This window comes from Oncorhynchus kisutch, linkage group LG14, assembly GCF_002021735.2.
Source record: "Oncorhynchus kisutch isolate 150728-3 linkage group LG14, Okis_V2, whole genome shotgun sequence".
In the NCBI taxonomy this organism is placed as follows: Eukaryota; Metazoa; Chordata; class Actinopteri; order Salmoniformes; family Salmonidae; genus Oncorhynchus; species Oncorhynchus kisutch.
Window position 1 is genome coordinate 51397872 of NC_034187.2, and position 109713 is coordinate 51507584.

Sequence of the window (109713 nt, forward strand, 5' to 3'; positions counted from 1 at the left end):
AGAATAATAAAACATGTAAATGTGCTTATATATAATTCAGTAATCGATGCAGGACATTAATCAACGCAATATTCATAGCAAGTATAATTATTTCATTATGAAATTTGATTGAGGATATTCTTCTTGTAATGTGTATTTCACCCAATAGAGGGCACAGTTGTCCTATTAGACATTTCCAAATATCTAAAGCATCAGCAGAAGATGTTGTTTAAACACAGTAGTACATGCCTCATTAATTGGCAGGAAAATAAAATTACTGTATCCTGTTTGTATATACGGCATTGTGTGCATTTCCATGACTTGCATATGTCTCATGAATTAGTATTAACGTAGGGGCTGAGGTAGAGAGAAATGAAAGACGTTTTCAATTCTAAATGTCTTACTCAGCCACTGACTGACCAACCAAACAAACACTGGAGTCATTCTGTGTCCTGGTGAGTCATAATTGGAATGGCACCCTTTGGCACATACTGATGTAAACACACACATACACACACACGCACACACATACACACACACGCACACACACACACACACACACACACACACACACACACACACACACACACACACACACACACACACACACACACACACACACACACACACACACACACACACACGCACACGCACACGCACACGCACACACACACACGCACATATATCACACACACACACAGAGAGGGACACTGTTTTTTTCAGTATTACATCACCATGCAATTCCACTTACCCTTTAACATTGCTGCCGGGCACAGTATAATATTTCACATAAATGAATGATAACTCTTTGCATAAGAGTTGCTGAAATGCGAAACCCATCACTCTATACTCCCAGCCCTCCAATCACAGTGTTCACTAACCCGATTAACCCTTTGAGTGGGTGGCAAGAGAGGGCATGGAAACAAACACTCGGCCAAAACACAATTTCTTCACATTTCTGCTGATGTAATGCCAAGCACAGCAGGAAACAAGCTAAGGCCAAATCTGCAATCATCCAGACATGGGGTTACCATGGCAACTCGTTGTACATCATCTGTCATAGCAAGCTGATGTACTGTATGTGTTGGTGAGAGTAACAAACAACCGCAGTGAAGCTCGATCAAGAGTGGGGAGGACAGCGTACACAAATAATTATAGCACAGTACAACTGAATATCAACTCAGCTTTCAGCTGCTCAGTCAATAAAACGAGTGAGACTGATATTTTATATACAGTGGGGAGAACAAGTATTTGATACACTGCCGATTTTGCAGGTTTTCCTACTTACAAAGCATGTAGAGGTATGTAATTTGGTGAGAAGGCAACAACTGTTGGCGCAATTATTAGAAAATGGAAGAAGTTCAAGATGACGGTCAATCGCCCTCGGTCTGGGGCTCCATGCAAGATCTCACCTCGTGGGGAATCAATGATCATGAGGAAGGTGAGGGATCAGCCCAGAACTACACGGCAGGACCTGGTCAATGACCTGAAGAGAGCTGGGACCACAGTCTCAAAGAAAACCATTAGTAACACACTACGCCATCATGGATTAAAATCCTGCAGCGCACGCAAGGTCCCCCTGCTCAAGCCAGCACATGTCCAAGCCCGTCTGAAGTTTGCCAATGACAATCTGCATGATCCAGAGGAGGAATGGGAGAAGGTCATGTGGTCTGATGAGACAAAAATAGAGCTTTTTGGTCTAAACTCCACCTGCCGTGTTTGGAGGAAGAAGACGGATGAGTACAACCCCAAGAACACCATCCCAACCGTGAAGCATGGAGGTGGAAACATCATTCTTTGGGGATGCTTTTCTGCAAAGGGGACAGGACGACTGCACCGTATTGAGGGGAGGATGGATGGGGCCATGTATCGAGAGATCTTGGCCAACAACCTCCTTCCCTCAGTAAGAGCATTGAAGATGGGTTGTGGCTGGGTCTTCCAGCATGACAATGACCCAAAACACACAGCCAGGGCAACTAAAGAGTAGCTCCGTAAGAAGCATCTCAAGGTCCTGGAGTGGCCTAGCCAGTCTCCAAACCTGAACCCAATAGAAAATCTTTGGAGGGAGCTGAAAGTCCTTATTGCCCAGCGACAGCCCTGAAACCTGAAGGACCTGGAGAAGGTCTATATGGAGGAGTGGGCCAAAATCCCTGCTGCAGTGTGTGCTAACCTGGTCAAGAACTACAGGAAATGTATAATCTCTGTAATTGCAAACAAAGGTTTCTGTACCAAATATTAAGTTCTGCTTTTCTGATGTATCAAATATCATGCAATAAAATGCAAATTAATTACTTAAAAATCCATCCCTGAGACCGGGTGTGGTAACACGTATGTTTAGTAAAGATGTTAGGTCCAGTGGGACTTTTTTGGTTAAAAGGGCTTTATAAATGAAAACAAAGCAATGTATCAACCTAAATTACATCAAAGAGGGCCAACCAACTTTCTGGTAGAGAATGCAGTGATGAGTACTAAAATTGTCGCCCGTAATCAAGCACAGTTGCGCTATGATAAACTGCATTTAACGGCTTTAATGAAGTGGCAGCTCCGTTCATATAGATGATGTCGCCGTAGGCTAGGACGGATAGGAACGTCGACTGAATAATCTACTTTTTTTGCGAGTGGCAGGACCTATTTCTAAAGAAGAAGCCCATTTTTAGTCTCAGCTTCTTAACGAACCCATCATCTAAGATTTATAAAAGACAGCTTTTCATCTATCCAGATGTCCAGATATTTGGACACCATCCAAAGTATACAGTGATTTTGGAAAGTATTCAGACCTCTTGACTTTTTCCACATTTTCTTACGTTACAGCCATGTAATGGATTAAATCGGGGGGGTTTTCACTCATCAATCCACACACAATATCCCATAATGACATAGCAAAAACAGGTTTTTAGAAATGTTTGCAAATTTATGAAAAACAAAAAACTTAAATATCACATAAATACATTGAAATTCAGACCCTTTACTCGGTACTTTGTTGAAACACCTTTGGCAGCGATGACAGCCTCAAGTCTTCTTGGGTATGATGCTTCAAGCTTGGCACACCTGTATTTGGGGAGTTTCTCCCATTCTTCTCTGCAAATCCTCTGAAGCTCTGTCAGGTTGGATGGGAAGTGTCGCTGCACAGCTATTTTCAGGTCTCTCCAGAAATGTTAGATCGAGTTCAAGCCCAGGATTTTTCTGGGCCACCCAAGGACATTCAGAGACTTGTGCCGAAGCCACTCCTACGTTGTCTTGGCTGTGTGCTTAGGGTCGTTGTCCTGTTGGAAGGTGAACCGTCACCCCAGTCTGAGGTCCTGAGTGCTCTGGAGCAGGTTTTCATCAAAGATCTCTCTGCACTTTCCTCCGTTCATCTTTCCCTTGATCCTGACCAGTCTCCCAGTCCCTGCCACTGAATAACATACCCACAGCATGATGCAGCCACTACCATGATTCACCGTAGGGATGGTGCTAGGTTTCCTCCAAACGTGACGCTTGGCATTCAGGCCAAAGAGTTCAACCTTGGTTTCATCAGACCAGAGAATCTTGTTTCTCATTGTCTGAGAGTCCTTTAGGTGCCTTTTGGGAAACTCCAAGCGGGCCGTCATGTGCCCTTCACTGAGAAGTGGCTTCCTTCTGGCCCCTCTACCATAAAGGCCTGATTGGTGGAGTGCTGCAGAGATGGTTGTCCTTCTGGAAGGTTCTCCCATCTCCACAGAAGAACTCTGGAGCTCTGTCAGAGTGACCATCAGGTTCTTGGTCACCTCCCTGACTAAAGCACTTCTCCCCCGATTGCTCAGTTTGGCTGGGTGGCCAGCTCTAGGAAGAGTCTTGGTGGTTCCAAACTGGAGGCCACTGTGTTCTTGGTGGACTGTCAATGCTGCAGAATGTTTTTGGTACCATTCCTTTTGTAAATAAGGTATTTAGTTTTTTTTATTTGTAATACATTTGCAAACATTTCTAAAAACGTGTTTTCGCCATGTCCTTATGGAGTATTGCATGTAGATTGATGAGGAACATGTTTTATTTGATCAATTGTAGAATATGGCTGTAACGTAAGAAAATGTGGAAAAAAGGAAGGGTACTGAATACTTTCCGAATGCACTGTGTATACTTAAATCATCAGAGTTATTTTTATGTGCTCTAGAGAACAACATATACTTAGTCTTACTTGCATTCAATACTAATTTCAGGTCAATAAAGTTTTTCTGTAATACAATTAAGGCAGAATGTAGTTCAGATAGAGCCTGGTCAACCCTGGAGGCATTAGCACACAACAGTATTATCGGCATACAACTGCAAGATACAATTTGCCACAGACAAGTCGATATTGTTGATGTAAAAAAGTAAAGGACGAATCGACCCCTGTGGGACACATTTGGTAATATCCAGGAAACCTGATTTAACACCACCAGTAGATACACATTGAGTTTTATCTGTCAAGTAATTTTTAAAGTAGTTACATGCAGCCTGGTCCAGGCCAATTGAGTTAGCAGTGAGTGATCAACACTATCAAAATACTTTGACAGGTCAATGAAGAAGGCAGCGCAATGTTGCCTTTTATCCATACAGTTAACCACATAATTTACAACTAGCAGCAGAGATAGTGCTATGACCTGGTAGAAAACCCGACTGATGTACAGTACCAATCAAAAGTTTGGACACCAACTCAAGGGTTTTTCTTTATTTTTACCAGTTTCTACATTGTAGAATAATAGTGAATACATCAAAACTATAAAATAAAACATATGGAATCATGTTTGCCAGCAGCATACCACCCTGCATACCACTGCTGGCTTGCTTTGAAGCTATGCAGGGTTGGTCCTGGTCAGTTCCTGGATGGGAGACCAGATGCTGCTGGAAGTGGTGTTGGAGGGCCAATGGCAGGCACTCTTTCCTCTGGTCTAAACAAATATCCCAATTCCCCAGAGCAGTGATTGGGGACACTGCCCTGTGTAGGGGTGCCGTCTTTCGATTGGGACGTTAATCGGGTGTCCTGACTCTCTGAGCTCATTAAAGATCCCATGGCACTTATCGTAAGAGTAGGGGTGTTAACCCCGGTGTCCTGGCTAAATTCCCAATCTGGCCCTCAAACCATCACAGTCACCTAATAATCCCCAGTTTACAATTGGCTCATTCATCCCCCTCCTCTGAGAACGTATTCTCAGTCAATTTACCTGGTAAAATAACAGATAAATAAATCAAATGTAGTAACCAAAATAGTGTTAACCAAATCTAAATATATTTTATATTTGAGATTCTTCAAAGTAGCCACCCTTTACCTTGATGACAGCTTTCCACACTCTTGGCATTCTCTCAACTAGCTTCACCTGGAATGCTTTTTCAACAGTCTTGAAGAAGTTCCCACATATCCTGAGCACTTGTTGGCTGCTTTTCCTTCACTCTGCAGTCCAACTCATCCCAAATCATCTCAATTTAAAATCTCAAATATATTTGGATTTGTTTAAACACTTTTACTACATGATTCCATATGTATTATTTCATAGTTTTGATGTCTTCACCATTATTATACAATGTAGACTGATACTGTACATTTAGAAAACATTTAAAAGATAATAAGGATCTTAGCTGAGAATGAATCCCTCTAATATTTTAACTAGGCAAGAAAGTTTAGAAATAAGAAGATAATTAATAATATTAATAATATGATCTCCCCATAGCGATAGGATCATATGATGTTTAGTTGATGCTCTTCTAGGCATTGCCTCAGGCTTGTGCTGCTGTATAGCAGTGCAAAGACAGTTAGGTAGAAAAGCTACAAATCGTAAGTTAGTTGATTTGCCATTAGGATAAGACTCCCAGTCAGCCCGAACCCAGGAGAAACAGAGATGCGAAACAGATGATTCTACAGAATTAAGAGCCATAAGCCCAGTTCTTCGTTTCAGACATGTCTCTTTGTTTGAATGGGGTCAGAGGATGGAGGGATGAAGGAGAAGATGAGCGAGAGTGCTGCCACTTCCTCTGTCTGTGTGGACTATCAAGTTAATGTGGCTTGTACAGTCACTTGAATAGAGAAAGGACTTACCAAGAACACAGTCGTTGCATCATTAATTAAATGCCCCCACAGTCTACAAGCAGGTGACACAGCAGCACTGCTGTGAGGGAATGGTATCATGTTATCACTTTCGGCCACTGCGTTCTCGTGTCACAGACGCATAGTCACTGGTGAATTCACTGCCTAGCAGCCAGTCTTGTTGGCAGACAGCCTAACCCCCCCCCCCCTCCCTCCCCCCGCCCTTCTTCTTTCCATCGCTCCCTCCCTCATTTTCTCCATGAGGCCGGCTCAGTTTAACTTCATTTCAGAGATGTGAATGGTGCACTGTGAGACGGCGGAGCTAGGGCAACCGGGGAAGAAATGATTAGACACAGCAAGGCCATCGTGGCACGGTCTGGGCCGAGGGCTGCTCGGTATTGAGTCTCAGTTGTTGCATGGCTTTTTGATAACACTGTTTTTTTTACAGACCCAGGCCTGCAGGTTATTCTGACTACACATCGTGAGAATACTTTTTTATTAGAAACCTGGAAGAGGAGTGGTCGGTTTCAAGAATGTATTGTGAATTTGAACCTTGAATTAACCTCTACAATCCTACATTTTGTATCATTGTGGGAAGGCACATGACACATTCTTTCACTGTCAGCTAAGGAAAGACAGAGGAAAGGTAGAGGAAAAGTAGGCTGAAGGGTTCATTCATGTATTGTGTCTTTGCTATGTATTATTCTCTTTGACCTCTAGAATGGCCTAAAGGGGCCCCCTTGTGGCCACTTAAATATTATGCGTTCCTAATACAGGTAACTACCCCAATACAATACACTTGCACACAAATTGCTTATTGCCTTCTGGCTGAAACCTTCTCTGTTTCATTACGGTCAATACACCTTCACTAACAACCTTGCTTCCACCTCTTGCTAACAGTCTGGTTTGTGATATCCTACTGATTAAATGTCTGAGGTCAATTACATGTTAGCTGACAATGCTATCATTCATTCACATTCTTTTTCTATATCATTGACATTGACTTTAGGGTGAAATTTGACCTTAAGGCCCCCATGCAGTCTTTGTAATTTCATTTTTTTATCATCACTATATGTCTAATAAATCACTGTATGTGTTAATTTAATGAGAATAACTATACAATCATTTATATCCCTAAACCTCCTTTGGCCCTTGAAATGCTCATTCTGATCTTGTGGGCATTAGGAAACAAATGTGAATATATTTGCAATACCAGTCAAAAGTTTGGACACACCTACTCATTCAAGGGTTTTTTATTTTAAATATTTTCTACACTGTAGAACAATAGTGAAGAAATTAAAACTGTGAAATAACACATTTGGAATCATGTAGTAACCAAAAAAGTGTTAAACAAATCGAAATATATTTTATATTTAAGATTCTTCAATGACAGCTTTGCACAATCTTGGCATTCTCTCAACCAACTTTATGAGGAACGCTTTTCCAACAGTCTTGAGGGAGTTCCCACATATGCTGAGCACTTGTTGGCTGCTTTTCCTTCCAACTCATCCTTAACCATCTCAATTGGGTTGAGATCGGGTGACTGTGGAGGCCAGATCATCTGATGCAGCACCATCACTCTCCTTATTGGTCAAATAGCCCTTACACAGCCTGGAGGTGTGTTTTGGGTCATTGTCCTGCTGAAAAACAAATTATATTCCCACTAAGTGCAAACCAGATGGGATGGCATATCGCTGCAGAATGCTGGAAGCCATGCTGGTTCAGTGTGCCTTGAATTCTAAATAAATGTCAGTGTCACCCGCAAAGCACCCCCACACATCACACCTCCTCCTCCATGCTTCACGGTGGGAACCACACATGCAGAGATAATCCGTTCACCTACTGTGCATCTCACAAAGAGACAGCGGTTGGAACCAAAAATCTAAAATTCGGACTCATCAGACCAAAGGACAGATTTCCACCAGTCTAATGTCCATTGCTCATGTTTCTTGGCCCAAGCAAGTCTCTTCTTCCTATTGGTGTCCTTTAGTAGTGGTTTCTTTGCAGCAATTCGACCATGAAGGCCTGATTCACGCAGTCTCCTTTTGAACAGTTGATGTTGACGTGTCTGTTACTTGAACTCTGTGAAGCATTTATTTGGGCCGCAATCTGAGGTGCAGTTAACTCTAATGAAATGATCCTCTACAGCAGAGGTAACTCTGGGTCTTGCTTTCCTGTGGCGGTCTTCATGAGAGCCAGTTTCATCATAGCGCTTGATGGTTTTTGCAACTACACTTGAAGAAACTTTCAAAGTTCTTGAAATGTTCTGTATTGACTGACCTTCATGTCTTAAAGTAATGATGGACTGTTGTTTCTCTTTGCTTATTTGAGCTGTTCTTAACATAATATGGACTTGGTCTTTTACCAAATAGGGCTATCTTCTGTATACCACCCATTCCTTGTCACAACACAACTTATTGCCTCGAACACATTAAATTTACTTTTGACAAGGCACACCTGTTAATTTAAATCATGTAAAGGTGACTACCTCATTAAGCTGGATGAGAGAATGCCAAGAGTGTGCAATGTTGTCATCAAGGCAAAAAGTGGCTACCTTGAAGAATCTGAAATATTAATTATATTTTGATTTGTTTATCACTTTTTTGGTTATTACATGATTCCATATGTGTTATTTTATAGTTTTGATGTCTTCAATATTATTCTACAATGTAGAAAATAGTAAAAAAATAAAGATAAACCCTTGAATGAATAGGTGTGTCCAAACTTTTGACTGGTACTGTACATACACAGCCCTGATTGGCTGATAGGATGGTCTAGAGACCACCCCCTTACCCAAATGAACAGTTATCGGTCTATTATAATCAGATCACATTGTGACATCATGATGTGGGCCAAATGTTCCATCCCTATCAGACCTCAGGATAAGACCCAGATACAGACCGTTCGAAAGTCATAAAAGTTTATTACAAAAACAGGGGGCAGACAAATGACAGGTCAAGGGCAGGCAGAGGTCAGTAATCCAGAGCAGTGTCCAAAAGGTACAGAGCGGCAGGCAGGCTCAAGGTCAGGGCAGACAGAGGTCAGTAATCCAGGGCAGTGTCACAAGGTACAGAACGGCAGGCAGAATGGTCAAACCGGGAAAACTAGAAAACAGGGACTAGAGAGGAAAAACAGGAGTACGGGAATAACGCTAGTAGGCTTGACGAGACACACAGAAAACACAGGTATAAACGCACAGGGGACAATGGGGAAAATGGGCGACACCTGGAGGGGGGTGGACACAAGCACCTGTCACACCCTGACCTGAGATATCTCTGTTTTCTTTATATTTTGGTTAGGTCAGGGTGTGATTAGGGTGGGTACGCTAGTTTTTGTATTGTATCGTTTTTTTTTGTATGTCTTGGGTTTTTGTAGGTCTAGGTGATTTGTATGTCTATGGTGGCCTGATATGGTTCCCAATCAGAGGCAGCTGTTTATCGTTGTCTCTGATTGGGGATCATATTTAGGTAGCCATTTCCTTTTCGTGTTGGTGGGATCTTGTCTACGTGTAGTTGACTGTCAGCACCTATTTGTATTGTTCGTTTTGTTAGTTTGTTCAGTATTTCATTCTTTAAATAAATATGAATGTACGCATACCACGCTGCGCCTTCGATCCTTTTAATGAACGTGACAGAAGATCCCACCAAAAATGGACCAAGCAGCGTGTTCAGGAGGAATGGACCTGGGAGGAGATTTTGAATGGAGCAGGACCCTGGACGCAGGCTGGGGAGTATCGCAGTCCTAAGGAGGAGATAGAGGCAGCGAAAGCAGAACGGCGATATTACGAGGAGTTGTACCAACGAGACAAGCATGAGAGGCAGCCCCATAAAACATTTGGAGGGGGCACCGTGGGGAGCGTATGACTGGTCAGACACTGTGTTACGCAGTGATGCGCATGGTGTCTCCAGTTCGCATTCATAGCCCGTTGCGCTCTATTCCAGCTCCTCGCATTTGCCAGACTAGAATGGGCATCCAGCCAGGATGGATGGTGCTGGCTCAGCGCTCCTGGTCTCCAGTACACCTCCTTGGACCAGGATATCCTGCGCCAGCTCTGCGTACTGTGTCTCCGGTGCGTCTGCACAGCCCAGTGCGTCCTGTGCTAGCGCCCCACAATTGCCGGGCTCAGGTGAACATCCAGCCTAGGACGCATTGTGCCAGCTCTGCGCTCCAGATCTCCAGTGCACCTCCACAGTCCAGTACGTCCTGTGCCTGCTCCCCGCACTCGCCCTGAGGTGCGTGTCTTCAGCCCGGTGCCACCTGTACCGGCACCATGCATCAGGTCTCCAGTGCACCTCCACAGTCCAGTACGTCCTGTGCCTGCTCCCCGCACTCGCCCTGAGAGGCGTGTCTTCAGCCCGGTACCACCAGTGCCAGCACCACGCATCAGGTCTCCAGTGCGCCTCCACAGTCCAGAGCTTCCGGCGACAGTTCCCAGTCCAGAGCTTCCGGCGACAGTTCCCAGTCCAGAGCTTCTGGCGACGTTTCACAATCCGGAACCTCCAACGACGGGCCACAGTCCGGAACCTCCAACAATGGGCCACAGTCCGGAACTTCCACCTACGTTCCACAGTCCGGAACCTCCGGCGACGGTTCCCAGTCCGGGGTCTCCAGCGACGGTTCCCAGTCCAGGGCCTCGGGCGATGATCCCGAATAAAAATCTAAAGTTCAATGTGTTTCCATCGCATTTTCAACTCTAGTTTTGTCACAAAAACGTATGCGTTAAATAGCAAATGTGCCTACTCTGGTCAGCTCTCAGATCCAGTGCAGGTAGGCTGTGCAGGTTGGATAGTCTACATGATGAGATTACTATGAATAAGAGCGAGAATATTTGTATTTGTCAAACGGCAGTCAAGCATCAACCACCAATCATCAGAAGACCCTCGTTATTTGTTGGAAAGGAGCATCAAGATCACTGTGCACTTTCACCACCCTGTGAAGTTCATCATAACTTATTTCAGCTGTAGCCTACTACACTGCATGGTTTTCCAAGTCGTAGTGGGAGGACCCCACACTGTGTCATCGCGTGACTCCAAGTTTATTTCGATATGATGGTGGTTATATCAATATTTGCTCATAAAGGCGTTTCCACTGCCATTTCTCACGTAATTAATTTGACAGACACAAAAGGTTCCCACTATGTCGAACGAACAAATGATCATTTTTAAAATTGTACCAAAACTTCCTGTTTCCGTCACAGCTGTCGTGATTTTATTTTTCTGGTATGACTTTACTCGCATAAAACCTGTGGATGGAAACTTGGTTAGAGTGTGGAAATATAATGAAAAAACAGAAAAATCATGTTTTAATTGCACTGCCCCTTTAAAACCGACATGGAACCTGTTTGGATCATTTGTCATCATGATTGATGTAATTCAGTGGAGCAGTCTTCTGCTCTTCTTGTATAGAATATTGCTGCCAGAATATTGATGTCTAGTTTTGGGGGTGTCACCCAAGTAACATCCCATAAATCTGTTGTTTTTCAAATTAAATGGCAAGCGTTTGGAAGCTCAAGAATGTCAGAGCGAGGCTATTTGTCAGCCGAGGCAGCTTGGAAATTGGGAGGCACACTTGTTTTCAACATCTGAATCCTAGTTTTGTCCGTGGAATGATGTCAGGCGAAGTTCAACTATTTTTCACATGTAAAGTTTCTCATTCCTGAATTGCCGGCCATCAACCTCAGGAGGCATCATGGGAAGCAGCTAGGTCCTAAAGACCTTTTAGTATAGGAAGGCTTTTTGTTAATAGCTGTGTTCTGTAGTGTCCTCGGTCTTTGAAGCATCAGCTGTGTTTTTGTTTCAGTTGCCCTGACTAGCTGTGTTATTATTAATATAGTTTGAAATGCAGTTGCATGCTTGATCTTGACCAGAACAAATTGTTTAAAGGACATTACAATTTAAAAGTAAAGCTTCTCAGATCTTTTCAGTCCTCAATCGTGGTCTTTTGGAACCCTTTTTTCTAAGAGCGTATAGTACTCCTAACTAACACAGCCCATTTTGGGGATGGCTGATATGATATTGCAAGTATGTCTTGGCATGTCGGGCAAGGCAGAGTCCGTGGTCTCACATTGTCGGCCTACTACTATGCAAAGTGCTGTAAATCTGTCCAAGTGAGACTATAGTCAACGTGACTCACTCTCAGACATACACACTTTCAGAGCAAATTTGCCCGCTTATGGTTGAGTGCAAGAATGAAAGCTGCCAAACAGGGTTAAGACAGTTGATACCCACATATTAACACCAGAGCTCCTTTGGCTTCCTGCCCCCTTTAACACCACTTTGCATAACCAAAGGTTGTTTGTGTTAAAAGGAAATGAACAATGCTTTGGCGAAATTGAATTAGTATTACGTTGCCATAGAAACAAGATTTTCATTTGGGCAGGATTAATAGAGCATTAATACACTTGTATTTATTATTGAACCGGTTCCTACCTTTGTAATACATGAGCAGAACCCAACTGTAGGTTGACTATGTGAACGTGTTGAAGAGGACACAACAATGGCTTGCATTTTTCTGTTGTGTCTGTCTCTATTTGATGCATTTTTACCTTGTAGAGTACTATAGGCTTTCCAGGTCTGTTTTCAGTTTTTTTACATTTTTTATTTGTTTTCTTGATCAAATACGGTGTCTTCGGTCAGCAAAAATAGAGATTCTTTTACAATTGCACCTTGTAGGCCTATTTTCCACTGGTGACTGTGATGCACAGCTGCATATGCTGTGCCGTTCCAGAGGTTGTACCCCTGTTAGAATAGGTAGAGCTCAACAGAGTCAACGCGTGCAGGCTCTGGAGCAACGCATGCTGCTTAGCCCATTATACTGTTAAAAGTCCCCTGCTTTCATACATAAACATTGAAATAGTTTCCAACTCGATTTGTTAAATTGTCGAGCATGTATAATAAGAGAATGAATCTGCTAAAAAGATTCTAAAGAATAGACTAAACATCTGGCTTTGTTATATACCAATGGGGACAAAAACATCCTGTCTCTGTGTTTTTAACATGCAAGTGATGTTAGTAAAATTATTATCCTTTTTAAATGATCATTTGGTAAGTCGCTTGCCCTGGCTTTTATGCAGTAGCTTCTTTAGGTTATTGTGCAAGGCAAGGCAAGGCAAGGCAAGGCAAGGCAAGGCAAGGCAAGGCAAGGCAAGGCAAGGCAAGGCAAGGCAAGGCAAGGCAAGGCAAGGCAAGTGGTTAATGCTGGAACTTCATGTGTTTGCTTTTCTGAAGAACTGTGGCAAAGAGGGAGGTCATCCGCGACTTGCCCCAGTTTACATAACGAGAAGAAGCACAATTTTGAGTGATTTGAGATGATCGGAGGCCTACTATGTGAAACCCTGACAAATTGCTTGAGCCGATCGATAGATGTAAAGAATGGGACTTCTACTCCAAAGCTCTCAGACAGACTATGTCTGTTTCAAATACCCATTCATTTGGATGGTATTGTGGTACCACCAGCAGGCCTCTTTATCTTCTCAACCTCAGAGCAGACCCTGCTTATCCCTTATGAGCCAACAGACAAATAGAGGATCATGACTATTTTCAACCTAATGTTGCTCACCACCGATGACTGTAAATCTTTGTGCTTTGCTCGAGAGCCAAGAGCAAAGGGGGCCTTTTTGCCCCCCTGTTTATGCCTATTTGTGTACACATGTGAGCCATGACAAGTTATGAACCTCAGATTGCTCACTCAATTTTAAGCCCCCAACCTTGAACGAGAATGGCTTACCAAGAAAAGCTTCCAAAAGGAAGCTGAAGAGCGAAGGCCCAGCTGAACTCCCGCCATCTTGAATCTTCATATGCAAAGCCAGTAAACAAGAAACAATGAAAGACAGAGAGGAACAAACATACACTCAAGCCTCTCTCTCAGGAGACAGAAGCAAGCGAATCTTCCCTGTCCAGCATCTGGACCCAAAGCAGCTTGTTTTCATCTGTGCTGTGACAATGCCATTGAAACTATCTTCACGGCATTGTATTTTTCCTAGATTTTATGGAGGCTAATGTTACTGTTGTGGAATATGCAGGCATTTGTGATGAATGAGAGACACTTTCTCTAGCTGAATTCGACCCTTTGGCTCTGAGCTGCAATAATAGCACACTTATGCAGTGGTTTGTCTGTATTACGGACCTAATCCGATTCTAGTCTACCTGCAAGGCATCACACTATCACTCTTTCTTCAATACTGTTCTCTCTTAGTCTATTATTCTTTATCCTGTCTCAGCCCATACAATCTTGCTGCTTTGTTCATTCCTTGAATTCCCCTCTTAAATCTGTGCCTGTCTTTCCCTCCATCCTTCATCTGCTTCTCTTTATCCCCCTCTTATCTCTCTCTATCCAGGCTCACTGTTAAGCTGGCCCAAGATTCAATTACCCACCAATGTTCTACAATGAATATCCTTCCCATTTTCTATGTGACCCAATGGTCACTTGTTCTGTACATTGACTGTGAAAGTTGATAGCCTCTTATGTGTTCATTGTGCTGTTGTTGTTCTAAGGTATAACAAAACAGCACAATGAACACATAAGAGGCTATCAACGTTTACAGTCAGTAACGTATACCACACTGAGGCAACACAGATGTTGCATTGGAGGGAAGTGAGTTGAATAAAATGATTGTTAGATAGGCTATCTATTGAATTATGTTCATATCGGATTCTTCTTTATATCTATTTAACATTCAATGTTTCTCAAGATCACTGTTTAAAAAATGATATTCAATGGCCTTGTATTTCATAGAAAAGCCTACTTCATTATTGTTCAGGGTAAAATGCTGTGAAGAGATATTTTCAAGGGCAAGGACTGTGTATTTTGACTTGAATTATGAACCTAATATAAACATAACAGCCAAGTATGCAACATATACTCTATTCCAGCAACGTGTCAAGTTATACCTTTTTTTGATTTATTCATATCAATTGAATATAAAGTGGTATGCATTATAGTAATAAGTACTGTTATAATACCCACATTAGTTTTCCCTCCAGGGATGTAAACTACCCATGAGACTTTCTTGTCTCATGGAAAATATTGTGATGAATGTGTTTGATTTTTCACAATGTTATATCCAATACATCCTTTAAATCATTAAATCTATTGATCTTCAATCAATCGTATCACACTCAATTAAATGTCTAAAAACCAGTTTTTTTCTTTGTCATTATGGGGTATTACGTGTAGATTGATGAGGAAAACTATTCAATCAATTTTAGAATAAGGCTGGAACGTAACAAAGCTTGGAAAAAGCCAAGGGGTCTGAATACTTTCCGAATGCACTGTATACCTAAGTTACACAATGATGTCTTTGCTGGGGGACAGATAGTGATGAGAACACATGGCCAGTGGACTTGAAATCACTGGCCACTTTAATAATGGAACACAAGTCACTTTAATAATGTTTACATATTTTGCATTACTCATCTCATATGTATATACTGTATTCTATTCTACTGTATTTTAGTCTATGCCGCTCCGACATGGCTTGTCCAAATATTTATATATTTTTTATTCCATTTATTTACTTAAGATTTGTGTGTATTGTGTGTATTGTTGTGAAATTGTTAGATATCACTGCACTGTTGGAGCTAGAAACACAAGCATTTCACTACACCAGCAATAGCATCTGCTAAACATGTGTATGTGGCCAATACAATTTGATTTGATTTGATCTTCATTAATACCCATGCCCCAGCAGAGAACATCCAAGGGCAATAGAAATATCACTTCACATTAAAAATGATTCATCTTCACAATCTTACGGTCTCTCTCTTGTCTACAAGACAAGACAACCCATTCCATACCCTTTAACCTATCAAAGTCAACTGAGTTAAAAGGTACCTCAAACATCCTCATAGTTTCTGGAATATTATACCTCATTTTGTTTTTCCAAAACTTTTTGACTACAATGTCCATATATTGTGGGTACACTTCCTGTGAAATAGGCGGGTTTTCACAAGCAGGCTTTAATGTGCTGGGCTTTGCTGTATAAACCCAACTTTTCACCTCATAAATGTTTTTATATGGAACAATGGGTCGATATTACATAGAAACAAGATGTTATTTTACCGTAACTGGTTGTCAGCCAATTAGTTAGTATTATGTGGGAATCTATATACGCAGAGAGAATTTATGGAAAGACTTTCAAGCAAGGAATATGACACTGTTATTAAAGCTATATCTAGTGAAATAAAAACTTTACTTCAGAATAATGCATATTTTGGAATATCTCCTATTGTAAGCGATATCCAGGTGAATGGCATAGGTCTACTAGATACGAAATTCAACAATCGTTTATTAAGGCATATTTTCTACAGGAAGTCTATTCCCTCTTTGATATTTTGTTGGGCTTCATCGTTTGATGTAAACTGGCGCCATGCTTGGCTCACTCCACACACATTTATGGTGATCAATGAAGTAAAGGAGATCTCCTTTAAGATTATCCATAGATTCTATTCGTGTAATGGCTTGTTTTCTAAATATATACCTGACGTTACCAGTGAATGCAGTTTTTGTGAACTAGAAACTGAATCTATTGAACATTTATTATGTCATTATTTACATAGTGAAGTGTTCTGGACTGCTGTAAAACTATAATATCTTGGCCACAAAATGCATACAACCTTTGACAATTCAAAGTTTGACATATACCACACTGATTCCGCAATTGAACGTGAGTATGTCATAAATCTCTTAATTTTATTAGGAAAAATGTTCATACACAAATCAAAATTTATGAAGAAAAAGCCCCTTTTCTTATTTTTAAAAATCTGATTTGGACAACTATTTAGAGTCATTAAAAAGTATACAAAACAAAATGCAAAAAAAATGTATTCGCTACATGTCTGTATTTGAATTGATATAATGTGGATTTCTTGTTCTCTTATTTTTTTTGTGCAATCCCTCTGTCTGTTCTGTTTATGTTTCGCTGTTTAATAAATTTAAAAAAACAATACTTTTCCATGGTTCCATGTTTGTGATTTTTTTAAATTCTTGTTGCCAAATACTTTATACATAAACAAAAATTCCAAAATTCTATCCCAAAATTACATTTTTTTTTGATTGAATTTAATTATCTTGTTAAGACATTATCCCTAGTAAATAACAACTATAATAACATCTTCCTGAATCATTTTAATTCGTTAATTCGGAGTGAATACAATTGACCTAAAATTGTTTATTTTTTAAATGATTTTATTGATATTTTTTGTATGTTTGAGTATTTTCTTTTTTGTTAGACGTGTTTGATGTAGCAATGTAAGTTGATTTTGTATTATGAATAATAAAATAAAATAAAATACATTTCCAGGGTTTTCAACGATCTTAGGTAGGTTCTGATATTCCATTGGTAATCAAATCGGTCTGTTATCATAGTACTTGCGCGGGATTGGGTTTTGAATATCCAACCGCTCAGCAGTCTTTGGCTCCGCCTTGTTGTACCTGTCGTTCTGTGAGAGGCTGTCAGGGTTTTCTATTGTCCCGCCCATTCCCTCCCATCTGATTACATTTTACAAGAGCGTGTGCGATGTAATGGTGGTTGTCACTGACGAATGTGAATAAAAAAGCCGGTGGACACAGTGAAGATAAGGAGACTAAACCAGGTCAAAAAACCTTGGGCGCTGTACGGGAATAGCGGGAGATAGTGGAGCGTGGCAGGAGGGTGCTCACTACTCTTTCAAACGCGACCGATGCCGCAAACCACGCAGAATATGGCGGAGCAGCACACAGCCACGGACGGCAAGCACAAAGCGTCTCCGAATGCCGGAGGATCGCTGCATGGTAACAGCCGACCCAACGCCGTGGGTGGAGGGGGGAAAGGAGGCCTCTCTGGCGGACTGGCACAGCCAGCGGGGTGGCAGTCCTTACTCTCGTTTACTATTCTTTTTCTGGCCTGGTTGGCAGGCTTCAGTTCTAGACTTTTTGCAGTGATCCGGTTCGAGAGCATCATCCACGAGTTCGATCCATGGTAAGTAACGTTAGCGAACTGCAGTATTAGCTAGCCAGCCAAAGCTAACGTTGGTTGCGTTAGTCAATAGGATTGCTAGCCAGAAGCGGAGTCATGTTTGCTGCTGTTCTAGATGGGTTGATGCCTAGCTTCATTGACTGTATGGTAATGTCTCGTGATCTGTGTCTCCCTGACCTCATAATGCTGTTTTTGTAGCCAACTTTCATGGCGCACAACTTCCCGGTTGTAAAACTTTCCCCGCTTTCCCCCGGACGGTCTTTGAAAAATGATGAGCTAGCTAATAACGAACCAGCTAACGTTATATAGCTAACACGGGACAACCTGCAAATCAACAATTTGCTCAGTGTTATGAGTAAGCTGCCAGATTGTTAGCCAGCTGAATTAGCTAGGCAAGCAATGTCCTGGACATTTCCTCATGAGGAATAGGCCTAGAACTTTATTTTTCTTGTCATTCATTAACTCATTGTTTTATTCACTCACTCATCAAAGTCGGGTATCCTAGTCAAAGTCGAGGTTATCGTGGCTCCAAGAGGACAGTCAGTGCCACTTCTCACTTTGGGTACAACATTGCCAACTATGTTGATCTGCGTCTCAGGTTTTTCGTTTTATTTATAGCCTCAAACATCCAACGTTTGTGGTAATTATCGATACTTTAGCATATACATGCAAGTACAGCTCTTTACAATTTTATTGGCCTCCTAACATGAATATATGGCCACTGGCCAGCTTGAATATGTAGGCACTGCCAATTTATAATACAAATCAAGTTAACGTGACACATTTTATGACAGCAGGATTAAAACCCGGAAGCCAGGGGGTGTCTCCCCTCGGTTTGTTCTTTGTATCTCTACACACAATAGCAGAATAATCCTATCTGTCCAAACGGCTGCCTGCCCTGGCATCTTTTTTTTTTTTTTTTTGATCAGCATTGGAGTGTCCCATTCAAAAATCACAGCTGATGTGCTTTTATTTAATGTTGGGTATTGGCTAATAACCCACACTGTTACTGCAGTGGCACCATTAAGTATTGGTTAGTAGTGTACATGATTGCACAAGGTGCAATAATGCCCCTACTGAAGTGAAACATCTGAGTTAATGCATTACCTTAGATGAAGTGCATGTTACTCTGCCTAGGCAGTATGTTAGTGTGCACTTCTCTTTTAAAGAGATTTTGGCAATGAGCCCTGTATTTACTTCCCCAGAGTCAGATGCACTTGTGGATACCATTTTTGTCTGTGTGCAGTATGAAGGAAGTTAGAGGTAGTTACGCAAGCCAATGTAAGGACAGTGACTTGGAGTCTATGGGTATTTGCCTGCATGCTATGTTAACAAGCAAGGATAATTGGTAGATCCTGGGCTAATGTTGCACTTTTCACACAACTACCATTATTCCTCTCCCACACTAAGTACCAGACTTTGCCTAGACCTATGTGTGTGTTGTCTGTATCAAGTACCTTCAAGTATAGCTCCAGAGGACTTCCTCAGTAAAATTGCAAGGAGACTCAATGCAGAATTGTGGTGAGCCCCGAATGACACCCTATGAGCCCTGGTCAAAAGTAGTGCACTATATCAGGAAAAGGGTGCCATTTGGGACAAGTCTAATGTAACAGGATTGCATTGTTTTTGCATATGTCTGATATGCTGCCTAACGGACTACTTTGGGTGGTCACATGGTTCCCCAGCCTCTCCATGGTAAATGGTTAGCTAGCTGTGGGGTTTACTAGGTAACCTGAGGACGGTGGGAAGATTATTAACCCATCTATCAAGCTCTTCCGGACAGCGAGAACAGAATGCGGAGATTGGATTTGTCAGCAGTGTGCCAAGCTAATATTGAAATATGCAAATATTGTTTGTGATGGAACAGTGAGTGGCATGACAAGAATGTGATCTTCATCCCTGCTCTCTAAGACCAGGTTATTTCAGATATAGTATAGTCAATTTGATTTGCCTTATCTGATCCATAGGCTACTGTTTTCAAACACCAGGCTACGTCAATCAGTGTCATGTTTCGTCTGGAAGCTCGTGTCATGTTTTTATTGATTGCAGCTGCCAAAACATCCTTTGGATCATTGAAACAATTACAGCACATCTCACTTGTCAAGATGCTGCATTGACTGACTGAGGGGATTGCAAGCGCGTCTTTGAGCTTACTGAAACTCAAACCACAAGGTTGCAGTCCAAGCAATGGCCTACACACCCTTTTTGGGGAAATGACACCCCTATTGCCAGGCGGGCAATCCCTCTTCTGCCAGGACAGATGTGCCCAGGTTATATGGGTGAATCACTCGGGCCTTAGGCCACAGCTTTACCCTTTCATTACCCTCCAGAATGAAGATCTCATAGGTGGATTAAACTGAAGCAATGCTTTCTGAGCTCTCTAGCAATCTCATGTTGGTGTATAGGCCAGCTGCAGTGAGAGCGGCAGAAGTCATCAGTGATAATTGGTATTAGAAGGGTGATCTAAAGGCTACTCTTTGTATCTACCTTTTCTCTTTGAAATATGTGACAAAGGCCAACAGCGACGCTACTTTTCAGATGTCCTCTAAATCACTCCGTTGACAGTGTTTAGTGATCCCCCCCCCCCATTGCACCATAAGTCATAAATAAAGATGCACCCTGGTGCTCATGTATTTCTTATATGACACAGCCTAACGCACAACATTTTCCTTATACAAATGTATCATGCACATTTAATGGCCTCTGAGCTGTCTAGGTAGAACCTGTTTTCAAGGTCCCCCTCGGCAGCAGACAATATGCCAAATGGAGTTGTTTCGTCAAGTTATTCGATCTCATTATTGGCTTAGTCATCAATGTGTTCTCTCCCCCCCCCCCCCCCCCCCCCCCATTGTACACGTATCAAAGCAAATTGCTTGAAGCAGGGATAGTACAACTCCCCGTGAACAGTTACTCTAATGCGCTATGTGATGAGGATCTGATTCTGATAGATTCATCTAATAGAGGCTTGGCTGAAGAGAATCCCAAAACCTACGTTTATTCCCTGCAGCATCTCCGCCGCAGCCATCTGTCCAACAGGTAATGAAATATGCAGTGCCCGATTTAACTGCAGTGGATGGCAAACTTTGTACAACAAACGTTCAGAATCCCTATAATGCATTGTTTGGAGCACAGGGCGGGATGCTTGATTTGATGCCCGGCAATGAATTTGGGCATACCGGAGCTGTGGCTCTTGGGTTCCAGTTGAGTTTAGCCTACATCATCAAATGCAGCCAGAGGCCAGAATTGCAAATACCTCAAATGGGTAATTAACCAAGGGGATGGATGTTTTTTGTTTTGTTGTGTGATTAAAAGTGTAATTTAAACACTGGATTGCTCATGTTGAAAGAATCTTTACCGCTTCAGAATCTTTAGTGTTCTTCGCATTGGATCACTCTACACAACCTCTTGGAAGTGACTCATCGACTAGAAATCACAGATTCATCCTGATGATCATTGAATTGACATGTGAAAAGGAACCTTTTGTTGGACTTGTATTGACACTCCTGAATTGAAGACGGGCATCTTTGTGAGATCACTGTGTGTTTCTGTGAAGCACATTTTCAATGCCAAAGGTGCTGTTCTGGCTTCCGTTAGACTCCAGTCCCAGGCATAACCAAATTCATATCACACACCCCATACAGAGGTAATGACCAAATACATTCTCCTATTGTCTTCAATCATGGCCCTTGATGCTCATAATTAACCTCCATGTACCCATGGGCAGGGGCGTTGGGTGAGGAGAATTTGCTGACGTATGCGGTTGTGGCAGCACGCGTAGGCGCTGAGCTGGCAGGAAGGAGCTTAGAGCTCAGGGGAGCCATCGGGGAACACAAAAAGCTCTGCTGGCATATAAACATTTGTTTTTGGGTTATTCCATTCACATATACACTGCGGAATCTGGCAACTCACTACAAAGCACATGCATTCCTGTTTTTGTTGATTTCTACCTCAAACTTCTCTCATTGAGTAAGCCTCTTGCTGTTTTTATTTTTGTTACGAATGCGACTAGTGTTAGCGGGTTTTGTGGAGTCGTTCTTGGCTACAGACAGCAACAAGGTCCTCCCATCCATACAACCCTCATTGCAGTTCATGAGGATGGTCGACGCTACGCACAGCCGGGATGGGGTTTGCGGTTGAGTTAATTGCACGGAATTGGCAATCACTGACGTTCCCCCATTGCTATACAAATGTAAATATACATAGGCGTACCTAATTGTGTGATTCTGAAAGTGTGCTGCGGAGGCTGCCTAACGAGAGCCTCTTCCTGTCAACAGCCCAGCTGCCATGCAATTTCGCCGCGATGGAGGAGAACTGTGCGCTGAAGTATTTGTTAATCTGATTGATTGCTTATCTCTAAGCACAAGTGGCCTTAAATATCAGTGTCAGCCTGGAGAAGACCAGCATCATGGGGTGAGGGAGATGAAGCCGTAGACTTTTAGAGGTCTCTGTGTGGCTGTTCGGGTTAATTTATGCGGTTGGGGGGGGGGGGTTACTGACCTAGTGCATTGGGATAAAACGTATCGCTTGCAAAACATGTATGGGAGTATTCTGCCAAGAAATCCCCAGGCTTGTTTTTCTTTTACATCTTCTCCCTCCAACTACACACACTTGCTGGACTTTTAACTGCCATTTTAAACGGCTCACAATTGCTGTGCTCCCCTGTCAGTTCTTTCTCCCACTCTCTCTGTCTCTGTGTGTGTGTGTGTAGCCTTCCTACCCACAGGTAGGGCTGTGACGTAATTGAATAACAGTGTAACTGACGGTTATGGTTGAAGACCATAACGAAAATGTTAAATTACTTCCAAAACCATTTTAAAAAGGCCTACAGTCATTTTCTGATAAAAAAAAAAAGGTTTTATGTAGATCCACTTCACCTAATAGCTGGAGTGTTTGCTAATGATTAGGCTGGGTTTCTGTATAGCACTTTGTGACATCTGCTGATGTGAAAAGGGGCTTTATAAGCAATTGTTTTGCTAACTTTGTCTATGAAATGTTCTACCTCTCTTTCCATCTGTCCTTTTTGATGCTTGAGCAGCTCATTGCTAGATGCGCGGGGTGTTGAGCGCTGTAGGCTATGGCACTTTGGCAACAAAAAAATTTCTTTGAAGGTTGGATGTGTCTGACTTCATTAATTATTCAACAGCAGTCAACCAAGGTTCTGGCTCTGAGGCCTATGTTCTAATGTTGTGTCAAATGGACAATGGGCCAATCCTCTCCAACCTGGCATGGTATCATTTTGATATGGAATCTCTTCTGATTTAATCTATAAATTAAGATCAGGTCTTGGCCGATATGCCGTCCTAGGTGAGTTCCTCTCAGAATGATTGCTTTCTTTCGGTAGTGTGAGTGCAAGCCTGGCTTGTCAATGTTACGCTTCAACTTTCGCCTCCACCTCGCTTTGGCCTTTACATCCCGGTGAAGAGAAACTGCAAGAATCTAGGGCATGAATGATGGTCAGAATCTAAGGGACCTAATCTGCTGATGTACAACAACAAACACAAGTCCCTCGTTGCCAGGTGATAGGATTTCATTCTCACGTTGCTCCCTGAGAGGATGGTTAGTATTCGCGCAGTGCTGAATAATTAACCTTGCGGTGGATTTGACGTCCACAACAGCTTAAAAAAATAAGTGTCAACTGCGTTTGCGTTTTTATCTGGGATATTGCTCATCTCTCTGGGATGGACTTGATGGGCGGAGGCCTGATTGTGCTAGAAGTTCTGACAGCCATCGGTCGGTGGGGGCAGAAGGGCACCTTCACTCACTGACAAGAGTCAGCAGTTTCGCTGTGGGAGAGCGCACCTTCATGGAGCGAGGGGGAAGGAAGCGGAGGGAAAGAAAGTTGTCTACAGCCATTCAACCAGGCTGGAGGAGGTAGTGGAGGGGTCAAAGAAAATCAATTGTCCAAAAAACTAATTGGCATATCTTTTGAAATTATTATTATTTTTTTCATTGGGCTGGGAATCCAGTGGGAGTTATTTTCTGAAGTTATAAGATTAATATTGAATTTCTTGTAAGGCCGATGGGGTTGCCTAGTTAGAGCAGAGCTGCTTTTAATAAGATCAAGTGTTTAATCTATCTTGGCTGAGAAGTTAAAAAAGCTGAGCGCTTAAGCGTGTTTTGTTTCAGTCTTTCATCCATTTTCATATTAGCCTACAGCTATTCTGTAACTTCTTACAAACTTGCTAGTGGAAGGCCTTAGGCTGCTGTTTGAGTTTTAAGGTTGATCGACGGACTGTGAATGCAAGGATTATTGTGAAGGTTAGGCCATGGTTTCTCTTCGAAATACCGGCTGTATGATTTTTCAGTACTGTTTTTGGGTTGGGGGCAAAAATCGCCACTGCTTGTAACTATAAGAAATCTAAGATGTGTCAAATGATATCCATCTCAGGGCTATAGCTTTGCATTTGGTTTGCCAACTTGCTAGCTTAGTGGCTAGATGTCAAGCTTCTTGGTTACAGCAAAGACATTCTAGCCGAAGCTAAAGATACTGGTACTAACATTCCACTCCTTGTCATTGCAAAGTAACTGGATCTTCTACCATCTTCAAATATGAACATTTCTATCATTAATGAGCTTGAGGAGTTGATCCTGATTTGATAACCCTCACGGCTATCTTTCAATCAAAGATTATGCAAATATTGCTAAGCAACCATTTTTTGTTGTTGTCCAGACTAAACCAGTCCGTGTCAAGTTACCAGGTTACATCTAAATATTGCAATTCCAACCACAACCTCTCTTTTGCTTGGCTTTTAAGCCTCAAAATGAAACTTGCCTCTTCGAGGCTCCACGTTGTTAATGATGTTATTTCCAACAACCCAATGAGCTACTCTGCCGTAAATCCAGCTGCACATTGAACATTGCCAGAGACTTGCCTTTCAGCAATGGCACGGAGTGGAATGTTGGCTAAAGACTCTAGCCTGGGTACCAATTATATCCCCTCTTGGATCAAGATCCATGTTGCCTAAATTGTTTTGTGCGTCACAATTGTTTTTGTAACAGTATTTTATTTATTGGAATTTCACAATTTTCACCCATATTGAGATGACAGAGCAAAAAGAAACGGCACACACTGGCACACACCCGCGTACATGTATACAATCTTCCTCTCCCCGCCATTCTCGCCCCATCCCTGTCATTGCATCTCTCAATACATACATTTTAAACAAACATACAGACAGAAACACAAGCTCAGTTCAAATAAAGAAGTTAGGTCCTGTGGTGATCTGTTTCAGAATTACACTGTACATTCCAAGAAAATCCTTGCAGCATAATAGCTGATAAATCAGCTTCTAGATCATTTAGAGAAGGTTCCCATACTTTGTAGAACCGATCTGTTTTAGAATGCAATGTACATGTCAGATATTCCAGTGGCACCCATTCAAATAGTATCTTATGCCAATCTTTAATAGAGTGGACCCTCTCACTAATCCGCTGTAAGAGGATGTTTTTCCTCGCTGCAAACGTAAGGATGATGTAAAGCCTCCTTTTACCCATAGACGTAGAATGCCTACTAGGGAGACCTGACAGTAAAGAACCCCCAATGTGTTAGGGTGCCTATATCAGCGCCTATATCAGTCTTACACTTAAGACACTGAGGTGAGGAGGATGAGGGTCTGAAAGCATGTCTGTGATTTGGGGTTATATGCAATCTGTATTTAATTTTTTAATTTTATTTAACCAGGTAGGCAAGTTGAGAACAAGTTCTCATTTACAATTGCGACCTGGCCAAGATAAAGCAAAGCAGTTCGACGCATACAACAACAGTTACACATGGAGTCTATATACGATGTGAGCAAATGAGGTGAGATAAGGGAGGTAAAGGCAAAAAAAAGGCCATGGTGGCAAAGTAAATACAATATCGCAGGTAAAACACTGGAATGGTAGATTTGCAGTGGAAGAATGTGCAAAGTAGAAATAAAAATAATGGGGTGCAAAGGAGCAAAATTAATTAATTAAATACATTAGGGAAAGCGGTAGTTGTTTGGGCTAAATTATAGGTGGGCTATGTACAGGTGCAGTGATCTGTGAGCTGTTCTGACAGTTGGCGCTTAAAGCTAGTGAGGGAGAAGTGTTTCCAGTTTCAGAGATTTTTGCAGTTTGTTCCAGTCATTGGCAGCAGAGAACTGGAAGGAGAGGTGGCCAAAGAAAGAATTGGTTTTGGGGGTGACTAGAGAGATATACCTGCTGGAGCGTGTGCTACAGGTGGGAGATGCTATGGTGACCAGCGAGCTGAGATAAGGGGGGACTTTACCTAGCAGGGTCTTGTAGATGACATGGAGCCAGTGGGTTTGGCGACGAGAGCGTACAGGTCGCAATGGTGGGTAGTAGATGGGGCTTTGGTGACAAAACGGATTGCACTGTGATAGACTGCATCCAATTTGTTGAGCAGGGTATTGGAGGCCATTTTGTAAATGACATCGCCGAAGTCGAGGATTGGTAGGATGGTCAGATTTACAAGGTTATGTTTGGCAGCATGAGTGAAGGATGCTTTGTTGTGAAATAGGAAGCCAATTCTAGATTTAACTTTGGATTGGATTTGCCTGATATGGGTCTGGAAGGAGAGTCTACAGTCTAACCAGACACCTAAGCATTTGTAGTTGTCCACGTATTCCAAGTCAGAGCCTTCCAGAGTAGTGATTTTGGACAGGCGGGCAGGTGCAGGTAGCGATCGGTTGAAGAGCATGCATTTAGTTTTACTTGTATTTAAAAGCAATTGGAGGCCACGGAAGGAGAGTTGTATGGAATTGAAGCTTGCCTGGAGGGTTGTTAACAGTGTCCAAAGAAGGGCCAGAAGTATACAGAATGGTGTCGTCTGCGGAGAGGTGGATCAGAGACTCACCAGCAGCAAGAGCGACATCATTGATGTATGCAGAGAAGAGAGTCGGTCCAAGAATTGAACCCTGTGGCACCCCCATAGAGACTGCCAGAGGTCCGGACAGCAGACCCTCCGATTTGACACACTGAACTCTATCAGATAAGTAGTTGGTGAACCAGGCGAGGCAATCATTTGAGAAACCAAGGCTGTCGAGTCTGCCGATGAGGATGTGGTGATTGACAGAGTCGAAAGCCTTGGCCAGATCAATGAATACGGCTGCACAGTAATGTTTCTTATCGATTGTGGTTAAGATATCGTTTAGGACCTTGAGCGTGGCTGAGGTGCACCCATCACCAGCTCTGAAACCAGATTGCACAGTGGAGAAGGTATGGTGAGATTCGAAATGGTCGGTAATCTGTTTGTTGACTTGGCTTTCGAAGATCTGGAAGAACTGGAAGAACTGGATTGCTCTGGTACGGATGCAAAAACGATATCTGTAAATCTCCAAATGTCCTCCCACATCTCTTCGTCAATAGTAACAGACAATTATTTCTCCCACACTCATTTCACCCTCTGTGTCAACAGTAGAAAAGGACCTCAACATCAAAACAAACTTTTTTCCTTTGTGGGGAAAAAAAACTTTATTTCAATGACAGACCCTGATGTGGGTTGTCAATCAAGCTGGTGCTCTTCAAAATATGTCTTACTTGTAGAAAGCGGGAAATAGTCCTTCTTTGGGAGTCGATATTTCTCAACCATCTGCTCAAATGACAATCTTATCATCAAATAAACCATTTAGTCTACGTATACCCCTATAAAGTCAAAAGTTAAAAGCCAACATCCAGCAATCCTGGACCAAAATCGGGGTTGTTAAGAATTGGGGTAAGCGCAGAGGTTAGTTTGGACCTTCCCAAAAAACGTTGAACTTACATCCATGATTTCAGTGTGTTAAGCATAATGGGGTTATTGCAGTGATCCTTTAGACTTGAAACTTCTGAAAAATAAAAGATCCTGTAAGGGGTATTTTGAAGAAGTCTCAATGTCTAAACGAATAGAGGAGTCATTTGTGAGCCAGTCAGAAATATAACATAGATGGGCACACCACTGATAAAGCCTACTATTAGGCAGATTCAAGCACCCCCAGAGCCTGGCAGCTGCAAAACTGCCATCTTAAGTCTTTGCTTGCATTTACTCCACATGAGGAAACTTAGCCAGCCAATTACATATTTTGCTACCTTATTGAAGAGTCAGGCTGGGATCATTTGGATTGGGTGAAGTAGTCTAGGTAAAATGTTCATTTTCAAGAGTGATATTCTACCCAACCATGAAATCAGAATAGTTCCTGTGCTCCATATCCTGTGTTATTGTATCAAACAAGGGAACAAAATTGGCTTTGTACATTTGCTGGAATTTAGGAGTTACAAATATACCCAGATACATGAAACCTGAGAGAGACCATTTTAAAAGGAAAGTGGGGGGGTAGAGGTAATGGGTACAGAATGAAGGCTACCAAGTGGCACAGCCTCTGATTTTAGTTAAGTTAATCTTGTAGCCTGAGAATTCACTGAATCATTTAATATTAACAAGAGATGTAATTGAAGTCTCGGGTCTAGAGATGAATATCCGAGTATCCTCAGTGGACAAGCTTATTTTATGACGAACGTCACCAATGAGCAGGCCCTGTATAGCAGGCATTACGCCGATGGCCTCAGCCAGGGTTTCCATAGCGAGTGCAAATAGGAGAGGGGACAAAAGGCAGCCATGTCCGGTAACTGTGCAGAGAAGCTATTTGACCATAGCCCATTAGTAAGGACAGCAGCCTGAGGGTCATCATATAAAACTTTTAACACATTTTATTAAGTTGTCCCCTAGACCAAATTTAGTCAGAGCAAAGAATGGGTAGGACCACTCCACACGGTCAAATGCTTTCTCAGCATCTAGAGAGTACAATACCATACATCGCACTTCGCTGATGGGTTTGAATAACATTTTACGAAGCCGCCTGACATTGTTGCATGACTTACGGCCCTTAATGAGGGCCTATTACTGTAACTCCGGTAGGGCAACATCTGAAAAATAGCACACTTGGTAGTGTGTACAGTCGCTCGACCAGTCGGCGAAAGCCAACATCGCTCACGACAGAACGGTTGATTGTCAAGGGCAATGAAGTCCATTATCTTGGCTTTAATGGATTTTGCCTTTTGAGTTGTCTCGCTGAAATGTTCTTACCCTTTTCAAATGACTGTTTGACTTTTGACTGCTCGATCCACACAGCAGACATTGTGTGGGCAAAATTTTACCTGGCATCATTACGTCATGTCCCTACATTTTATATAGGTATGCACGGTAGTTTTGACCTCGGCTTTTAACATCAGCGTTAAACTAGGCATTTTTATCTAATGTCTACCGATACAGTATATTGTGCATCCCTAGTTATCCGTCATCCTTTGAATCACCAGGTCCATTGTACCTGGATCCGCAATGATGTTAGCTTCGCTAACTTTAGTTAGCTCCTCCTGAACAGCTACAGGGGTGGTGGTTTTGGTCGAGTTCTTAGTAGTTCTGCTGTCGGAAATTTGACATAGCCGTCCAGACTTATTGTAGGCAAGAAAATGAATATAAACATAAATGAATGAATGCCACGGAAGCTCGATGAAAGTGTTATCCCTACGGCGCCATTTTGTCCCACCTCCACTTTTTAAAATTTAGCTTTTCTATTATACAGTGCATTCGGAAAGTATACAGACCCCTTCCCCTTTTCCACATTTTATGTTACAGCTTTATTGTAAGATGGATTCAATAGTTTTCCCTCATCAATCTATACACAATACTCTCTAATGATGACGTGAAAACAGGTTTTTAGAAATTCTAGCAAATTTATGAAATGTTTAACAGACCTTTTTATTTACATACAGTATTCAGACTCTTTGCTATGAGACCAGAAATTGAGCTCCGATGCATCCTGTTTCCATTGATCAGCCTTGATGTTTCTACAACTTGATTGGAGTCCACCTGTGGTAAATTAAATTGTTTGGACATGATTTGGAAAGGCACACACCTGTCTATATAAGGTCCCGGCTAGTAGTGTCACACCCAAAATAACTTGGCTGTAATCACTGCCAAAGGTGCTTCAATAAAGTACTGACTAAAGGGTCTGAATACTTATGGAAATGCTTTATTTAATACATTTGTGTGGGGTTTTGTGTGTAGATTGGGGTGGCAAATACATCTCTTTTAGAATAAGGCTGTAACATAACAATGTGGAAGAAGTCAAGGGGTCTGAATAATTTCCAAATGCACTGTTTCTTTGAAATGGCGTCCCTCGTGTGCACTTCCAGTAATACCATATACCCTGGTATGGTACAGAAACGGCATGACCGTATGAAAATCTGGATTCCGCCCTAGTGACTGGTGGATTTTGCTAGCAGATTAGCTCACTGATTCTCTGGGGTTGTTGATGGGCCCTTTGGCTGGTTCCCTGACAAGCTGATTGGCCAGCTGGCTGCTTGGCATATCTGGTCCTGCCGCCCGAGGTATGGCAGAGGCAGGGAGATTTTTATGGGGGCTGATGTACTATGTTCTCTGGAGATGGGTACCGTCTCAGTTTCTGCTGCGGTCTGTATGCACACAGTATCCTCTTGGCACGGCCACTGCCTCGTGTTCAGTCCAACCGCCGCTACTGTTCATGTAGTGTGTTCCAGTTCCTTCCCAAATGCATTGAACAGAGATGGCTTCATTGCAACCCATGGCATTATAGAACGTCGCTCTCACATCACGTCTTTGTTTCAGGTTGACAAACATTGACAGACACTCAAGGACATGGTCACCCAGGATAGTCATCAGCCCTCATAGGACATCCAGATGGAAGGAGAGGTAGAGGGCAGTGAGTAAAGGATGATGGGGATGGGAACAGGAGGGAGGGGTGTGCTTGACATTCGCCTTCCAGACTTCAGAGGTGAAAGGAAATGGGAGTCCGAGCAAAACAATTATCACTAGCAACGACTTAACACTGAACACGAGCCCCTCAAATCCATAAGAGGCTATTTAATATCCAATTTGAATGTTTTGTTTGATTTTAATAGCCTTCAATGATATCACTTTTTTTACGCTGTTCACTATATTTTACAATAGGTTAGTTCAGACTGCTGTAAAAAATGTATCTCCTTTTTGATATTCACCGGCTTCTTGGTGTTTGCAATTGTGCAGGTTTAATCAGTGCCCTGAACTGCCACATTTCTCTTCTCATCCTGTCGTTTGAAAAGCAAACGGAAAGTAAATTGTCTCCTTGTGACTTGCTCCTAATGACCGTCAGTGCCACAGATCTTCTGTAGCAGTGATTCCCAAACGTTTTAGTCCTGTACCCCTTCAAACGTTCAACCTCCAGCTGTGTACCCCTCTAGCACCAGGGTCAGCGGGCTCTAATGTTTTTGACGTCATTGTAAGCCTGCAACACACACACACACACACACACACACGAGACATTTATTAAACTTAAATTAAATGTAAATTTATTATGGAGTGAGTTTGTCACAACCCGGCTCGTGGGAAGTGACAGCTCTTATAGGACCAGGGCACAATAATAATAATAAGCAATCATTTTGCTCTTTTTATTTAACCATCTTACATATAAAACCTGATTTGTTAATCAAAAATGGTGAATAACTCACCACAGGTTAATGAGAAGGTTGTGCTTGAAAGGATGCACATAGCTGCAATGTTGTATTGGAGAGTTTCAGTCTTAAATCTTTCCCCACAGTCTGTGCCTGATATTTAGTGTTAATGCTAGTAAGGGCCGAGAATCCACTCTCACATAGGTACGTGGTTGCAATGGGCATCAGTGTCTTAACAGTGCGATTTGCCAAGGCAGGATATTCAGAACGCAGCCCAATCCAGAAATTTGGCGGTGGCTTCTGATTTAAATTTTAACAGAACCGCTTGTTGCAATTTCGATGAGGCTCTCTTGTTCAGATATCGGTAAGTGAACTGGAGGCAGGGCATGAACGGGATAACGAATCCAGTTCGTCATCTGTTTCGGGAAAGTACCTGCATAATTGCGCACCTAACTCCGGTGCTTTGCCTAATCCCATTTGACGTTGTCTGTAAGCTTGAGTTAATTTGCACACACATCAATAATGGAAAGACCTGTGTATTGTCCTTGGTAATGCAGAAACAACTTCTTAATCATAGCCTCAATTTTGTCCCGCACATTGAATCTTTTTTAAAATCTTTTTTATTTTTTTTCTCATTGAGATAATATCTCTTTTCCAAGAGAAACCAGGTTCAATAGCAGCAGAGGGAACAACGTTTCAGACAGAACAATGTACATACACTAACAACATTAAACAAAACTATAAACACACATACGGTACAACACATTTTACATTAAAAACACACATCTTGACTAAAAACAGCTGGCCTAAAAACAATTAAACTCTTCTATAATATATATATATATTACACACACACATCGATCAAGTGTTTAAACTCCAACGAAACTAGATCACATTTTAAAATGTTCAGGAGAGAATTCCAGGACCACTGTGCCAAGTAACTAAAACTATTTCTACCATGACCTGTTCTAATTTTTGGTACTGTTAGAAGCAAATCAGAATGGGACTGTAATTGATATTTATTTACTGACCTGACTAAAAAAGAACAATGGCATTTGACCCAATATAGCCTTAAATCAGTGTATACCAGTGTTTAAGCCTATGCAAGGTCAGTGACGACCAGCCAACAGCGCTGTAGAGATCACAATGATCTATCTAATAGACAGTTATGTACATCGTACCAGCTCCTTCCTGGCTTCAAAAGGAAAAACCTGCCTTATGCCGGTAATAAAATCCTATTTTCAGCTTGAGCTTCCTCAAGTTCTCTACATGCACAGTGAAGCTCAGCTTATCAACCCACACCCAAATATTTGTACACTTTAACTTGCTCTATAGTAACATGCCTGGCATTTGAAAATACCATGCATTTTGTTTTACCTGAATTTAGAATCAGCTTTAAATCATACAGATTCTGTTGTATGTTAAATGCTCTTTGGGCATTTTCAAAAGCTAAAGATAAACTACTACCACTTGAATAAAGAACAGTATCATCTGCATAAAAATGAACATCCGCTGTTTCAATAAGATCCCCAATGTTGTTGATATACAAAACGAACAACTGTGGGCCTAAAATAGAAACTTGCGGAACACCTGAGCACACCTCTATGGACTCAGATTTACAACAATCCGCCATTACACATTGGTTTATAAATTACCTATCAAATCATACACAATCTAGAGCATGACCAGTAATTCCATAACATTTTAACCTTTGCACTAACACAGCATGGTCCACTGTGTCAAAAGCCTTCGACAAATCAATAAAAACAGACACACAATCTAACTTCTTATCAAGAGCACAGTGGATGTCATTTAAAACCTTGAATGTTGCTGAAACGGTGCTGTGGCCAGACCTAAAACCTGATTGCATTCCATTTAAGATGCTTTCTTGGAAGTAGGTCTTTAGCTGCCTACTAAGGACTCAAGTACCTTTTTGACAGTACAGACAATTTTGATATGGGTCAATAGTTGTCAAGTAGTGAGGGATCTCCACCTTTCAGTAGAGGCAGTACAAATGCAGAATACCATAACTTGGGGATTTTCTTAACATCAAGCATAAGGTTAAAAATACATGTTAAGGGGGGAGCAATGATTTCTGCGGCTAGGTATAAGAGGCGGGGGTCTAGTTCATCAGGGCCAGGGGATTTTTAAATCAATTTCTTTCAGGGCTTTACACAATTCTGAAACGGAGAAGGAGGAAAAGGAGAACCTGGTGAAGGAGTGCACACGGGTGTCAGGTAAATTTATAGGGTGCTCAATTATACCTTTGACCTTTTCAAATAAACTGCCTGCATCTAAAGAATGCTGGTTCAAGGCTTTCAGAATGGAGGTTCTCTCAGTTGCAATCTGTGTCGACCAACAATTCTTTAGGAAGCTGTGTATCTTTTCTGCACTCCAAACCTTTCACTACTTGCCAAAATTTGGCTGGATTATTAACATTGTGTTTAGTAGATTTCAGGTAGTGGTCTGCTTTCAATTTACGGATCATTGCCACACCCATATTTCAAAGATGTTTAACCTGTTATAGCTGCAATCCCGATACAGGGATTGATATGACAACTACCAGTGAAAATAGAGGGCTCCAAAATTCAAACCACAAATCTCATAATTACAATTCCTAAAATATGTGTTTTATATAATTTCTAATCTATTTTCGTTTAATCCCACCAAAGTGTCCGATTTCAAATAGGCGTTTCAGCGAAAGCACTACAAACGATTTTGGTCTCCACCAAACCACAATAAGCACAGCCATTTTCCTGCAAAATATAGCCTTCACAAAAACCAGAAATAAAGATAATTCAAGGTTAGTGATTAATTTTATCTTCATCAGATGACACTCATAGGACTTCATGTTACACAATACATGCATTTTTTGTTGATAAAGTTCATATTTATATTTTAAAAATCTGAGTTTACATTGGCACGTTAGATTCACTAGTTCCAAAAACATCAAGTGATTTTGCATAGCCACATCATTCATCAGAAATAATCATCATAAATGTAGATGATAATATAGTTATACACATGGAATTTTATATATATATATATATATATACCTCTCCTTAATGCAACCGCTGTGTCAGATTTCAAAAAAACTTTGCGGAAAAAGAAATGCATGCAATAATCTGAGACGCCGCTCAATTTAAAAACACCACAGCCGCAAAGATGGCGTCAACATAAACAAGAAATTACATGATAAATATTCCCTTTTGATCTACATCAGAAAGCACTCCAGGAATCCCAGGTCCACAATAAATGTTTGTTTGAAAATGTTCGTTATTTATGTCCAAATACCTTCTTTTGTTAGAGCGTTTGGTATACATATCCAAACGCTAATTCTAGTCAGCGTTATATCGGACAAAAACTTCAAAAAGTGATATTACCGGTCAAAGAAACATTTCAAACTAAGTCCAGAATCAATCATTAGGATGTTTTTAACATATAGCTTCAATAAAGTTCCAACCGGAGTATTCTTTCTTGTCTTTGTGAGCAATGGAACGCAAGTGACTACCATGAGGAAAAAGTGGGATCACAAAATAGCTGCTTGATGGACAGCTGATATATTCTGCTCTCATTTACTCCCACAACAACATAGAAGCCCCATTATAGTATCTATTGATGGTTGACATCTAGTGGAACCCCTAGGCAGGGCAACATCATTCATATCTCAAGGGGATTTCATTGGGGACTCTGGTACAAGCTCAGATTTCTGACTTCCTGTTTTGATTTCAACTCAGGGTTTTGCCTGCCAATATGAGTTATGTTATACTCAGACATCATTCAAACACTTAGGCAATAGCACCGTGATCACTTATGTCATTTGCAAAAATACCAGAAGCATTAACTTCTTGACGCTACCCATCCCGTCATCAACAACCGCTGAATTGCACAGCGCCACATTCAAATAACATTACTAAAAATAATTATATTCATGAAATCACAAGTACAAAATAGCAAAACACAGCGTAGCTTTTTGTTAATCCACCTGTCGTGTCAGATTTAGAAAATATGCTTTACAGCGAAAGCAATCCACGCGTTTAAGTTTATCGATCACTAGACAAAACATTATGAACACCTAGCATCAAAGTAGCTTGGTCACAAATCAGAAAAGCAATAAATTAATCGCTAACCTTTGCTCTTCAGATGTTTTCATTCACGAGACTCCCAGTTACACAAATGTTCCATAAAGATTATTTTTATATCCAAAATACCTATTTGTTTGGCGCGTTATGTTCAGAAATCCACAGGCTTGAGCGGTCACGACAACTCTGACACAAATTCCAAATAGTGTCCGTAATGTCCACAGAAACATGTCAAACGTTTTTTAGAATCAATCGTCAGGTTGTTTTTAAAATATATAATCGATAATATATCAACTGCGACTGTCTTTTTCAGTAGGAGAGGGAGAGACGATGGCTGCCCAAGCTCTGTTGCGCAAGCAAAACTCATGCGAACACCTGACGCGAGATCTTTCTCGCTCATTTTTCAAAATAAAAGCCTGAAACTATGTCTAAAGACTAACACCTTGAGGAAGCGATAGGAAAAGGAATCTGGTTGATATCCCTTTAAATGGAGCGAAGGCAGGCTATGGAACATGGAGCTTTCAAAATAAAAGCCACTTCCTGGTTTGATTTTCCTCAGGTTTTCGCCTGCAATATCAGTTCTGTTATACTCAGACAATATTTTGACAGTTTTGGAAACTTTAGTGTTTTCTATCCTAATCTGTCAATTATATGCACATTCTAGCATATGGGCCTGAGAAATAGGCCGTATACTTTGGGAACGTTATTTTTCCAAACATAAAATTAGTAACCCCCTAGCTGAAAGAGGTTAAAATGATGAGTATAGGTTAAGATCAAATCAATCAAAGAGGATTTCCGAGGATATTTTATATTCAACCTAGTTACACTGTTGACAATCTGAGTGAGATTGTATGTATTGCACAGAATTTTAAGTTGATCAGAACTAGATGCTAGAAAGTCCTGATTCAGATCACCCATCAGGACAAACTCAGAATTGACATTCTGTGATGGCAATGTGAAAATACAATCCAGGGAGCCAACAGTAGCAGATGGAGGTCTATAACAACAAGATGGAACCATATTTAAAAATGAGCCAAGGTTCAAAGACAGATATTCAAATTGCTTAGGTTTAGTAACAGAAGTCAGAACGACCACCGAGTACTTGTCTTTCACATATACACCAACACCACCACCCTTAGATTTACGATCTGTACGAAAAACATTGTAACCATTTATTCCTGAAAATGATAGGCTAATTGGCATCATTTGAGTCAATTGGAGGTGTACCTGTGGACGTATTTACAGGCCTACCTTCAAACTCAGTGCCTCTTTTCTTGACATGGGAAAATCAAAAGAAGTCATCCAAGACCTTAGCCAACTATCAGTGTCCATGCTAGTTGGGCTAACAACATGTAGAATGACTGATGCTAGCATTGGATGTGCTTGTGGAAGCGGAACTTGTGTAGTGCTGCTAGTATGTGTCTCAATGTGGGCCTTTTTAAAAAAAAAACATTTTTTGAGCAAACGGAATGGGCAGGAGCTACAAATATCAACATGAGCAGCAGCTACGTTTGGCTACGTTAGTGGAATTCCCGCAAGAGTAACGGTTAATGTGATTGATGTTAATTATTTGCCTAGGCTATCTGTATTTGACATTGGTGTTATTTCACTGAACACTAGATGGTTTAATTTTTGGCACTGAAATGAGGCTACTTGGGCGGGAACTCACCCAAATGTATAGCCCCGTTGGAAAATATAAATAAACATTTGGCGTACCCCCGACGGCATTGAGCATACCCCCTGGGGTACGTGCAAATATGGCCACATCAGAAAGTTCTTGCTTTGAGTTTTCAATAAACATATTTGTTCTATTTTTCTCAAGGTTTATTTATCATAATTAGTTTCCCCTGGCTGCAATCTCTTTTATTTATCTATATATATATATATATATATATATTTTTTTTTTTAAACAGTTCGGCCTTTCTGACTGTCTTAGTTTTGATATCTCTTTTACAAGCAGAAACACCTACATAATGTCCATTTAATTTTGCCACTTTCTCTGCAGCCTGAAATACATTTTCTGAAATTAATAAATAACATAAATGCTCAGCCAGTTCTTCAATTTTCGTTTGTCTTTGAGATGTGAAATGTATTTGCGTTCCAAATGCTAATCAATGCCCCAAGTTTCATAATCCCCCGTGTCTGCAATGACCCCTCTACGGTTTCCAACTCCATAGGATGGACTGACCCTTGATTGGCTGTGTGTGTGTGTGTGTGGTTTCAAGCCAAGCAAGCCTCCATCTTTAGTGTGAGTGAAGTGAGTTCTGAAAGACTGAAATGTATGCGTCTTTAAAAATAGTTTTCACACAAATGTAGGTGACTCACAATAACAAACTTTATGTTCCTTTAACTCCGCCTTCTAGTGAGTTTATACACTGACATCGCCTACCATTCTGATAGATTGGAGATGGTCAGAAAACGTGGTTGTAACGTTAATCATTTGGTTGTTATTCTGTTGGTTACCTTGAGGCAGATGCTCCAGGGGCAGTGGCCCACACTCATTGAATATGACACATATATATATATATATATATATATATATATATATATATATATATATATATATATATATATATATATATATATATATATATATATATATATATATATATATATATATATATATATATATATATATATATATATATATATATATATATATATATATATATATATATATATATATATATATATATATATATATATATATATATATATATAAACATTTTAGAGCAACCAAAAGTAATACCTTTTTTGTGAATGACCTCATTACCGAGCGCAAAGTTGCTTGCATGTTTCTCACCGAAACATGGCTGTCATCAGCCTGTAACGCCACTCTTACTGATGTTGCTTTATCTGATCACCACAATTTTTTTTTACTACCTTGTTGCCCATAGCACAGTGTTTCATAATAATGCGTTCAGTATTACCCTACCTTACCTCTGAAGTTACTACAGGTTTTTATTGAGTTTATGACCAATACTTCTGCCTTCCTTCTTGTGGTGATTTTAGTTCACTTTAATACCAAATTAAGGGCAACCGTTGATCCCGTGGTTGAGAAAAGTCACACCCGAACAGGGAGCACCTTGGATTTGTGAAGAAACAAATGACTTTAAAGAGATTGCAGAAAGGCAGAGCGGAAGTGGAGAAAGTCAGTTGCAGGTCCGTTATGATATTCAGAGAGCAAGCTGGCAGACGGTCTATTCTGAAAGTATTCAGACCCTTTGACTTTTTCCACATTTTGTTACGTTACAGCCTTATTCTAAAATGGATTACATTGTTTTCCCCTCATCACGCAATATCCCATAATGAGAAAGCGAGAACAGGGTATTACACTTTTAAAAAATCAGAAATACCTTATTTACATAAGTATTCAGACCCTTTGCTGTGAGACTTGAAATTGAGCTCCATTGCATCCTGTTTCCATTGATCATCCTTGAGATGTTTCTACAACTTGATTGGAAGCCATTGGTCAACTGCAAAACATACAGAATGTTGCAGCGTGGGTACTGACCAAGACCAGACGGAGAGCACACATTTACACTGGTTTTAATATTTTTGCACTGGCTATCTGAGTTTAAAAAAAATATAATTAATTTTAAGTCTTCTATTGGTATTTAAATCAATCCACAATTGTGCTACACAATACATGTCAGACATGATTTTAAGTTATGTACTCAGTAGGTCTCTCAGGTCCTCTGGCGCTGGCCTTTTAACTATCCCAAAGCCTAGGATGGAGATGCAACATTTAGTTATTATGCCCCCGGCCTCTGGAATAGCCTGCCAGACAACCTGACGGGGGTCCGAAACTGTGGACATGTTTTACGATCGCTTTTAGCTATGCTTTTCCTTTTAGGATGTGTTAAAAAAATAAAAAAATCAGTGTCTTAATCTTTGGTCTTACGTTTAAATATGTCAGCTTTTATTTTTTATTAAAGACCTTTTTTTTTTTTTTTTTTGCACATCGAACTCAAATCAAATATGCTTCCCAAAAATAACTTGCGTTTGTTGTTTTGATTGGGGTTTCCCGCATTTATCAAAGAGCCAACGGGTAGCCTGAATTCAGATGTGTCCATGTAAACAGGATTATTAGTGAAATCGTTCTTCTCGCAAAGCATGTAAACATTTGGATCTATTTATAATTATTGGACTATACACAATCGCATTATTGTGTGCATGTAACTGTACTTGCTGTCGCAAGAATCTATTCCCCGCTTACAAAGGTCTTGAGTGCTGCAAAAGTCTTATTTTTGATAAACTAATCAACACAGGACATTTGATTTAACTCGGCCAAAACGGGTTCTGTAAGCACCATCATTGTGCAACATGTCGTCCCCCTGTATGTCTGCCTGACTGGAATGGGTTTCAAAATCAAATCTTCCCAAATTCCTTGGTATAAAACCCCATTGATACTTTAGTCATTACTCGTTTTATGTTACTTGATTACATAATCTCATGGCACGTTTTAAAATGCAACATTTTCCCTGGTTTCCTTTTGCTGTTTGTGCCCATCCCCCACCCAGCCTATATGTGTGTGTGTGTTTTATATATATATACATTTATTATTATTATTTTATTTTTTTAAAGGCACTGCAATCAAAGGCTGTAAAGCCCTTGTGGCAGTATTATCTTCGCAGCTTCACTTGGGTTTGAGATCTTCAAAGCACACTTTCCTGAGCCACTGTTGTGGCACTTGTTAGAGATCAAGGGATGTGTTCGACACTTTGGCATGAACTTCTCTCGGATCAAGCCGGACCCCTTTCATTAAAATATGTCCTCGGCTTCATTGGAATATATGAAGTAGCCTAAATCATTAGGCACTTGATGCATTTTCTCTGACTGGGATGAGTGACTTCAGACTCCACATTTCCCTTTCGAAAGAAGAGAACAGTCTTTACAATTACCATCGTCATTAGACTGTAATTTACTATTACTGCTTATGGGTGACCTTGAAATATGCTCTGCTCCTATTGGCCGTGAAGTTGACTTTCTTCAGTCATGTTTGCTTTCACACGTTCAGTCTTTCAACATTCCTGTCTTTCAACAAAGGCTTTAACTCTCCAAGTGAGTTGTCTCTTGAACTGGGATCTGACTGTTGGCTGGTCCTCACTTCGTTTCATTTGTTATTGTAAAGCCACTTGATTGCTTTATTAGCCCTCTGTGCCTTACATGCTGAGGTGTGTGTGAGCTTGGCACCTACTGTCAGTGACTGCCAAAGGGATCCCCAAAAAGGGGGCATGAAACTGTCACACACTGGTGTAAATCCAATTGCTCAGTCTTCCTCTGCCATTTTCTAAGACACCCCAATAAAATGTCATTTTTGATAACTCGCTTAAATGGTGAGTTTTAGTTATACTAAAATTCTCTTTGAAAATGGAAAGGGGAAGGAAAAGCTATTTGACGGCCTGACATTTTGGCCTTTATATTAGAGTGAAAGGAAGACAGGAATGACACTCGGACATGAATGTCAGTCTGTGAATTCCTAAAAGGCATCTTGGTGCCATTTTCCCTTTGTATGGGGCTGTGTGTGGAGCAGTATTAATTTAGACTAAAATCATTACGCCTTAGTCCAATTTGTCAGTTGAATAATGATTGAGTCTATTGTAAAATTCACAACATTGGGCTGTTCGTCAGCTAAATGCCCTTTTTTCATTTGAGTGATCACATTTGTATTGCCTGATATAACCTATAATAAACATCACTGACTACCATGTGCACAAACACACACAGCCTTTTTTTCTGAATAACATTCTATTCTCTTCCCAACAGCAGAAAAATAACAAAACACTGTATATAATAATTTGCTAGCAATGTAAATTCCTAATTCAGACTATATAGAGATGGCACATTATATACAAAACAAACATGCACACCCAAGTGCAGAGAGAGGGAGTAGCACAATCACCAAATGATGGCGCGAAGTGGTATGGTTTCCATCACTCGGAAGGCCAATGCCATTTGTTGTCGACGTTCCACAGATGCCGCAGCCACATTGGTGTCCAATTATACTGAACAAAAATATAAATGCAATATGTAAAGTTAGTCCCATGTTTCATGAGCTGAAATAAAATATCCCAGAAATGGTCCAAGTGCACAAAGCTTATTTCTCTCCGATATTGTGCACAAACTTTACTACATCCCTGTTAGTGAGCATTTCTCCTTTACTAAAATAATCCATTCACCTGACAGGTGTGGCATATGAAGAAGCTGATTAAACAGCATGATCATTACACAGGCGCATCTTGTGCTTGGGACAATAAAAGGCCACTCTCTAAAATGTGCAGTTTTGTCACAACACAATGCCACAGATGATTTGAGGGAGCGTGCAATTGGCATGTCCACCAGAGCTGTTGCCAGAGAATTTAATGTTAATTTCTCTACCATAAGCCACCTCCAATGTTTTAGAGAATTTGACAGTACTTCCAACCAGCCTCACAACCGCATACCACGTGTTACCTCGCCAGTCCAGGACCACATCGGTCTTCTTCACCTGCGGGATCGTCTGAGACCAGCCACCTGGACAGCTGATGAAACGGAGTATTTATGTCTGTAATAAAGCCGTTTTGTGGGGAAAAACACATTCTGATAGGCTGGGGCTGGCTCCCAAGTGGGTGGGTCTATGCCCTCCCAGGACCAACCATGCCTGCACCCCTGCCCGGTCATGTGAAAACCATAGATTAGAGCCAAATTAATTCATTTCAATTGACTGATTTCCTTATGAACTGTTACTCTGTAAAATTGTTGCATGTTTTTGTTCAGAATAGAATGGCGGCTAAAGACTTTGAACAGGAGCTAATCACTGTTCTGCCCAGGGACGTAGTGGAGTCCCTACATATTGAGTCCCACTCGAGTCCCAAGTGCCCTGTGCTTGAGTCTTAGTCACCAATGGCTGAAGTCCCTATGGCTCATGTCCTGGTCGACGTGCTCAAGTTGGAGTCACTGGGTCCTCATTAACACAAAATAAAGGTATTTACCCATTCATGTGTAGTGGCAAGAGGAATTTTTGTCATTGTTTGCTGTCCTTTTTCTTTTCTCTCTGTGCCACAAAATGTTTGCATATAGGCTACTGGTAATGTTACCAGGCCCATGTTCAGTTGCATAACGTTCTCTAACGTTGCAGATGGAAATACCACATGTCAGAGGCATGTTTGTTCTACATAGAAATATGCTATCTGAACGTTGCATTTTTAAATGGATTTTTTAAAAAATAAATACTTTATTTAACCAGGTAGGCTAGTTGAGAACAAGTTCTCATTTACAACTGTGACCTGGCCAAGATAAAGCAAAGCAACAGAGTTACACATGGAATCAACAATACAATAGAAAAAGTGTGCAAATAAGGGAGGTGAGGCAATAAATAGGCCATAGTGACGAAATAATTACAATATAGCAATTAAACACTGGCATGAAAATGTGCAGAAGATGAATGTGCAAGTAGAGATGCTGGGGTGCAAAGGCGCAAAAGGAATAAAATGAATAACAGTATGAGGATGAGGTAGTTTGGATGGGCTATTTACAGATGTTCTATGTGCAGGGATCTGTGAGCTGCTCAGACAGCTGGTGCTTAAAGCTAGTGAGAGATGAGTCTCCAGCTTCAGTGATTTTTGCAGTTCGTTCCAGTCATTGGCAGCAGAGAACTGGAAGGAAAGGCGGCCAAAGGAAGAATTGGCTTTGGGGATGACCAGTGAAATTTACCTGCTGGAGTGCATGCTACGGTTGGGTGCTGCTATAGTGACCAGTGAGCTGAGAAGGCTGGGCTTTACCTAGCAGAGACTTATAGATGACCTGGATCCAGTGGGTATGGCGACGAATATGAAGCGAGGGCAAGCCAACGAGAGCATACAGGGCGCAGTGGTGGGTAGTATATGGGTGTAGAATAAGGCTAACAAAATGTGGAAAGTTAAGTGGTCTGAATACCCTCCGACGGTGCTATAGTGTTTTCTCCTTTGTTGAGCACATACTGGAACCTCCTGCAGCACAGAGTGATGGCAGTCTTTCATTTCTGCAGTGATGACACTGGGCTGCGGATGCTGAAGTATGTCTGGGGTGTTATTTAATTTGAGGGGAAACGTAAGGCCCATTGTCTTCCTTCTCCTGGAAATTAGAGCAGCAATTAAGCCCAAATCTGACTAACTATTCATGCACAGTCACATCCAGTAAAACAGATTGGATTTTTATGTATTTTACAGTCCACTACCCCCTGTAGTAATTTTTGTATCCTGCATTGGTTACTCATTTAAATAGTTTGTCTCATTAATAAGAAGAGCCTGTACATCAAACAAATGCTACTCTACATAGACATGCATAAGAAAACCAATGCGCTAAGCAGAGCCCATTCAGAATAGTCACTATCACCTAGCTTGTGCAAATGGATCCAAAATGGCCGTCGGTTGTTGCCTAGGTCTTTTGAAGAGTTTGAACATCAGACTAATTATTTGGGAGAGGAAAGGGAGTTGTTGTGGCAGTGGAGCCAAATCCATTGAGCAATTTGTGAGCAATTCTCAGTTGATTTAGCCTAATTTCCTTCCGTCCGTATTCAAATGCGGAGTCGTCCTCACTCAAGTTTGTGCACTCATTTCCCACATCGCACTCTAAATGGCTTTTAATTGCTGAGACGTTTACTTTGTCAGTTGCACGGTAAGATCTATAGTCGGGTAAACTTTTGAGGGAGGGAATAATGTACTCAATTGGGAGCACTCAAATTAGGTCTGTGTAGTAGCTCAGTATTCAGTGAGCATTTGCGCTGTCTGCCAATTATAATAAATGCCTCAGTCACTCGGTCCTCATTGTATTCTAAACTAAATTTGCTTCCATAACAATTGCCAAGGTCGCCCAGTTGTGTTATTTCCCTAGTCTTTTATTTGCTGGTTAAATGTGGCTCTGATGGTTGTGGCTAGGAACAATTGAGCGTTGTGGAGAGCTGTTGATCATTAACATTGAGAATGCTAAGGATCTCAAGTGTCATTGTCTGGTCCAGATTGGATAATAACGTTGCCACGCGGAGTTTCAATCCCTCTTAACCATCAAGGACGTTTTGTGACATGAAGAAAAATGAGTAGCTACTTTGAACCTGTTGACTGAAACGAGCCAGGAGTGTTATAGGATAATAGTATCAAGTAGCTGCCGTCTGTACCGCCAGGTAAGTCGTAGGCCATTTAGGCTCGTTTGCCATCTGCAAGAAGATCAGGCAGAGTAGACTCAAAATTGCCTCGAACTTTACGTTATTTTACGTTTGCACACACCGTTTTTGTTGTTGCTTTTTGATACTTTCCAGTCCTCCTGGACGACCTTGTTGTCTTAATCCTTAGCCTCATTTATTAGTAGGCACATTGTCGCAGGGAGAAATTTGAGCCCCACAGATGCCCCGCTCGACTCATTCACGGAGATACAGTCAAGGGAAAATGGTGCTGAGGCCAGTAAAGATGTGGATTTTATGCCTGTAAAGTCTCCCCTCCGAAGGATGAATCGCCTCCCTTCAGCAAAGTGGCGACACCCCTTCCATTTGCCCATTTATCTCACAGCTATAGAATATGTAGTAGCAGCCATGTGTTTGGAAATAATGAAGGGTTGAGGGTGTACAGTGTAATTACTGTGGCCCCTGGCTGTAAATTCTCTGACCCCCAGGCTTGTGGAATTTGTGGTGCTCCTCTCATCTGGACCTGGTGTCACTGGGCCAATGGTAACTTAACTGTTTCTGATTAGAAAGTTTGCCAGGGAGCGAGCGCTACGCTCGCTCTAATGTGTGTACTATCTTGACTGGCGCTTCATTGACCGCCAGGTTGATGTTTGAGCCAATGAGGCGTGCATGTCTTACAGACAGTCGTTGCTATCGGTATCGGTGACTCCAGAACCCCTTAGGGTAGGATCGTAATTCTGATCCACGGCAGTATGATAATGATGCTTTGTCTATGGGGAAATAATTGCATTTTGAGAGACTAGCCTAATTGTGCACAGTTGTTTCTAACACCCTTTACTCCACATATTAGTAGGTTTTGAAATGAAGCTCTTTCTCCGAACACCCACTTTATTTAATTTCGTAGTACACTGAACAAAAATATAAACTCAACATGTAAAGTGTTGGGCTCATGTTTAATGAGCTGAAATAAAACATCCCAGAAATGTCCCATACGCATAAAAAGCTTATTTCGCTCCAATTTTGTGCACAAATTATGTTAACATCCCTGTTTGTGAGCATTTCTCCTTAGCCAAAATAATCCATCCACCTGACAGGTGTGACATATCAAGAGTTTGATTAAACAGCATGATCATTATGCTGACTGGTTCTGATCCACGGCCCTACTTATTTTTAAAAAGCGGTCTGTGTGTGACCAACCAATGTGTATCTGTAATCCCAGTCATGTGAAATTCATAGATTAGGCTTTATTGAAATTATTTAAATTGACTGATTTCCTTATGAACTGTAACTCTGTAAAAACCTTAATTGTTGCATGTGGCGTTTTGTACATTTTCTTTGTTCAGTATAGAGACACATCTTAACTACCTTGCCCACCTTAGACATTTGCTTATTTGTGTAGTTTGACATTTTTTTTTGTTAGATTATTTATTTTTACCAATCAACATTGAATTGACAATTTCAGTTTTAGAAAGGTGAGTAAGAGGTGAAACCGGTCAAATTTAAAAGCTTTAGGTATGTGGGTAGTTGCCCTCAGTTCAGCCACAACGCAGGTAGTTCTGCCAGAAGCATCAGAATGTAAGATTATGTGGTGTGGGGTTCAGCAGCTCCAAGCTTTGCCAGCATGCTCTGAAAGCTTAAGGCCTTTTCTACTGACTTGCACCTTAAGACTGAGCAGACCTGGTCAAGTTCTGATTAAACTGCCACATCAGGAGAAGACTGAACGAGGAAGAATTTCATGCATAATTGTGTTTTGGATGGTAGAACCAGAAAAGTTTGCGATATGAAGTCATCATGAGCAGGCAGTAAAATATTTTTAAAATATTATTTTTTACCTAATTGAAGAACGAGGGGGGGGGGAAGACTGAAAGTCTTATCCAAATCACAGACCTGTTTGCCTATTCATTGAGGTGTCAAAAGGTATTCAACGTGGTGATTTTAAATATGATTGTAATTACCACTGTCCATACTGTTTGCTATCTCTCATTGATTAGTGAGCAGTTATGACAGGACGCTCTGTCAGAGGCGGCTGCCTATAGATATAGATTAGAGATCACTGGCCACTTTTAGAAATGGATCACTAGCCACTTTGATTGTTTCCATTTCCAGCATTACTCATCTCATATGTATAAACTGCACTCCACACTTCTACAGTATTTTAGTCACTTTAATTGTGTGTAAATATTGCATCTCCCGTCCCTAATGTATATACCGTATTCCACACTACACCACTGACTGTTAAACAGCCATCTCCAGCACATCAGAGGCTGCTGCCTATAGACATAAATGAGCCATTTCTGGACACGTAAAGGAAATGAAACACCAGCCACTTTAATAATGCCAATCTCATATGTATAAACTGTACTATTCTACTGTATCTTAGTCTCTGTTAGATATTCCTGCACTGTCGGAGCTAGAAGAACAAGCATTTCACTACACCCGCAATAACATCTGCTAAACACATGCATGTGACCAATATGTTTTGATTTGTGACTTTTCCATGGCTGTCCTCAATGCCATGCCTAATGAGTAATCGAAACAGTGGGTTTTGATAGAGGAGCCCAGTTTTCTTCCCTCTGAACTCCTTGGGTATATATCAAATCACCATCTCTTTTTATGCACTTTCTTTTACTCGAACTACTGCAATTCAACGGATACATGCTTTTGGGAACCGTTCAAGTAATTTAATTTTTTTATCGCCACAAAACAGGCTCGCTCTTATGATTTTGGTTTTGTTGTGTAGTCCAATTTATTGAGGGCAAACGGCACCACTAACACTTGGGCATCCACGGACATAGCTTTAACAACAACCTTTGAGGATGTCGTGGCAGGTATTACCCTGTCCTTCAGCGTAATGTTGTAAATGATCCTTTCAGCGAGATTAATTTGACCATCAAATTCGTTGACTTTGACGTTCCCCCACAATGTGCACTTCACTGTTTGCAGATGAGCGTCAATCCCGAATTTCTTAAGGCGTCTCAATTTTAGGTTGGGTATTATGGGCTCAATTTGTCTTAGGATTTATTTAGTGTCTGGCAGATTGTTGTTGTGATGTGTAAAAAGGCTTTTTTGAGCCATTGGACATGGTTTTAAAACCCAGCTCCATTTCACTGGCCAAGTGTGGCGTGTTCTCCTGCAGTGCTGCTGTAACGCCATGTTCCCCCACAGATGTATCCCACAAACACCCATAACCACTATTTGTATCCTTTCTGCCCCCTCAAGTCTAACATTCCCTCTTCTGGGAGATGAAGAATGCCTCTGGTATACTCCTTAAAAGAAGCAGCTGAAGTCTGAAGATTTGAATGCCAGCTCAGGAGACCTGCTATTTTGTAATGGGGTTGGTTCCTGTGCCAAACTGGAAATGATCCTTCTGGTTGGTTGGGTTTGTTCACTGGCTCCTTCAGCATAGTGCTGTGGGTGTTTTCTATTTGATTGTTTACAATCCACGGTTTTAATCACCTCTGCTTTGTTCAAATGTCATGTCTGCTTAGATGGGGAGATGGAGGCTAACTCTATGCCCAAACCGAATGCTTGCGCAAATTGATTTTGTCCCCCCACACCAAACGCAATCACGAATAGTAGGTTGGAATATAAAAAAACTCTGAATTAATTTGGGGACCGGTCGAAAAGCATTTATGGCAGGCTAGCGAGCTTGCAGTTGCTAGCTTGCTGTTGCTAGCTAATTTGTCCTGGGATATAAACGTTGAGTTGTTAGTTTACCTGAAATTCAAAAGGTCCTCTACTCGTTTCTAGTCATCTCTCCTCTTTCCAGGCTTTTTCTTCTTTGGACTTTATATGGCAATTGGCATCTAACTTTCATATTAAGGTGTGTTACCACAACCGACAGACCTGAGTTCATCTGGGGCGGCAGGGTAGCCTAGTGGTTAGAGCGTTGGACTAGTAACCGGAAGGTTGCAATCCCCGAGCTGACAAGGTACAAATCTGTCGTTCTGCCCCTGAACAGGCAGTTAACCCACTGTTCCTAGGCTGTCATTGAAAATAAGAATTTGTTCTTAACTGACTTGCCTGGTTAAATAAAGGGAAAAAATATATATCTTTCAATCACCTACGTGGGTATATAACCAAGGAGATGGCACGTGGGTACAGTTGAAGTCGGAAGTTTACATGCGCTTAGGTTGGAGTCAATAAAACTCATTTTTAAACCACTCCACAAATTCCTTGTTAACAAACTATCGCCTTGGCAAGTCGGTTAGGACATCTACTAGAAGTCATTTTTCCAACAATTGTTTAGACAAATTATTTCACTTATAATTCACTGTATCACAATTCCAGTGGGTCAGAAGTTTACATGCACTCAGTTGACTGTGCCTTTTAAACAGCCTGGAAAATGATGTCATGGCTTTAGAAGCTTCTGATAGGCTAATGGACATAATTAGAGTCAATTGGAGGTGTACCTATGGATGTATTTCAAGGCCTACCTTCAAACTCGGTGCCTCTATGCTTGACATCATGGGAAAATCAAAAGAAGTCAGCCAAGACCTCAGAAAAAAATTGTAGACCTCCACAAGTCTAGTTCATCCTTGGGAGCAATTTCCAAACGCCTGAAGGTACCACATTCATCTGTACAAACAATAATAGTATGCAAGTATAAACACCAATGGGACCACGCAGCCGTCATACCGCTCAGGAAGGAGACGCTTTCTGTCTCCTAGTGATGAACATACTTTGGTGCGAAATGTGCAAATCAATCCCAGAACAACAGCAAAGGACCTTGTGAATATGCTGGAGGAAACGGGTACAAGAGTGTCTATATCCACAGTAAAACGAGTTCTATATTGACATAACCTGAAAGGCCGCTCAGCAAGGAAGACGCCACTGCTCCAAAACCGGCATAACTTTTTGGAGAAATGTCCTCTGGTCTGACGAAACAAAAATAGAACTGTTTGGCCAAAATGACCATCCTTATGTTTTTAGGAAAAATGGGGATGCTTGCAAGCTGAAGAACACCATCCCAACCATGAAGCACGGGGATGGCAGCATGTTGTGGGGGTGCTTTGCTGCAGGAGGGGCTGGTGCACTTCACAAATAGATGCAAGCAACATCTCAAGACATCAGAAGTTAAAAGCTTGATCGCAAATGGGTCTTCCAAATGGACAATGACCCCCAAGCATACTTCCAAAGTTGTGTCAAAATGGCTTAAGGACAACAGAGTGGCCATCACAAAGCCCTGACCTCAATCCCATAGAAAATGTGTGGGCAGAACTGAAACAGTTCGATCAAGGAGGCCTACATACCTGACTCGGTTACACAAGCTCTGTCAGGAGGAATGGGCCAAAATTCACCCAACTTATTGTGGGAAGGTTGTGGAAGGCTACCCAAAATGTTTGACCAAAGTTAAACCATTTTTAAAGGCAATGCGATCAAATACTAATTGGGTGTATGTGAACTTCTGACCCACTAGGAATGTGATGAAAGAAATCAAATAAATCATTCTCTGCTATTATTCTGACATTTCATTCCTAACTGACCTAAGACGGGTAATTTTTTACTAGGATTAAATGTCAGGAATTGTGAAACTGAGTTTAAATGTATTTGGCTGAGGTGTATGTAAACTTCCGACTTCAACTGTATATGCTTCTATAAACCAATGAGGAGACGGGAGAGGCAGGACTTGAACCGCGTTCAGCGTCACAAATAGAACTGACTTCTATTTTAGCGTTTGGCAACGCAGACGCTCGTTGGTGCAAAGATTGAATAACATGCATGTGTAAATGTATTTTGCAGTGCATGTGAGCTCTACGGGATTGGTCTAGTTCTGCAACCCCACTGTGATAAGAAACTTGCTCTTAAAGCTAGAAGTCTTTAAATAAGAAAGGAGCATAACAGTTCGCTTTGAACTCTAACTGCTAGAGAATTCTGCAATATCTGCATCTACTTTCATTGTTTTATAGGTTGGTAAGGCTGGATTATTATAGCATAGTGTTTTCTAATACCTTTTTTACCAGAATAATTATGTAACTAGTTTAATAAATAAATTGTGCTAACAGGTTGAAGTGAGACGTTGGCATATGTGTGTCTGGATGTGAGCGGCGTTGAGCTGTAGCAAATCCTGCTCATTGCTCATGGAGTGGCTCCGCTAAAAACCGGTCCTCGCTCCAAACCGGTCCTGCAGCTCCAAATTTGCACCATTCATTAAAATCACAATTTAACCAACACCCATCACTTTTTGACTTACCTGAACCTACCATTTGGTTTTCAATTATTGATTTGAATGGAAAGTATTTTAATAAACAGGAAAAGGTGACTGATATAGCACTCACCATTTCAAAAAGGCTACATGTCTTATTAAACCGCATATAAACACACTAAATAAGTCAAGAACTAGATAGGGAGCCTAAGAAGGACCAGAAATGAATTATTTAGGTTATATTATTTCAAGGCCTATAGCCTACAAAGAGATGGATTTGCGAGTGTAACACACTAGGCTGTCAGGGACATTGAGGCTCAGCATTTAAACATTTAGTCTATAAATTGTGCATATAGGCTGTGACTTGACTTAAAATGAAATACAAATTAAACAAAGGCCTTAGTAGGCTCAGTCTGCACCATCTTTGAATTCATTTTTAGAAACACTAGTTTGGCCAGAGTGTCTTCAGGCTCATGTGATGGTGCCTGGAGAGCAGGCCAGCAGCGAAAGATTACCCGCGCCACACTTGCGTAGCCACTAGAGATTTTTTTATATATATTTTTATCCTTTATTTAACTAGGCCTAGGACAAGGGGTTAACTGCCTGTTCAGGGGCAGAACGACAGATTTGTACCTTGTCAGCTCGGGGGTTTGAACTTGCAACCTTCCAGTTACTAGTCCAACGCTCTAACCACTAGGCTGCCCTGCAAAACACCCTTTGGGCCACTCTTGGTTGGTGTGCAGGATTAATTTATTTTATTTCTGTAAGTAGGCCTAAAGGATTTTTAGGTAAAATAAGCCTATCAAAACAGAAAGCTCCTTGAAAGAGGCTATATGCCAGGCCTACTGGGGTGAAAAATCATTGATGGCCAATTGAATAAATAATAGAACAAAAATGAACAACTCAAGATTTGATTTTTTTTGTTTTATAAATACTTTGCTACAATGACACACTTAGCTAGCTACCCATCTTATTCCTTTCTGTTAGCATGTGCACGTAGTAAGTGCTTTTTAAGCAGTGGACACTACATCATCGCACTCTTGGTCATCATATTTGTAAGTTGGCTTGTTTTTTTTTTTTGGGGGGGGGGGGTCCCACCTGTTTCTATCAGTTTCTTTATGAAGATATTTAGCATACTTGATGACAGTAGCATACTTGATGACAGTAGCATACTTGATGACAGTAACTAAAGCAATGGGATATAGCAGCACACAAGTAGATTACAAATGCATGCTGCCCTGAGCTTGAGGTGAGTGCCATTAGAAAGTAATTTGGAGTGGGCGAGAAGGCCGACCCTCCAGCCTTTGGTAAACTTGCTCCAGTCAAATTGGGCACGCTCCGCTCCTCGCTCCGCTCACATACTCTTGTACGGATGTTATTTAAGGACTGTTTTTAGTCTTTGACTTAGCGTTTCAGACAACCTCTTCCCACTCTTCCCCCATCTCATGTTTCATGCTCATTTCAAAACGGCTCCTTGAAGTCTAGGGTGAGGTTTGCCAAGGAGGCTCCATTATGTGATTTAACAGTCTTACTGAGGATTTCGCAACAAAGGTTATAGCACAAAAGCGAGGGCATTTCAAAATCAACTTTTTCTTCCTTAAAGCTGCGAGCAAGCTGCTTATTTACCCTGTGGTTAAACCCTTTTCTTCTGCAGGGATCTAAGTAGAAAGGTTTGTTATTAAACTGAATTATTCAATCTGACAATGAATTGGTCATTGCCTCCAATTAAATGTTTTTATTTTTCAATCTACATAAACCGTCCCATAGGTCACACATTTTAATAACCCAATGGATGGTAAAGCAGATTTTATCACAGAGCAGGCTGCTGGCTGCTTCTGCCTTGATATTGTGCATCTGTAATAAATACCTCCTAAGTGGTAATACTTTATTTTTGTCCACTGACTGATTTCTGGTTTCCTTGTCAGTAAGGAGTCTAGATGAGCTGGCATCCATTGAGCGGGACTGGCTGCTCACTTTGCTTTTCTTCACCCGATCAAAGGAAGGGCCACAACACTTGGCAACTGCTTTATTCATATCCCAATTTCCGTTTTTGTTCTGGAAAAACCGCAATCTATCGAGTGTGAAATGGACTTCTGCACCACCCACCCTCTTTAAAGTGTTTTAATAGAGCTCACCAGCTGTGCTCGCTCCACTGCCAGCCGCTGATGCCTGTACCATGAGGCTAAACAACCACTGTTTTCTTTGTCAGAAGCTGTGTACACATTTTGTTTAGAGTTTGGTCATGCAGTGGGGAGACTTGCTGAGCAATATTCAGGACTCTTGTAAGGCTTTGCGTTTCTTTGTTTTAGAACCAGCCTGACCTCTAGAGGTCCTGAACATGGTTAGCAAGCCCCCCCCCCCCCAGTCTGTCTCTCTCATTGGGCCAGGCTACTGCTGAACTGTTCCTTGTGTGCATCGTCCATGACTGAGCTCATAGTTCTGTTTCTGCTGAGAGACAAAGTAAAACCATGCAGGGAGTGATAACGCACTGATTCGATGGCATACGCAGTCAGACAGCTGGTGTGTCAGACATTAGCTTTCGAAGTCTGCCTCCTGTGTAAGTTTCTGAGAATTGTGCATATATTAAAATCCTTATTTGAACATTAAAACGTTTAGTATTAGCATAACTGGGCCTTTAGCAATAACACTGAAAGTAAAGCGTAATCTAGTGTCTAAGTTGTCTTTTCCAGGAAAGGTTTGAAACAGTCAACTACTACGCCGCACTCCTGTCCATTACTTCCTTTACTTGCCTTGGGGCTACGGCAATAAGAATCGAGGGAAGTCTTATCAGACTGTGCCCCACTTTAAAATTGCCCTAGCAGCCTTTTACAGGCACACTGTTTTATTTGCTCTTTGTCTTCATTCTTTCAATCTGGAGCTGTGTCGAGCAAATCAATGTTGAACAGCTCTTTTCTGTTGCCTTTTTGTTGGGTAGAAAGTTGAAAATCTGGTATTGAGGGAGCTCCATTCAAAGGACAATTTGCAAGCACAAAAGATTTGGGGAAACATGACAGTTGGGATGCAGACATTTTTCAATGCAATTTCAAACAGCTTTCTTTCAATGTGTCTATTTCTGTCATAGTTATGTCTGTGCTCAGCAGACTGCTTTACATAGCTTGTCATGTATTGATGTGAATAGACTTAAGTTACTTGCTTATTGACATGATGGCAGTGTGACCCAACTAGGAACTGAAGCAGCAGCCATCTGTTAGTTTCCCAACAACTCAGCCAGCTGGCTTGTTTTGAAAAGTAAAAAATGGTGACATATTAGTTAGGCTTTAATGTGAGGAAATTAACGTGTTTCGTTGATAAATTGATAGTAGGTTTTTCATGGTATTAAAGGGAAGGTTCACCCATTTTGAATGTTATATTGTTTCTGTGCATCTTTGAGTGATGTTCCATCGATTCCCTGGTTTATTTCATGTTTCTGAGTTATTAGCGTTTAAGCAGGCAGAAATCCGGCCGGTATGACGTAGCACTGCGAAAAAGTCCCTCGCTACACTGAAAGTTAATAGGAATACAACTTTTAGATTGTGAAAAACCACATTTACCACATTTTGCCAATTTTGTCTGCGTCTTTAGTCCAGGGTGCATTGCATGGTGCTGTTGTCTGAAATATTATAGAAAGGAGATGGGAATCCAATAAATTAAGAAACGTATAATGCCCCACCCAGCAGACTATCAACCAATTGCGTTCACGTTGTCATGCTGCGTCACACGGTTGCTAAGCTAATTGTCACGCAATCCCTTCTCAAAGTCGGTGTATATGTCAACTTGCCTATTTTCCTCAACTATGTCATGCCACGACTCCGAAGCTATACGATAGTAGATAGCATTGACTTTGTTCTTGATGTTTTCGACAACAATGGTAATATTCTCACATATGAACAATTTATATAATTGAAAGTTTCCAATACCTTTCAGAGTTTATTTCTGCGATCAAAGCTGTTCCCAGTGGTCTAACTACACTAATGAAAACTCATCTTAGCTTTGGTAATGATCACACAGTTTATCCAGAACTCAGTTTGGAAGGCGTGAGCTTACTTGAGAAATCTTGTAATAAATATATAAGACATTCTTCATTCACAAAACCAACTTACACAGAGAGACATTTTTCTGGAACATGCTTATTCCTGACATTGTCTGGAAAAATGCATGGATAAGGCCTTACAATTATTGTATACCAAACAAAGTTAAGGAAGTGCACTTTAAAATTTTACATAAGATATATCCATGTAATTCTATGATATCCACATTTGTGGCTATTGATTATGTTTTTTTTCTGTGAAAAAGGTGAGAATCTGTCTCACTTGTTCTTTGAATGTAAATTTGTGTCAGAATTTTGGGGAAACCTCGCAAAATACTTATTTACCATTATGAACGCTACCTATGTTTTTGACATGAAGGATATAATATGTTACTATTGCAATGATAACATGACCATTGAAATTGTGAATGTTTTTATTGTGGCCAAATACTTTATACACAAACAAAAAATCTACTATTTTATTAAAACATTAAACCTAGTGAATAACAAAAATAATAACATTTTCCTGAATCATTAAGAATTTTTCAGTGACTACAATTTTTTTTTTATTTCTTGTTTTTTAAAAATGTTTTAGTATTTTCTCGTTAATACCCGCGTTCTGTTTTGCATGATGTAACAACGTAAATTGTTGATCCGTATTGTGAATATATATATATATATATTTTTTTTTAAAGATAATTAACTTGCTAGCTACTATGTCACATTTCGGGAAAGATTTCTAATGTTGACGAAATTAGTGTAAATATTGGGTTTTTGAGCTAGTGCTCAATTGACTCCCATTCAAAAAAAATAGACTCCCATTCACTCCTTGAAGGAGAGAGCTCCTTGTCCCAGAATGCACTGAGCGGCCCATTGATGTAGCATGGGCAACGTTTCCCATCTCAACGGTATATCTGCCGTTGTGCCTCAGAGTGGAGTCTGACATTCACACCTATCTGCAGGCTGAACATGGTGAGGTTGTAGACACCTAAATTGACAGTGCAGTTTGTTTTGGGTGATTTTACAGTTAAACGCCACTGACGTAAAGTAGCTAGTTATGAGCGAGGACGATTTTTCTTCCCATGAGCATGGCCTTATTTCTATTGTTGGATGACTCACCCAGTTCAATGTAACATCGATTGGTTTAGGGTCTAGGGTGATCTAGGGTGTAGTCATTAGTCCAACAGTTGCAAACAAGAGTTTTTTTTTTTTTAAATCCCTGTTTCGTTGGCTTCTGTTTAAGAAATGTTTTTCAACAGAATCGGCCCAATGAATACACCCCTGATCCCGCATAAACACACTTCACTTTCATGGCTACGTTGTATTCCTTCTCACCTCTATGCACTCTCTTGAACTTTTCCAAGCCAAACCATGTCATAACCGCTACACACAGCCTACGTCATTGTCCCCATATTAGTTAAAGTAACGTCCTAGTCAACATAGATAATAGAACTAATGCTTTAGTTAATATCTGATGATCGCAAAGCAGTAAAAAAGTAGCATATTTCAACCCTGCAAGGCGCTACACAAAACGCAGAAATAAAATATAAAACACGAGCTTCTTTTGTTGGCACTCCAATATGTCCCATAAACATCACAAATGTTCCTTTTTGTTCTATTTAATTCCGTCCATATATATCAGAAATGTCAATTTATTTGGCGCGGTTGATCCAGAAAAACAGCTTCTAATTTGCGCAACGTCACTACAAAATATCTCAAAAGTTGCCTGTAAATTTTGCCAAAACATTCCAAACTACTTTTGTAATACAACTTCAGGTATTTTTAAACGTTAATTTTTAAACGATCAAATTGAAGACGGGTCTATCTGTTTTCAATAGAGGACGAGAGGAAACTAACGCTACTTTTCAAGTCTTGGCCAACTCTCAACAGCATTACCCTTGTCCAGGATGGCCGTACTTCTTCATTGCACAAAGGAATAACCTCAACCAAATTCCAAAGACTGGTGACATCCAGTGGAAGCAGTAGGAATTGCAAACAAGTGCCTAAGAAATATTGTTTCCCCATGAGAACCCATTGAACAGACAGCGACCTCAAAAATAAATAGTTCTGAATGGTTAGTCCTCGGGGTTTTGCCTGCTACATAAGTTCTGTTATACTCACAGACATTGATTCAAACAGTTTTAGAAACATCAGTGTTCTATCCAAATCTACTAATAATATGCATATCTTATATTTTTGGCATGAGTAGCAGGAAGTTGAAATTGGGCACGCTATTTATCCAAAAGTGAATGCTGCCCCCTATACCCTAAGTTAACCCGCTACAATCATGCAGTAACGTTGGTGTATAGTCAGTAAGCCGTTACACTGGTGGGCCCTGGTGGCAATAAAACCAAAAGCTTACCTTTACTTGGAAGAATTCCATTGTTGTGTTGGCTAGTCATAACCAGCTAGCTAACATGGCATCCCTCTGTTTGAGCTGGGTGTTTGAGTAACTAAAGTCACCAGCTGCATTTGCTAGCTAAGTGAAAAAAATTTGTCTCTTGCTTCTCCTTTTGTTAAACTTTTCACCACATTTTATTCACAGCAGTGCTAGGTACCTGTGGCTTAGGACTTCTGTACTAGATTCATTCTCTTATCCTTTGATTGGGTGGACAACATGTCAGTTCATGCTGCAAGAGCTCTGATAGGTTGGAGGAAGTCCCCCGGAAGTTGTCATAAATACAGAAGGCAGTGAGAACCAAGCGTCTCCTAGATTTTGTATTGAAGTCAATGTACCAAGAGGAGGACGGGTAGCTAGCTGTCCTCTGGCTACATGGTGCTACCCTACAGATTGCTGTTTAGGCTACTGTAGACCATCATTGCAAAACAGTGTGTTTTATTAATTATTTAGTGTAGAATTTAAATGAAATGTTTTGTCCTCCCCTTCCTCTACTGCTTGTTTGCTTGCCAGTCCATAGAGAGACAGAATCTATTGTTGATTTTGTAGTCTACTTGAGCTGCAACAAATTTCCACAACGAATTATGATTTTATTTTTATTGCTCATTCTGTAGTCCCTGAAATGTTTGGATCATTAGCACCATTTGATATTCATCACTAGGGCTGTGGTGGTTTCACAATAATTGGACTGTTAATTAACAAACAAGTTTAACATCTCCAGGCCTCCACGGAGTCCACGCATGCAAGCTGCATACAAGCCGCTGATGGGAGCCTTTGGAACATCTACATAAATAAAAATAGTCTAAAACATTATGCAGAAGAACAAAGTATGGGTTCGCCTACTGTATGTTATCTGGCTTTCCGCCATGCCATAGGCTGTAAGATTGTTCATTTACCTGACAGGATATGCCCATTTTTATATAGGATTTTACAGTAAGAAGAAAATAATTTGACCGTGGCTGAATAAAATGGGAAGGATATGTTTCCCGTTCTTGAGCGAGGGCGCATATGAAATGGCTATGGTGAGCTTAAGTTTTCATTTGAAATATGCCCTATATGCTAGATTTTAAAGGGAGGGGGGGGGGGAAGAGAGTCATGACATCAGTATTCACTCGAAGGCGTGCAATTCCCCACTGCGCCATTTTTCAATGATGCCAGTTCGTCTACCTAGGTTTTCACTCTATGCATTAACTACTGTTTTGAGGAGCACGCTCTCACTGCGACAGGTGATATTCTGCCCAGGCTCTGTATGCCATGGGCTCTCCAACCCTGTTCCTGCTGCTACCCAGTACTTCATTTGGGAAACCAAGTGAAATTTGTTCGCCAACATCGATAGCAATATGCTTTGCAAACAAAAACATTCCACTAAATGTTGACATCCCCTCTGCACGCTCGAGAATGAAATAAAGGGAGGAGAGGAGGAGATTTAATCCCACCACTGTGCGCTTCTGTATAGCCGAAGGTAGTCACCCAATTATTTATTTTTATTTTTTCAAGTTCCTTATTACGAGGCAATTCTAAATCTAATACAAATTCATTAGTGATGAGCTAACTGTAATCCACCCTGCACAATCAATGAACCAAAAGCATCGCCTATGTTCTCTCCCAGACTCGTGGATATACATTTTGGAGCCTAGCATAAGGTAACCAGTCCATCCAGTATGCATAATTTAATAGTCCACATTCATTACTCAAATGTATTTCATTTTAAAGTATAGGCTAGACCAATTATGTAGCAAAGATATCTTAAATCAGTTTTTTTTTTCTGCCATGCCTAATATTTGGTAGGCTATGCAATTTATAACGGCACAATCATCATTTTAATACAGCTTTTTTTCCTTCTCTCTGGCCTGTGCTCATAAGCCTGTGCATTCGGGAAGTGTTCAGAATCCCCCCCCCCCCCGCAAAGCGAATACAGGTTTTTAGAAATGTTTGTGTATACGTATATAAAAAAAAACATGTCTTATTTACATAAGTATTCAGACTTTGCTAGGAGACTCAACATTGAGCTCAGGTGCATCCTGTTTCCATTTATCATCCTTGATGTTTTTACAACTTGATTTGAGTCCACCTGTGGTAAATTTCATTGATTGGACATTTGGAAAGGCACACACCTGTCTACATATAAGGTCCCACAGTTGACAGTGCAAAAACCAAGCCATGAGGTTGAAGGAATTGTCTGTAGAACCCCGAGACAGGATTGTGTTGAGGCACAGATCTGGGGGAGGGTCTCAAAACATTTCTGCAGCGTTTGAAGGTCCCCAAGAACACAGTGGCCTCATCATTCTTAAATGGAAGATGTTTGGAACCACCTAGACTCTTCCTAGAGCTAGCCACATGGCAATCGGAGGAGAATAGCCTTGGTCAGGGAGGTGACCAAGAACCCGACGGTCACTTTGTTCCTTTGTTGAGATAGGAGAACCATCTCTACAGCACTCCACCAATCAGGCCTCTATGATAGTGTCCAGGCGTAAGTAACTCCTCAGTCACATGACCACTCTCTTGGCGTTTGCCAAAAGGCACCTAAAGACTCTGACCATGAAACAAGATTCTGGTCTGATGGAAACAAGATTGAACTCTTTGGCCTGAATTCCAAGCGTCAAGTTTGGAGGAAACCTGGCACCACCCCTACGGTGAAACATGGTGGCTTGAACCCAATTTGAACATCTCTGGAGAGACCTGAAAATAGCTGTGCAGTTGTCCAACCTGACAGCGCTTGAGAGGATCTGCAGAGAAGAATGGGAGAAACTCACCAAATACAGGTGTGCGTCTTACCCAAGATTCAAGGCTGTAATCCCTGCCAAATGTGCTTCAACAAAGTACTGAGCACAGTCTGAGTAACAATGTGATTTGTCAGTGTTTTATTTAATAAATGAGCAAACATTTCTAAAAGCCTGTTTTTGATTTGTCATTATGGGCTATTCTGTGTAGATGACAGGCGGGGGGGGAGGGGGGGGGTACAATTTAGTACATTTTAGAATAAGGCTGTAACGTAACAATGTGTAAAATCAAACGGTATGAAACCTTTCCAAATGTACTCTGTTAGAGAGACAATGAAGCCCTGAGTACCAGCCCAATAGGATAACAGGTTGGGTACTACCAAAGCATGTCCAGAATGCATAAAACAAGATTGCGGGACTCAACAGTCACAATTGTACTGCATTCATGACTCATGACTGCCAGTGTGTTGGAAATACGAACAACGTAACAGCCCTATTCATCACATACTGATCTTTATGAGCCACTTTTCATTTTTAACATTTTAATTTTAATTTTTAAAAACTTGGTTTGCCACCCTGCAACATTACAATTACAAACAATTTACTTTTTCTCTTTTATAAAATAATTACCTCATTCAATGAACCAGGAATCAAATTGTTAAGGTGGGCAAGGTAGCTAAGATTATCTATACTGAACAAAAATGTCAATGCAACATTTTCAAAGATTTTACTGAGTTAGTTCATGTATGGAAGTCATTCAAATTCATTAGGCCCTAATCTATGGATTTCACATTACTGGGAATACAGATATGCATCTGTTGGTCACAGATTTTAAAAATAGGTTAACGCGTGGATCAGAAAACCGGTCAGTACCTGATGTGACCACCATTTGCCTCATGCGGTGCGATCTCTCCTTTGCATAGATTTGATCAGGCTGTTGATTGGGGCCTGTGGAATGTTGTCCCACTCCTCTTCAATGGCTGTGCGAAGTTGCTGGATATTGGTGGGAACTGGGACACCCTGTCATATGTCGATCCAAAGCATTCCAAACATGCTCAGTGGGTTATCCTTACGACATGGGGTCTTGCATTATCATGCTGAAACATGAGGTGATGGCGGCGGATGAATGGCACGACAATGGACCCCAGGATCGTGTCATGGTATCTCTGCGTTCAAATTGCCATCAGTAAAATGCAATTGTGGTGTTCGTAGCTTATGCCGGCCCACACCGTAAACCCACCTCTACCATGGGCCGCTCTTTTCACAACGTTGACATCAGAAAACACGCCCACACGATGCCATACACGTGGTCTGTGGTTGTGAGGCCGGTTGAATGTACTGCCTATTTCGCAAAAAAGAAAATGTTTGAGGCGACTTGTGTTTGAGAAATGAACATTACGTTTTCTGGACATTTCTGCAGTCAGCATGCCTATTGCAAGCAATTGCACATTTTAGAATTGTTCCCAGCACAAGGTGCGCCTATAATGTTAATGCCATTTAATCAGCTTGATATGCTACACCTGTCAGGTGGATGGATTATCTTGGCGAAGAAGAAATAATAACTAACAGGGATGTAAACACATTTCTAGGAATATTTTACATGGCCAATATATGATAGAGGAGAAGCCTAACCAATTCTGAGTCCTTGAGATGTACAGTTTTACAACCGGCAATTCAGATCAGAGTAGCCTAATTGTTTGTGGTTTTTGTGAATTTTATTTAAAAAGACTTTTACTGCCAACTTTTACCTATATTCTTGTCTGACTATTGTCGAGCCCTTGTAATATTTTTTTCTTTCCTGCTCTTGTTCATGCAAACACCACTACATCAGCAGTGACTTAACTTGCTCACCAGTATACAGGGTTGATTAAGTAATTACAGCTAACATATTTTAAATCCAGAATGAACTAATTTCTTGTAGCATCTGCACGATATTGCCATCAAACAATGCAATTATTTAATGGGTTAAAGAGCATGGAGCTCAGTAATTTAACCATGTCATGTGAAACTATAGGAATTACCCCTCATCATTCGCCAAAACGTTTTCTCCTGCTTCTTTCGTATCCGTTGGACACTACAGTATTATATTCGTTTTGGCTCTTGTCCAGTAAACCAGTGCCACCCTCTTCCACCAGCATGGTCATGTGTGCATGCGGTCAGAAGGGGAACAGGCTGTATGTGCGCAGTCCTGACTAGCGGGTGGGGCATCCCCGAGTGCCATTGAGTCGGATGGAAAGTAGCCAAGGCTGGGTCCACTGCACGAGCCTTGCCTGGCGGTCCTTAATCACCCATGGGTCTCTTAGAGCCTACTGTAAGGATTCCACAATCAAAAGAAATCAGCTAAGACCTCAGGAAAAAAACCAAATTGACCTCCGAGTCTGGTTCATCCTTGGGAGCAATTTCCAAACGCCTGAAGGTACCACGTTCATCTGTACAAACAATGGTACGCAAGTATAAACACCATGGGACCACGCAGCCGTCATACCGCTCAGGAAGGAGATGCGTTGCGTCTCCTAGAGATGAACGTACTTTGGTGTGAAATGTGCAAATCAATCCCAGAACAACAGCACAGGACCTTGTGAAGATGCTGGAGGAAACTGGTACAAAGTGTATATATCCACAGTAAAACAAGTCCTATATTGACATACACTGACTGAAAGGCCGCTCAGCAAGGAAGAAGCCACTGCTCCAAAACCGCCATAAAAAAAATCCTGACTACGGTTTGCAACTGCACATGGGGACAAAGAGAGTACTTTTTGGAGAAATGTCCTCTGGTCTGATGAAACACAAACAGAACTGTTTGGCCATAATGACCATCGTTATGTTTGGAGGAAAAAGGGGGCGGCTTGCAAGCCGAAGAACACCATCCCAACCGTGAAGCGTGGGGGTGCTTTGCTGCAGGACGGAATGGTGCACTTCACAAAATAGATGGCATCATGAGGAAGAGATTGTGGATATATATTGAAGCAACATCTCAAGACATCAGTCACGAAGTTAAAAGCTTGGTGGCAAATGGGTCTTCCAAATGGACAATAACCCCAAGCATACTTCCAAAGTTATGGCAAAATGGCTTAAGGACAACAGTCAAGGTATTGGCGTGGCCATCACAAAGCCCTGACCTCAATCCCATAGAAAATTTGTGGGCAGAACTGAAAAAGCATGTGCGAGCAAGGAGGCCTACAAACCTGACTCAATTACTCCAGCTCTGTCAGGAGGAATGGGCCAAAATTCACCCAATTATTGTGGGAAGCTTGTGGAAGGCTACTCAAAACGTTTGACCCAAGTAAAACGATTTTAAAGGCGGTCCTACCAAATATTGAGTGTATGTAAACTTCTCACCCACTGGGAATGTGATGAAAGAAAGAAAAGCTGAAATCATTCTACAATTTCTGACATTTCACATTCGTAAAATAAAGTGGTGATCCTCACTGACCTGAGACAGGAATTTGTACTAGTATTAAATGTCAGGAATTGTTAAATTGAGTTTACATACACCAAATACATTTTAATCTTCTGACTTCAACTGTACATAGTTGTAATCCTGTTATTCAAATGATAGTGGGCCAGGCACCCTGGCTACTTTAGGTGGCAACTCAGAATATTACTCCTAACCTCATAGTTGACATTGGCATTTTCTCTATCTGTTTTGAAGGCCTGTCACTCTTATGCAGGAGTCAGAATACAAGTATGGATTTGTTGCTCCCCATAGTATTCATTTGGTATTTATTTGCATTTCTCACCCAATACAATGCTCTCTCTATCTGAAATGACAAAATACCTGCCATAGGTGTGTGAAGTTGGTATTTGGTACCACTGTGTGGTTAATTCCCTAAACTGTCACACTATTCATAGTGTGAGCTGAGCAGGCAGTTAGGCCTAGTTTGGTCATTTACCCAGGAGCAGGGCAGGAAAACCAATGATGCATTTGATTGTGGTTACCAAAGTGCGAGGCATTACCGGGTCATAAATCACAAAGGAATCCATGTTTTTCTTGCAGTGAATGGGGGCTTTGTAACAATGGGTAACTTGTAACGGGCATCCTCAAATGCACAACATGCTGTGAGTAATTTTCATTTTGCAATGAGATTTGCTCCAGAGTTGACACGTTAGACAAAATCCTGAGGCCAGAAGGAATTTAAATGGTAGGTGTTTTTTTGACGCTCACCTGCTCACTAGTTTGTGATGCAGTGATGTTCTGTCAGCCGGGACCGACTAGGCAATTATGCATTAAATTGCTAATGCGCTTGGCCGGCCACATTATACTCATCAAAGTGACAAGCTCGGATCTGCTCTCAATGAGCTCATTGGAAAATGTGTTTTTGTGACGAAGGCGAGGCAGCGGGTGAAGTATTTTAAGTGCTTTCTGTGGTTCTCTTTATTTCCGCCTCTGTGCTTTGACAGTTGACAAACAATAGGTTTTCTGAGTGGGGAATGAGTGGTTAACTTGCGGCGATATGGGCTCTCTGCTGGGTTGCTCTTTATACCTGGCTGCATTTGACCCATTCTGGTCTCTCCCTGCACCAACGTTGGAGAAAGAAACACTGCTTTTGCTGGCTATTGCTCAGTGTTGTGATTTTTGTTCCAGCTGGACAAACTTGTGAAGATGTCTGGTCTCGGACCTCACGCTGAGTTCAAGGTTATCGAGTAATGTGATCTGAATGCTTAGCCACAAAAAAAAAGGTTGCACAGAAACCTGGTTATTGACTAGAATTTGGCCACCAGGCACTTTTAGCAAAGGATTTTGGCGCCTCCTTTCCCCATCTGCAGACCTTCAGGTGAATTGTGTAGACGAAAAAGCACCACGGAGCGATTTGAGCTCCTCCACATGCCAGCCATTTTGGGATGTTTGTGTGAGCTGCTCGTGTCGGGTCTTAGACCTCACGAGTCCGGGTTATAGAGTAATGTGATTGGAATGTTTATCCCTGTGGCTCAAGCAGTCTTAGTTCCTCACTGTGAATGAGCCAGCTTGTCAATGCTCATTACGTTCACTGCAATAGGTGTGTGTTGTGTGTGCGTGCGCACCAGTAGCTTGGTCTCACTGAACTTGTCAGTCAGTGAGTGATGAATGAGCCATAAGCGAGGGCATGTCATATTCTACTTGAAAGTGAAGCTGCGACAGGGAGTGCACCAGCCCTGCGAGTATGAATAGTGTTCGTTTACATCCTTTTTCTTCTTTGTTCCTCACTGGCTTTTGTCATACTGTTCAAAGCCTCTTTCCTCAATACCAGAAATCCACGTAGAAGCGCCAAAACGTGTGTGTCCAAACAGAGATGATAAAAGATTTTAAACACAAACCTAGAAAATACGCTAGCTATGTTTCCTTAAAATTGACTTGTTGCAGATAAAAGGCTGTGTGACGATGTTGTGCACAAAAATACCCTTTGCAGTTACAGTTCCATGTACCGAAATATTATTTAAGTTAAATGGGTTTCAATCGCATTTTCAACTCAACTGAAAGTTCCCTCACACTTATTGCGTTATGTAGCGAGTGTGCCCACTTTGCTATTGGCATGTACAGTCAGTTTATTGGAAAGGAGCATCGAGCTCATAGCCTTGCACTTTCACCACCCTGTAAAGTTCATCATAATTTGATTAAATCTGTAGCCTAATAAACTGCATGCTTTCCTGACAAGTCATAGTGGGAGGACTACACGTCATTGTGATTCCCAAGTTTACTTTGATATGATGGTTATATAAATATTTGCTCATTAAAAGCACTACCACTCATTTCTGCAAGATTCGTTTTACCAAAGCAAAATCCCACCTTGTGTTGTATTTTGTCCTTTGTCGCTTTTTTGTCAATTTTTACCGACGATTGTTCTGTTTCCATCAGGCCTGTAATGACATTTATGTCCGACATTAACTTTACTTGCGTAGAAAGGTTGCATGGGAACCTAGAATTAGGCCACCAAGTGCTTTATTAAAGGAAAGGATGTTGGCCTTCTCCTTTCCTCACCTGCAGATACAAGTCCTTCAGGTGAGTTGTGTAAAAGGAAAAAGCACCTTGCAGTGATTTTAATGAGCTTCTCCACACGACCAGCCATTTGTGTGAGTGTGTGAGCTGCTCGTGTCTCCCAACAGTTCAGTGACTGTGTGCTGGCCATCATCCTCCCCCCTCCACTCAAATCTCTTGCCTCCTGAATCATCTGCTATGGAGACAGTATTAGGGAAGGATGCTGCTATTTATTGTGCTTGGGGATTGCTGACATACCAGTGTCAGGGCTGTTTCTGCAGACAAGCGTGATCTATCACAAGGATGGATGTGCTTATTTCAGAGCCACGGGTGCATCACATTGATTGCACAACAATGACTCATGAAGTGTATTTCACTCTGGTTACATCAACTGTCCCTACATATAAAACGGTTTATTTGTTTTTCACTTCATCTAAAACCACTGCCTTGCACTATCACGCTGAGCCATAGGAAGATTTCAGATATTATTGTAACTCATGGCCTAGCATGGAATCTAAGCAAGCAACCACGTACTAATCTGTATGCACGAAACGTGGCTTTGAGCAGACATTTCACCTTTTTTTTTTTTTTTTGAATTAAATGTAAACTAGATGTTTCAAGAGTGGAGATGTCAAGCAAACCAATCCAACTATGTTCTGGTTGGCTGTTTTGGGATGTCTCGGTAGTGTCAGATAGTTGGGAATTGTCCAAACCTGCACTAGCAGTGGACTCTTCAAGGATGTCGTAACAGGTAGGTTTAGGCCTACCTGCTTTCTGTTGTCCCTTAACTCTGTGGGCTGGGACATTGGCTGCCTTTTTTGTAAAATATGGAAATAATAAGGCTATTCTTTCAAAATGAATATTTGTTTGCTCATTCAACAAATGTCTGAGATATTTGTACTAGCTGCCTACTTTGTGCCACTGTTATTTGCCTTGGTACCAACTTAAGCCATCTTCTCTCCCCACAGGTTCAACTACAGGTCAACACATCACCTGACCACAAATGGGTTTTACGAGTTCCTCAACTGGTTTGACGAGCGGTCATGGTACCCCTTGGGGAGGATCGTGGGGGGCACAGTAAGTTTAACATGTTCTCTGCTGTGATCAAGCTTAAATCATCCCAATTTGAAAACAAACCAGGTGGGAAGAACACATTGCATATACAGTGCTTTCGGAAAGTATTCAGACCCCTTGACCTTTTACACATTTTGTTCAGACCCCCCCCCCCCCCCCTCAATCTACACACAATACCCCATAATGACGAAGCAAAAGCAGGTTTTTCGACACTTTAGCAAATGTATTAAAACCCCCCCCCCCCCCCCCCCAGAAATATCAGGATTACTTCAGTATTCTGACCCTTAACTTAGTACTCATACTTCTTGGGTACGACACTACAAGCTTGGCACACCTGTATTTGGGTAGTTTCTCCCATTCTTGTCTGTAGATCCTCTCAATCTGTCAGGTTGGACTTGGCGTGTCGCTGTACAGCTATTTTCAAGTCTCTCCAGAAATGTTCGATCGGGTTCAAGTCTGGGCTCTGGCTGGGCCACTCAAGGACATTTGGAGACTTGTCCCGAAGCCACTCCTGTGTCTTGGCTGTGTGCTTAGGGTCATTGTCCTGTTGGAAGCTGAACCTTCACCCCAGTCTGAGGTCCTAAGAGCTCTGGTGCATGTTTCCATCAAGGATCTCTCTGTACTTTGCTCCGTTCATCTTTCCCTCGATCCTGACTGGTCTCCCAGTCCCTGCCGCTGAAAAACATCCCCACAGCATGATGCTGCCACCACCATGCTTCACCGTAGGGAGGGTGCCAGGTTTTCTCCAGACGTGACACTCAGGCCATAGAGTTCAATCTTGGTTTCATCAGACCAGAGAATCTTGTATCTCATGAGTCCTTAGTGACTTTCAGCAAACTCCAGTCGGGCTGTGTTGTGTCTTTTACTTTGAGTGGCTTCTGTCTGGCCAATCTACCAAAAAGGCCTAATTGGTGGAGTTCTACAGAGATGGTTGTCCTTCTGGAAGGTTCTCCATTTCAACAGATGAATTCTGGAGCTCTGTCAGTGACCATTGGGTTCTTGGCTAGCTCCTTGACTAAGGCTCTTCTCCCTGGATGGCTGTTTGTATGAGCGGCCAGCTCTAGAAAGTGTCTTGGTGGTTCCAAACTTTTTCAGTTTAAATATAATGGAGGCCACTGTGTTCTTGGGGACCTAAAATGCTGCAGACACTTCATGGTACCCTTCCCCAGATCTGTGCCTCGACGCAATCCTGTCTTGGAGCGCTATGGACAATTCCTTAGACCTCATTGCTTCTCTTATTTAATCTGTTGTAGAATAAGGCTGTAATTAAATGTGTAAAATGGGAAGGGATCTGAATGGACTGTAGATATAGGCCTAGATTCTGGTGTTCTAGTGGTTGGGGGGTTAGATGAGAGAGCACCATGGACCGTACCGTTTCATAAGCCTCCCCCAGTGCTCTCCGGTCTGTCATGCATCGGCAGCAACCAGTGAGCTTTTAACTTGAGGGATTCCACATGACTGCCAATGATCATGCGGTTTACCAACAGGACCTGCTGTTCAAATCACAACCTCTTTCACCGTGAGTTACTACCTGCCGATTCTGTAAGATTTATCGCCCACGCTCCTCTCTCGGCGGAGCCTCATTTTGGGGGGGGGGGGAAGAGTAAACTGGGCACTGAAGCGCTGTGAATAAAATACTACCCTGCTCTTCCTCACAGCTCCCGACATGTCTCTCTGTACTGTAATCAGATGCTTAATGGGGCAAAAAAAAAAACCTACGGGAAAACCTTTTAAAATGGATCCCTGTGTTATCTCGTCACTTTCTCCACCTGGCATCTGAAGTTTCACTCTGTTCCCTGTTGTGTACAGTGTACTTAGTCCAGGGTGGTGGGAGAGAAGCACCGAGCATTTAAGACAGTCAGACATGCCTGCACTCAGTACTGTCGTCAGTCGTTTTAGCAGCAGCAGATATTGCCCCGTCGGAATATAGGCTAGTAGCAGTTGCAGGTGTTGCTGTTTAGCAGCAATGGATTCAGTCAATCTGCACAAGGGATCCGAACTTCCTAACATACATCCTAACATGTCTATATCTGTAGGCAGTGGACAGTACTGCTGCTCAGTGTGCCAGGGTTTAGCCAGCAGGTGTGTCAGATGCTGGGTACACAGAATGCAAATGCCCAGCAACATGCAAAGCAAGGGAAGATCCAGGTACAGTGCCTCTGCTGCTGCTAATTTTTTGCCATGTGTCAGCTACCTGCCTCAATAAATTCTGTTTTTTATCTCTAGACCCCCACCCCCCTGCCCCCACCACCATCACCACATGATTACGCAAAGAAGGTGAAGTGCTTCCCTCAGCTGTCCTGATAATACTTACAGGCTATGAGGTATGAAGGGCCTTTTGAATTTTATCAGGCAGCCTTAATGGTGCTCAAACCTGGATCGCTAATGGAATGTTACAAATCACCTCTTCTGAACACACTGGTTCTATGAAGTCCTTGTCAGAAATCACACCAGTTGTGGGAATACTGTAGAGTAGAAGCAAATTAGCTCACACTCTTTGTCTATGACAGTTAAGAGAATATAGGGAATGCAGTCCTACACATGCATGGCTATTGCTTTTGCGGTGACCGTATTACAGCCATACCGGCAGTCATGAGTCATGACCGCAGTCAAATTGTACGTGAACGGCGGGTCACGGTAATCTCCTCATGTGCTTTGGACAAGCGTTAGCAGGACCCAACTCGCTAATGTCCTTGTACTCAGCGCGCTATTGTCTCTCAACACTGACAACAATGCAAATGCAAGAGTATCATGCTTTTAAAACTCAGCTCACTGTGATCGATCAATTTGAAAACATTGGAGGTTTCAAAGCCAAACAATGAAATGGACAGCGCTTTCTAAGGTGATTTAATTCAGAACACCCATACACATATTAGAGCTTATGCATAGGCCTATACAGTTCATTTGGAAAGTATACAGACCCCCCCCCCCCCCCCCCACACACACACACACACACACACAGTTGACAGTGCATGCCAGAGCAAAAAACAAAGCAATGAGTTCGAAGGAACTGTCCGTAGAGCTCAGAAAAGAGGATTGTGTCAAGGCACAGATCTGGGGAAGGGTAGCAAAACCTTTCTGCAGCATTGAAGGTCCCAAGAACACAGTGGCATCCATTGTTCTTAAATTGAAGTTTGGAACCAAAACTCTTCCTAGAGCTGGCCGCCCGGCCAAACTGAGCAATCGGGGGAGAAGGGCATTGGTCAGGGAAGTGACCAAGAACCCGATGGTCAGTCTGACAGAGCTCCAGACTTCCTCGGTGGAGGTGGTGGTGGCGGCATCATGCTGTGTGGATGTTTTTCAGCGGCAGGAACTGGGAGACTAGTCAGGCTCGACGTAAAGATGAGCAGAGAAATAGAGATCCTGCTCCAGAGCGCTCAGGACCTCCGACTGGTGTAAAGGTTCACCTTCCAACAGGACAGCGACCCTAAGCACACAGCCAAGACCACGCTGGAGTTCCTGAGTGTTCCTGAATGCGCAGAGGGGTGTTCAACAATTTCATGAATGGTTTTGTTGTGAAAAACAAGAACTGGGTTGGAGAGCCATGGCATAGTGAGTTTGGGTGGAATATCACTTGTTGCGCAGCGAGAGGTTGCCTGCTCCTCAAACAGTGGCCTCCATTCGCTATTCAAGTGCATGCGGCTAACAACAAATTTTGACCCTGTTCCTGCACATTTGATAATAGGCCATCTAAACAAATGTTACATATTAGTAAAGACAAGAGAATGTGGACTCGTTTGATTGGGTGAAAACATGATCACTTGATGAGAGAACGTGTGCAACCTGAGGCAAGGAACAGAGCGCAAACTTTTTTGAGCTACTTTCTCAAATAATCAATTGACTATAGTCGCACCATGCAGCCCATGTGTTTTTGATTTCTAAGACATTCTAAGGGTTTGTCTCATTCCCAACTAAAGTTGCCAGATAACTCTAAATCTAGCATATAGGATCTGTTTCAAATAATCACTTTTGCGCTCAACAGCCACTTCATATGCACACTCTCTAGCTGACATGGGGGGGAAAAATATCCTTTCTGTTTTTATTCTTCTTACTATAAAATAATAGCACTGGATTTAAGCATAAATGAACAAGCATGGAGCATAGGCCAGTTGGTCGACTCGTATTCTGTTCTTCCGTAGAAAAAAAATCTTCAGACTGTTTGTTTCTTTAGACCTGCCAAAAATAAATAATGACTGCAGTGTTGTGCTGTATATTAAATAGGTTTATTAGACTTTTTCAAATGTATATGTTCCATGTGTGTGGCGGCCTGGAGATGCTCAACGTGTCTGTTAGTTACCGTAAGACTGGAAGTCAATTGCATGACAATAACCGGCTGATAGTTTCATGACTGCCACAGCCCCTATGCATGACAAATCCCAGAAGGAATAACTCAGTTACAATACTATCTCCTAATGATTTGGATCATGTCGTGCATCTTGACGATATCAAATGGAATCCATTCCGTGCATTTGGTGAAGCTCACCCAAGGGTTTCCTGACTTTCGCAGGTATTCCAGAACCACTTCAACACCTGAATAGTGTGTCACTCTGCCTTTTTCTTCAGTGGTATTCAACAACAATTTTTTTTTAGTCTGCAGTAATTGTAGCACCTCTGAGTCTCCGAACAGGGATCCTAAGCAGCACCCCACCTCTGCCTCCTTTATCCCGCCATCATCAGCTCGCCTTCTCTCCCCTCTATTCAGTCTGCTTCAAATGAGTCTTGACAGCCCTCATTAATTGTGTATGATAACACAGGTCCCCCTTTTGCACATGATGGGTCACACCGTTTGGAGAGGGAGGAGCAGGTCTCGGAAAATGTCGTCAGTGACTGCCTCTCTGCGGATCCCTTGTCTTTTCTCTCCCACTCTCAAGGGGGATATCTGCCAGCCGCTCCCTCTCCAGAGTCGTAGATAAGATTTTGAGGGCTGAATAAATGTGACACTGCTTAACCATAGGGCTCTGTCAAGCCAATAAACCGCCCTTTGTTACTGTAGAGAAATGGACCAGGCACATTTTCTACGCTGACAGGCCTAAATGTGACGCTATATGTGGGGTGGGGGGGGTGCAGACTACAGAGAGCCCAGCATCTGTTCTGGGGGCAACCAAACAGTGATTACTTCAGCGTTTGTTTTAACCGAAGTAGCGTTAGCCGAGGCTCTAGCTCAATCCCCAGGTCAGGGAAACTGGGTTGGATGATTTGGGAGAGAGGTGCAATAAGACTATGGTCGATAAAGTTTAGCACGCCTAGGCTACGACTAGCTAATTAAAAACGAGAAGCACGTCAGGCAGAGACGAGCCAAAGTCCGCTGGACTTGTATGCTATACGCCAGGCAGAGACATCAGGGCATCACTCACACTTAGACACAGCCCCTCTGACTTCAGAAAGGTTTCACACGAGCCTAATTAGGCCCGGGTCTCATGAGTTTATAGGCAGAGAGCTGTAAGCTTTGGCTGTTTCGAGGTCTCTGCTTTGAACTGGGCAATTAGTCAGTATTTCGGAGAAGATCGCCTTACCTGGTTTTCTCAATTGTAAATCCAGAGCAGATTCAATTAACTTGACTCACTCTTGTGGTATGTCAAGCATGTGGATGCAGCAAGCCAACACTTACTTGACGTATCACTCACCTGCCTGACCTGTGGAGTTCCAACTAACTGCTCGATGGATAAGTTACAGTACATTATGGTTGATTTTAAAAAGTTTATTCCCAGTGTGTTGTCTTATCCTGGATATAAAATGCAAGTATCCCATCCATATGCGTGAAGGTGCCATAAATGTTCCATTACAGCCCCTCTTATCTTGTCTGTCTCTCTCTCTCTCTCTCTCTCTTCTCTCTCTCTCTCTCTCTCTCTCTCTCTCTCTCTCTCTCTCTCTCTCTCTCTCTCTCTCTCTCTCTCTCTCTCTCTCTCTCTCTCTCTCTCTCTCTCTCTCTCTCTCTCTCTCTCTCTCTCTCTCTCTCTCTCTCTCTCTCTCTCTCTCTCTCTCTCTCTCTCTCTCTCTCTCTCTCTCTCTCCCTCTCTCTCTCTCTCTCTCTCTCTCTCTCTCTCTCTCTCTCTCTCTCTCTCTCTCTCTCTCTCTCTCTCTCTCTCTCTCCTCTCTCTTCTCTCTCTCTCTCTCTCTCCTCTCTCTCTCTCTCTCTCTCTCTCTCTCTCTCTCTCTCTCTCTCTCTCTCTCTCTTCTCATCCTTCTCTCTCTCTTCTCCTCTCTCTCCTCTCTCTCTCTCTCTCTCTCTCTCTCTCTCTCTCTCCTCTCTCTCTCTCTCTCTCTCTCTCTCTCTCTCTCTCTCTCTCTCTCTCTCTCCTCTCTCTCTCTCTCTCTCTCTCTCTCTCTCTCTCTCTCTCTCTCTCTCCTCTCTCTCTCTCTCTCTCTCTCTCCAGTTATATCCAGGTTGATGGTCACCGCAGGCCTTATACACTACGTACTGAACCTGCTCCACTTGACGGTGCACATCCGGGATGTGTGCGTCTTCCTGGCCCCCGTGTTCAGTGGCCTGACATCCATCTCCACCTTTCTGCTGACGCGTGAACTGTGGAACCAGGGGGCGGGGCTTCTGGCTGCCTGCTTTATAGCCATTGTTCCCGGGTACATCTCCCGCTCGGTGGCCGGCTCCTTCGACAACGAGGGCATTGCCATCTTTGCCCTCCAGTTCACCTACTACCTTTGGGTAAGCCTGCCTCTTCCGGTTTGAACTTCCATCCTTTAGAAATCCCTTTGAGATCCTTTATGGCTGCGGGTGTTTCTCAATATGGGTACTACCATGTGCCACACTCTCATGCTCTCTGAGGCTGTTCTCTTGAGTACGTTCTTGTGAGGACGACAGTGTGGAGAATGCGTAAAACATTGCATTTGAGATGCACTCCCCATACTGTATTACCTCACGCTGCTCCTCCCCATTCACTGAGCATTTTTTCCAGCCAGGGCAATGGCAATAGAGACAAGATATACACAAAGCAAACATTTGACTTCAATACTATCAGCTAGCTAGCTAGCTAGCTATATGTGAATCATAATAATGTAACTAACCAGATTAACAGGCAAAAAATGTCCTAAAACGAATTATGCAAGGTTGATTCTTCGTGGGTAACTAGCTAGCTATTGACTTGCAATCTATACACACTACAGTAGGTATTGTAGACAGGTAAGCATCACAAAAATTCGCACAGCATGTATTAACATATCAAGATAAAATATTGTAGTCCGGCATCATATGAGATGTGAATAGGCAACATTTCATTCCAAAGTCGGAGTGTATTTTCTCTCGCTTTCAGCTCAAATAATGGCCACCATTAATTTCCCAAAAATGTTGCGTAATGTTTGACGTGGTTACGTCATATTTGTTTCAAAATATGTACAAACGGAGTGCGCCTTCGTGAAGCGTGCTCCGTTTCACCTACTTTGATTTGGACTCGTACTCTGACTAAATTTGCGTGCTCGGAGAAAGATGGTATGCATTTAGAGAAACGTCCTACATTTAGGGGTCGGTTTCCCAGGCACAGATTAAGCCTAGTCCTGGACTAAAAGCAAGTTCAATGGAGGATCTCCATAATAAATATGTTTTTAGTCCAGAACTAGGCTAAATCTGTGTCTGGGAAAACCGCCTCTTGATCTTTCTCAGTGTGTTTTTAGATTTGTATACCCATCGCCCATTTGATGTGAAGAGGGACGTTCTATTTGACAAGATTTGCAGTCAATGCGCTAATAGCTGCTTTGGCGTGGTTAAATTATTGCTACACTGTGAACCTTCACTCAGTCTCCTGACTGTCTGGTTTCAGTCGCTGCCGGTGATCTTAAAAATACAGAGATATTTAAGGTTGGAGGTGAAATGCATTTATTTACCATACTTGAACAGTCCATTCACTTGAACAGTAACCCCTTTTTTTCTTTTCTCTCATCACCCAAAAAACTGCCCTGATAGGCTTAGCGGAATGTCAAAGAATATGACCAGACATTGGATAAGCTAACGTACACGAGGTGAAAGGATTATGAGCACAATGGCTTACGACACCATGGAAATGGACCATCTGCTGCAGGAGGATTCTAGGCAAAAGAAACTCCCATATTCACATTATTTGCCCTCAGTGCATGTCCTCTCCCTTCAATCACAATAGAGTCACAGCCTCGCACACACCGCTCTACTCCCTCCCACATTTTGTACATTATGCTCCCTGATGACTTGAGGCCGAGGCAGGTGCATGCAACTTATACCCACAGATTAAATTGAAGTGCATTGTAAATGGGCAAATTCTGCATTAATCAGCATTCGTTTCCCCCCCTTATCAAAGTCGTCCTTGGCAGGGGGCACCTGGCGCCCCATCAGTTCCCTCGATTAATTTCACTCGGGTGGCATTTAAGCCCCTCCAGACAAGCTGAGAATCGTAAGGATCCCCTCCACACCAAGTCATCCTCAAGGATTTTTCAGGGTTAAAACTGAACAGCCCTCCTAACAAACGGGGAGCGACCTTTTTATTTATTTACATTTTTTCCCTTCCCTCCTCCCAAGGACACACCGGCATTCACTCAGGTAAATGTGGCGCGTGCTCTCTCCCACCATGCTTCACTTGTTTATTTTGTCACCAGTGGCAAGCTCTGCAGGACTCTGTTATTCCTGAACTTTTCTCTCTCTGCATTTATCAGTCAGTAGATTTCTTTCAGCTTGACACTTGACCAATGAAGTACGGACATATTGAACTCCCGAGGGGACTTAAGACCCCAAAGGTCGCTTCCATGTCATGCCTCTGGAGTGTCACGTTAACTCAAGCGAGTGTGACTGAGCTGACAACTCCTCCACTTGGTTGGAAGAGCCTCGGCTTTCATCAACCAGCCACACACCCTGGAGTTGTGCCACAGAGAACCTCCCACATTATGGGTGTGATTGTCAGTCATGACTGGCTCCTGACCCAGGGGGGCTCCACCACTGTTGTGATATGAAACGCACAGAGACAATGTATAGTTTGCTCAATATTATGCATTTACTTGCGTACCGCTAAGACGCTACCGGGGACATTGTCTTTAATGCTAGTATGATTTACTTGGGAACCTGCAGTGTCTGCTTGTGATGAAGTGTTTTCCTTGTCATAAGCCGCCTTCTCTGTCATAATTTCACAATGATTAGATACGGATCATTTTTCTATTTGGTTTAGGCAGCGCTTTTGAATCTGCAGTGTCATAAGAGCTTTTAATTGTCATTTCACATGGACCATGTCTCTTAAAACGAACCAACACGACGAGTGCATCCCAAATGGCATCGTACTTCCTATATAGTGCACTTTTGTTAACCAGAGCCCTATGGGCCTTGGGCAAAAGTAGTGCACACTATAGGGAATAGGGTGCCATGATTTGGAAGGCAGACAATGAGTGTTCCAGGTGGCCTCCACCGGCAAGAGCCCCGAAAAAAAACGATCATCCTGGCTACGTGTCACTGCTTTCCATTATAAGTCTCATTTACCCACTTTTATCTTAGTGTTTTCACCCTCTCTCTCTTTCTCTTTAGCCGATCCCTCCTCGCAGGCTGAAATAGGAGCCTCTCCCAGGCTTCTTCTCCAATCTTCATTATCCCTCTCCTTCATTTTATCTGCTAATAACCCATTCAACTCCAGCTGCTTAATCTGCCCCCCCCCCCCCCTAATCTATAATAGAATCCTCTCGCACCCCAGAGACCTGCCCCTTTTAACACTAGCACTCCCCACTACCCTCCCCTAACCCCTCTCCACTGTGCTTACATTGTTGTCACACTAATTTCACAATTTCTCCAGGCTCACATTTAATTAGCCCCGCTTGTATCGCTGTGTGAGGGAAGTAAACGAGAGATGTATTTGAACATGAGCGATCACATGGCCGTGTGAGGAGTAGAGACGTATTTCGACCTGACCATGCAAATGCTCTGCATGGTAGTCTCGGGCCCTGGTAGGTTCTATGCTAGCTCCCTTTTAATTGTCTGTGGCACTGAGGAGGCTAAAAAAAGGCTTCTGGTGTTCCTCCGTTGCCTACATCTTTATCAGTTCCCTCAATATTACCTGTGAGGAGATGTGTAGTTTCACACTTGGGTCGAAACCAGATGGTGCCTCATCGGCGCGAACACGCATGACATGGTAACTGTTTTGGGTTGGTTTGGTGGGAGGATGGAGGTTTTCGCTGCTCGGCTGAGGCTCTGGTGGGTATTCGGAACCAAGCCTGCTTTCCCCCGCTGATCAATCAATCCTCGTCAGCAGGTCAAGTGACTAATGTGTCCCTCAGACGGCGTTCGATAAAACAGTCTGTGCCCCCACCTGCCCTGCACCCTTCCATCAATTTCCCACAGTGTCATGAAAGGTAAAATGAGGCTGTCAGACATGGTCCCTTTTTTTTATGTGTTGACTCAAGCTGTGGGGCGAGACCAGGTATCCAGAAGTCCCAGCTAGTGTGTCAGGAGCAGACTAATATGCTAGGCAGCCCTCTCTCTTTAAACACTAGCAAGGCCACTTGGCTTGAGTCAATAACAGGGTGCGTTCTCAGAGCATGGGCAGACCAGCTGGCAAGTGTCTTCACGGACATTTTCAATCTCTCCTTGTCCCAGTCTGTAATCCCATCATGTTTCAAACTGGCCACCCTCATCCACGTCGACGGGGCTGTAGTGGAGTGACTTTTCCCCTTCAGGAGGCTGAAAAGATTTGGCATGGGCCCTCAGATCCTCAGTTGTACAGCTGCACCATCGAGAGCACCGTAACTGGCCGAATCACCGCTTGATATGGTAAATGCACCGCCCTCTAACGCAAAGCTCTACAGAGGGTGTTACGGGCGGATCAGTAAATCACTCCCTGTCATCCAGTACCTCCATCAGGCGGTATCAGAGGAAGGTCTGATACATTGCCAAAGACTTCAGCCATAGGACTGTTCACTCTGCTACTGTCCGGCAAACGGTACTGGTGCATCAACTCTCGGACCAACAGGCTCCAAGCCAGAAGACCGCTAAATAGTTAATTACAGTGCCTTCAAAGTATTCACACCCCCTTGATTTTGAGTTAGATTTTTTTTTTGTGTGCACATTTTGTTAGCCTGAATTTGAAATGGAATAAATCTTATTTTTGTGGGGGGTCCACTGGTCTACACACACTACCTGCTGTTAGTGACATTTTTACAAATGAATTACATTTGAAATGCTGAGTCAAGTAGTATTCAATCCCTTTATGGCAAGCCTAAATAAGTTCAGGAGTAAGAATTTGCTTAACAAGTTGCGTGGACTTTTCAATGACTACCATTTGTACCCTTCACATACAATTGGTCCCTCAAATAGCCAGTGCGTTTCAAACACAGATTCAACCACTAAGACCAGGGAGGTTTTCCAATGCCTCGCAAAGAAGGGTACCTGTTAGTAGATGGGTAAAAACAGCAGACATGTAATATCCCTTTGAGCACAGCGAAGGAGAGAGAATCTATTTAATCAATTTTGACCTCAGGCTGAAACATGGGAATTTGTCAAGGGGTATTAATACTTTCTGAAGGCACTGTAATTGGTTACCCAGACTATCTGCATTGTGACCCAATCTTGAACTGACTCTGCACACTCGCAAGAGCATATACAGAATAACACTCACACAATACACTGACATGCTCACAAACTCTCACACTACATACACACACTTTCACACTCATATGCTGCTGCTACTCTGTGTATTTTACTCATCTGTCCTGATGCCTCGTCATTTTACCCTGCCTTTATGTAGATATCTACATACATACTTATTTTAAACCATAATTTGCAAATAAATTCATTAAAAAATTCTTTCTCATTTTGTCTGTCATAGTTGAAGTTTACCTATGATAAATTACAGGCCTCTCATCTTTTTAAGTGGGAGAACTTGCACAATTGGTGGCTGACTAAATACTTTTTTGCCCCACTATATAAACTCCAGTCGTACTTTATCAAAAGCCTTTTCAAAATCAGCTATGAAAACCAGGCCTGGTGTTCCTGATATTTCATAGTATTCTATTGTTTCCATTACTTGTCTTTTATCTTCAATGTTTTGTCCATGTAAAAAAAAAACTGTGATTAGGAGGAATAATGTCTGACAATTCTTTTTAAATTCTGTGGCAAGCATTTTGCTAGGATTTTTTGCATCACAACACTGAAGTGTAAGAGGCCTCCAATTTTTTAAATGGACTGGATCTTTATATATATATATATATATATATATATATATATATACCACTTGGGTCCTGTTTCAGTGAGAATTCCCTTGTGTGTTCAATAATCTACCATTTTATATAAGTTGTTGTTAAAACATGCTAATAATGGTCCTCTGAATATATCAAAAAAAAGTTTGGTGTACTTATGCCATCCAGCCCTGGAGTTTTCCCAGCCTTAAAGGCTTTAATTCCATCAAGAAGTTCCTCCTCTGGAATTTGGCCTTCACATGAGTCTTTCTGTACACATGTTAATTTTACATTATTATTAAGGAAAGAAATCCACACAATTAGCTTGGGTTAGTGGAGATGGAGGAGACAAACGAAAACATCCTTAAAGTACTTCCTCTTTCAAATAACATTCAGTTACTCATGCGTGACTACATTTTTAACAAGTTTCAATACATTTTTGTTGTTGTTGTAACATTTCAGTAATGAAGATTGTAATTCTTGATTCAATGGGATTAGTATGCTGTTCCACTAACTTTTTCCCCCCACAGCCTTATTCTAAAATTGATAAAAAATCTACATACAATAGCCCATAATGACAATGGGCTATTTTTGTTTTACAAATGTATTACAAATGAACAGGAACCTAATTTACATAGGTATTCAGACCCTTTCTATGAGACTGAAAATTGAGCTCAGGTGCATCCTGTTTCCATTGAGCATCCCTGATGTTTCTACAACTTGATTGGAAGCCACCTGTGGTAAATTCAATTGATTGGAAATTATTTGGAAAGGCACACACCTGACTATATAAGACCCAACAGTTGACTGTGCATATTAGTGCAAAAATCAAGCCATGAGGTTGAAGGAATTGTCTGTAGAGCTCCGAGACAGGATTGTGCCGAGGCACAGATCTGAGGAATGGTACCAAAATATTTCTGCAGCGTTGAAGGTCCTCAAGAACACAGTGGCCTCTATCATTCTTAAACGGAAGAGGTTTGGAACCACCAAGACTATTCTTGAGTTGGCTGCCCAGCCAAACTGAGCAATTGGGGTAGAAGGGCCTTGGTCAGGGAGTTCACCAAAAACCCAATGGTCACTGAGTTCCTTTGTGGAGATGGGAAAACCTTCCAGAAGGACAACCATCTCTGCAGCACTCCACAAATCAGGCCCATGACAACCCGCTTGGAGTTTGCCAAATGGCACCTAAAGACTGTCAGACCATGAGAAACTAGTTTCTCTGGTCTGACGAAACCAAAATTGAACTATTTGGCCTGAATGCCAAGCGCCACGTCTGGAAGAAACCTGGCACCAGCCCTATAGTGATGCGTGGTATTGGCAGCATGCTGTGGGGATGTTTTTCAGCAGCAGGGACTGGAAGATTAGTCAGGATTGAGGGAAAGATCAATGGAGCAAAGTACAGAGATCCTTGATGAAAACAACCTGCTCAGGACCTCAGATTGGGGTGAAAGTTCACCTTCCAACAGGACAAAGACCCTTTAGCACACAGCCAAGACAAAGTAGTAGAGGCTTCAGGACAAGTCTCAATGTCCTTGAGTGGCTCAGCCAGAGCCCGGACTTGAATCTGATGGAACATCTCTGGAGAGACCTGAAAATAGCTGTGTAGCGACACACCCATCCAACCTGACAGAGCTTGAGAGGATCTGCACAGAAGAATGGGAGAAAGTCTCCAAATACAGGTGTGCCAAGTTTGTAGCTTCATACCCACGAAGACACCAGGCTGTAATTGCTGCATAAGGTGCTTCAACAAAGTACTCAAAGGGTCTGAATATTTATGTAAATATAACTTTTCAGTTTTTTGAGACATTTCCCAACTGTTTTTTTGCTTTGTCAGTTTACTAGTCCTTAACCGTTTTGTCTGTTCTCTCCCTCATAGGTGAAGTCGATCAAAACCGGCTCGGTGTTCTGGTCCATTGGCTGCTGCCTCTCCTACTTCTACATGGTGAGTGTCAGAGCCTTAATTGTTAGTCGGAAACACATAAACCGTGTCATTGATTTACACTAACCTAGCATCCCATCTCTGGGAATTGGAAGTCATGATTACATTAAGATAGCGTTGAGTACGATCGTAGACGCTGCTCGTTACCGCTTTTGACGGGAAAATGGAGTCTGCACCGGCGCGTTAAACCTTTTGGTCGATGGAGAGAAGAGAAACTGCGCCAACTGCCTCCCAGACAGGTCTCTTTGTGTACGATTGGTGATGTTGAGTGCCTGCAATTATCGTCTGCTTCCAGCATCTTCAGTTAAATCTCCCCTCAGCTCGGGAAGAGACAGATGTCAAATGAAATGGATTATAGACATCCAGCTCCCATCGATCATGTCGGGGCCCAGCATCCAAGCTCCGCAGGAAGAGAGAAGGGGAAAGCCACAAGCCACTAATGACAACATTTGAAAAGAGATGAGAGCGGGGAGATTTTCTACAGCGAGAAACCACACCAATTTTATAAGCCCCTCTTGTTCTCTCTCGCTCCTCAAAGATCTGGAGTGAGACTATTTCGACCTTCCCCTCCATACGGTTCTGAGTAGAGGGTGTACAGCTACAACCGGAAGTAACTTTTTTTTGTAGCTTGTTAGAATCATTAACATGGCAGGCTAGGAAAAGATTTACCATTACGGTAAGCTAAAATGCTATCATAACCTTTTACAAAAAGTAACTTCCGGTCGTAGGTGCACTGCCTCTAGTCACAACCCCGCTCTACCCTCCCACCAACAGGGTTTGTTGGTGACACGACAAGCCCGGATCACCTTTGTCACACTCTCACTACCCTCTTGGGCCCGCATACTCAACTAGCGAACCGGATCCGGACCCAGAAGAGGGTCAATACGGACCGCGGCTTCAACACCTGGTATCATATAAACAGAAGACGTGGAACAATACGTAGAATTGCAAAAAATCTGTTTTGAAACAGCAAATTGTCTGCTTAATGTGTTCAACTGTAAAATCTGGCTTTAAAACTAACATTTTCTCTCCGCCAACAAGAGGGGTGTGAACAGTTTCGGGTGTGGGGGTTTGTTACTACGCCGATTTTTAAATGACATTATCCATCTGGACCTTTGCCACCTTGGAAATTTGTGTGACCCAACCTTTTCAAATAATACTTGATAGTAGTACCAAGCTGCAATATCTACCCTCTCCATCGTTTCTCCCCTCCCACTGTTGATTTTAAGAAGACTCACTCACCCATGAGGCTTAATTGAACATGACACATTTGCAATGCCCAGTGAGACATTCCCTGCTCAGCTCTGTCATCAGGCCAGGGAGGGAGAGGGGAAGCTCAGTTGAAACGTCATGATGGACAAGACCTGCGAAAACCCCTACTGTGAGAGCTGCGTGACGTTCCCTCTCATGTCTCCCGGGAGAGATCGTGTTTTCCTTAAGTTCCTGTGACGACTGCCTCCTACCCTGCCAGAACCTCCCTTTCTCCCTCCTCCAACCACGAGCATCATGGGAGCACTTCTGAAGTTCTTTTCACTCATAAAGTATTTATGAGGCATTCTCAGCAGCACAACTCAGCTCTTCAGGTGATTGTAAGACATACTGCTTTCTGGAGGTTATTATTAGAAGTCGAGCGATAAAATCACTCAAGGCCCTTTTTCTACACAGTGACGAAACCTATGCAGAGCTTTGCAGTGGTTCACCTACCTACCCGGGCCCCACCTGACTTTCAACAAAACAACTTTCTCCCACAAATAACATTCTTTCTCAGTTGAGGCTCCAGTCCCAGCTTATATCCTTCACTCATGTCATCTGATACCCCCTTAGGTGACCAACAGCATCACAGGTTATTCTGTTTCCCGCATTCTACCCCCCCCCCCCCCGCAGAGGTCCCTGAGCCTCTTTATGCCGCTTTCTGAGGCAATCGAATTTAGCCCCGTAGCAAGACCCCTATGCCCTTTTATCACTGCAATACCCTCCGTCTCCCTATGCTGCTTGATAGAAATAAGACCAGTGGAGCGTGAGTAAAGGAGAATGGCTAAAGTCGAAGTGGTGTCTGCTTCTTTGCTGACCCCATTATGACAGCAGTAAGACCTGTCCATTAGGGTCACAGGGCCAAATGCTAACTTGAGATGCACTTGTTGTAGTACACACACTAACAGGTTAGCGTTGGGACCATAAGAAGCCCTAACATAGTGTAACAGCCCTTCCTCCTCGTTGTATTGTAACAAACTGCTCGTCCACCTGGTTGTATTGTTACATACAGAGTTATTCCTCATTGTATTGTAAGGGACTCTTCTCGAAGGACAACTGCCCTTCTCAGAAATCCTGTCAGAACATGGCATGAAAGTCTTACAGGGATGTCACTCAGATGTTTCAATACACCCAGATGATATGAGGATGTGGCTTATTTAATTAGGGAATCTACTAACCACTATCTCCAGTTTACAACATTCCTGATAGTTACTATTGCCAGAAATAAATATTCTTAACTCAAAGCCGGAGTAAGAAGGGGATTTCTTGAAATACATTAAGCAGGATGCATAAGGGCCTTTTTTTTCTTCGATTGAGGCCTTTTTTGTGATAAATGACGTTTCCATCTAAAAGTTGAGCTATATCGATAAGTACATTATAAACTCAGTAAAAAGAAATGTCCCCTTTTCATGACCCTGTCTTTCAAAGATAATTTGTAAAATCCAAATAACTTTACAGATCTTCATTGTAAAGGGTTTGAACACTGTTTCCCATGCTTGTTCAATGAACCATAAACAATTCATGAACATACACCTGTGGAACGGTCATTAAGACACTAACAACTTACAGACGGTAGGCAATTAAGGTCACAGTTGTGAAAAGTTAGGACCCTAAAGAGGCCTTTTTACCAACTCTGAAAAACACAAAAAGAACGATGCCTAGGGTCCCTGCTCATCTGTGTGAACAAGCCTTAGGCATGCTGCAAGGAGGCATGAGGACTGCAGATGTGGCCAGGGCAATAAATTGCAATGTCTGTACTGTGAGACTCCTAAAACAGCGCTACAGAGAGACAGGATGGACAGCTGATCTTCCTCGCAGTGGCAGACCACGTGTAACAACACCTGCACAGGATCGGTACATCCGAACATCACACTTGCGGGACAGGTACAGGATGGCAACAACTGCCCGAGTTACACTAGGAACGCACAATCCCTCCATCAGTGCTCAGACTGTCTGCAATAGGCTGAGAGAGGCTGGACTGAGGGCTTGTAGGCCTGTTGTAAGGCAGACATCACCGGCAACAACGTTGCCTATGGGCACAAACCCGCTGTCGCTGGACCAGACAGGACTGGCAAAAAGTGCTCTTCGCTGACTAGTTGCAATTTTGTCTCACCAGGGGTGATGGTCGGATTTGCGTTTATCGTCGAAGGAATGAGCGTTACATCGAAGCCTGTACTCTGGAGCGGGATTGATTTGGAGGTGGAGGGTCCGTCATGGTCTGGGGCAGTGTGCCACAGCATCATCGGACTGAGCTTGTTGTCATAACAGGCAATCTCAACGCCGTGCATTACAGGGAAGACATCATCCTCCCTCATGTGGTACCCTTCCTGCAGGCTCATCCTGACATGACCCTCCGCATGACAATGACAATGCCACCAGCCATACTGCTTGCTCTGTGTGTGATTTCCTGCAAGACCGGAATGTCAGTGTTGGCCATGGCCAGTGAAGAGCCCGGATCTCAATCCCATTGAGCACGTCTGGGACCTGTTGGACCTGAGGGCTAGGGCCATTCCCCTCAAATGTCCGGGAACTTGCAGGTGCCTTGGTGGAAGTGTGGGTCAACATCTCACAGCCAGAACTGGCAAATGTGGTGCAGTCCATGAGGAGGAGATGTACTTGATGCAGCTGTTGGCCACACCAGATACTTACTTTTGATTTGACCCCCCCCCCCTCCTAAATTCAGGGACACAATTGTCACATGTCTGTGGAACTTGTTCAGTTTGTCTGTTGAAATTTATGCTCATACAAATATTTACACATTTTTGTTTGCTGAAAATATTTCCAGTTCACAGTGCAGAAGTTTAGTTTTTGCTGAGTTTATTTACTCTAACAGGCATATTGATAGTGTATGCACCAACTCCAACTCTTTCAGCTACCTCAGTCTCTTAACTTCGTGGCGCACCAATCCCTTTAGCGGGATAATTTCCGTCAACATCCGCTGAATTACAAAGCGCCAAATTAAATGACTAAAAATATAAAGTTTTCATGAAATCACAAGTGCAATATAGCAAAACACAGCTTATCTTGTTATTAATCCACTTGGTGTGTCAGATAAAAAAAAAAAAGCTTTTTGGCGAAAGCAATCCAAGCATTTATGTAAGGACATCTCTCTCAGCAGACAACACATTACAAACCGCTAGCTGCAAAGTAGATTGGTCAGAAGAGCAATAAACTGAATCGCTTACTTTTGATGATCTTCGGATGTTTGCACTCACGAGATTCCCAGTTACACAAATGTTCCTTTTGTCCATAAAGATTAATTTTTATATCCAAAATACCTCAATTTGGTTGGCGCGTTATGTTCAGAAATCCACAGGCTCGAGCGGTCACGACGGGGCAGACAAATTCCAAATAGTATCCGTAAAGTTCGTAGAAATATGTCCGTAAAAAAAAAAAAAAAAATATATCCTCAGGTTTTTTTTACAATAAATAATTTATCATATTTAGACTGTAGCTTTTTCAATAGGAGAGAGAGAGAGAAAATGTCTGCTCCAAGCTGCTCGCACATGTAAAACTCTGGCACCCAGCCATGCACTGACGCGATGTGATATTTCTCACTCATTTTTCAGAATAAAAGCTTGAAACTGTCTAAAGACTGTTCGGACCATGTGGAAGCCATAGGAAAAGGAGCCTGGTTGATATCTCTTTAAATGGAGGGAAGGCATGCAATGGAACAGGGAGCTTTCAAAATAGAAGGCACTTCCTCTTTGGATTTTCCTCAGGTTTTCGCCTGCAATATCAGTTCTGTTATACTCAGACAATATTTTGACAGTTTTGGAAACTTTAGTGTTTTCTATCCTAATCTGACAATGATATGCATATTCTGGGCCTGAAGTTTCATTTGGGTACGTTTTTCATCCCAATATCAAAATACTGCCCCCTACACTCAAGAGGTTAACATACTTTTTTTGGTAGTAAACAAGATATTTTGTGCTTGGTGGTGCAGAGATTTCAGTCTGAGTGAAGTTGGTTCAAGCTTTGTGTTCGATATGGCTTGGTGACTCCAGAAGATTGCTGGTTGCTTATTCAACCCTCAAAATCATGTGGGGGCAGTAACACACACACACACACCGGTGAGGTCATTAGATGTTTGGTCAAATTACACTTCGTGGCCGGGAGGCTGCGTCAAGCGACCCTCGCACATTGATACTAACCTCACTCTCTCCTCACTGATACCCACCCAGCAGTCCCTCTGCGTCAGCGTTGTTTTCAATTAACAACCTCTTCTCTCACAGAGAACCACTGCGGCTGTGTCAACACAGAAAAGTAGCTCAAAATGGGAGTCGTATTCATTCAGGTTAGGCTTCAACTGCACCTAATTTAGCTCTCACTATCTGAAGCTAAAGATGTAAATGGCTGAAAAGATAATTCCGCTTAACCACTCCTGAACAAACTTGAGTCTCTTCCCCCCCGCAATTAGCAGTAATTGCAAAACATATTTTTATCATAGATGAGTGATTTGTGAATGAAATGTGTGTTTGTGTGGCTAAGCAGGTGCGTGTGAGTATTATCCCTCTCCGACTGCTCTGCACATCCTACGTACTGGAGTTGATGTTTTTTTGTAGAGTATTTTATAGGCCCCTTGTTTCACGTTCCAAGTCAGACAAAGCGCCGAAGCATCATTTTATGGAGCTTTTAAAGTTTATTGATGCATTTTTACTTTGCGGTCATAGTGTTTAAACATGATTGCATTGGTTTTCTATTGGTCCACTGCGTATTCCCATGCATTCCTGGTGGCGTGCGAGTGTGTTTTGCTGATGGCTGTGTTTGTTGCAGGTGTCAGCATGGGGAGGATACGTCTTCATCATCAACCTGATCCCGCTGCATGTCTTTGTGCTGCTGCTCATGCAGCGCTACAGCAGGAGGGTCTATATCGGTGAGTGACCACAAAACACTCATCTGCCAACGAGATGTGATCATAACCCCCCCCACCCCTCTCCTATACTGAGTGTACAAAACCATTAAAAACATTTACATGAACTGACCAGGTGAATCCAGGCGAAGTTCCCTTATTGATGTCACTTGTTTTAAATTCACTTCGATCAGTGGTTCCCAAACTTTTTATAGTCCCGTACCCCTTCAAATGTTCAAACTCCAGCTGCGTACCCCCCTCTAGCACCAGGGTCAGAGCACTTTCAAATGTTTTTCTTTTTTTTGTCGCCATCACTGTAAAGCCTGCCACACACACCATACAATAAATGTATTAAACATAAGAATGAGTGAGTTTGTCACAACCCGGCTTGTGGGAAGTGACAGAGCTCTTATAGAACCAGGGCACAAATAATAATAATAATAATCATCAATAATTTAGCTCTTAACCGTCTTACATATAAAACCTGATTTGTTCATCGAAAATGGGGAATAACTCACCACAGGTTAATGAGAAGGTTGTGCTTGAAAGGATGCACATAACTGCAATGTTGTATTGGAGAGACTCTGTCTTAAATATTTTTCCGCAGTCTGTGCCTGTATTTAGTTTTCATGCTAGTGAGGGCCGAGAATCCACTCTCACATAGGTACGTGGTTGCAATAGGCATCAGTGTCTTAACAGTGCGATTTGCCAAGGCAGGATATTCAGAACGCAGCCCAATCCAGAAATCTGGCAGTGGCTTCTGATTTAAATTCAATTTTAACAGAACCGCTTGTTGCAATTTCGATGAGGCTCTCTTGTTCAGATATCGGTAAGTGGACTGGAGGCAGGGCATGAAAGGGATAACGAATCTAGCTGTTTGTCATCCGTTTCGGGAAAGTACCTGCATAATTGCGCACCCAACTCAGGTGCTTCGCTATATTACATTTGACATTGTCCGTAAGCTTGAGTTAATTTGCACACAAAAAAAATCCTACAATGATGGACAGACCTGTGTTGTCCTTGCTAATGCAGACATAGAGCTCCAACTTCTTAATCATAGACTCAATTTTGTCCTGCACATTGAATATAGTTGCAGAGAGTCCCTGTAATCCTCGATTCAGATCATTCAGGCGAGGGGGAGGGGCATCATCCAGATAGGCCAGTCGTGTGAGAAACTCATCATGAAAGCGGTCAAACAAGTGTAAATGATGGTCAGTAAAAACTAAGCTCGTTACTCAATTCCAAAAAACATGTCCATGCATTGCCCCTTGATAATCAGCATGTCGTTAAAGCGTTACATGGTCGCTGTCCATATCATTGCATAGTGCAAAAAATACACGAGCGTTCAGGGGCCTTGCTTTAACAAAGTGAACCATTTTCACTGTAGTGTCCAAAACGTCTTTCAAGCAGTCAGGCATTCCCTTGGCAGCAAGAGCCTCTCGGACGCTGCAGTGTACCCAAGTGGCGTCGGGAGCAACTGCTTGCATGCGCATTACCACTCCACCATGTCTCCGTCTTTTGTGCCATCAGTACAAATACCAACATGAGCAGCAGCTGCGTTTCGCTACATACGTGGAATTCCCGCAAAACTAACGGTTAATGTGATTGGATGTCAATTATTTGACTAGGCTACCTGTATTTGACATTGTTGTTTCGTTGAACACTGTAAAGAACTGCAACGCTCTTGGGTTTTTCACGCTCAACAGTTTCCCGTGTGTATCAAGGATAGTCCATCACCCAAAGGACATCCAGCCAATTTGACACCACTGTGGGAAGTATTGGAGTCAACATGGGCCAGCATACCTGTGGAATGGTTTCAACACCTTGTTGAGTCCATGGCTTGAGGGCAAAGGGGGGTGCAAATCAATATCAGGAAGGTGTTCCTGATGTTTTGTACACGCACAAGGTTTGCGATCAGATAAACTATCTGCTAAAGAGATGTGACCCCCACACCTGTTTTCCTCAAAACAGCCACATACTTGCAGAGAACTGAGTTTAATTATGAATTTGACTGTGTATATCTTACTGTAAATTGTTTCTATTTCTGAGTAAACCAAAGATCAAAAGAACCAGACTTATTTTCGTCCTTGAGGCTCACACAGAACACATCACATCATTGTCAGACAGGCAGAAATGCTACAGCATATTACATATTTAGCTAAGCTGAAGGAACAGCAGGCTAGGTGGGTTAAGATAAATGGTTTAGCATAAAAGCATTGTTTACACTTGATTATATATATTACTCAAGGTAAACAGTACCCTGTTCTTGGGAGCTTTTAAAATAAATTACGTCCCTATTTAAAATTTAGGGCATTGACCCCTGCTATAGGCAATCTCTTTGCATTTCCCTCAAAGGGTATTGGCAGTGCCTTTGTACCCTTCCACAAGAACCATTTGTTAATGCAGAACATTTTCTCCATAAAAAATGGAGCACCCTTCAAGCACCCTTTAATAGATTAGGGCTTTGCGTTGATTTTCAAGCAGCCATCTTGTGTAAGTCCTTGCTTCACAACCATCTCGTTTTTATCTTGTTTGAACCTTTCTCCTTCGTTATACCATAGAGAAAGCTCTTCTAAAAAAACTAGATGCCTCATTGGCATCGGCGCTGGCACAATGAGTCCTTGAACAAAAGTGCATTGTCAGTGTTACTCACAACTCTAATTCACACAGTTCATCTCTTCATCTCTTACCTCCATCAGTCGACAGGCAAAAATGAATCCGAGTCAAGAGTGCTCAGGGCTCGCCAGTCACTTCAAAATCCCCAGTGTTCAGAAAAGTATGAAATCTTAATTAGGGCACATGCCTTAGGATCAGATCAGCTACAAAGGTGGGAGTTCTACAGTTTTACTGCACCGTCGGCTCACGTTAGGCTCCCCCCGCACTTTTCTTTGCCCACTTCTATGTTCTCAGTAAATTTCTCCAGATGAGGCGTTAGTATTTACTCCCACTCAGTCTCAATGCACATTAAATACCTCTAAAGAGAGAAGGTGCTTTTCCTTAACAACCCAAACTGAAGTGAGATTGTTTTTTTTGAATGGGACTGTATCTGTGTTCAACTTGTTTGTTTGATCTCATCTTTCTCTTTCTCTCTTTCAGCTTATAGCACATTCTACATTGTGGGCCTGGTGCTATCTATGCAGATCCCCTTTGTGGGCTTCCAGCCAATTCGAACCAGTGAGCACATGGCTGCAGCAGGTAAGCCCCACCCACCCACCCGCTTTTAGTCTACTGGGCGCTCTTCACGACACGACTCGCTATGAGACTCAAACCGCTCTATTAATTTATTTTTATTTAACCAGGTATGACCTCCTTGAGATGAAAAAAATAAAATCATAAAAAACATTTCCAACAGAGACCTTGGGCCATGACCAAGCAGTTGTTCTCTTGTATTGGCAGTGCCTTTATCATTTCGTTGATGCAGTTTGTGTTCCCGTCTCGCCAACGATCCCAGCTGGTGAACCGAAAGTAACTTTATTTTGACTGAAACACTCCACTATTACCACAAATTCACCAAAGCAGCGTAGAGTTAGCCTCTTACTCTCTGGGTTTATTAATATGCTACACAGGGTTTTATTTTTGCATTTTAATTTCAGAAAATGTCCATATAGCTGGCGCTAATAGTGGATTGATAACAACAGACTGGCGGGTATAAGTAAACCGTGAAACACCATCATTCCACTATTAGCACCAGCTATATTATGGACATTTTTCTCTAATTACAATGCACAAATAAAACGATTGTGTTGCACTTTAAAACCAGAGAGGAAGAGATTAACTTCATGATACTTTGGTATATTTGCGAGGCGACAAGACATTGCGATGTACAGATTTCCAAAACATATGTGCACGGTTCTTTCTGCCTGCCCCTTTTCCCCCCTCATGCTAGCTTGCCTGGTCTTTCTCTTCACTAATGACAAGCGTGTGTTCCGTCCGTCGGTCTGTTGCGTGTAGAATATGCTAGCATACACATTGATGATAGGCCCTGCTTTACTGAAGCTACAGCTTTTGATTACCGATAGATAGGCCTAGTGCACGGTTCAGCCTGGTGGCCGACCTGCCTATACTGTGCCCCTATCAGTCTCGTCTGTTAAAAAAATACTGAATCGGAGGAGTTGAGGAGTCGATTCTGCGTGCTTTTAGAAATGGGTGTCGATGAATCAGTTATTTTGGAACAAAGTCTTGGGAAAATGGCAGAAAGTCAAGCGACAGCAGCGACGTCCTGTATGGAAGACATGTGATTAGGTGGTGAAATGCAAACTTTGGAGATGGAATTTAGGTACCACATTGGTAGTACAGGTGCAATGCTTAATCATCTGAAAGGGATTCACCATGCGACCCAAACTGTTGCTGGCAGCAGTGCAACAGAATTGTGAATTAATGTTTCATTTTATGCATTTGTCTTATCGTTTAATTTGTCACATCACTAGTAACAAGATTATGTACCTCTAAAGCATACATTTTATCTTCCTCTTAGTCTAACGTAGCTTCAGTCTGATTTCTGAAGTGGTGTTTGTTATGCGGGTGACCGGGGAAGCACAGCACGGCAGCGACGTGTGCTTTGAGGAATGGAAAGCACCGTCACTCTCTCAAAGGTCTGGGCGTGTTTGGCTTCGGGCAGCAGCTGCTCGCAACATCTGGCGGTGTCTACAGCGACAGCCAGCGTGACGGGGACTGGAAGGGAAGAATAAAGCATCAGAGCGATGGGCTTTTTTACATTGTTCTGGTGGAGTTGTGACCTTGGAATGCTGGGGGGGTTGTTCGTACATCGGAAGTGCGTCTCTGTTTTGCCTGTGAAACTGGGGCTTTGTTCAATTAGCATGAAGTTCCACAAGAGAGCGACATCAGAAAACAGAACAGAGATCCCATTTCAGTCTTAACTTAGTTCCTGCTATTCAGATATGTTGTGTTATTTGCAGCATCAGTGTGTAAGCACATCTATAGTAAGACAACCGTCAAACCTGCTCGCATGAGACCCAAATGGTTAAGGTTGTTGTAATAGTGTGCTAACTCCGACATTCTGTGATTGCAGGCGTGTTTGCACTGCTCCAGGCATATGCGTTGCTGCAGTACCTGAAGGACAGGCTCACCAAGCAGGAGTTCCAGACCCTGTTCTTCCTGGGGGTGTCGCTAGCTGCTGGGGTGGTGTTCCTCACCGTCATCTATCTCACCTACACCGGTGAGTTCCTATGCCATTACACCAGCACGTGACTTACAGAGCAGCATGTCCTCCTATACCACATTGCCTTCAGAAAGTATTCAGACTTGTTCCACTTTTTGTTGTTAGTCTGAATTCAAAATGAATTAAATCTGGGGGGGTTTTCTCACCCATCTACACACAAAGTGAAAATATGTTTTTAGTATTAAATGTGTATTAAATGTATTCAATTTAAATACAGATATTTGCATAAGCTAATACATGTTAGACCTGGATTGTAATAAATGTGTACATTATTCTTCAAGCTCTGTCAAGTTGGTTGTTGATCATTGCTAGACAATCATTTTCAAGTCTTGCCATAAATGTTCAAGCCGATTTTAAGTCAAAACTAACTAGGCCACTCAAACATTCAATGTAGTTTTGCTAAGCAACTCCAGTGTAGATTTAGCCTTGTGTTTTAGGTTAATTTCCTGCTGAAAGGTGTATTTGTCTGCTGGTGTCTTTTGGAAAGCAGGCTGAGCAGGTTTTCCTCTAGGATGTTGCCTGTGCTTAGTGCTGTTTCTTTTTATAAAAAAAAAACTAGTCCTTGCAGATGACAAGCATACCCATAACATGATGCAGCCACCACCATGCTTGAAAATATGAAGCTTGGTACTCCATGATGGATTTGTCTGAAACATAACGCTTTGTATTCAGGACATAAAGTACATTTCTTAGATGATACATTTTTTTTTTTTTTTACTTTATAATGCCTTATTGCAAAAAGGATACCTTTTTATTTAACTAGGCATGTCATGTTATGCAAGTCATACATGATTTGGAATATCTGTATTCTGTACAAACTTCCTTTTATCACTCAGGTTAGTATTGTGGAGTAACTACAATGTTGATCCATCCTCAGTTTTCTCCTATCACAGCCATTATTAAACTCTGTTTTAAATTCATCATTGGCCTCGTGATGAAATCCCTGAGCGTATTTCTTCCTTTCCGACAACTGAGTTGAGAAGGACCCCTGTATCTTTGTAGTGACTGGGTGTATTGATACACCATCCAAAGTGTAATTAATAACTTCACCATGCTCGAATGGCATATTCTGTCAGTTTAATTTTGAAAAACATTTTTTTTTACCCATCTTCTAATAGGTACCCTTTGCGAGGCATTGGAAAACCTCCCTGGTCTTTGTGGTTTAATCTGTGTTTGAAATTCACTGCTTGACTGAGGGACTTTATAATTATATGTGTGGGGTACAGAGATGAGGTAGTCATTCAAAGCCTGTTAAACACTTGTTACACACAGTGAGTCCATGCAATTTATTATTTGACTTAAGCACATTTTTACGCCTGAACTTTAGGCTTGCCTTAACAAAGGGGTTGAATACTTATTGACCCCAGGCATTTCAGCCATAAACAAGTTAATGTTTAGTTAACTTGGAAACAGTTCTAAACATAATTCCACTTTGAAAGGAAGAGATATTGTGTGTAGGCCAGTGACACTAAATTTAAATGTAATCCATTTTTAATTCAGGCTGGAACACCAAAAAGGTGGAAAAAGTTAAAGGGCTATAAATACTTTCTGAAGGCACTGCAGTTAGTTACAGGTACACCTGACTTCCTCAATATATACTGTAGTATCAGGCATATACAGGTGAGTCCCTATACCCCAACATTGCACATACACCTTGCTTTCAAAACCAAATCCTCATATACCATATACATACACCTGACCTACAAGTTCCAGTTCTTGTATCCCATATAGTAACATACTTTTGGTCATGTAGTGTATGTGGACGCCTGCTTGCCAAACATCTCATTCCACAATCATGGGCATTAATAGGAAGTTGCTCCCACTCTTCTGGGAAGGCTTTCCACTGGATGTTGGGACATTGATGTGGAGACTTGCTTCCATTCAGCCACAAGAACATTAGTGAGGTCAGGCACTGATGTTGGGTGATTAGACTTGGCTTGCAGGTGTTCCAATTCATCCCGACAGTGTTCGATGGGGTTGAGGTCAGGACTCTGTGCAGGTCAAGTTTTTCCACACCGATCTCAACAAACCATTCCTGTATGGACCTCACTTTGTGCACGGGGGCATTTTCATGCTGAAACAGGAAAGGACCTGCAGCAAAGTATCATCTAGAATGTCATTGTATGGTGTAGCATTAAGATTTCCTTTCACTGGATCTAAGGGGCTTAACCCGAACCATGAAATACAGTCCCAGACCATTATTCCTCCTCCTCCACCAAACTTTACAGTTGGCACTATGCATTAGGGCAGGTAGCGTTCTCCTGGCATCCGCCAAACCCAGATTCATTCGTCAGACTGCCAGATGGTGAAGTGTGATTCATCACTCCAGAGAAAGCGTTTCTACTGCTCCAGATGGCAGCGAGCTAGCTTTACACTACCATGGCATTGCGCATGGTGACCTTAGGCTTGTGTGCGGCTGCTCTGCCGTGGAAACCCATTTCATGAAGCTCCAGACGAGCAGTTCTTGTGCTGAAGTTGCTTCCAGTATCAGTCTGGAACTCTAGTGAGTGTTGCAACCGAGGTCAGACTTTTTATATTCTATGCGCTTCAGCACTCGGCGGTCCCGTTCTGTGGGCTTGTGGCCGACCACTTCGTGGCTGAGCCGTTGTTTCGCCTAGACGTTTCCCCTTCACAATAACAGCACTTCCAGTTGACCGGAGGCAGATTTAGCAGGGCAGAAATTTGACGAATTGACTTGTTGGAAAGGTGGCATCCTGTGTCATGTTGAAAGTCACTGAGCGCTTCAGTAAGGCCATTCTACTGACAATGTTTGTCTATGGAGATTGCATGGCTGTGTGCTTGATTTTATACAGCTGACGCCAACGGGTGTGGCTGAAATAGCCTAATCCACAAATTTGAAGGGGTGTCTCATACTTTTGTATATAGTGTACATGTAGATCAGGTGGACCACAGGTGTGTTTTATATATATATATATATATATATTATTTATATATATTATATTATATATATTATTTATATATATATATTATTTATATATATATATATATTATTTATATATATATATATATATTATATATATATTATATATATATTATATATATATATATATATATATATATATATATATATATATATATATATATATATATTATTATATATATATATATATATATATATTATATATATATATATATATATATATATATATATATATATATATATATATATATATATATATATATATATATATATATATATATATATATATATATATATATATATATATATATATAATATATATATATATATATAATAATATAATATAATATATATATATATATATATATATAATATAAATAAAACAGGTCCCTGTATCCTGTATAGTTGCACATGCCTGTTTACATGTAGATCAGGTATAAACAACTACACAAGCTAGTCCTCATACCATAATAGCGAAGTGTTTTTATCTCTGTTTCACGTTTAGCTTGTACTGTTGAGTGCCTTTGTTACTCATGTCCCTTGCCCAATAAACATATTGCTAACTTTCCGCTGGTCAACATTCCACTCGAGTCCCGACCCACATATGCCCTACTACTGAACAGATACCTGACCCACTAAAACAGGGCGATTTTAATTCCGGTCCTGAGGGGCTAAAATGTATTATTGGTTCTCTACCTCGTAGTTAATTGTGCTTATTGAGTGTCCCAGGTTGGAATCAGTCCCTGGTTAGAATGGATGATAGTGAAAACCTGAAGCGTTTCGGGAACTTTAGGACCATAATTGAATGGCCCTACACCCAAGGGCCTCTATTCACTTTGTCATTATATTTGTACACTACGCAAACTGTCTCATATTGTCAGACACCCACCAGTTTCAACTATATGCTAAAAAAGTCTGTGTCATAACCAATAATGTGTGTGTTCAAGTTCCCCAGTCCTGTGTATTGATTGTTTGTTCATTTAGGTTACATCGCTCCGTGGAGTGGGAGATTCTACTCTCTGTGGGACACCGGGTAAGCACGGCTAATCTTTCCTATCTACGAAACAGTTGTTGAATTGAACGCGTGTGTGTGTCTGCGAAAGGGCTTACGCCATACATAGTCTCAAAGGAAATGCTAGCATTGTCTTTTTCTTCCCAAACACACTTAGGCTACATTCTGTACATGAACTGCAGCGTGTCTGATTTCTGCATTAAGCAATGATAAATCGGTGTGTTTGCTGACAGCAGCGCTCTAGCTCTCCGTTTCCGTTCCCTTTTTTGAGGTGGTTTCTTGAATCTTCATATTCCCTGAATTACCAGATGTTTGTCTCCTCTATTCTCCCCCCCCCCCCCCCCCCCCCCCTCAGCTACGCTAAGATCCATATCCCCATCATCGCGTCGGTGTCGGAGCACCAACCCACCACCTGGGTGTCATTCTTCTTCGACCTCCACATCCTGGTCTGCACCTTCCCAGCAGGCCTCTGGTTCTGCATCAAGAATGTCAACGACGAGCGCGTCTTCGGTAAACCGGGTCTCGTTAAAACACACCGATACTCAACATGCATACACATCATTTGAACACATCGGAATATTTGGGAGTGGGAGGGGAATCTGGTGATTTGAGAGGAATATGCATTAAAGCAAGGGCGTCCTCATGTTGTTGATATACTGTACACACCTGTTCCTAGGATTTGTACTGGAAGAGGGAATTCTGAACAGAATCCCACTGCTCCAGTGCATTAGGGGCTACGCTTGAGCTGGTTTCTGTTTTTCCCTTGAACTGGAAGGAAAACTCCTCCGAAAAACCATCCATTGGTATTTGTTTCATTAGTCAATTGTTGACAAGTCCCAAAATGTTTTGCTTGTCAGTAATCAAGTTTTCAAATGATGTAAATTTCAAAATACAGAAATCGTCGTCCCCGTATGATGCTGCGTTTTGCATCATGATTGCTGACAGTCCCAAAAATGTTTTGCTTATGTCAACAATGGACTAATGAAACAAATGCCAAATTTAGTTTTCCTTTAATTGATCAATTGTCATTGATTGTCCCGAGAGCCTGCACAACTGATAACCAAGCTCTAAATCAGTCTGTCTCAGATAAATATATAAAAAAACACCCCCGAAGACCTGAGTTGTGCACCGTGTACTTTTGACATGGGTTAAACGCTGTTTTAATTTGAATTCATCTTTCTTGCCTCTCTGCCCCCCCCCCCCCCCCCCCCCTAGTGGCTCTCTATGCCATCAGCGCGGTCTACTTTGCCGGGGTGATGGTGCGCCTGATGCTGACCTTGACGCCGGTGGTGTGCATGCTATCGGCCATCGCCTTCTCCAGTGTGTTCGAACACTACCTGGGGGATGACATGAAGAGGGAGAACCCTCCCGTAGAGGACAGCAGTGACGAGGATGACAAAAGGAGCTCAGGGAACCTCTATGACAAGGTCAGGAGGAGTCACAGTCCAGGGTCCCAAAAAAAAGGGGGGGTGGACTTTTTGGGGGGGGTTGCGGGCACCCTTTCCTCACGGAGGTGCATGCTACGCCGATAAGAAATTGAAGATGTGTCAAATTATATCCAGCGCCAGCTATGCATATGTGCTTGCAGAAATTTGATCAAAACTGAACTTGCAGTGAAAATGTCCTTTCCTCCATGCCAACTTTAGACCATGCGTACGCACATCTTCTAGTGACTGAAGTACCCTAAAACTTCCAATTAATAGCCCAGGCATTTATTTGCTTAAATCACTGAACATAATAGGCACTTATTAGAGACGGGCTTCTATTCAAACCAGGCTTCTATTTCCTTAATGCACATTGTTTTTGCTGATGTGCATAGTTAATTGTTTAATTCCAGCATTCACTTTCAGTATTTTAATCAATTTCCTGCACTGTGTTTACACACATTTGCCATAGTATGCCTCTACAAAATATATATATATTCCTCGGACTGCATTTTCATAAGTTCTTACTTTTGCCACTAGAGGGCGATTTCTGGGCCTGTATCAAGGGGCCAGGGTGCACAAAATATCCATTGAATTATTCAAATTGTTGATGAGGCTGATATTATTTTTTATCAATCACAGATGAAGATATTAACATTTTATATTCATCCTATGATGTCTGCCATCTTTTTGGATGACGTGATGGCTCCCCATGCGCATGCGATATGGGTCCATATTAACCGGATATAGACGTACATGAATCAGCGTCTGCGAACGTGAGTAGGTTACCTCGAACAACGGTTGGACATCTTAGACACAGTTTCTAATTCTTATTGTACCTCAGTGGCCTGTACTCCTGAAGTTGACTGTTTTTGTGATTCCCATTTAGTGAGCAGTTTCGACTGGTGGCGATAACTGATTTCCATAATTGTTTTAAGTCATTACTGAATGATTTATTGTAACAAATCAAACATTTAACCTCGTAAGTAATTCATGTTAACATCGTAAACAACTAATTTACACCCAGCGTTTATTTGAAACATATGTTTATTTGTTGAACTTTATGCTGTAGCCCAGCTATTAAAGGGGACAGGAAGCTATTTGAGACTCAGCAATTTCATTGAAGTTTTAGGGTATTGCAAGTGGGCTTAAGTATTTAGAGCAAATGGAGGGTTGTGATGACACTTATTCATAAAAACATAAGAAGCAGCCATGTGCCTTTGGTGAGACACTTTTTGAATCTAAATGAATTTAGGCATAGGAATCTACAGGTAAGCCTCCCGAGTGGCACAGTGTTGGAGGTTCTGGGTTCGGGTCCAGGCTCTGTCACAGCCAGCCGCGACCAGGAGACCCATGGGGCGGAGCACAATTTGGCTCAGCGTTGTCCGGGTTAGGGGAGGGTTTGGCCGGCAGGGATGTCCTTGTTCCATCGCGCACTAGCGACTCCTGTGGCTGGCCGGGCGCAGTACATGCTGAGACTGTTGCCAGGTTACAGCGTTTCCTCCAACACGTTGGTGCGAAGTGGATTCCGGGTTAAGTGGGCATTATGTCAAGAAGCAGTGCGGCTTGATTGGGTTGTGTTTCGGGGGATGCACGGTTCTCGACCTTCGCCTCTCCCGAGAATGTCATATGTCAGAATGGAGCGAATGGAAGGTAATTTCCGGGCCGAGTTTTAGTGCTCGTTCACGTTTTACAGCCGATCTGATATACAGTGTAACGGAAACATGCGTATGTATGTCAAGTTTATAAACCTCCATATTTGACGTATTCTTTTCATAAACGGAGCACGCAGGTATGTAGTGTGAAATGTACGCAATGGTTAGAAATGAGGAATTGGGTAAAAGTCAGTAAATTCGTTAAATCAAATCAGTTTATTGGTCGTATACACAGTTTAGCTGATGTTATAAGAATGCAGTGTAATGCTTGTGTTACTGGCTCTAAACAATTCAGTCAAATGTCAATCAAGTCCACCCCCCCAAAAAAATGTACATCAAGAAAATGTGGGAACAAAGTGATTGCGCGGAAGTGTTTCTAAATCTCCCCCCTCCCCTTTTTTAATTCAGTTTTCTCAAAGGTTGGAAAACATGCACGACTAGTTTGATGTAAACCATATGCCGTGGCTGCCTGTCTCCAGATCAATTGAACACTTATGGGAGATTCTGGAGCGGCGCCGAAGTGTTTTCCACCACCACCAACAAAAAAAAATAAATGATGGATTTCTCTTGGGAGACTGGTGTCTCATCCCTCCACTAAAGTTCCAGACACTTGTAGAATCTATTTGAAGCTGTTCTGGCTCCTGGTGGCCCAACGCCCTATTAACACACATTATGTTGGTGTCTTCTTTATTTTGGCAGTTACCTGTGCTTAGTCAACATATTCCTGTAAGGAGGTACAAAATAATGTCCAATTTCACTCTGGTTGTATTGCAACTCTGATAAGTCTGTTTTTAGTGGGCCAGTGTGTTGATGTGGTGTGCGTTTGTCTCCCTCTGCAGGCAGGAAAGGTGCGTAAGCACGTGTCTGAGCAGGAGAAGGCAGAGGAGGGCCTGGGCCCCAACATCAAGAGTATCGTGACCATGCTGATGTTGATGCTGCTCATGATGTTCGCCGTCCACTGCACATGGGTCACCAGCAACGCCTACTCCAGTCCTAGTGTGGTGCTGGCCTCCTACAACAACGATGGGTAAGGACAAACAATGTAATAATTACATGCCAGACACTGAGCCCCAATGGGAATCGAACCCGCAACCTTTGGCGTTGCAAGCGCCGTTACCGATTTTGTTTTGAGCCACACATGTTCAAACTACCATGCAGTGATGTAGACTAAGGCACACATTACACTCCACGCGTACAAGCGTAGCTCCACATATAGCAGCGTACATTCACACGCACACACTTTCTCACTCGCATATACCCACAGAAATGCACAGTCGTATTTCATCAGGTAAAAGCTGTGATGTTGATGAGCTCGGAGTGTTGTTGTGTAACTCTGCATTGTTTTATTGCATCTTGTCCCATAACTCTTAACAGTGGTCTTCAATAATTTACCAAGTGTAATGTACGATGCTTTCAATGTGAAGATGACGTGTGCGCTTGCAAGACTTTGTGTGCTGTTTATTTTCCAATTAGAGATTTAGACATTGAAGTGACACGTAAGTAGGAGAAAGTCTAACTCTTCGACTCTTAAGTCCTCATACATATATTTATTTGGGTACCAATGTTCCCTCGAAGTATCCCCGAGACTGCCACACAGCTCCCCAGGACCTCTGCGCAGAGTGCAGAAATATCAGCCCACAGAGAGATTGAACTTCACTCCACATCCTATCAACGTTTCCCTTTTACTGTGGAAATTATGATCAACACAATATTAGCCACTTTCAAAGCAACTTACTGAAACAAAACAAACTATACAAGTTATTTTTTTGTTGTAGGCAGTACGCATAGGATTAGGATTCTATTGGGCATGACTCAGCCCATACTCTACACAGATCAGTGCGGCATAGCCAATTGGAGATGCAGTAGGCCTATATGCAAATACAACATTGCCATATATGGATCATATTTCTTACATCAAACAACATTTTCAGTCACCTTGTCTGAAGTACAAGTGGATAAACAGGTTAACTTCTTATGGCTGGGGGCAGTATTGAGTAGCTTGGATAAATAAGGTGCCCAGAGTAAACTGCCTGCTACTCAGGCCCAGTTGCTAATATATGCATAGTATTAGTAGATTTGGATAGAATGATGTCTGAGTATAACAGAACTCATATGGCAGGCAAAAACCTGAGAAAAGAAATCCAACCAGGAAGTGGCAACTCTTTGCCTATTGAATATACAGTGTCTATGGGTTCAAATTCCACTTCCTAAGGCTTCCACTAGATGTCAACAGTCTTTAGAACCTTGTTTGATGCTTCTACTGTGACAGAGGGGGGAATGGGAGCTGAATGAGTCAGTGGTCTGGCAGCTGGTCACGTGCGAGTTATCTTGCGTTCTATTGCATTTCTGAAGACAAAGGAATTCTCCGGTTGGAACATTATTGAAGATTTATGATAACATCCTAAAGATTGATTCTATACATCGTTTGACATGTTTCTACGGACTGTAACGGAACTTTTTGACTTTTCGTCTGGCCTGCGCGTCATGAATTTGGATTACTGGGCTAAACGCGTGAACAAAAAGGAGGTATTTGGACATAAATGATGGACTTTATCGAACAAAACAAACATTTATTGTGGAACTGGGATTCCTGGGAGTGCATTCTGATGAAGATCATCAAATGTAAGTGAATATTTATAATGTTATTTCTGACTTCTGTTGACTCCAACATGGAGGTTATCTGTATGTCTTGATTTGTCATCTGAGCGCTGTACTCATTATTGCATGCTGTGCTTTTTCGGTAAAGCTTTTTTAAAATCTGACACAGCAGTTGCAACAAGGAGAAGTGTATCTATAATTCCATGCATAATAGTTGTATCTTTTATCAATGTTTATGAGTATTTCTGTAAATTGATGTGGCTCTCTGCAAAATCACCGGATGTTTTTGAACGCGCCAATGTAAACTTAGATTTTTGTAAATAAATATGAACTTTATCGAACAAAACATACATGTTGTCCTATGAGTGTCATCTGATGATCATCAAAGATTAGTGATTCCTCTCTTTGGCTGGAAAAATTGCTGTTTTTCTGTGACTGTGCAGACCTGTCAATCATTTGGTGTGCTTTCGTCGTAAAGCCTTTTTGAAATCAGACACTGTGGTGGGATTAACAAGTTTATCTTTAAAATACTTGTATGTTTGAGGAATTTTAATTATAAGATTTCTGTTTTGAATTTGGCGCCCTGTACTTTCACTGGCTGTTGTCATATCGATCCCGTTAGCGGGATTCAAGCCGTAAGAAGTTTTCATGCCGAGCCCTAGTGGTGTTTTTTTCCAAAAGTCTCATGGAATGTAGGCCTACATTGGACACCACACATTGGCTGCTACTGTAGACTGAATGACCGATGTTCAAATGTTATGGGATTTGTTTTTGATGGTAGGCCACTCTGGTAGGTCTACGTTATGATCAGGTAGCCTACTTGGCAACTGTTAAAACTGTCATTTAAAGTGGGTACAGCCTCAGTGTTCACAGTATACACACACGCTGGAAGTTGCAGACTTTTCACAATATTCACGTTCTCTCAGCAGACCTGAAATTTGCTCAGTGCTGAAAATATTCAAGGGAACATTGGTGGATACAATTTGCGTCATCCCTGTCTCATAGATAACATAAGTTACCAAACCGATGTTTGCCTGGCTGCCCTTCCCGTTTACTGTCCTTTCCGTATCTCGTCAACTCTGTCACTCCCCACAGGACGAGGAACATCCTGGATGACTTCAGGGAGGCCTACTATTGGCTGAGGCAGAACACAGACGAGCACGCGAGGGTTATGTCTTGGTGGGACTATGGCTACCAGATAGCAGGCATGGCTAATCGAACCACCCTAGTGGACAACAACACATGGAATAACAGTCATATAGCACTGGTGAGTCACACATCAAAAGGGGGCATTGGGGAGGTTTGAAGATTTGAGGGTTTTTGAGTCAACGCAGACCTCATGCTCCAAAGTAGATCAGCTTCTTGGCTCTCACCTTTCTCAATACATTCACTTGTAGGAGCTGCAGTAATGTGTGGGATTATTTTTGCTCTTATGACTTGATTGATTTTCCCAGAGCCAGCAACGACTTTGAAAAGCAAGTACTTACCTTTTTAGTCTTATACCGCCCTCTCATTTTCCCACCATCTCTATCTACCTGCATCTCTTTCCTCTGCTCTCTCCCTTTCTCCTCTGTACAAACTCCCGTTCTTCCCTCTCTCTTCTGTAGGTGGGCAAAGCCATGTCGTCCAATGAGAGTGCCGCGTACGAGATCATGAGGAGTCTGGACGTGGACTACGTGCTGATCATCTTTGGGGGCGTGATTGGTTACTCGGGCGACGACATCAACAAGTTCCTGTGGATGGTCAGGATAGCGGAGGGAGAGCATCCCAAGGACATTCGGGTGAGTGCCTGGTTGAGACTGCAACACGATACAGAAGGGCCCTTCATTCACTCCTATTTATGATCCTTTTTGTTATGCTGATCTGAGCTGAGGAACCTGGGTAAACACTTCAATCTATCAGTCTGGGGCAAACCCAAGGACATTGCTGTTCCTAGCAATGTTTATTTTAGACAATGACACTTGGTCGTTGGATAAAGTGTCCGATATCCAATGCAGATTTGTAAATGTATTTATTTCCCCATGCGAGTTTGAATGTCAAAGAGATGAACTGAACTATTGAGGGTTGTAGACTGTGTCATATCGTAGATGGCAATTTGGCAAAGTGTTTCAGTTTTTATTCCCCTGTTAAGTGCAGTCTATTTGATGAGATCAATAAGTATCCTCGAAGAAATGTGTGATTTGGTCTGAACCCCCAAGTGCTCACTGCCTTCCCTCCTTGTGCCCTTCAGGAGAGTGACTACTTCACCCCTCAGGGAGAGTTCCGCGTGGACAAGGCCGGCTCGCCTGTCCTGCTCAACTGCCTTATGTACAAGATGTCCTACTACCGCTTCGGCGAGATGCAGGTGAGCGGTGGGGAAATACTTGAAGCTAAAGTAGGCTACAGTAAGCACTAACGGACGAGAGAGGGGCTTAAGGACGCGCTGACAGAAGCGTGGGAGGGAAAGCGCTCAGATGCACAGACTTTGGCAGGTACAGGCGAGATATGAGCGAGAAGAGCTGCCAGGTACTTAAAGGGAGCTGCGTGTTGCCTGGCCAGCAGCTCAGTGAAGAGGAGGAAGGATCAGTGGGCTGCTTCAGTAGTGTCCAGAGACAGCCAGGCAAGCAGAGTTCTGTCTCATGGCTTAACCCATGGAGGAGATGGAGAGACGGGTTTAGAGCAGGATAAAGGCAAGGGAAGAGATTGGTTTTGAGGAAGTGACTAGGACAAGATTGGAAAGACAGAATTAGATATCAGGTGGAGGGAGGGATAGGTGATGTACAGATTTAAAAGAGTAGGGAAAGAGCCTGATGATGAAGTAAGCGGCACTTGTTTGAAGGTAGAATCGACCTTTACACAAGCACCATACTCACTTTTGCTCAGTCAGTAGTTGACCTCGTCAACACCCTCAACCCCACCTACTGCTGTCCTTATCTCTCAGCTGGACTTCCGGACACCGCCTGGGTTCGACCGCACCCGCAACGCCGAGATCGGCAACAAAGACATCAAGTTCAAGCACCTTGAGGAGGCGTTCACCTCGGAGCACTGGCTGGTGCGCATCTACAAGGTGAAGAAGCTGGAGAACAGGGAGCCGCTGGAGCACAAGCTCCGCAGCATCGTGCCCAGGCAGAAGTACACCTCCAAAAAGGTACAAGGCTTCCATGTCCCTCAGCATTCATTGTGCTACTGAATGTAAGACATCTGATACTGGCGGAGTGAGTTTACATATGACTATTTGTTCTCAAATTTTAGCCACCAAAAGGAAATGTTCATAAAATGTGAGCCGACTCACTTTTATTTCATACTGTTAATGTGTGCTCCAATTCAGATGAGTAGATATGTAGGAACAAATTGAAAATTGATTTGTAAATCAAGTTTGTTTTATTGCACAGACTGCTAAGAGGAAGCGAGGACACATCAGGAATAAGCTGGTCCTGAAGAAAGGCAAGAAACTAAACAAGAAACAATGAAGACGGACACGACACAAAAATACAAAAAAAATTAACTAGCTAAGAAAACTACCAATGAAAAAGAATGCCCATTGTATGGAATGCGAGCACTTAGCCTCGAGGGCTAGTCCTCTGAGCGCAGCACCCCCTGTGGTGGGGAGGGTGAAGTGTCATGTCTGGCTAGCCCCAGAACCTTTGTCCGTTTTATCCAGAGGATCTTTTGTCATGCTCTTTACTTCTTCTTTGTACTTGAATGTGCGGCAAGGCACTGAGCTGCTGAAACCGGGGTGAGCGTACATTTTGTGGTACATTTAACTGTTATTCTAGAGGGGGACAAAACAAAGAAAGGAAACTGAGGAGGCTGGGAGCAATTGCACCAAAGAGCCCTTGATTTAGCTCCTTGGCACATGTAAACGTGTTTCTTTTGTGAGGGTGAGGAAGCATTGGAATTGAGGACATGTTCCTGACATGCGTACGGAGGAATTCCACTGTCTAGGCCCAGCTGATTTACTTCTGATGGTTACTTTTAATCATTATTTTGTTTTGGCCCTAATTTGTCGTTACCGAGACAATTCTTTAGGAAATAAAAGGCCTAATATGTAAATATGTTATGTAAAGAAAATGTCTGATAGGGTTGTAATATATTGGATTCTTGTGGTGATTTTTTTAAATACGCAGATTTCTTCTCTTTACTTTGTTGTGATGTTTTTTTTATGGCAGCAGCTAGAACAGTGAATGCAATAATTCTCGTTAGGAGGGACTTGAGATTTTGTTTAAAATGAATGTGAATTTAAGACCCCCCCCCCCCCCTGAAAAATTGCTTAGATTGTATATTATGCTGCTAGGTTTAAGAATGTAAGCAATTCTATATAAAGAAAGTTGTGATTTAATAAAGAGGCCTCCACCCCGCGAGCCTATTGCCTCGTTGCTGGTCTCTTCATCACCACGTTAGTATGTCCATCTGTCTTCTCATAGTAATTTTTGCCTGTCCACATACACATGTTTATGCAGCCAAGAGTAGGGTAATGCAGGGAAGTGCTGAAGATGGCTGCCAGTGAGTGGACAAAGCAGTGGTGCCCTCTGTTAACACTACTGGGCCTGTTGTTGAAAACCTGTGTTGAACACTGAAGGATCGTATGTGTGGATGTTTGGGGGATGCATCAGACGGTCTACACGTAAACTTTCTAGGAATACAGAGTTTTTATTTAATTGACATCTTCAATCACTCAACAGTTTACCTCTTGATTGATACTTATTTTGCTTTTCCTTTAAACACAGAAGTGATGTCATTTCACCTTTTTGGATATTAAAAATGGCGTTCGTGTCTCTTAGGCTTCTCTGAGAAAGACTGCATTGTGTCACTGCTTTCACTTAATGGCCCTCCATACGTCATATCGACCTTGCTCAAACACACACTCGAGAAACTCTTATGTTAAACTGCTTATATCAGAGATTTTCAATGTGTGTGAGGAGACGAGGGGATTGGATTGAGCCTTAATGTGATATAGAAAGTGTACAGGTTGTTTGCCCTCTTGTTACCTTGTTTATTATGTCTGGTTTTATTGGGGATGGTGGACTAGTTCCTTCTCTTCTGGGTTCTCAACGCCTTCTCTTCCTCGCTCTGCCACACCACTACATAGATTTTTTATTTTATTTTAAATCTAACAACCCTGGTCCCCCTCACCTTCCAAGTTAACATGTTTAAATGTAGAGTAAATAAAAGATTCAACTTTGTAAGAAGAATTGGTCCTCAAATGATTCACTATCCCGATTGTGTTACTTCAGGCAAACACCTTACAATGATATATCTTAGTTTTTTTTTTTTTGAGGCAGGCTGCTTTTACTAAAGTTGATCTGAGGCTTCAGGCAATTCCAGGAAACGCATGTATTCAGTGAGACGGGAATTACAAGGCCACTTTTTAAAGCGCAATACAATAGAAATGCATTCTAAAGCACATAACACCTTTTTACATGGAATTCTCTCATCTATAACAGTCAAAGGCCTGGGTATACAGTGCCCGCCACTAATATTGGCACCCTTTGGTAAATATGATCAAATACCTTTTTATCCTCTTGGTCTTTCATTCAACAAAAAAAATAGAACCTTTTAATTAAAGTCAACCAATTGAAAGGAACATTTAAAAAAAATTCTTAGCATAAAACAAATTTCCCAAATATATGCGTGCCACAATTATTAATTTAATACTTTGTGCAACCTCTCTTTGCCAAAATGACCGCTCTGAGTCTTCTCCTATAATGTGTAATGAGGTTGGTGAACACATGGCAAGATATCTGAGACCATCTATGCAGAATCTCTCCAGGTCCTTCAGATTCCAAGGTACACGCTTGTGGACTCATCTTCAGCTCATCCCACAGGTTTCCTACGGCGTTTAGGTCAGCGGACTGGGACGACCATGGCAAAACCTTGATTCTGTGGTCAGTGAACCATTTTTGTGTTTGATTTTGAGGTCATTGTCCTGCTGGAAGCTCCCACCAAGGCCCAGTTTAAGCTTCCTAACAGAGGCAATCAGGTTTTGTTGATATCATGTATCCTAACACGTTGTCCAGGGTCTTTGGAAGGAAAAACAGCCCCACAACATCCAATCCACCAACATACTTCATAGTGGGGATGAGGTACTTTTCTGCATGGCCATCTTTCTGCCTACGCTCTGGTCTCATCTGACCATAGAACCCGGTGCTATTGAAAGTTCCAGTAACGTTCCGCAGGTACATGAGTTTGTTTGACAGCAAAGGATTTTTTTATGGCAACCTTCCCAAGCAGCTTGTGGTTATGTAGGTGGCGTCTGATCGTAGCCTTTTGTCACATTTACTGTATTCTCGTGTCATTCCCATAGTGATAGATGGATATGGGAACTTGGCCTGTGTGTCACATATTTATACAAAGTCATGGCTTATCACTTGTATTCCTAATCACTCAGGTGAACTTAAAGTAAAATACAAATATGCTTCAGTTAGATTTTACTCAAGGATTTCTATGGGTGCCAATAATTGTGGCACATGTTTTGGAGAAAAATTGTGAAATAAAATAAATATTTCTCTACCATTCTACTTCAATTAAAAGGTTAGATTTTGTGAAATATTTTGAATGAAAGACCAAGCGGATAAACAGCAGACATATTTACCAAGGGTATATATTAGTGGAGGGCGCTGTAAACTGAGGGTTCAGAGAATGTACCACACGATGGCAGCACTAGCTTTCAAATTACAGCTGTTCTGTATTTTCATTTCCTGACTTGTTACTTGGGAGCGTTTTAACGTTTTATTATGACAGAGGCTTACTGTGATTGCCAGGGCACATTTTTTAGAACAAGACAATGTCCCAATCACTACCCTATTCAACCTACACTACATGGCCAAAAGTATGTGGACAGGTGCTCATCGAACATCTCAATCCAAAATCATGGGTATTAATATGGACTCCCCTCCTCCCTTTGCTGCTATAACAGCCTCCAGGATTTTTTTCCTCACTAGATGTTGTAGCATTGCTGCGGGGACTTAAGCCACGAGCATTAGTGAGGTCAGGCACTGATATTAGGCGTGGCTCGCAGTCAGCGTTCCAATTCATCCTAAAGGTGTTCAATGGGATTGAGGTCAGGGCTCTGTGCAGGCCACAAGTTCTTCCACACTGATCTCGACAACCCTTTCTGTATGGACCTCGCTTTGTGCACGGAGGCATTGTCATGGTGAAACAGGATAGGACCTTTCCCAAACTGTTGCCACAAAGTTGGAAGCAAAGAATCATTTAGAATGTCAATGTATTCTGTAGCGTTAAGATTTCCCTTCGCTGGAAGAACTAGCTCGAACCAAGAATAACACCCCCACCAAACTTTACAGTTGACACTATGCATTTGGGCGGGTCTTCTCCTGGCAAACCCAGATTCGTCTGACGCACTGCCAGATAGAGAAACGTGATTCATCACTCCAGAGTCCAATGGTGGCGAGTTTTACACCACTCCAGCTGACATTTAGCATTGCGATCTTAGGCTTGTGTGCGGCTGCTAGACCATGGAAACCATGAAGCTCCCGACGAACAGTCCTTGTGCTGACATTGCATCCAGAGGCAGTGTGGAACTTTAGTGTGTGTTGCTACCAAGGACAGAGCTTGTGTGGCCTACCACTTTGCGGCTGAGCCGTTGTTGCTCCTAGACGTTTCCACTTCACAGGGGCAGAAATTTGATGAACTGACTTGTTGGAAAGGTGGCATCCTACGACGGTACCACGTTGAAAGTCACTGAGTACAGGCCATTCTACTACTGCCTATGCTTGTCTATAGAGATTGCGTGGCTGTGTGCTCAATTTTATACACCAGTCAGCAACGGGTTTGGCTGAAAGAGCCAAATCCACATTTTGTCCATGTCGTGTATGTTATAAAATGGTGT

At 42.1% G+C, this 109713-nt stretch overlaps 1 protein-coding gene across 2 annotated transcripts; it reads left to right on the forward strand.

Moving 5' to 3' along the window:
- The first annotated feature begins 17458 nt into the window (after positions 1-17458).
- On the forward strand, positions 17459-107053 carry LOC109903741 (dolichyl-diphosphooligosaccharide--protein glycosyltransferase subunit STT3B). Of its 2 annotated transcripts, none has more exons than XM_031788530.1 (16): positions 17459-17951; positions 66803-66911; positions 73283-73569; positions 80911-80976; positions 87001-87100; positions 90173-90271; positions 92106-92252; positions 96181-96229; positions 96564-96718; positions 97424-97635; positions 100127-100314; positions 102981-103152; positions 103493-103666; positions 104116-104229; positions 104806-105012; positions 105257-107053. In XM_031788530.1, exons 2-16 carry the CDS (start codon positions 66878-66880, stop codon positions 105332-105334), a joined length of 2082 nt encoding a protein of 693 aa, XP_031644390.1. In that variant the 5' UTR covers positions 17459-17951; positions 66803-66877; the 3' UTR covers positions 105335-107053. The 2 variants fall into 2 exon arrangements, with proteins under 2 accessions (XP_031644390.1, XP_031644391.1); XM_031788531.1 differs by lacking the exon at positions 17459-17951 and adding an exon at positions 18528-18546 and having other exon boundaries at positions 105257-107050.
- Positions 107054-109713: the final 2660 nt, after the last annotated feature.

Excerpts from the sequence above, each read along its gene's own strand:
- LOC109903741 (XM_031788530.1), top strand. The coding sequence starts at position 66,878 with ATGGTACCCCTTGGGGAGGATCGTGGGGGGCACA. Across the intron at positions 103,667-104,115 it reads AGCATCCCAAGGACATTCGG|GAGAGTGACTACTTCACCCC; the intron begins GTGAGTGCCTGG and ends TGTGCCCTTCAG. Across the intron at positions 104,230-104,805 it reads ACCGCTTCGGCGAGATGCAG|CTGGACTTCCGGACACCGCC; the intron begins GTGAGCGGTGGG and ends CTTATCTCTCAG.